The sequence below is a fragment of the Artemia sp. Qi Xiang Cuo genome, chromosome 2, assembly GCF_049724085.1.
Source record: "Artemia sp. Qi Xiang Cuo chromosome 2, ASM4972408v1, whole genome shotgun sequence".
Lineage (NCBI taxonomy): Eukaryota > Metazoa > Arthropoda > Branchiopoda > Anostraca > Artemiidae > Artemia > Artemia sp. Qi Xiang Cuo.
In genome coordinates, this window is record NC_142795.1 from 74,881,483 (window position 1) to 75,025,661 (window position 144,179).

The following is a 144,179-nucleotide window of genomic DNA, read 5'->3' on the forward strand; positions in this document are numbered from 1 at the left end:
ATATCATCTCAAACCCCGTATCAACCTCGGACCGCCCAAGGAAAATCCCCTCTGAACATCGTTGACCAAGGTGGCACCAATGTGGCCACCTGGAACGTCCTGACTCTGAACCAACCTGGTTCGAAGCTTCTTTTAGCGAAGGAACTAAAAAAATATAAAGTCACAATAGCTGGAGTCACCGAAACACACCTCCCTTGACATGGTGAAGAGGACACAGGTGAAGGACGCACATTGCTGTGGTCTGGCGGTAGCCAAAGATGAGGAGGCGTTGGCCTAGTACTGAACAGTGCTGCAAGTAGGGCCCTTCTGTCATTCAAACCAGTATCGCCTAGACTCCTGACCGTAAGCCTGGATGGGAAGCATGGCAAAATAACTGTCATTACGTGCTATGCCCCCACAAACGATACTGATGAAGAAGACAAAGACGATTTCTATAACTTGCTTAGTTCTGAACTATCTTCTGTACCTCCCCATGACTACCTCCTCCTCCTAGGAGACTTGAATGCAAGTATTTCAAACGAATCAGGCCTGTGGGATCTCGCTGTTGGACCTGTTACAGTGGATAGCCTAAACGATAATGGAGAGCGGCTGCTGAATTGTTGTCTGGCCCACAATCTAACGATTGCGAACACATGGTTCCAGAGACCAAATATAGCCAAGTACACCTGGTATAGCAATGATGGATCAACAAAGAAGATGCTTGACTACATCATCGTACGTCGACGATGGCTGTTGTCTGTCCAGAATTGCCGCACCTACCATGGCGCCGAGCTCGGGAACACCGACCACCGGCTGGTTGCAGCCAAAATTAAGCTCCGCCTCAAAGCTATGAAGAACAGCCAGTCTTCTCGGAAAATTGATGCCGGTCGCATCCAACAGGACCCCGCTCTGGCTGAGCGGTACCATGTGGAGATATCCAACGGATTTGAGGTCCTTGGCCAATGCGATGATAGTGAATTTGCATGGAAGTCCTTCAAAGAGAACACTCTTGCGGCAGCAACTGACGTTGTTGGAATGAGGCAACGGAAGAAAAAGAACTGGATCAGTAATCACTCCCTTGCCATCATAGAGCTCAGGCGAGAAGCATGTCTTGGCGGGGACATGGCTACATACAGACTGCTAAACAAAGAGTACCATTCCATGCTGTATAAAGACCGCAAGGCTTTTATTGACAGCAAGGCATCCGAACTGCAAGAGGCCGCCAAGAAAAAGGACAGTGGAGCCACCTACAAGATTCTTCGTGAGCTGCCAGGTCAGCACACTCAAACTACGCCATACCTTCGAAGCGCTAGCGGTGAGAATATCTACGACCAATCACAATGCATCCGCCAGTGGGAGGACCACTTTGAGAAGCTGCTCAACTCAGATCCACCAGACCAGACGGACCGTGAGCTAGCAGCTGCTGCGGCTACTACCATACCTGCTCCTGATGGTCCTGAATTTACAGCGGAGGAGATAAAAGCTGCCACCCGCAAGCTAAAGAATAACAAAGCGCCAGGAATATGTGGCCTAACATCGGAATTCCATAAAAATGGGGGTCCAGCCATGATCCTCTGGCTACAAATGCTGTTTAACCTTGTGTGGCACTCTGAAAAAATCCCCTCAGACTGGAAGAAGGGCCTACTTGTGCCAATCTACAAGAGGAAGGGGAGCAAAGCAGAATGTATCAATTATCGTGGCATAACTTTACTCTCAGTTCCTGGAAAACTCTTCGCTATGCTGCTTCTCAAACGGGCAACAAGATACCTCCATGCCCTGCGTCGCCCCCAGCAAGCTGGCTTCATGCCAGGCAGGTCCACCACCGAGCAAATCCATACGATTAGACAGCTAGTAGAGAAAACTCTTGAATATAAGAGGAAGGCGTACATTGCCTTTGTCGATTTTCGATCTGCCTTCGACACTGTCGATAGGCAGTCACTATGGCTAATGCTCCAGTCTACTGGCGTACCCACGAAAATCGTCCGTCTCCTCAAAAAACTGTATAATAACACTGAAAGTGCGGTGATTGTAAATGGACGGCCGTCTGGATATTTCAAAATTAAAAATGGTGTCGGGTAAGGATGTGCCGCTGCACCTGAGCTCTTCAACTGTGTAGTAGACCACATCCTGAATGAAACACAGAAGGTGCAGCCGTTTGGCATAGGCTTTGCTGGAAGAGTTCTTTCAGACGTTGAGTTTGCCGACGACGTGGCGCTAATATGCGAAATCATTAGTCACCTCAAAACTACACTGGAAGCACTGGCCTCTGCCGCTGAGAAATTCGGTCTGAAAATAAATTGGTCGAAGACCAAGATAACGCCCGATGAGAAAACACCGTCCAACCCCCTGTCATCTCTGGAAATTTGTGGCCAGACTGTAGAAGTAGTCAAGCAGTTTACCTACCTTGGTTCAATTGTCTGCTCAAACGGAAGCCTAGATGCCGAAATATCAGCAAGAGCGGCAAAAGCAAACTCTGTCTTCGGTCGCCTTCTAAAAACAGTCTTCCATAAACCCCAGATCAGCCGCCTCACCAAAGCACGAATATACTCTGCTTCGGTTGCCAGCATTATGCTCTATTCTGCTGAGACTTGGTCGCTGACTCAGACACAGACGCTGAAGGTAGATGCCATCCAGACGAAACACCTCCGAAAAATCGAACGCTCCCGATGGCCCGACAGGGTACGAAATTCGGAAATCCTCAGGTCCTTCAAACTCCCACCCCTGTCCGAGCAGCTTGAGTCTCGCTCGCTGCGTTGGTATGGTCATCTGCTCCGTCTGCCTGCCCAAACACCCGCCCGGCTCATCTTCGATTCCAACCCAGCTGCAAACGGCTAGAGGCGTCCTAGGGGAAGACCACGCACCAGATGGGCGGACGTCATCCATGATCGGCTCGCCTCCAGAAACATCAACCCGGCTGAAGTGACAACCCTCGCCCTGAACCGACCACTCTGGAGAAGACTGACGGTGCTGACGACTGGTTCCCTCTACGCTGGCGACGCTGCCGAGCAAGAGCTTTAAGTCAAAAGTCAAGATCAAACAATTCGTGGTAACGAACTGTAAGTAAGGAGCGACCCGGCTCAATGGTAACCGAAACTCTAAAAAACGGAATTTTGATACCAATAGATACCTCAAAAGAATCAAATTTTAATGCTGACTTCAAATATATAAGTTTCACCGAGTTTAATCTTACCCATCAAAAGTTACGCGCCTGAGAAAATTTGGCTTATTTTCGAAAAAAGGGGAAAAGACCCTCTAAAAGTTATAGAACCTTAATTAAAATCACACCATCATATTCAGAGTATAAGAGAACCATACTGTAGAGGTTTCAAGCACCTATATACAAAAATTTTTAATTTTTCATTTTTTGCCATAAGAAAGATCACGGATGCGTTTTTATTTGTTTTTTTTTTTTTTTTTTATCCCAGGGGTGATCGTATCAACCCAGTGGTCCTAGAATATCGTGGGAGGGCTCATTGGAACGGAAATTAAAAGTTCTAGTGCCCTTTTTAAGTGACAAAAAAAATGGAGGGCAATTAGGCCCCTTCCCACACTCATTTTTTTCCCAAAGTCACCCGATCAACATATTGAGATAGCCATTTTGATCAGCATGGTCGAAAATATGATAACTATGTCTTTTAGGATGACTTAATCCCCCGAAGTCCCCGGGGAGAGGGCTGAAAGTTATGAACTTTACCCAATGTTAACATATAGTATTGGTTATTGGGAAGTATACAGACATTTTCAGGGGGGATTTTTTCTGGTAGGTGGGGAGGGGGTCAAGAGTTCTATGGGAGGATCTTCCCATGAATGAAGTTTTCATGGGGGAAAGGACATTGCTGTGAAGGGGGTTCCGGATTTCCCATCATTATTAAAGAAAAAGATCAGAAATTAAATAAAAAAAAGACAAGTTTTTCAACTGAAAGTAAGGAGCAACATCAAAACTTAGAACGAACAGAAAATATAACGAATATGATTGGGTTGACCCCCTAGTCAATACCTTGCTCGTTAAGCCATAGATTTTTTAGTACTTTCATAAGAGCTACTTATTCTAATTAACGGCCTTTGTGATTAAGGGGTCATTTTTAAAGAATAGGAACAAAATTCGAACTTTAGCTTGAAGAGCAAGGTATTGACTAGGGGACGAACCCCCTAATATACGTATTAAAAATCTATGAATATAGAAGTTCGTTGCGTAAGTTAATTCGTAAGTTACGCATATTTATTACATATTTATTACTAATTCATACTCGATCACGACCTCAGCTGGTTAAGACACGGTGATGTGGTTCCGTGTAAGATAGCCCGTGGCCTTGGGATTTTAAGACGTTTTCAACATTTTTTACCTTCCCATATTTTAGTTCTTTTATACCATTCTTTAATTGCGCCGTATATAAATTATGGATGTATGATTTGGGCTAGTAATTTTACGTGCAATTTTAAACGAGTGCAGATTCAGCAAAATAAAGCAGTGAGATTAATTGGTAAGTATGATACAGGAGTTTTAAGTACAGAGTCGATTTTTAGGAAAAATAGGATTTTGAATGTAGGTCAGATAAGAGATTTTCAGATTGTATTTTTGTATTTTAGAGTTTGAATGGTTTAGCGCCTGATGTTTTTAGTAATTTTTTCGTTTTAACTCATTTTATCATGGATCTGCTACGAGAAATGCTGGAGATCTGGTAAGTGAGCCAAGAAGTACGGTTCGTTCTAGCCATGTGGCAAGGCACTCGGGTCCGTTGGTCTGAAATACTTTTCCAGACTCAATTCGGGAAGAGGAAAGTGTCCCACAATTTAAAACCCGGTTAAAGAAGCATCTCCTTGCGGGTGGTTGGTGAGTGTGGGGCTGGAAGACGAGAGAGGACAAATTAAGTAATTTTGTTTTTTTTTCTGTTATTAATATATTCGTTTTATTATATTATTTTTTTTTGTTAGTTTATTTTTTTTCATAATTTATTATTCGGTAATTATTATTATTATCTCTTTTTTTTATTGTTCTTTATTTGTGTTTATCTCAGTGATGATTTGGTTAGTTTTATAATTTAGTAAATGTGTACTGGTTGCGTTTTTCAAGCACATATGTGCTTTATTTGTAACCGGTTGTCAAGCCGGGATGAACTATTTTTTGTAAAGTTGTTGAATCCTGAAATCCTGAATAAAAACGTTCGTAAATAAAATTAAACAAGTTTCGAGAAAGCCATTTCACCAAATAAAAGTAAAATTAATAAGCAAATTTTGTTTTAATTATTCATGTACGGTGAGCCAAAATCAAAACCTGCATTTATTCTAAAACTTTCAAAAATTAAATAAAAAAACAAATTTTTTTTAACTGAAAGTAAGGAACGACGTTAAAACTTAAAACAAACAGAAATTATTCCGTATATGAAAGGGGCTTTTTAATTTAATGACGAGAAGGAATACGATTTTCGTCAGGAATTATTTCTGGATGCAAATAAAAGATATAGGAGGGCTCCAGGCGTCCCATCTCGTAATAATAAAATGGAAATGGCTAATTTGAGCACCACCTAAATTTGGTTCCCACTGTTGCAATTTTTTTAACGCAAAACGGCTCACAGATAGCGGATATGGGAAAATCTCAAAAATGTTCACATACAAACGGTTCACTACAGCTATTGCAGCGCAAAGATACTATGATATATTTAAAAAAACATGTGCATAGGAATAGGGTAAATCAAATTCTAGAAGCCAAGACAAATATTCAAAGGGCTAACCTCTAATAGCCTAGGCTAACAATGCCTAATGAAAAATATAAATCTAATCTCCTTGGCTCGTTTCCTTGTAACCCCCCCCCCCCAGGACTCGCCTATTAAAATTTTGTATTTAAAGAACAGAATCCTCCTGTTTTTTGTCAAATATTAATGGGAAACGTTTGATAAACATGTTTTGTTTTTCAGTTACTTGCGATTTATGGTTTTACAATGCTTTCAATTTAAAATAACGGATGCGATTTTCAACGGCTCAGTAGAAATATTTCAACGTAGCCGTTGAGCCGTTGTGACGCAGAAATTTGCAGCAAAAAAAGGCAGAAATTTGACGGATCACGCTAAAACGGCCGTTTTTGCGTGTAATTGCATCAGTGGGAACCCAGGGGTTATAGGATGAAATTATTCTCTCATTCTAAGACTTGTTTTAGCTGATAACCGAGCAATTTGACTCTCTCGCCTTATTTCACACTTTAATGGTAAAAAGCCTGATACTAATACTCTACAGTGACCAGCCCAAAGGGCAAGTTGTCCCCATACGAGCAAATATCAGTTTGTTGGAACGGCTTACGAAAAATGGGCCCAGAAAATTAACAAAAACATGCTCCCCTTCGGGTTAAAAAGATGACAAATTTTCGGTTGAAGCCATTTAAAAGCAAAAATAAAGGCTAAATCTATAATATAGAGTTTGTACAAATAACACGAATAGGAAATGAATTCGTTTTAGTGATGAACTTAAGAGATCAGATTCAGGTCTTTTAAAGTGACATTAAACAGACTGTATTAATATAATGTTCATATAGCATTCGGTTATTTGAAAATCGTTTGAAAGACCAAATCGACGTCAAAGTTGTAACTTGTGGGTGGACCCCACTGGATTGAGGTTCAAGCTTCATAAGCCCATTGCCTCTACAGTCCAGGTCACAGAGCATGCAGAGTTACACCATTTACTCCTCCCCACCCCTTCCTCACACTCACCAGATAAGTAATTTAGTCTTCAATTTTAACTTTGATTTTCGCTTGTTTTGAGGTAGTTAAAAGCCATATCAAAAGATCATTTTTATGAAAATTGATTTTTTTCTTTTTTTTGTTAATCATTCAAAAGCTAAAAAAAAGCATTAAAAACAAACACTGAAACAAATCCTTTCAATCGATTATATTGAACAATAATTTTAAGACTGAGTAAAAGTCCTCTCAAGGTAGGAGTGGATCCAGGATTTTTTTTTAGCGTGGGGTGCATAATAAGTTGCTCCGGTAAAGTTGCGAACAAAGAAATACCAGTAATTTAAAGGGAACCTCAACAATTATGCGTCGTAGGAGGGTATTGGAAATACTGCTGCTAACAACTCACCGCAGCACCAAGCCTCCTGGGGCCAACACCGCTACACACTCTCCTCTTCAATCCTAATCTACTCAAAGCCCCCCTCTTTACACCCTTCTAAAAAGTTCCCATTTCCTTTAAATCTTTCTTTGTGACATCCTCCAACTCCAAACGCGGACGACCTGGTTTCTGTTTAGCCCTAGAAGGTCGTCCTAAAAGGACAATCTTCGGCAATCTGTCATCCTTCATCCGCAGAACTTGCCTTAGCCACTCAACCTTTCTCTCAATCTCACCCTTTTCGTACATCCTACTGTTTGAATTATGGTCTATCAGTCGGATACCCAGAACAATCCGTAAACAATTTCTCTGGAAAACATATAGCAAATCTGCATCCACTTTTTGGTAGTTGCAATGGTCTTAAATTTAGTCTAATATCTGGTGAGGGTTAAAGTTCTAATAAATTTCTTAAAATTGAAATGATGTAAAAAAATATTGATACAAAAAATAGTAAGTTATAAAAACCACCCCACCATAAAAAAAGCTGCTCACCCTCTAAACAATAATATGATATTTAATATTTTCTGCATAATGTTTAGTCTTTGCATTTCTGACCACTATAGCGAGTGAGTTAAGCTTTGTATTGTTAAAAAAAGATCCTGAACCGTCTTTTGGAGTCATGCATTCTTTATAACTGTTCGTATAGGTCAAACCAATCAGCATGTTGCTTAACTATATGGCATCGCTTAATAATTATTATGGTAACGAAGAGTAGAAAATGAGGTCTACGATACAACTCGTATTCTTCAATGCAAGTATCTCGTTTAATATTTTCAGCACTAGAGATTCACTGATTTGCCCAAAAAAGATGAAAATTCGCGACGTATTGCCATAGCTCCCATAGCTCCATAACTCCATAGCTCCAAACTCCATGACCTTGACTTCCATAGCTCCCTCTGCACTTTCAAATATAATCTGGAAAACCTCATCTTTCTCCCGCTTTCTATTTAAAAGCTATAGGGTTTTGGATGTTTTTTTGTGCCTGAAAATAAATGTAATGATTCAGTCTGAAGTAATCTGCTTAGTACAAGATTTGTATCAGTTATGTCCCTCAAATAGTAAACATTAATAATAAAGACAAAGTTTAAAATTACGCACGGCAAGCAATTTGCTTTTGCCAATGACTGGCAAACGAACTGTTACGCCATAAAAGCCCAATTCTAAGTGTTTCAACTATTTTAGGCATATAATCTTGTCCATGATTGCCTAAAACATTTTAAAGGACAAAATTTCGTTTTGCTGATGCACTAAAATAACTTGCAACTTCTTTAATACCACCTGCAGCATTCTTGTCATACTGACTTTTATTGCACTTGGAAATCGATAGCTTAAGAGCATGATTTTTATATCCACAGAGGCTGCTTCTTTTAGCAACTTTTTGGATCCCTGATACTGCCAGTCGCATTTCAGAAATATTGATAATGCATCTAGTGCAGCTTATGCCATAACAATTGTCAATTTTGATTATTCAAATGTCTTCAACAAATAGCTTGATGATTAATGCTGGATGATTAATCCAATGTCTTGCATTAGCTTGAGCGAAGACATGCCTAAAATTTCACCTGTAATGTTTGGTCCGCGTTTAGTCATACCTTTATAGTTCGCCTCGGGAAGGTCCATAAATCCAACAAAGTCTTCTAAAATACTGCTGTAATAAACATAGTGCGGAGAAAGACTAAGTTGTGAGTATGTGACAAGCCCGTGGTTTCGTCAAATATAACACTGTAAAATTAAGCTCCGTGGACTCTTGCTTTTATAGTACATAAATTTTCTTCAGCGCAAAATTATATCAAGGCCTTTGCCGTCGTTTTGCTAATATACCCCTTCTCCATCACTCCGTTAGAGCCCCCCCCCCGCCCCTCACCTGGCTCTGCCACTGTCTCATGGTCATTTCAGGGATGAAATGAAGGGTAACTCATGTTATTTAATTTTCATGCAAATTAAGTTACGTAAATGGTACGAACATAGGTAAAACTGAAGCAAAGTCACGTTTTGCCCTTCATTTCAATTTTAAATATCCTAGAAACGCTTTTATGTGACCTTTTGAGGTCATCACTGGAGCAGCCTTGTTTCAATGTTTGTGTCTTTTTCATAAGATTCTTGCGTATAAGATTGGCATAATAAGATGCGCCTTTCATTTTGAACTTTGAACTGAACTTTAAGCAACATTTTCGGAACGACATTATTTTAACGTTCATAATCAATCTCTTTCTTAATCTGAATGTGATCTAGGTTAAACTAGTTTATATCAAAGCTCTATAATACATTTTGCCTTTTATCACAACTTTGAAACAACAGTTCAAGATTGTTGTTCGAACAATCTCGTATAATGTTTGTATTAATACCTGTATTAATGTTCGTGTGCTTTACCGAACATTTGCGTAAAATCTGAATTACAAAATGTGTTCTTTATTTTGACCTTGACACAGTTATGAAGGAATCCAGCGTATTCCCCACAGATAACTCCCACCGCCGTCTGTAAAATTTCCCGTCGGAAAATTCCCACGCGGAAAATTTCCCCGACATATACCCTCTGGAAAATTCTCCTTATTTGTAAAGTTGAATAGCCAAAGGGAAATTAATACAAATAAAAATAATAAAGAAACCAACGGATTCTGAAATGCTCTACCAACATTCAAAAACACATCTAGAATACGCGGTGTACAATCAATATGTCCGTGGTAACGAACTGTAAGCAAAGAGCGATTTAGGCTAACAGTAACCAAATTCTAAAAAAGTAATTTTGATAACAATTAATACATAAAAAAAATAGTTTTTAAGTTCGTTATACAGTTACACATCGAACGCCAGAAGCCTGAGATGAATTTGCCTGATTTACAAAAAAAGAAGGGAGACGCAAAAAATATAATGAAAACCACACCATCAGATTCAGCACTTTAGAGAACCATTTTGTGTGGGTTTCAAGCTCCTAACTGAGAAACTGTGGAATTCTGGATATTTTCCCCCAGAAGAAATATCACGTATAAAGGTTAATTTTTTTGTGAAGTAATTTTAATAGCAGCATCACCAAAATCAGTCGAAAAAAAACGACTAACCAGTCAGTAAAATTCACTGCCCCATCCTCAAATATTTTGGCTAGTGAAGTCTCTGGTCGTTCGATGCCAGGCCAATGCCAAGAGAAGTAACTACACATACTTCGCAGTCCCATCCCTTTATTTCTCTGCACTTCCATCATAAGGCGGTCTTTTACAGTTGCCACTGATTACATATTTTCAAATTATTTTATTAACCTTTATCTGCTATGATAACTTAGCCCCCCAGAAACACAACAAAAGAAATAATTTAAACAGGAATGTAAAAATCAATACTATCGGATATTCTTCATCATATGATCTCCCTATTTTCTGGAGTAAATGTAGAATATTGCAAAATCCCTTCTTTTCTTCATTAATTAAATTTGTCATACTTTTTTTGGCTCCTCTATTTTGCATGTTGGGAAGTTTTCCGCGGGAGGGAATTTTCTATCAGGGATTTTTTCGGGAATATTTTTCTCTGTATGGGGGGGATTTACCTAAGGAATTTTTCAAGGAGATAAATTTTAATGGGGGGGGGAGGGGTGGAATGCACCTAGCATCAATTATGAAGCGACTGAAAGCCGAAATAGGAATTGAAGAAACTTGGAACTGTAGCGATAAAAGGAATTTTGTGGCGATAAAGAAAGGACTGGGCTTAATTGTGGTCATAAATATTGACCGCGTCAAATCTAATATCGTACTTTAAAGCTGCAATCCTACACCTTATAAGTTCTCCGATAGCGCCGCTTATAGCGCTAAAGATTGTGCTATCAAGGCCTGCGCCACCCTCAATTATTGAGAAAATAAAATGTATAGCCATATAAATGTTACCTCTTCTCCTCGAGCTATCTGGAGATCAGATTCCCTGGGAATGTACCTTGGAGATATGCGAACTAATTACCTGTTATTAGACTAGATACAGACATATAAAATGAAATAAACACAGGTAAAAAGCAATAGATTTATTGAGACTTACATATTTAGGTGAACAGCAGTGGGTCACTTCAAATGACAACAACGGTGACTGGGATACAACAATGAAAGAGTTGCAAAGCTTGAACGCCGAAATAATTCTATCGATAATAATAATGAGCGCGAAAAACACTTTTCTTCACTATATAAGTCCTGAACATGTGCCGTGGGAGCTACCCCACGATTGGCCTAAGTCCTGAGGTGGACCAGACTCTCTGCCCAATAATCTGTCTTAATTATTTCTGATGATTCAAACGTTCACACGGCTCTTATAGTTTAAACTTCCTTAGAAATATTGTGCGTAGCATCTTTTTTTATTTCCCACTATCTTAGCGAAATCCAAAGCTTGGATAGCGCCGTTCTTTGTCTGAGGCTGACTGCAATTTTTCTCTTTGCTGATTAAGGACTTTTCTTTCTTTTTGAAACTAGATTTAAACTTAATTAGAGGAAGTCGGAATTATCTTTAGAAGGAAGGAACTTTATTTTTGTATTTTAAATATATTGCATTTTACTCACGGTACATATTACCCGTTCCATTAATTAATGACGTCCCGTCATTAGAATTTGCTTGTCTTTGGGCTTTTGAAATGTTCGCAATTTATTAACTATTTATTCTACATAATTTTGATTGACAATGTATTATTTCATGTTTATATTTTGGCTTACTCAGGAGTGCTAAAACTTTTCTCTATTACTCTTGTTTTTTTTTATTCTACGTCCCTATCTAAAATTCATCTACCGGACTAAGATTATTCATGGTTCTAGGCTAGCTACTATACTAAAGAAATTTTTTTTTCTACATCTAACACTGATTACTTTTACGTTTCCAGCAAGGTTGGGGCTATTCTTCCTTTACATAAGATTTTTTTTTGAATTCACTTTTTACGAAGCTTTTTTTTATTTTGCTGTCTATATGGCACACTACTTTCTATCTACGCTACATTAAATGAATAGCTCGACAACGCTACACATAACTCTATCTGGTCATCTAACACTACATACAAGAACGATTTAAAACACACAATATTGGGTTTACCATGTTCACTAGTGACATTAGAACACTTTCACTGGGGATGTTTGCTGCGCATTATTAATAATGAAATAATGAAATTTTTGACTTCTTGAGATTATTAAGGAGTAAAATATAATACTTCATACGTATATTTTAACCTTTGAGTCTTTAATATATTCAATTCTTCTGTTGCAAATTATGGTTCTTTACTCCTTTTGTTTTGGCAATAATTTTTTAAGTACTTATAACATAGTTTCCTCATGGAACAGTTCTAGCATGATTGTGTTCACACGACGAGCTTTCTCTAATTGTCTACTGGGAAATGACGCTTCGAACAACAGGTTTGGGAATATGCTACCAGAGTTCATTCTCACCTGCTTTTTGACAGTTCATAGGGTGCCTTATCATTAAGGGGTCGAACACTGGGAGTGCGTTTATTTTCTTCTCAGCATATCATTTTTGGAATATTTTGAGGCATATAGAGAAAGTATATAAAATTGTTCATTTGTGTCTATTATAAAATTGTTAGCTCATGGCTTGCGTCTATTAACCTTTGCGGTGATTCCTAGGTTAATCACGGGGGAATTGAAATTTGGTTTTGGGACAGATCGACATCAAACTATAGTGACTCCTTTAACATATTGTCTTTAACTTGTGGGAGGGGTATATTGTCACTGAGGGGTTGGTCACTGGGGTTAATTTTTGTTTCTGCAATTCAATGGTTGGTTTCCAGGTCCATTTTTCAGAAATTATCTCGTAACATTCATAGGATAACAGAGATATGAACTTTCCACACAGAGGGGATAGGATGGGTTCCAAGATCTGGTCGAAAGGGATTCGACGCGTAAGTCTGTGACACATAAATAGTTTTTGGGGTCATCAAATATCATAACTCTACGGTCATATGGCACATGGGCCCGTAGGGTTTATCATGGGCGATATTTCGGTACTTACATCTTGTTCTGTTCAATGGGGTTCTCAGGATTTATACGATTATGTAGTTCGATAAAGGGTTGCATACTGTGATTCAAATATTATGTTATCTAGTACACAATATGGGTCGTGGTCGAGGAAACAACGATCAAAAGGTAACTGTAATTTTCGTAGACGTAGCTGGGATGAAAATTGGCTGGAGACTATGGTGAGTACTCTTCGTTGGTTGAGGTATGATCGAAATAGATGCTACTAGGTTGTATCTGTACTGGACAACTCATTGTAATGATCGATATCCAATACGTCAATCCACTTCCTGTAATAAAAATAACGGGGCAGAATCACACGTTCTTTAAAATCAAGTAGTCTTAATACATAGTAAACAATACGATTGGGTGTGTTTTAGGGTGACGATTATCCCGCAATGTAATATAAAAATGTACTCTTATATTGATAAATAAAGTTGGTTATAATAAAACGACATAATACCGGTTGGTAAATTTAAAACGGAGATTTCTTCAAATTTTGTTTGAGAAAGGAAACAACGATAAAAGGTTTATTTAATCCTTCAATATTTATCAAATAAACATAATTTACTCTACATTATTAAGTTTGAGGTCTAATTTTACAACATATTTCATGCCTGCATTGTTCACGCACGTCCATGCTGTTTAAGAAACGCATGTTGCAGCGTCATAGCAAAGTGGTTTTAAGCAAACAAGCTTACAATGAGGGAACAAGACATAGCAAGGACGAGTGGAGACCTCTATACCCACCCGTTTTCTCATGTCTTCCCTTTTTCTTGGCTTAGAAGTTCTCATGGGGTTCCGGGTTTAACCTCTGCATGTCAGCCGTTTTCCCGTGTTCTTCTCTCGGTTTTCGCCTTCTTAGTCTCAGGATTTTTCCGTAATTACAAGTCAATAGGGTTCTTATGGTCAGGGAAGTCACGAATACGAAACATACGGCCAACAGTATGTTCCACCAGAAATTGGTTGAGAACAATCCGTATCTATTATCCACATACGTTAATCTCTGGTCTTCATTTGTAAATAGTTGAATCTGGGAATCTAATACTTCTCTTATTTTTGTAAGCTTTAATATCCCTTTAATCTTTTTTATTTTGGGCCATATCGAAGTTTTAATTTCCTAATTTTCTATATTGGGAATAGTGTACGATAGGTTAATTGCCTTGAAGTTGGTTATTTTGGGAATTTTTAGCTTTGTTGTCGTGGTAATTAACGGCGTTTGAACAGTTGACTCTTTAGTTACGAGTCGACACCCTTGTTTTATGGTTATCGTACCCACATTTTGTAACAGTAATTCTGTTTTGTAACTTGGGTCTATTCTTTCTCTATTATTATAACAAGACAAAGTTCCAACAGTTTCTCTTGGAACAGAAATCATGATAATGCTCATAAATATGAAAAGGATCCCAGGGAACGGAAATCATGATCCCTATGATCCTGTTCATATCTACGAACATGATCAGCTCATAATTAGACGCTTCTTTACTGGTAGTTTTTTCTGTTTTTGATGACATCAATCTTTGTTAGGACCTGGATCGATTTGGACCGCCGATTGGGATCGCTTTGTTAGGACCTGGGACCGCCAAAACCCAGCAAAATAAAATCTGCATGGGCTTTGAGTTCCTCCCCAGGCTTCCCACAAAATCTGGTCCAATACCACTTGTCGTTCTCAGTCGACCACAAGCTTCCTACTTTGGACCTTTCTCTCTGATCATCAATGTTTTAACATCACTCGTATTAATTTTTTTTTCATTAATATTGACTTGGTTAACTTTACTTGCACACTGTTAAATTTATTATGGTGGATCACAAGTTGATTTTCATAAAGGATTTGAAATTTGTCTTTACATTAATTAGGGATATTTCCATCTGTCAGGATTTTTAACCGTTCTGCCTGACTGTGTCGTTATTTTATCCTCTGTTTCTTCCGGTTTTTTCTTTTTCGGTTCTGCCTGCGAAATAAGATCAAACTTTTTTTATTGCTTTTTCAAAAATTCTTGCCCTTTTAATTTATTTTATTTCGCGTGTGCGGCTGCTGAAGTCGGTTTTAATTTCCCTATATCTTTACCTACTATATGGTCTGATTCGCCGCCAGACTCTTAGGAACTAGTTTCCGATGAATCCTGATTAGAAAATTTAGAGGTGGCACTTTTTGAGGTTTCACCTGCCATTCCTTCGTAAATTTCTACTCCCTTGGAAGTAGAAAGTTTATTCTCTAAGTCCTCGTCTTGAGTTGTCAACTCAGGAGATTTGAAAGATTCTTGAAAGCTTTGGGAGGAATAAATAGTTTTTGTAGGGTTCCTCCACTGTTTGAATGCCATGTTCTCAGGCGGATGGCGCATTTTTTGCACTAGGGTTTCCCTCCATGAAGTACACTGTTTAGGCTTGACCTTGGACACAGTTATATCATGATAGTGGCCTTGTGGGTCATCCTTGGGAGTTTTATTCTCGGGTAATGTTCTTTAACTCGTTTTTACGGGGAAATTTATTAAATCCATAGCCTCTCACAGAGTTGTTTTAGTTGAATCTTTGGGGGGAGTTTTCTTTAGGGCCATACCGGGGGTTTTTACAAATCTTTTCAATTCATCCTGCAAGGACAGGGGCCTATCTATCGGTGTTGCAGGGGAAACTAAATCATCTGGAAATCTTTTGAGGAGACAAGGGGTTGAAATTCTATCGGTGAAAAATTGGTTTTTCGGAGATACTGTATAATCCCATTCTCCCGCACTCTCCGATGATGAACTTTTTTGATCTTTTGGCGTTTTTATTCTTACTGGTATTAGGAATTTTTTCTTTGGAATAACTAGATTTTTCATAGCTAAAAATTCTTCGAAGTTTTCCTCATCGTTCTCATTCTCGAAATAGTCTTGTTTGAAATTAAAGGGTTTTAGCTCCTCCAATCTTGATCTAGGGGGTTCATTTTCTGCATCTGACGAATCAGTAGAAGAGGGATGTGATACCCATATCTCTGGAAATTTGGCTCTTTTTATTCGGCTAACATGCGCCTTGTAAGTTCTTCCACTATCGGGGTTTTCCATTTTAAAAGTATAATCGTTATCGTACTTTTTGACTATTCTCTACGGTCCAGAATATTTCTTGGAAACTTTTTTTCCTTCCATTTTTGATTCGTTCTTTAGGTAGACGCAATTTCATACTTTGAAATCTAAACTCTCCCTAACTTTGGGTTTGTTTCTTAACTCTGGGTTCATTTTACGTTTTATCAACTCTTGCTTAACTGTCTTGTAAGTTGTCCACGTCTTATATATAAATTCTTGTTTGTGGTCTTCCGACTTATTATAAAACTGCTGAGATTCAATAATCTCATTATACGGGATTCTAAGATCACGACCAAAAAGTAGATAAAATGGATTATCTTTAGTTGTTTCTGAATAAGCTGTATTGATTACGTTAGTTAATTAAGGGAAGAATTGATCCCAATCATTCCTATTGTACTTTGTATACATGCTTAATACGTTCGAAAATATTTTATGCCTATTTTCTATTTTACCATTAGCTTGTGGGTAGTACGGAGTTGTCACCATTTTCTCTATATTAAGAAAACTCATTAAGTCTTTTGTTACTTTTGAAACAAAATTGCTTCCATTGTCACTTAAAACTTTATTTGGAACGCCAAATTGTAAAAATAATTTCGCTAACGCCTTACTGGTGGCGTAAGCACCTTAATTTTTAAATGCTTTTGCAAAAGTAAATCCTGAAAAGTGATCTATAACCGAAAGAATACAAGTATGGCCTCTGCTGGAAACAGGCAAGGCTCCGCTGGTTCCGTTTAAGTCAAATGAGATAATATCGAAGGGGTATTTTTCTACCGGGACCCTTCCCTTTGGAGGATTAGGATAAGCATGGGGGATTTTTCTTAAGTTAAACACTTCGCATATATTTACAAATTATTTAAGTTTTGTTATTTCCGACGGCACGTAAAAATATTGTTTTAATTTATAAAAAGTTTTCCTCACTCCTAAGAGTCCACCTATATCTGAATGAAAATATTCAAATGCAGGCACTATTAAGTTTTTGTGGTAATACAGGTATTATTGAGGTTTGGTTTCTATTTGTCTCAGCAGTCACGATTCTACATAGTATTTCTTCATCAAGATCATAGTAAAAATTATCTATCTCTTCTCTAAGAGTTTTGAATTTATCCGGTAACGCAATGTCATTCACAAAATAATTAATAAGCGCTGAACACATTTCGTCCTTTTTTTGCTTCCTTTTTATATTTTCTAATGACAAGAGACAATAGTTAATCTTATTTTCTTTTACCGTGTCCTTGACTTTGTTTTTCTTACGTCCAAGTTTGCTCTTAGCATTGATATTGTTAACTTCATTTTCCTCATCCTCCGAAGGAATATTTGTTCGGTGTCTACTCAAAAAGTCATAAGCTGCATTTCCTTTACCTTTTGAATATTCAAATTCGTAATCTAGGTCTTTGACTTTCATTATTCATCTAGTTAGAATGCCCTTGGGGTTTTTAAATGTAAACATGTACAGCAAGCTTTTATGGTATAATCGTAGTATAAATTTTTCTACCAATTAAATAGTGTCTAAATTTGTCCAAGTGGTGAATTATAGATAATAATTCTAAGTTTGTGGCGGAATAACTACTTTCGCCTTTTGATAAGGTTCTACTCGAATAGCATATAACTTTTTCTATTTTTTTGTTTAGGCGTTCCCTCTAGAGGATTAAGGTTTTCTACTGAGAAAATGGGCAAAATAATAGTCCCAATAATTTTTAAGGTGGCATAGATTGTAGCCTCGGATTGTCCAGGATCGAAATAACGATGTAATGATATTGGTTCTGATATGAGTACTGTGTTTATACAGCCAGGGGCCGGTTGAGATTCCTGAGAACAGTTCACCTTAGGGGCGCTCTCTTTAGTTAATTTCGCGAGGGGTTTCGCAATTTGGGCGTAATTGCGCACGAATTTTCTAAAAAATCCAGTAAGACCTAAAATTCCCCTTAATTCTTTCATAGTTCTGGGGGGTTTGAGATTTTTAACAGATTTTGTTTTATCCGGGTCTAAGGATATTTTTCTGTTCGTTAAATCCACCCCTAAAAATTTAATTCTAGGTTTACATAAATTTATTTTTGGGAGTCTATATTTCAGATTAACCCGTCTTAACTTTACTAATACCTTAGCTAATGTTGCTAAGTGTTGTTCAGTGTTTTCTCCCACGCATATAACATCATCAACAAAATGAATGATATTCTTTAATCCTCTTAACAGGTGTAATAGTAGAAAGGGGGTGCTACTCCCACGATGACCACGTGGTTTATGGTTTTCTCACTGAGAATGAAAAAACAGGAATTTTCTCACTTGAAAAACATGAATTTTCTCACTTTTATGGATGTTTTTTTGGACGGTTATGGGTGTTTGTCTATTTATTTGATGTTTTTCATGGATGTCAACAGTAATTCATGTCTGTTTTATGATTTTTGTCAGTGAGAATGGAAAAACAGGAACTTTCTCACATTTATGGATGTTAACAGCAATTCATGTCTGTTTTATGGTTCGTTGTCAGTGAGAATGGAAAAACATGAATTTTCTCACTTTTATGGATGTTTTTTGGACGGTTATGTGTGTTGGTCAATTTATTTGATGTTTTTCATGGATGTCAACAGCAATTCATGTCTGTTTTATGGTTTTTGTCAGTGAGAATGAAAAAACAGGAACTTTCTCACTTTGATGGATGTTTTATGGTTCATTGTCAGTGAGAATGGAAAAACGGGAAATCTCTCACTTTGATGGATGTTTCATGGTCGATTTATTAGTTGTTGTTTGTGCAGGTGTAATGACATTGGGGTTATTTACATAATTAGTGAGGGAATTATGGGTTCACGAATGGGGAATTAAGAAACGAACATGCCTTCTTTGTTGTTCGGCTAACTTAGCCTGAGAAATTGATTTACATAATCGGAGGGGGAGAATGTAATGATTTACGAAAGGGGAATTAAGAAACAAACATGGCTTCTTTGATCTTTAGGCTAACCTAACCTGAGAAATTGATTTACATAATCGCTAGGGGAATGTATTGATTCACGAAGGGGGAATTAAGAAACATTATGGTTTCTTTAATCTTAGGTCTGAGGGATAAACGTTCTTTAGGTCAGAGAGAAAAATTAATATTCAATTTTTAAATAGGGCTTCATTGATCTTTACTGTCAGGAATTAGAAATGACATCACTTGTTATCTTGGAATTATGCGGGAGTCTAAAGAGATAGAAATTCTATTTTTAAATACGGCTTCACTGAGCTTTAAGTTGGAGAGATAAATTGATATTCTAACGAAACATTAATAGTGTAGCTAGGAACATTTATGAGATGAAGAGATTAACATTGGAAAGGGTTTCCTAGAATTTTAGAAATGTGACAGCGCAGAGATGCCAAAAACAAAAGGAATACGCTGAAGTTACGATTAGGGATTATATGGGCGAAACCGTTTTAGGGAATTATTTCGGCGAAACAGTTAGAGACATTTTAAAAGATGATTTAAAAGATGATTTTAGAAGAGGATTTGAGGGTGAAACTCTGTGGTCGTCATAATACACAAGTTCCATTTGCACAGTGTTGTGAGGTCCCCTACCACAACCCCAAAGAGTCCTCTTACCCCACCCCAACCCCGAAGGGTCCTCATACCCCACCCCAACCCCGAAGGAAGCCCCCGGTCCTCAAAGGTTCACCGGGCTCCCAAAGGGCCACCCGGTCCTCAAGGGTCCCCCAGACCCCCAAAGGACCCCCCAGGCCCCAAAGGCCCCCCTTGGCCCCCAAAGGGCCCCCTCCCTCTCCCTCCCTCCCCTCCCCCTCCTCACCGTTCCCCTCCCCAACCCCTCCTGCTTCTCCCTCTCCTCCCCCTCCCCTCCTCCCCCTCCCCTCCTCCCCTTCCCCTCCCCTTCCCTCCCCCATTGTTTAATATTTTTTGTGCATTGAGACACAGAAGGACCCCCTCCCCCGCCCCCCCCCCTAATGGGCTCCCGGCGCCCCAAAGGCTCCTGAGCCACCATTTTAATACTCTTTTAAGGCTTTATTATATCTTTTCAGAGCAAATTATTATTTTAGGGAATTATTTTGGCGAAACAGTTAGAGACATTTTAAAAGATGATTTTTGAAGAGATTTTAGAGGAGGATTTGAGGGTGAAACTCTGTGGTCGTTATAATACACAAGTTCCATTTGAACAGTGTCGTGAGGTCCTCTATACCCAACCCCCAAGGGTTCCAAACCCCCAACCCCAACCCCGAACGAAGCCCCTGGTCCACAAAGATCCCCCCAAGCTCCCAAAGGACCACCCGGCCCTCAAGGGCCCCCCCAGACCCTCAAAGGCCCTCCCCGGGCCCCGTCTTTCGTTGATGTATGTTGTCTGAAACCGATGATTTGGGGTGTATGGGTTGCTCTTTTTGACTTTTCTTAGTTGGATTTCCTAGTCTTTAATAGGTATGTGTTGTCTGAAACCTATGATTTGGGATGGGTGGTTTGCTATTTTTGACTTTTCTGAGCTGGATTTCTTAGCCTTTAATAGGAGTGTGTTGTCAGAAAATTATGATTTGGGATGTGTAGTTTGCTATTTGGACTTTTCAGAGCTAGGATTCTTAGTCTCTCATAGGTGTTTGTTGTCTGAAACTTCTGGTGTAAGTTTTTGTGTGTGTGTGTGTGTAAGTTTTTGTGTGTGTGTGAGTTTTTTTGTGTGGGCCCATATCAGTTCTATTTTCCTAAAATAATATAAAATTTTCGTGTGTGTGTGTGTGTGTAATAAGTTTTTGTGTGTGTGTAAGTTTTTGTGTCTGTTTTAGTTTTTGTGTGTTTAAGTTTTTGTATGTGTGTATGTTTTTTTTGTTCGTGTTTAAGTTTTTGTGTGTGTGTAAGTTTTTTGTGTGTATTTAAGTTTTTTGTGTGTGTAAGGTTTTTGTGTGTATGTAAGTTTTTGTGTGTATGTAAGTTTTTGTGTGTGTGTAAGTTTTTGTGTGTGTGTGTAAGTTTTTGTGTGTGTGTAAGTTTTTTTTTTGTGTTTGTGCAAGTTTTTGTGTGTGTGCTAGTTTTTTTGTGTGTGTGTAAGTTTGTGTGTGTGTGTCTAAGTTTTTGTGTGTTTAAGTTTTTGTGTGTTTTTTAGCTTTTGTGTGTAAATTTTTGTGTGTGTGTAAGTTTCTATGTGTGTGTAAGTTTTGTGTGTGTGTAAGTGTGTGTGTAATAAGTTTTTGTGTGTGTGTAAGTTTTTGTGTGTGTTTAAGTTTTTGTGTGTGTAAGTTCTTGTGTGTGTGTAAGTTTTTTTGTGCGTGTGTAAGTTTTTGTGTGTGTGTAAGTCTTTGTGTGTATGTAAGTTCTTTGTGTGTGTAAGGTTTTTGTGTGTATGTAAGTCTTTGTGTGTATGTAAGTCTTTGTGTGTGTGTAAGTCTTTGTGTGTGTGTGTAAGTTTTTATGTGTGTGTAAGTTTCTGTGTGTGTTTGTGTAAGTTTTTGTGTGGGTGTAAGTTTCTGTGTGTGTGTGTGTAAGTTTTTGTGTGTGTGTAAGTTTTTATGTTTGTGTAAGTTCTTTGTGTATGCATGTAAGTTTTTTTGTGTGTGTAAGTTTTTGTGTGTGTAAGTTTTTATGTGTGTGTAAGTTTTTGTGTGTGTGTGTAAGCTTTTGTGTGTGTGTGTGTAAGTTTTTGTGTGTGTGTGTAAGTTTTTGTGTGTGTGTGTGTGTAAGTTTTTGTGTGTGTGTAAGTTCATTGTGTGTGTGTAAGTTTTTGTGTGTGTGTAAGTTCTTTGTGTGTGTGTGTAAGTCTTTGTGTGTGTAAGTTCTTGTGTGTGTGTAAGTTTTTGTGTGTGTGTAAGTTTTTGTGTGTGTGTAAGTCTTTGTGTGTGTGTGTAAGTCTTTTGTGTGTGTGTAAGTTCTTTGTGTGTGTAAGTTTTTGTGTGTGTGTAAGTTTTTTGTGTGTGTGTAAGTTTTTGTGTGTGTGTAACTTTTTGTGTGTGTGTAAGTTTTTGTGTGTGTAAGTTTTTGTGTGTGTTTTATTTTATTTGTGTGTGTTAGATTTTGTGTGTTTGTTAGTTTTTGTGCGTGTGCCAGTTTTTTTGTGTGTGTTAGATTTTTTGTGTGTGTTTTTTTTTTTTTTGTGTGTAAGTTTTTGTGTGTGTGTAAGTTTTTGTGTGTGTGTAAGTTTTTGTGTGTGTAAGTTTTTGTTTTTGTGTAAGTTTTTGTGTATGTGTAAGTTTTTTATGTTTGTTTAAGTTTTTTTGTTTGTGTAATTTTTTTTGTGTGTGTAAGTTTTTGTGTGTGTGTAAGTTTGTGTGTGTGTGTGTGTGTAAGTTTTTTTGTGTGTGTGTGTTTTTGTGTGTGTGTAAGTTTTTGTGTGTTTGTAAGTTTTTTTGTGTGTGTAAGTTTTTGTGTGTGTGTGTAAGTTTTTGTGTGTGTGTGAGTTTTTGTGTGTGTACCCATATCAATTCTATTTTCCTAAAATAATATAAAAATTTCCACTTCAATTCAGATTTTTCTCAAACAGATGAAAGAATTTAAATACTGTTCTAAATTTTTCATAGAAGATAGAAAAGTTCAAGTTCTCTTCTGAATTTTACCAAAGAACATAATTCAATTCTAATTTCTCCAGAGAAAAAAAAAGCTTCCACTTCAGTTTTAAGTTCACCAAGACATGAAAAATTTAAAGTTCACTTCTAAATTTTTCCGTAGAAGATAGGAAAAGTTATACTATGATTGTGATTATTTTACATGAAGATAAAAAGTTTCACTTTAATTCTAAATTTTCATAAATTCAGTTCCGACCTTTCTCAAAGAGATGAACAAATTTAAAGTTCTGTTCCAAATATTTTCCCGGAAGAAGAAAAGATCAACTTCGATTCTGAATTTTCTCAATGAAAATGAAATAAGTTATTGATCAATTCTATTTTCCAAAAATAATATAAAAATTTTCCACTTCAGTTCAGATTTTCTCAAAAAGATGAAAAAATTTTAAATGCTGTTAAAAATTTTTCATATAAGATAGAAAATTTATAGTTATCTTATGAATTTTAACAAAGAACACAATTCAATTCTAATTTCTCCAGAGAAAATAAAAAGCTTCCACAGATTATTTTCCATGAAGATAAAAAGTTTCACTTTAATTCTAAATTTTCTTAAATTCAATTCCGACCTTTCTCAAAGAGATGAAAAAATTTAAAAGTTTTGTTCCAAATATTTTCCCGGAAGAAGAAAAGTTCAACGTCGATTCTGAATTTCCTCAATGAAAATGAAATAAGTTATTGATCATTTCTATTTTCCCAAAATAATATAAAATTTTACACTTCAATTCAGATTTTTCTCAAAGAGATGAAAAAATTTAAAATACTGTTCCAGATTTTTCTTACAAGATAGAAAAGTTCAAGTTCTCATCTGAATTTTACCAAAGAACATAATTCAATTCTAATTTCTCCAGAGAAAATAAAAATCTTCCACTTCAGTTTTAAGTTGACCAAGACATAAAAAATTTAAAGTTCTGTTCTAAATTTTTCCGTAGAAGATAGGAAAAGTTATACTCAGATTGTGATTATTTTCCGTGAAGATGAAAAGTTTCACTTTAATTCAAAATTTTCTTAAATTCAGTTCCGACTTTTCACATAGAGATGGAAAAATTTAAAGTTCTGTTCCCAATTTTTCATTGAAAATAGGAAAAGTTATACTTTGATCGTGAATATTAAAGATCTCTTCTGAATTTTACCAAAGAACATAATTCAATTCTAATTTCTCCAGAGAAAATAAAAAGCTTCCACTTCAGTTTTAAGTTCACCAAGACATAAAAATTTAAAGTTCAGTTCTAAATTTTTCCGTAGAAGATATGAAAAGTTATACTATGATTGTGATTATTTTCTATGAAGATAAAAAGTTTCACTTTAATTCTAAATTTTCTCAAATTCAATTCCGACTTTTCTCAATGAGATGAAAAAATTTAAAGTTCTGTTCCAAATATTTTCCCGGAAGAAGAAAAGTTCAATTTCGATTCTGAATTTTCTCAATGAAAATGAAATAAGTTATTAATCAATTCTATTTTCCTAAAATAATATAAAATTTTCCACTTCAATTCAGATTTTTCTCAAAGAGATGAAAAAATTTAAAATATTGTTCCAAATTTTTCATAGAAGATAGGAAAAGTTATACTTTGATTGTGAATATTCTTCATGAAGATATGGAGCTCCACTTTAATTCTGAGTTTTCTCGAAGAAGTGCAAAATGTACAAGTTCTCTTCTGAATTTTCTTAGAGAAGAGAAAAAAAGTTAGCTCAATTCTGAAATTTACCAATGAAAATGAAAAAGCTTCCATTTCAGTTCCTAATTTCTCAACGACATAAGACATTCAAAGTTCAAGTCTAAATTTTTCCATAGAAGATAGAAATCGCTATACTATGATTGTGACTATTTACCATGAAGAGAAAAAGTTTTCACTTTATTTCAAATTTTTCTTAGATTAATTTCATTCATCTAACCACCAAAAACAATAGGTTAGGTTAGGTATAAATAAATATTAATAAATAATTAGAAACATTTCTCTATGTTTAAGTTAGGTTAGGTTAGGTAAACTTATCACGAGCGCTCATGATAAGCTAACCTAACCTAACTTAAACATGGTAAAAAGATTAAATTAGGTTAGGTTAGGCTAGATTAAGTTAGGTTAGGTTAAGTTAGGTTAGGTTAAGTTAGGTTAGGTTAGGTTAGCCTACGTACGCGCGCGTACATAGGCTAACCTAACCTAACTTAACCTAACCTAACTTAATCTAGCCTAACCTAACCTAATTTAATCTTTTGATTGTGAATATTCTTCATGAAGATATGGAGCTCCACTTTAATTCTGAGTTTTCTCAAAGAAGTGCAAAATGTACAAGTTCTCTTCTGAATTTTATTAGAGAAGAGAAAAAAAAGTTAGCTCAATTCTGAAATTTACCATTGAAAATGAAAAAGCTTCCATTTCAGTTCATAATTTCTCAAAGACATAAAAAATTTAAAGTTCAATTCTAAATTTTTCCATAGAAGATAGGAATGGCTATACTATGATTGTGATTATTTACCATGAAGATAAAAAGTTTCACTTTATTTCTAATTTTTCTTAAATTCAGTTCATTCATCTAACCACCAAAAACAATAGGTTAGCTAGGTTAGGTATAAATAAATATTAATAAATAATTAGAAACATTTCTCCATGTTTAAGTTAGGTTAGGTTAGGTAAACTTATCACGAGCGCTCATGATAAGCTAACCTAACCTAACTTAAACATGGTAAAAAGATTAAATTAGGTTAGGTTAGGCTAGATTAAGTTAGGTTAGGTTAAGTTAGGTTAGGTTAGGTTAGCCTACTTACACGCGCGTACGTAGGCTAACCAGACCTAACTTAACCTAACCTAACTTAATCTAGCCTAACCTAACCTAATTTAACCTAACCTAACTTACACACACACAAAAACTTACACACACACAAAAACTTACACAAACACAAAAACTTACACACACACAAGAAATTACACACACACAAAAAATTACACACACAAAATTACACACACACAAAAAACTAACAAGCACACAAAAAATTACACACACACAAAAACTAAAACACTCACACAAAATTTTTACACAAAAACAAACAAAATTACACACACACACACAAAAATAGAGGCACAAACAAACACTTACACACACATAAAAACTTACACACACACGAAAACTTACACACACATAAAAACTTACACACACACAAAAACTAACACACACACAAAAACTTACACACACACACAAAAACTTACACACACACACAAAAACATACACACACACAAACAATAAAACACAAACACAAAAAAAATTACACACACACAAAAACTAAAAAAAAAAAACAAAAAAAAAAAATCAAACAAAAAAAAACATAAACACAAAAACAAACATACACACAAAAACCTTACACACACAAAAAATTACATACACACAAAAAACTTACACACACACAAAAACTTACACACACACAAAAAAAACTTACACACACACAAAAACTTACACACACAAAAACTTAAACACACACACTTACACACACAAAAACTTACACACACACAAAAACTTACACACACACAAAAAAACTTATAAATACAAAATAAATTAAACACACAAAAAAGTTTACACACACAACCAAACTTACACACACACAAAAACTTACACACACACAAACACACACACAAACACAATCAAAAACAAACAAAAAAAAAAAAAACATACACAAAAACAAAAACTTACAAAAAAACAAAAACATACAAACACAAAAAAAAAAACACAAACACAAAAAATTACACACACACAAAAACTTACAAACACACAAAAAAATTACACACACAAAAAAATTACATACACAAAAAAAACTAACACACACACAAAAACTGACACACGCACCAAAAAAAACATACAAACACACAAAAACTTACACACACTAAAAACTTACAAACCCAAAAAAACTTACACACACACAAAAACTTATTACACAAACACACACTCTAAAAATTTATATTATTTTAGGAAAATAGAATTCAGATGGGCACACACAAAAAAACTCACACACACACAAAAACTTAAACACACAAAAAAAAACTTACACCAGATGTTTCAGACAACAAACACCTATGAGAGACTAAGAATCCTAGCTCTGAAAAGTCCAAATAGCAAACTACACATCCCAAATCATAATTTTCTGACAACACACTCCTATGAAAGGCTAAGAAATCCAGCTCAGAAAAAGTCAAAAATAGCAAACCACCCATCCCAAATCATAAAAAAGTATTAAAAAAGTATTGAAATGGTGGCTCAGGAGCCTTTGGGGCAGCGGGGGCCCTTTAGGGGGGGGCGGGGAGGGGGTTTTTCTGTGTCTCAATGCACAAAAAAATAGTAAAAAATGGGGGAGGGAAGGGGAGGGGAGGGGGAGGAGGGGAGGGGGAGGAGGGGAGAAGGAGGAGGGGTGGGGGAGGGGAATGTGAGGAGGAGGAGGAGAGGGAGGGAGGGATGGGGAGGGGGCCCTTTGGGGGACAAGGGGGGCCTTTGGGGCCTGGGGGGTCCTTTGGGGGTCTGGGGGACCCTTGAGGGCCGGCTGGCCCTTTGGGAGCCCGGTGGACCTTTGAGGACCGGGGGCTTCCTTCGGGGTTGGGGTGGGGTATGAGGACCCTTCGGGGTTGGGGTGGGGTATGAGGACTCTGGGGTTGTGGTAGGGGACCTCACAACACTGTGCAAATGGAACTTGTGTATTATGAAGACCATAGAGTTTCACCCTCAAATCCTCTTCTAAAATCCTCTTTTAAATTATCTTTTAAAATGTATCAAACTTTTTCGCCGAAATAATTCCCTAAAACGGTTTCGCCCAAATAATCCCTAATCGTAACTTCAGCGTATTCCTTTTGTTTTTGGCATCTCTGCGCTGTCACATTTCAAATTTCTAGGAAACCCTTTCCTACGTTAATCTTTTCATCTCATAAATGTTCCTAGCTACACTATTAAGGTTTCGTTAGAATATCAATTTATCTCTCCGACTTAAAGATCAGTGAAGCCGTATTTAAAAATAGAATTTCTATCTCTTTAGACTCCCGCATAATTCCAAGATAACAAGTGATGTCATTTCTAATTCCTGACAGTAAAGATCAATGAAGCCCTATTCAAAAATAGAATATTAATTTTTCTCTCTGACCTAAAGAACGTTTATCCCTCAGACCTAAGATTAAAGAAACCATAATATTTCTTAATTCCCCCTTCGTGAATCAATACATTCCCCTAGCGATTATGTAAATCAATTTCTCAGGTTAGGTTAGCCTAAAGATCAAAGAAGCCATGTTTGTTTCTTAATTCCCCTTTCGTAAATCAATACATTCCCCCGACCGATTATGTAAATCAATTTCTCAGGCTAGGTTAGCCGAACAACAATGAAGCCATGTTTGTTTCTTAATTCCCCATTCGTGAACCAATAATTCCCCCACCGATTATGTAAATCACCCCAATGTCATTACACCTGCACAAACAACAGCAAATAAATCGACCTTGAAACATCCATCAAAGTGAGAAAATTCCTGTTTTTCCATTCTCACTGACATAAATTGATGTTGACATCCATCAATGTGAGAAAGTTCCTGTTTTTTCATTCTCACTGACAAAAACCATAAAACAGACATGAATTGCTGTTGACATCCATGAAAAACATCAAATAAATTGACCAACACACATAACCGTCCAAAAAAACATCCATAAAAGTGAGAAAATTCATGTTTTTCCATTCTCACTGACAACGAACCATAAAACAGACATAAATTGCTGTTAACATCCATAAATGTGAGAAAGTTCCTGTTTTTTCATTCTCACTGACAAAAACCATAAAACAGACATGAATTACTGTTGACATCCATGAAAAACATCAAATAAATTGACCAACACCTATAACCATCCAAGAAAACAACCATAAAAGTGAGAAAATTCATGTTTTTTCAAGTACAAAAATTCCTGTTTTTTCATTCTCACTGAGAAAACCATAAACCACGTGGTCATCGTGGGAGTAGCACCCCCCTTTCTACTGGTAATAAGGGTCTATAGAGCACGCGTGAACTTATTTTAAGTCCAAAAAATATTCTTAACTACTCGTATAAACCACATTCGGCTGCTAAAAATGCATTTTTATGGATATCTTTTCTAGCTATTTTAAGTTGGTGGTAGTCTTGGGTGAGGTCCAAAGAAGTAAAAATTTTGTTTTTGCTTGAAATTGAGTCAAGAATTTCATCTATTCTTGGTAGAAGAAATTTATCACTAACTACTTGTTTGTTAAGGGCTCTATAGTCTACTACAAGTCTAAGGTCACCATTGCTTTTTGGTACTAAGATCACTGGTGCACTATACGGACTTATACTTGGGCGTATAATTTCATTTTTTTCTAATTCATGGATTTAATTTTTTAACCATTCTTTGTGCTTTTATGGCAAACGATATGGCTGTTTTGCTACGGGATTACCAGTCGTTAAAATTGAGTGTTCATAAAATGGTATCAGTCCGATGTCATCTTCAGATGCGGAAAATACATCTTTAAAATTCCATAATAATTAGCATAGTTTTTTCTTAAGTTCCAAGTCAGTAATATGATTCATATTAAATTTGTTTAAAAATTGTGATTTAGTTAAAGGTTATTTGTTATTTGAGGTTTTAATGCCGTTAACTAGGTTTCTTTTAGAATTTTCCCATGTATTTAAATCATTCTCTGATAAAACTTGGATTTCAACTAAACACACTCCCTTTTTTATTGTAATTGTATCATTTTCGTGGTTATTAGTTACCCAAATAAATCCTTCTCCTTTGTCATAAGATATAATCTGTTCCTCGCGTAGCAGATTTTTAGGAATTTCATTTGATTAGGTCGCAAACCATATTTCGGATTTGCTAACCACTGGTTCAATCATCTGTGATATTTGAATTTTTTGCATCGTTTTGGGAGGGACTTTTGTTTCCCTTATCGGGAACCCGTAATATGTCTCTTTATTTTCATTATTTATTAGATTCAGATTGGCGCTATGCTGCGCCATTGCGGCATCTTGTGGCGTCACGTTGGGTTTTACGATGTTTTTCCATAATTCTGATATTTTCTTAATTTCGTTTGACCTGTACTGTCGCATATCTCCTATTTTTATTTTCGCAGATTCAATACCCTTATTTTTTAAATTTACTTCATCTCTGCAATGTCTCTCAGAATAATTGAACAAATTTCTAACTATATCATGTCCTTTTTGCGAGGCATGATGTTCAAAATATTGCGACACTGTACCGCCAGAAATTTTGTTTACTGTTACGTTGTCTTCGTAACCTCTGTTGGAATTTCTTAAGGTAGACATTTCTTCCCCTACCTTAGCTGGGTAGACAAGCCTCTCGTTCGCTACGTCTAATAGTACTCTATTAGACCTTAAAAAATTTGCGCCTATAATTGCTTCGTATGGAAAGTTATCGCATATCATAAAATTTGTCGGAAACATTCTATCATCCCTCTTTACGTTTAGGCGAATTGCACCTCTTGTGTCCAATTTTTGTCCTGTCACACTAGTTAAATTTGAAATATTAACATTACTCTGTATCCTAATTTGCAGAGTCAATATATTAAATACGTACGAACTTATGAAATTAACTGTGGCACCATTGTCAACTAAAGCCTTAAAATAAACGTTTGCTACACAAAAATCATTAAATATAGGTAACTTATTAATACTATTTGTTACAAGACGGAACTACTATAAGTTTGGACCTATTAAATATTCTGGGCGCCCTCTGGGTTCAATTTATATTTCTGAGGGGCCTGAAACGTTTCCCTGCGGATTTATTTCATGCGTCGGTGCCTGCAAAGGATATTCAGACATATGAGATTCCGTAGGCATATCTAATTGATTTACATCTGTCTGCCTTCACCATGCATTATTATGGTAACTTGGATGTCTTGCGTCAGTGCCGCTTGTTGGCGCTGGCTGCCGCTGCCGTTAGCTCGCAAAATTTTCTATTCTCATCGGCACGTACTCATGATTTCGGTATACCATTCTTACACTAGATTGGCCTTGGAGATTTGTCTAGTTGTCAAATCGATAACTAATTAGTTTATTGGGGGGAGGGTTATAAAATTTTGGTTGATACGCGCTTCAAAGTACCGAATGGAACAATCTTCCCTGTCTATATCCTAGTGCACAATCGGCGCTAAAATCTTTTCTTCCGAGCAAATGATTGCTATAATTTTGCGTACTACCGACAGCGATTCTTGGTATGCGATTGGGGACATAACGGCACTCCCTCGCGATGTGCCCAGGTCGATTGCAATTATAGCATCTTATTATTGTATGGTTATTTTCATAATTGGATTGTTTGACGGGCTGAAAACGTACTGTTTTCTTCCTAGCGGGTTCTTGCCTTTTATTTATTTGGGGCACTGGGGAGTTATTCCTTGAGAAGAAATTGGGAGATGCTTGATCTCCCTTGAAGATTAGGTTCCCGTTAGAGTCACCTAGGCTACTTATTTTTGATTTACAATCATTTGCGACCATAGTATTAACTTCAATTAGTCGATCTACCTCCTGAACAGCAAGATCCAACGTCTGAATATTTTTGGATATTACCATTCTATATAGTTTTGGGGGTAGCCCTTGCAAAAAGATATTTAGTATGACTTTTGCATACAGTTGTCCTGAACCTCTTCAGTATTTTGCCTCTACTGAAATGCATATATGATCAAGATATTCTCTTATATTTTGTGAGTAGTCAAAGCACACCATTCCGTGTTTTAATTTATTTATTGAACAGGTTTCGATAAATCTATCTTTGAATGCTTTTAACAATTTGTCCACCGTATTTATTGGCAAGTTGGCTTCGTCACCTACAGTATGTTCAATCTGCTTCAGAAAGGTTAAGGCCTGGCCATTTAATCGTAGTAAAAGTATGTCGACTAACGTTTTTAGCTCTGTTTTTGTTAGTTCTACAAACTGTGCCAATTGGATATTAAATCCGTCAATATCTGATTGACCACTGTACTGAGGGATAGACTTTGCTATTTCTATATTTTTCGCTACCATCTTTTGCGCCATTAATTTTTCTTATAAATCTTCAGCCATTTTTTTTTGCGTTGGTATCATCTCAAAGTCATTTTTTTATTTCACTTAACCTGTTTTGGGGGAGGCTACTATCTCCTGAGAGATATTTTAAAGGGTATCCTGTCGTAGCTTAGCGACTATATGCCTAATTCCTTAACTTATATGTCTCTACCTCTCTAATAATTCAATTTAATTGACAAAGTTTTATAGTGTAATTAGTTCGCAAATTTTCCTCTAATTTATGACCGTGCTATTTGTAGCGATAAATGGAATTTGTGGCGATTAGAGAAAGGACTGGGCTTAATTGTGGTCATAAATATTGACCGCGTCAAATCTAATATCGTACTTTAAAGCTGCGATCCTACACCTTATAAGTTCTCATATAGCGCCGCTTATAGCGCTAAAGATTGTGCTATCAAGGCCTGCGCCACCCTCAATTATTGAGAGAAAATTAAATGTATAGCTGTATAAATGTGACCTCTTCTCCTCGAGCTATCTGGAGATCAGATTCCCTGGGAACGTACCTTGGAGATATGCGGACTAATTACCTGTTATCAGACTAGATACAGACATATAAAATGAAATAAACACAGGTAAAAAGCAATAGATTTATTGAGACTTACATATTTAGGTGAACAGCAGTGGGTCACTTCAAATGACAACAACGGTGACTGAGATACAACAATGAAAGAATTGCAAAGCTTGAACGCCGAAATAATTCTATCGATAATAATAATGAGCGCGAAAAAAACTTTTCTTTACTATATATTCTAAGTCCTGAACATGTGCCGTGGGAGCTACCCCACGATTGGCCTAAGTCCTGAGGTGGGCCAAACCCTCCGTCCAATAATCTGTCTTAATTATTTCTGATGATTCAAACGTTCACACGGCTCTTATAGTTTAAACTTCCTTAGAAATATTGTGCGTAGCATCTTTTTTATTACCCACTATCTTAGCGAAATCCGAGGCTTGGATAGCGCAGTTCTTTGTCTGAGGCTAACTGCAATTTTTCTCATTGCTGATTAAGGACTTTTCTTTCTTTTCGACACTAGATTTAAACTTAATTAGAGGAAGTCGGAATTATCTTTAGAAAGAAGGAACTTTATTTTGGTATTTTAAATATATCGCATTTTACTCACGGTACAGAACGAGCATAATAAGCCGATTCTTTTGATATATATATTGGTATCAAAATTTCGTTTTTTAAGAGTTTGGGCTACTTTTTAGCCGCGTAGCTTTTAACTTACAGTTCTTTGCCACGAACTGTTTGATAATATAAAAATAGTACGTATTATTGTTTAGTGTCTTTCTCTTGAAACTTGAAATGACTGAGTATGGAATTTTATATAACCTCAGGAGGACTTCATTTCATGCTTGTATCAATGACAATTTAACTTATTAAAATTGATTTACATGCAATTTTTTGCTAAGATTTGCGATTCGTTTTAACCTTGAAATGACCTTTAAAGGTTAGTATTGAAAGATATCGTTTCAATGTTTTTCTCAATGTTTATGTCACTTGTATAAAACCAATTTGCACAAAAAACCATTTAGTATGTTAATACAAATATTTGTCTCTATATTGTCAATTGAGCAAAACCCTCTCGTTCTTAAATAAAAATCAGCGCAAATAACTTTTGATTTCATTTCAAGCTTGAAGTAAGCCTGGGACGACATTTTAATGTCAGCGTTCGGAGTTGACTGGGAAAAAACATTTGAATCTCTTTTTTGTGAGCTCCAACCAAAAAATTAAATCTACTTCTTAAAATATTATGCCCCCTTGTTAATTTTATTCATGGCTGTATGCTTCAAGTAGTTTTAAAAGAAAATTTTCATAAAGTTCTTGGGCACCATTTTCTGGTGAACCAAAATATTTTTATTTTCTTTGGACATAGTGAGTTCAAAGCGCTAAAAGATACAAGCAATCAAATAAGAAGTATCGGCCTGTCTTGAAGCCCCATCTTATGGAGGGGGGAGTGTATGTTTTTAATATATTCTTTCTGCATTAAATCTCCGTTTTTTCAGGAGCTTATGGGCTTAGGTTTCTAGTCGTATGGAAAATGACTAAAGAGTATGGGAAACTGATATCAGTTTCCCATACAGTTTGGAAAATCATTTTGTGGATGTTACTGGCACAAGAATGCCGAAATTAAAATTCCCAATGTCAATCGCCGGAAATCCAACTGCACATGCTTATTTCTTTGAATTAGCAATTATTTCGAACATTTTAAATGCGGAAACTTTGGATGTTTGTTATTACTTCTCAAGCAAAATATAGGCTATCTGTTGATCAAAATTGAATAAAACAGAATATTCTCTGTTAAAATGGCAGGATGTAATACGATAACCATAAATGCCACAAAAGCAGGAATGGAAGGCATTGACAAAGAAAAAATAAATAAAATTATTGAAGAAGCTTCAAAAGGATCCAAATTCTATCTGCATAAAGAGAAGTCTCAGGAAAGAATTAATAAGAAAATAGCAGAGCTCAATGCAAAAATATCAACAGTGGTCCCTGAAGAACTTGACAGAGCAGAGAAAAGGGTAGGCTATAGACTATTACAGATTTACAATTCTAGCCTTTCTAGTTTCAAAGTTGGATTGAGTTTTGGTGTTAAACGATATGCTTCTCAACATACTCTCCTAGTAATCATTGCTGTGGTGTGTTGCTATCCCTAATAATGCTTTGATTTCTTGTAATAATTAGCTAGGCCTTTAATAACAATGAAAGAGTAGGCTAATAGTCTTTAACCCCATGTTCTTTTCAACTATGGGCTAGGCTAGATACCTGTGCATGTTCTAAGTCATGACTAAGCAGAGTTATCCTGTTTTGAAGGAAAACTTTGACAGTGGTTCCAAAATTGTACTGTTTAATCACCAGTGCCTTTACCCTAAGAACAAGACAATTTTAAAGAATTGCTTTTTATTTTCTATTGTTTGATTTACTTTCCATTGTGTAAAATTTCAAATTGAAATGTAGCTTAAGTTCTATTATCTACCCTACCAATCTAATAAAACATAGTATGATAATTGTGGGACTTTTTGTGGTACTTGTGTATTATCCTGAACACACTCAAGAAGTGAATTTAGGTTAATCATAAAAAAATTTACTAAAAGATAATGGAAATATAGTTACAAAATTCTGAAAACTACAACAGAGGATTATGGAAAGTAGGCCACCCAGAATACATTATATGAAATACCTAACCTTACCACCTCTATATATTAAATATTTAATTAAAATATCCCTTTATTGTAGTTTATTTCACAAAAGAATAAGTTAATTAGGTAAATTTCTACCTAATCATATTATTGAGTTAGGAATAAAGTGAATACACCATTTGATGCCTTTTTTTATGCTGAATATGAATATAATAATCATTTCTATCGGAAATGAATTTCAGCCCCCCCCTATATATGCCAATTCAGGGCAAGGTTAGGTCAGGTTTTAGAAATATATACCTGGGATTGGCATATATAGGGGGGAGGCTGAAATTCATTTCCGATAGAAATGATTATTATATTTGTAATCAGCATAAAAAAAGGCATCGAGTGGTATATTCACTTCATGCATAAGTCAATAATATGATTTGGTAGAACTTTACCATTAATTATAACTGAATGCACAAGAAAAACCAGCTCTGCTCATATCAAACAAAGCAACCTTCTTGAGTGTGTTTAGAATAATACACAAGTACCCCTTTTGCTTCTGGTTTTTATTGGTTTTTGGTATGTTTTTCAAATATACAAGAACTTCAGATTTCATAAGCTGACTACAATTTATGTTGCAGAAATACAACTTTTTCTTAACCAAAAATTTGCAATTAGTACAACAAAATCTTCAAAATATGTCTGTATGTCTATTTTGGTTCTAGGCATCTACCCCCCAGAAAATACCTCTGTGCAGAAAATGCCCTGCCCCAGAAAGTACCAACCAGAAAATCCCCCCCCCCATGGAAAATAAGGCTAAAACTTGTATCTTTGTTACTTGTAAGAACAAACTGGTTTCTTTTTTAGTTTCTTTGTTACTTTTGAAACAAATTTGGGCCATATATGTGCACATGGGGGGGGGAGAGGTAAAGAATAGTGGGTCTGCATGCAAAATGTGTTATGTACAATTATTCTGCACAATTTGAACTAAGAATTGTTTTCTGACTTCAAACTGTCTTTACCCCCCCCCCTGTCAAATACTCTACCCCCCCCCCTTATGTGCAAATATATAGTCAAAAAATATATTTTCAATCTATTCTGTCACTTGTCTTTGTCTTGACTCATGCTAAGCAGAAAGAAACTGGTTCGTTCTCAAGTTTTACACAGCATAAACTTGTGTGAGAGGCATATAATACACAAGTACCAAAATTCTGTCCCCCTACAGAAAAAAAACCTCAATGAAAATTTTCAAATTTGGAAAGCCTTATTTTCCATAGGGGGGGGGGGGGGGTAAACACCAACCACCATCTATTTCTTTGTTTAGAACTTTGCATTGTGAATGTCTTTTTTCTACATCATGAAAACCCAGTACTTCCTTTTCTCTTATTTAAAAATTAAGCAAAGGTCATTTTAAATCAGTGGATTTCTGAAAGACTTAGAGATAACATTGACAGATTGCAAGAAAAAAATTGCAAGATCATATGTAAAATCAGTAAGATAATCAAAACTAGGCTTTACCAAATCCACTTATAAGCTATGCAAAATTCTTTTGCTTAATTGTTTGCATTGTTGATACACTGACTTGTGATTTGAAATGGGAGGCCCAGATTTGCTCTATCGTTAAACAGGCTAGTGCATCTCTGTCTCTCCTTAAGCTATTTGCTCAATTTTCATGCCCAAAAGCACATATCCTCCATCTTTATATATCTTTATCCATCCACAGCTTGAGTATGCTTGCCCGGTTTGGCACACAATATTTTAATGCTGTTCTTTGTTTGTATTAGAAAAACTAGTTATTTTAAAATATTAATATTGTCCAAAGTTTGTCATGTAAGCTATAAGAGCTTGCCCTGTTTTTTTTTTTTTTTTTTTTTTTTATACAGAACAAAAAGGGTGTTAATTTTTCTTGATCCTGTTAATTGAAGTTTACTTGGAATTGGTAATAATTACAATATTAGTATTTATGAATAGATGTGGTTAGGGGATCTGGTTTTGATAGTGTAATTTTCAAAAAAAAAAAAAATGCAAGATCATATGCAAAATCAGTAAGATAATCAAAACCAGGCTTTACCAAATCTACTTATGAGCTATGCAAAATTCTGTTTGCATTGTTGATACACTGACTAGTGATTTGAAATGGGAGGCCCAGATTTGCTCTATTGTTAAACAGGCTAGTGCATCTCTGTCTCTCCTTAAGCTATTTGCTGAATTTTCATGCCCAAAAGCACATATCCTCCATCTTTATATATCTTTTATCCATCCACAGCTTGAGTATGCTTGCCCGGTTTGGCATTTTGGCCTTACAATGGATTAGTCAAATAGGCTAGAAATTACCCAGAAGAGAGCCCTGAGAATTATTTATGGTCAGGGCAAAGTACCTTACATTCTCCTCAAGGAATTCTGCCTCCCTGCCTTTGCAGCCCAACATGTTACTTTTTGTACTAATTTCGGAAATAATCTGCGTTGTACCCCATGCTTTCAATGTATACTCCCAGCCCCTCATTGTCATCCAAAGCCTCGTTTACCCTGATAAAAAAAAATATCCTGGTTCTAAATCTTATTAATGCAAGAACTGAAAGTCATAGAAAGAGTTTTGCCCCGGCTTTCGTTTAAATTATAAATAAATAAATATTGCATTATATCATGTTAATTGGTCATGTGTGTTGTTAATGTCTCAGTTTGTTTGTTTCATTTTTATTTGACAGACCAGTTGGTTTCATCGCTGTATGCTCTTATAATGTACTTATGTTTGTACTTGTGTACTCATTTTTATTCATTTTTCATAAGAAAAATGAATACAAATGAATAAAAGTAAGTAACATAAGTTACTTACTTTTTACTTTTGCTTATGTTACTTACATTTTACTTATGTACTCATTTTTATTCAGTGTACGGTACTCATTTTTATTTGACAGGCCAGTTGGGTTCATTGCTTTATGTTTTTATTTGTACTTATATACTTAGGTTTTTTTTATATGCAATGTAGACTAGCTGACTGAAAGCAACAAGTTTGGCAGGTTTTTTATGTTGTGAGAGTTTGCTTGTTAATAAATTACTGTGCAATTCTATACTTTTATTTCAAAGAAACAAGGATTGCTAATGTTGCAACCCAATTGTGACAAGCTTTGAAACAATTTTTTTTCCTACTCAAATGGAACTGGAGGGTGATGCATGAACCTCCAGCAAAAAACTGGACTAAATCTGACCAAAAATTGCAAAAATCATTGTTTTTCCACAAAAACTGCAGCTGTGTGAACTTAGCAAATGTTTCAGTGCTTTGTTGGATCACATGTGGCATTTGGAATTGCTATTATTTTATAAAAGAAGGCCATTAGATTTTAAAATTGATAGAAATTAATGAACTATGCAAAATTATGTTTGCATTGTTGATACACTCACTTGTGATTTGAAATGGGAGGCCCAGATTTGCTCTATCGTTAAACAGGCTAGTGCATCTCTGTCTTTCCTTAAGCTATTTGCTCAATTTTCATGCCCAAAAGCACACATCCTCCACCTTTATATATCTTTTATCCATCCACAGCTTGAGTATGCTTGCCTGTTTTGGCATTTTGGCCTTAGGGTGGATCAGTCTGATAGGCTAGAAATTATCCAGAAGAGACCCCTGAGAATTATTTATGGTCAGGGCAAAGTACCTTACATTCTCCTCAAGGAATTCCGCCTCCCTGCCTTTGCAGCCCAACGTCTTACTTTTTGTACTTATTTCGTAAATAATCTGCGTTGTATCCCATGCTTTCAATGTATACTCCCAGCCCCTCATTGTCCTCCAAAGCCCCATTTACCCCGATCAAAAGCACAAAAAATCCCGGTTCTAAATCCTATTAATGCAAGAACTGAGCATCACAGAAAGAGCTTTGCGCCAGTACTCGTTGAAATTATAAATAAATGAAAATTGAAATGTATCATGTTAATGTGTCATGTGTGTTGCTAATGTGTTAGTTTATTTGTTTTCATTTTTATTTGACAGGCAGTTGGTTTCATTGCTGTATGTTTTTATCATGTACTTATGTTTGTACTTATGCACTCATTTTTATTCATTTTACTTATGTTACTTACTTTTTACTTTTACTTATGTTACTTAGCCTACATTTTATTTATGTTCTCATTTTTATTCAGTGTACTCATTTTTATTTGACAGGCCAGTTGGGTTCATTGCTGTATGTTTTTATATTGTACTTATATACTTAGGTTTTTTTATATGCAATGTAGACTAGCTGACTGAAAGCAACAAGTTTTGCAGGTTTTTTATGTTGTGAGAGTTTGCTTGTTAATAAATTACTGTTCTATTCTATACTTTTATTTCAAAGTAACAAGGATTGCTAATATTGCAACCCAATTGTGACAAGTATTGAAACAATTTTTTTTTTCTACTCAAATGGAACTGGAGCGTGATGATGCATGAGCTTCCAGCAAAAACTGGACTAAATCCGACCAACAATTGCAAAAATCATTGTTTTTGCACAGAAACTGCAGCTGTGTGAAGTTTGCAAATGTTTCAGTGCTTTGTTGGATCACATGTAGCATTTGGAACTGCTATTATTTTATAAAAGAAGGCCATTAGATTTTGAAATTGATGGAAATTAATGAATGATTTAAACATATGAATTCATTCTAAAAAAAAATCCAAAAAAAATACTTATGCATGTAGAATACCAAAATAAAGTCATATTCAAAGGCTCATATTCTTACTGCCATATCAATTGCATTCGAACAACTGCCTCCCCAATGTTCCCTCCTGTGATGGAACTGCAGCAGGAGTAATCTTATTTCTGTGTAAGATCAAAATATTATCCTATTTAATGTTTCTTTTAACATTCCAAATGCTGACCAACAGTTTCCTCATTGATAGTGGAAACAGAAATCTTGGCTAACAGAGCAGGTTTGCTCAAAGTACTTGGAAATGTATTAGCCAAATCAGAGAGGAAGTTAATAAAGAATTGCAATGTTGGATAAGACAAATTATCAGAGCCTATTAGGCTACCCTATCTTTAGAGATACTTATAGGAAACCAACAAAAGAATTCACTAACTGTTCGAAATATTAGGAATCATAGATTCTTTGTATATATTTATAGCATAGAAATTAATCTTTCTGCCTTCTTATATCATCAGTCTTTTTTAATACTTTGCTTAAATTTTTTAACAATTGATAGTAGCAGAACAAGATATATAGCTTAGAAATTTCATTCTTATCTGAGAAAATTTAGTCAATTGATTGTTTCCATTTTTGCTTTTAGTTGTATTGTATCCCAGCTCTCCCTCACCCAAGTGCCTAGATATAACCCTAGATTATATCCATCCTGCTAGTCTGAATTCTTTCAAATAAACATTTCAGCAAACTTTTGGATATAGCCTAGGATTATATCCAGGCATTAGGACTAAGAGACTAAATCTAAAAATTAGTCGAATAGATTTCATCTGATAAGAATAAAGCCAGAATTCTGGTGTTATTTTGCCTAGTTTAGAAGGGGAATCTGACAGCACTGTTATTCAATATGCAAAAATTTGAAGCACTTGCAATAAAGTTTTTAAGTTTTGTATTTCAGTAGAAATACTGTATTGTAATTGCAAATTTGTACTTTAAGAATGAATTTCAAGCAATTTTGTTGGAACCTTCTGTTTTTACACTGTAATAAAAATATTTTCAATAGCTTCAAATATTTTACATCAACATTTTTTTTTCTGCAAGAAAAATCCTTTAATATCTACATCAAATACTTATTGTTTTGTATTTAAAGTAGGGGTAAATCTGTAAAAAAAATTACTTGTTATTAATTATAGGAATGCAATGGGGTTACAGGGAATATCACATCAATGTTCTTTTGTGCTTAAGCACCTTCTTTTACACCAAAATATTGCTTTATGATATATCCATGAACAGAGCCATATCCAGGATTTTTTGTTTTGGGGGGAGGGGGGAGTTAATCAAGGTTTTTTTTGGGGGGGGGATCTTAAAAACCCTTCAAAAACACATTAAAAATTTGTTTATTTTCATTTTTGTTACATTGTTACGTGTTGGACAAACATTTCAGAGGGGGGGGGGGGTTCAAACCCCCCTTCCCCCTGGATACAGCCTTATCCATGAATGAACTGAAACAGGGCAGTGCCTTTGTATGTATGATGGGTACATATTCCAAAGAGAGCCTGCAGCATAACATGTTGTTTTGACCTTGTATGTGCTTTGAACCCCTGAAAGCCTTTTTTTGGGGGGTGGGGAATAAATGAATAAATGTGATTATTATGGTGTCTTGTGGTATCAATAGAATAGAACATTATTGAAACTATTGTGTTATGATGTAAGGTTTTGTAGTGCTGATTAGGAAGTGTGTTGTGAACTATTTGCTCTTTTTTTGTTTTTCTTTTATTTTATTGTATTTTTCCCACCCCGCTCAGACAAGTTTCTTACTTGTTTTGGTGGCCGTTAAACTGTAGATGTGGTTTGTTTGCTGTAAAAAATTTCTCTCTCTCTCTAAAACAATGGTAAAGCAGGCCCATTTAATAGAAGACTTCTGTATTTCTCATGATAAAATTTATATTGATTTATGTTAACTTATATAGGTTTATATAGACTGTGACGACCTAGATTTGGGCACAATGTACAAATTGCAAACCAAAACTTAGGTTTCAGTGGGCATTTCCAACCTAAATTCACTCAATAATTTTCTTTGCCATATGGAGTCTTTAAGCATTTCTTCTCCGTGTTTTCAAAGTACAATTTATTGCAATCTTTAAACAAAGTTTTTAGCTTCACATTAACACAACTATTCTCTTGACTTTTGCTAAATTTCTTGGCGTAATAAGCTATTTTCTGCCGTTACTATTTTTTTGGGGGCATAAACAGTCATTGAATGGGATTGAAAATCATCAAGGATTGCTCTAGTACTCTGGGTTCTTTGAAGAGATTTTTTCCCCAAACGCAAACCAGGAGTAACAACTGGATTCTTCAACACAACTTGCCAGTTTTTTTTTTTTTGCTATTATTTTCCCTCATATCTTGGCTGCTCTTTGAAACTGTTCACAATTTTTTAAGCTTTGTCCAACTGAATATTTTAGGTAAATATCCTGCATCTGCTAAGAAGTTGTGCACTCCTTTGCTTCACATTCATGTAACCCGTGTCACCTTTTTTGATTTTTTTCATAATTTGCGATAATTTATCCCCTTGCTCATAGTCCATTTTAGTACAGTCAGGTAAACTTAACAACTTTTGGTTTTCAAATGAAACTGAATTTAAAAATACGGCAGGAGGCTTTAAATGTCTTAATTTTAAGTCCCAATTAGTAATGGATATATATTTTGTTTGGAGAAGATTTTTAATGTTTCACAAATTCTGCAATGACCAATTCAATGGATTGGAATAAGCTTGATGAGACAGCTAATTACATCTACTTTAAGACTATTGCTAAATTTTGCAATCTGGTGAAGCTTACCAAACTTCACCAGATTAAAATTACCAGGTATAATACATATACTGACACACAAACATATATATATATATATATATATATATATATATATATATATATATATATATATATATATATATATATAAAATATATATATATATATATATATATATATATATATATATATATATATATCTATATATATATATATCTATATATATATATATATATATATATATATATATATATATATATATATATATATATATATATATATATATATATATATATATATATATATATATATATAACTAATTGTATAGGGGTTTCAAACTTCCAAGTTATGGATTGTGTAAATGAATGTCATATTGTAGGGGTCTATATTCCTAGTTATAATCTTACTGGTCTATAATAAGTACTGGAGAGCTCACACTTTTGAAATACAAAATATGTACTGGTTTTCTGCTTAGAATTTAATTAACAAAATTAACCAAGTTTCAGACATGCAATAAGTATTTCATTCAGTGAATTTTAGTTACATAAAGTAGGTATGTGATATTTTATGAATATATTAAATACATTTAGTCTTTTACTAAATAGAATGTAAATTCATAAGAAGTACTATTAATACATACATATTAATACAAGGCATTATTCACTGAGACTCTCTGTTGACCTTGCATTGCAGTGTGTGTGGCTTAGCACTGCATGCTCTTCGCCCTCTATTTAAAAAGGATTGAGCACATGTAAAAACATTTTGGTCCTACCCTCGATAGCATCACCCTTCCTGGTAGAACCCATTAAATTTATTTTTAGTCATCTGATATTATTTAGATTGTGTAATTGATGGGGGATTTTTTAAAATTAAATTGTTAATTTTTTGGTCTTTTTAGATGGATAAGGTAATATCAACGCTAGAGAGTGTTCGTGACTTGAGTCATACAATCATTCATATCGATATGGACGCGTTTTATGCTGCAGTTGAGATGCGTGACAATCCCAAGCTTAAAATCCACCCAATGGCGGTAGGAGGAGAAGGGATGTTAAGTACTTCCAATTATCATGCTAGACGCTTTGGAGTTCGAGCAGGAATGCCTGGTTTTATTGGAAGAAAATTATGTCCAGGATTGGTCATTGTTCCCTGCAACTTCGATAAGTATACAGCTACGAGCAAAGTTGTTCAAGGTGATTGAGCTATACTATTCTTAGCTAATACATGCTCTTCGTCAGAATTAGCGGCTTTGTTTCCCCATCTATTGACATATGCAGGATGTTTGATGCAGATAGGAGGTAGATGGACCAACATTTTTGGTTTTCTGCCAATCATAGCTCAAAATATATAGTTTTACTTCTTTTATGCGTCTACTATTCCCATTTTCATTTGTATTACTCATCTTTATCAGCCTCTCAATTATAGGTTTACAAGCAAATTTCCCCAAGCTGAAATAGCATGCTACTATTCTATACTTACGTGCTATTTGTTTTAAATGGTTTGAGGCCATCAGTTGTATAAAATAGATTTTAATTGAGTTGGAACGTAATTATTGAAACCACCAAACACAGGGGTGAACCTAGGGGGCTATAATGGGGATACATCCCCCCCCCCCCCCATGAAATTCGCAAATTAGTCCTGAAGGGTCGAAATCCTTATAGATCTAGACTAATACAAAAGGATAATATACACCCTAGATCTTATTGAGACAAGGATAAAAAAGAATGATTTATTTATTTTATAAAATAAAATTTAAAAGAAAACTGTTTTAAAAGCTAACTAAATTCATTATGGGTTTTAATTATGGATGCACAACAAGTAGGTAATGTGTGATGATCTCTATACGAGAATTTTTGTTTTATGAAAATGTAGTTGGGAATAATGCAAGGCTGCCGCCAAGTAAGCCACGTGCTGTTATACTCACGGGCTCCTAATATTGTTAAAATTCATTTAAGTCAGCTTGTGATTTTTCAGCGTTTATATATAAGTCTACTCCCTTGTTTCTTAATTAGTTGTCCATCATTTCAAAACGGAAATCAATAATTATTGACTTTTTCAAAAAGAAACAGTTGGTTGAAAACAGACCTTAGTCGGTTTATACAAATATTAGTTGACATGGGAACCAATTCAAAATACTTAAAGGGGCAAGGTTATGATGAAGCTTCATCTAGGCCTATGAGCGGCCAGTTTCAAGGTTGTTTTACTGTAGTCTATGCATTTTTTCCCCATGCAGTTTATGTTCACTGTGCAAGTCACTCCGTAAACTTCACCCTGTGTCATTTATACAACATACCTGGTATGAGGAATTGTCTAGTAACTTTGAAAGAAGTAATTAATTACTTTAGAATTTCACCTAAAGGCTCTTCAATTTTCAAACAAATTGTTCTAGAAAGTAATCCTATCACAGGGACAAAAATAATAAGATTGAACACGTTTTGCCATTCTAGATGGATGGAGCACTTAAAGCAATCATTTTGTTTGTATACAAACATTAGTTGAAATGGGAAGTAATTTAAAGTACTTAAAGGGGCAAGGTTATGATGTAGCTTCATCTATGAGCGTCCAGTTTCAAGGTTGTGCTGCTATAGTCTATGATTTTTTTCTCCATGCAGTCTATGTTTACTGTGCAAGTCACTCCTTAAACTTCACCCTGTGTCATTTGTACAACATACCTGTTATGAGGAATTCTCTGGGAACTTTGAAAGAAGTAATTGATTTCTTTAGAATTTCACCTAAAGGCTCTGCAATTTTCAAACAAATTGTTCTAGAAAGTAAGCCTATCACAGATACAAAAAGAATAAGATTGAACACATTTTGCAAGACCAGATGGATGGAACACTTAAAAGCAATCATTTCGTTTAAAGAGATGTTCATTCCTATCTGTAACGCTATGAGGGAAAGTCAAGAACATCCTGATTCAGATTCAAAATTTTCAAGCAAAGCTTATTCTTTGCTATCTGTTATTGAGAGATGCAGTTTTGCTGGAGCTATGGTTACTGTCGGTAAAGTTTTATTCTGTCACATAATTTATTGACATCTTTGCAATCGGAGACTATTGATATCGTATACTTTCTCAAACAAGCTGATGATCTTAAGAGCGAAGTTAGTGTCATGAGAGAGAAGAGGGAAGCTATATTTCATCCATTTTTTACGGAAGGTACTGAACTGTGTCAAGATTATGAAATCAGCATTAAAATGCCCAGATGAGCTCCAAAACAAACATATAGGGGTAATTACGCAAAAGCATAAAAGGATCTTGAAACGTATTACCGACTTTCTGTGTTTATCCCATTTGTCAACAACTTTCTGCAGCAGCTGCATCAGTGATTCATTAGTTACAGAAAGGTGCTGGAGTCACTGCAGTACCTACTTCCTCGGCACTGTATTTCAATCGACGAAGAAAAAACAAAGGATATATCAGATACTCTGACTAAGTTTTGGTATCTTAATGCAGACAGTTATAGGGGAAGTTTGCAAGCTGAATTAGCTCTGTGGAAGAGAATGTGAATACAGTCGGGAAAAATGGCACAAAAATATTTCGTAATGTGCTTAAAAGAATGTTATAAGGACATTTTCCCGAATTTACATTGCTTTTTGAAGATAGATGTAATGATTCCCGTCACTATGGCTACGTGTAAGCATTTTTTTCTACTCTGAGAAGAGTAAAATCTTATACCAGGAGTGCCTCAGGTCAGAAACGGCTTAATGGATTGGCCTTATTATCCATACACAGGATGTTTTAGTCAATACAGATGATGTTTTGGATAAACTAGCAAACAAAAAAGGAGGCTTGATTTTATTTTATGATTACATATTTACAGTATTGTCTCAATAAAGAATGTACCTTACATTCTAAATACTTTATGTATCTTTTTTAACCATAACTACCATCCCTCAGTCAATTTATCCACCCCCCTCCGAAATTTATTGCTAGGTTTGCCCCTGACCAAGCGTGACAGTTCCGCCAATGCTGAAAGTTTTAGAATGCTAATTCATATTAAATTGTGGTTAGAGCGGTAGTTGCAACCTAGTAAGAGATTATATAAAGTATCAACTGTTAGCATAACATGCAAAAAATAATCTCACAAAGGAAAGTTTGAAAATCTCTCCACTGGAAATGCATTTCTTATGTGCCTATCCTGATCTTATGTTAACCCCTAGGATCTGAAACTGGTTCCATTACAACTGAGCCCCATGCAACTGAACCCACGTACTACTAAACCACCGTGTAACTAAACTCCCATGTAGCTGAACTCCTGTGCAACTGAACCTCCGTGCAACTGAACCCAGTGAACCCTCGTGCAACTCAACCCCATTTAACTGAACTCCTTCCTTACAGCTGAACCCTTATGTAACCGAATCCTGGGCAGCTGAACCTATTTATTCATTTTTCAATATTTTACAAATGTAGGGCAACATTAGGGGTTGATGTGGTTGATGTGGTTCCGTGAAAAATTTCTGTGTGAGTGTCATCTCTGTGTGTGTGCCGTCTCTGTGAGTTTGTCGTCTCTGTGTGTCGTCTCTGTGAGTTTGTCGTCTCTATGTGTGTGTCGTCTCTGTGCGTCTGTCATCTTAATGCGTGTGTCGTCTTTGTTTGTGCATCTTCATTGTGTTTGTGTCGTCTCTGTATGCGTCTCGTCTATGTGTGTGTGTTGTCTCTGTGTGTGCGTGTCGTCTCTGTGTATCTGTCGTCTCTGTGTTTGTGTCGTCTCTGTGTAAATGTCGTCTATGTGTGTGTGTCATCTCTGTGTGTATGTCGTCTTTGTGCGTTTATCGTCTCTGTGCGTGTGTCGTCTCACACACACAGAGACAGCACACATACACAGAGACGACACAAAAACAGAAACGACACACGCATAGAGACGACACACGCACAGAGATGACACACACACAGAGACGACACAAAGAGACGACACACACACACAGACGACAAACACACAACTTACCCCCTTGCGCATTATTAAAACCTTATTTCTATTAGAACCGTTACCGTGGACAGCCTTGAATTCAAATCCATTATATTTTGAGGATTGTCTCCTTGCCATTACGCTACGATAACTGTTAGTCATTAAGATATTATGAAACACATTATGATTTTACAAAGAAAATGATAGGTGACGTCATAATCAAAGGTTACAACCATCATGGTTGAAGGGACGGCTGCAACCTAATAAAGGACGAACAAAAGCCCTTAGCAACAATAAAAATTGCTAGTTACATTATTTCTGACGAAGATTAACAAGGATGCGACCCCAAATGACATTATTTGATTTATGTCACACTGGTTTCTTACCTTTGAGGTTTTAGCTTTTATTTTTTATTTAAGAAAGTCTCCTGTTGATTGAGCTCAGTACTTTAAATTTTAATATTTAACATTAAAAAGTTAATATGGGTCACTTTCGTGTTGCATTTTGGTGGTTTGATTAAGGCAAGGTACATATAGTTATCAAACAACTTTAGTCCTCAGTTTTATAGATTATGAGCAAGCGTTCGATTCTGTTGAAAGAAGAGCTGTAGCGAAGATCTTGTCCTTCTATGGTATGCCAGACAAATACATGAAAGTGATTAGTGCTATGCACGAGAATAACACCGCTGCGGTTAAGTTAGGAAATGAAGTAAGCAGCTGGTTTCGTATTAAATCAAGAGTTTAGCAGGGTTCTATTCTATCCCACTTTCTATGGATTACGTTGATGGACCTTGTCTTAAGGAGCACAGGAGAGGCAATGGGAGACGACGGAATCAAATGGGGAGAAAAAACTCTCCTGGACTTAGATTATGCTGACGATTTAAACATCCTAGATGAAAGTGCGAGCAAAATGAAGGAACTTTTAGAGGTTTTGCGAGTTGAAGTTGCTAGAAAAGGTTTAAAACTAATGTTAAGAAGACTAGGTCACTAAGACTAAGAATAAGTATTGATAAAAAGGGTGACGCTGGGTAACGAAAAGATTGATATGGTGGACAGCTTTAGTTACCTTGGTAGCATTATTAGTAAAGGCGGTGGGAGCAGTGAAGATGTTAAAAGTAGAATAGCCAAGGATCAGGGTGTTTTTTTCACAGTTGAAAAAAGTTTGGAAGAATAGTAAGATTAGTCTGCAAACCAAGGTTAGAATTTTGGAAGCAACAGTGATGACAGTGGTCAAATATGGCTCTGAAGCATGGGCGCTCCAAAAAGCGGATTGAAGATGTTTTCCAGAGAAATTGCCTACGGATTGGTCTGGTTACCCGGCTGACTGACCGTATTTCAAACAGTTGGCTGTACGAAAAGAGTGGCTCAATCCCGCTTTCCACGGCTATAATGAGAGAAAGGTTGAGATGGCTAGGGCACGTTCTTAGGGTGAAGGATGACAGATTGCCGAAAATTATCCTTTTCGGCTAACCGTCTAGGGCTAAACGGAAAGCAGGTCGTCGTCGTCTGGGGTGGTAGGATGTCATAAAAAAAGATTTAAGGGAAATGTAAACTTCCTGGGAGGGTGTAAAGAGGGAGGCTTGGAATAGATTGGGATGGAGGAGGAGCGTACGTAGCTGTGTTGGCCTCAGGCGGTTTGGTGCTGCGGTGAGTTGTTAGTAGTAGTAGTATTTAAAATTACCCAAATAGTATTTTTCAAAATTTACAAAGGAGTGAAATCTAGGGACAGATATGCCCCCCTGCCCCCATAACTAACGCCACTAGCCAAGACAAGCCTAACCACTAGCATAGCCAAGGTTCAAAAAACCAGTTTTCATTAATTGTAGTTAGTTACTTTTCATTACCTTCATACTAAAATCACTCATAACAGTGAACTCAACCCTCTATATTACCTTAATCAAACAGTTCGTGGTAACGAAATGTAATTACCAAGCGACTCAGCCCGATGGTAACCGAAACTTAAAAAACGGAATATTGATAACAATAGATACATCAAAAGAATTGACTTTTTATGCCGATTTCCAATAAATAAAATTCATTAAGTTTAATCATGTCCATCAGAAGCTATGCGCATGAGAACAGTGGCCTAATTTTTCGCAAGGGTGGGGGGGGGAGGTGAAACAACCCTAAAAAGTCAAGTGATCCTAATGAAAATAACATGATGGAATTCAGCATATCAGAGAACCCTGCTGCAAAGGTTTCAAGCTCCTGTCAACGAAAATATGGAATTCTGTATTTTTTGCCGGAAGAAAGATCACGGATGCACGTTTTTTTTTTTTTTTTTTTTTTTTTTTTTTTTTTTTTTTTTAGTCCATCGAAAACGGTCTATAAGTTCCGCAACTTGCCCATTGTTCACACATAGCATTTATTATAGCGTGGTAAATTTTCATTTTTTTTGGGGGGGGGGGAGGGGGGATTTTCTACGGGAGTGGGGGAAATTTTTCACGGAGATAATTTTCTGCGCTTTTAGAAGGTGAAGGAGTGAAAGTTTTTTCAGCTGAAAGTGAGGAGCAAATTTAAAACTTAAAACAAAAAAAAATTCTAGGGGTCAAGCCAGGTTTTTGCCAGTTACAGTAAAGAATGAACTCTAGGCCATAGTAATTGAAATATTTAGACACTTCATCAGATGCATAATGACGCAATACGTTTATCTTTTAACAAGATAATATAGCTCATGCATCTTTTTACAAGTCACTTCTCTGGGATATTGTGACATATTTGACTGACTTCACAGTATGATTCCCTGTGGTTACTCTTACTATTCCTACTGAAAAAAAAACACAGGGTTTTTCCTTTGTGGAATTTCGGAAAAATTTGTCTCATTGTGGTTGAAGCGGTAACTGCAATCTAGTTAAAGACGAAAATGTCCCATAGTAATGTTATTAGTAAAGACGATGGTTGCCGTGAAGATGTTGAAAGTACAATAGCCAAGGCTCTATCCGGATTGCAGCGGTAGCTAGCAATCAGGATTGTAGTGGTCGCTAGTAACCTAGTAAGAGACGATCACGGGCAATACCAAGAAATATAATAGCCCATAAATAAAAAAAAAGTCAGATCAAAGCACAAACTATACTATTAGACTCGTCTTGTCTGAAACCCTTATGTAGGAAACTTACAGCGCTTTTTGCTTGAATCACGAGGAAAATCAACTGGCTTGAAAAACAGGAAAATTTTCTTGAAGTACAATATTCTGCATCAAAGTTATCTTTTTTTCGTTCTTCCTCCTCAGCTATTAGGACACTGGAACATCTTAGAGAGCTGTTTAATGGCTCTTTTGAAAGGAAATTGCCATATCTAGTTCCTTTTGTAATAATAAATATATTTACATAAACTTAATTGACAAACAAAAAAGAAATTCTTGAAGTACAATATTCTGCATCAAAGTTATCTTTTTTCCCGTTCTTCCTCCTCAGCTATTAGGGCACTGGAACATCATAGAGAGCTGTTTAATGGCTTATTTGAAAAGCAACCGCCACATCTAGTGCCTTTTGTAATAAAAAAATATTTAAAATAAAATTTTTCCACATTAAACTACATTTTCATGTAAAAGCTTGATGAATGACACCATAATCGCATGTTGTAACCATATATGACGTAATAAGTGAATGCAACATTTCTGCTCGCTTATTTTTCGTAATTCTAAATCATGATGGCTACATCCGGTGCCTTTGTTACATCTAGTGCCTTTTAAAAAAAACTAAGAGAATCAATTTTTTTTACGAAAAACTTCATTTTTCTATTTTTCTTCATTTTCTTATGTAATAATCCGGGTTGCAGTGGTAGTGGTAGCTAGTGGTAGATATAAATCTGGCTTTGATAGTCTGTGACATCCGATTTTCTCTTTATTTGTGACAACAATACAGAGCTCTTTTTTATGAATGATCATGACAGGCATTATATTAGGACTTTAAAAAATTGACAATTCCAACAATGTTAGTAGTAAGCTATCTAGTACTTTCACCAGTGATTGCGTAATATGCCTTACCACGGGTCATTTGCCTATTACAATGAACTCTACATGGGTTGGCAGACGGGTTTTCTATTATGACATTCATTTTTTGGAGGTCAAACTCATGGATACATGTTTTTTTTTTGGTTTTTTTTAACTGGTTTTTTTTCAATGAACCCCAAAACAAATTGCAGAAACCCGTTAAATTATGACTGAAAGTCCGTTCGTAGTATATCTGAATACAATTACTAATCAAGTTAGTGTGACCGCCATTTTTTGATCTGGTTAAGTGGGTATAATCTGGTTTTGGTTCGTTATTGTGAGAGGATTACTCAATTTACATCTTAGTGTCAACTGGGCGATCTAATTGCGTAGTTACTAAAGGAACATTTGAAGGTGGAGAAAAAAAGGGGTAATTAGTGATTGGATAATTTTAACAAGAAATGACCGAAAAGTGTTTTGGAGGAGATGGAATGAATGTGTACTGTATAATACACAAGTGATGATTTGCACAGTGTTGTCAATTTTAAATAGTTTAGAAATAAAAAAAATTAACATGAAATGGCTGAAAAGTGTTTTGAGGGAGTTGAGTTGCACGAGGGTTGACTTGCACGAGGGTTCAGTTACATGATGATTCAGTTACACGGGGATTAGTTAAATGGGGGCGAGTAGCACGGAGGTTCAGTTGTAAGGGGTTTCGGTTATACAGGGGTTCAGTTGCACGGGGGGTATCTGCTATAAAAAACACTTCATTCTAAACAAATACGAACATTTTGAAAAGCAGACAAAATATTGGACACTATAATCAGAATTATTTGATTAACATTTAAAAAGGGGTAATGAGATATGTGATCTGTATAATACACTAGTGATGTTTGATAAGTATTGTCAATTTAAAATAGGATCTAACCTTCCCTTCGTTCCCCCATTTCTGAGGGCAGGGAGGGGTCAATTTTGGAAGGAAAACATCTGCATCAAGGGGAAGGCTCAGAAACCCTTCGTTCCCACATTTCCGAGGGCAGTGGAGGGGGAGAAAGTGATAGTATTCCAATACAATAATTCAAGCATAATAGAATTTATGCTCCTAGTGGAAGCTCGTAAAGCCCTTCCCCCTCCCCGCGCTAGGATTATTGCCTGACTGTAGCTCTAAATACTGAGAATTAAGCTGATAGTATTCCGATACAATAAGTCAAGTATAATAGAATTGATGCTCCTAGTGGAACCTCGTAAAACCCTTCCCCCTCTCCCGCGCTAGGATTATTGCCTGGCTGTGTCAATGGATATTACCTCTAAATACAGAGAATTAAGGTGATAGTATTCCGATACGATAAGTCAAGTATACTAGAATTTATGCTCCTAGTGGAAGCTCGTAAAACCCTTCCCCCTCCCCGCACTAGGATTATTGCCTAGCTATGACAATGGATATTACCTCTACATACAGAGAATTAAGGTGATAGTATTCCGATACAATAAGTCAACTATAATAGAATTTATGCTCCTAGTGGAAGCTTGTAAAGCCCGTCCCCCGCCCCATGAGAGGATTATTGCCTGGCTTTGTAAATGAAGATTACCTCAAAATACGTAGAATTAAGGTGATAGTATTCAGTTACGATAAGTCAAGTATAATAGAATTGATGCTCCTACTGTTTGGTCTGTGTGTGTCTCTGTTGGCTTTTTGTGTCGTTTTGGGCTTTGTGTGTCTCTGTTGGATGTGTGCGTCTCTTTGGGCCGTGTGCATCTCCTTGAGCAGTATGTGTCTCTTGGGCTGTTTGAGTCATTTTGGTCTGTGTGTGTTTCTTTTGGCTGTTTGTGTCTCTTTGGGCAATGTGTGTCTCTTTGGGGATGTGTGCATCTTTTTGGTATGTATGTGTCTGTATGGGCGTTTTTTGTCTCTTTGGGCAGTGTGGTGTCTCTTTGGGCTTTGTGTGTCTCTTCGGACTGTGTGTATGCCTCCTTAGCCTGTGTGTGTCTCTTTGGACTGTGTGTGTCTCTTTAGGCTGTGTGTCTCTTTGGGCAGTTTGAATCTTTATAGTCTGTGTGTGTCTCTTTTAACTGTTTGTGTCGTTTTGGCTTTGTGTCTCTCTGTTGGATGCGTGCATCTCTTTAGGCCGTGTACGTCTCTTTGAGCTGTATGTGTCTCTTTGGGCTGTGGGTGTCTCTTTGTGATGTGTGTCTCTTTAGGCTGTGTGTGTCTCGTTGGACTGTGTGTCCTTTTTTTGGGACGTCTTAGTCTGTGGGGTCGTTATGTATCTTTGGGGGCTCTGTAAGCACTTGATGTTGTGGTGGGCCCCAGGTTTTGTTTGGTTTCTTTGGGCTATCTGGGTTTCTTTGTGGGTTGTTTGTCTATAGATGCGGTTTCTCCGCCTTTAGGCTGCGTGTATAAGTGTATGTTGCGTGTCTGCTTGGTCTGTTTTTTGTGTCTCTTTGAGATGTTTGAGTTTGTTTGATCTGTGTTCGTCTCTTTGGGCCGTTTGTGTCTCGTTGGGATGTGTGTGTGTCTTTTGGCTAAGTGTGTCTATTTTTGCTTTGTGTCTATTTGGACTGTTTGAGTATTTTTTATCTGTGTGTGTATCTTTGGGCTGTATGAGTCTTTTTGGGATGTGTTTCTGTCTCTTTGGGCTGTTTGTGTCTCTTTGGACTGTTTTGTGTTTCTTTTGGGCTATGTGTGTCTCTTTGAGCTGTTTGACTCATTTTGGTCTGTGTGTCTTTCTTTTGGCTGTCTGTGTCTCTTAGGGGTCGTGTGTGTCTCTTCGGGCTGTGTGTGTCTCTTTAGCCTGTGTGTGTGTCTCTTTGGGCTGTGTGTGTCTCTTTAGGCTGAGTGTCTCTTTGGGCAGTTTGAATCTTTTTGGTCTATGTGTGTCTCTTTTGGCTTTTTTGTTTTGGTTTTAGCTGTATATCTCTCTTCTGGAAGTGTGCGTTTCTTTTGGGCGTGTTCTCATCTTTTAGCTTTATGGTTCTATTGTAATGTTTGAGTCATTTTGTTATTTGTGTGTTTCTTGTTGCCGTTTTTTTTACTTAAGAGGCCATGTGGGTCTCTTTGGGCAATGTCTGTCTCTTTGGGGATGTTTTTGAATCTTTTTGGTATGTATGTGTCTGTATGGGTGTTTTTTGTCTCTTTGGGCTGTATGTGTTTTTCTTTGGGCTTTGTGTGTCTCTTCGGACTGTGTGTAAGTCTCTTTAGCCTGTGTGTGTCTCTTTGGTCTGCGTGTGTCTCTTTAGGCTGTGTGTCTCTTTGGGCAGTTTGAATCTTTATGGTCTGTGTGTGTGTCTCTTTTGGCTGTTTGTGTCGTTTTGGGCTTTGTGTCTCTCTGTAGGATGTGTGCGTCTCTTTGGGCCGTGTACGTCTCTTTGAGCTGTATGTGTCTCTTTTGATTTGTGGGTGTCTCTTTGTGATGTGTGTCTCTTTAGGCTGTGTGTGTCTCGTTGGACTGTGTGTCTTTTTGGGGTGTCTGAGTCTTTTTGGTCTGTATGTGTCTCTTTGGGCTGTTTGAGTCTTTTAGGTCTGTTTTTTGTCTCCTTGGGTTGTGTTTCTCTTTGGGCTGTCTGTTTCTCTTTGAGCTGTTTGTGTCTCTTGAGGCTGTGTGTGTCTCTTTGGGCTGTGTGTCTCTTTGGGCTGTTTGAGTCTTTTTAGTATGTTTGTGTGTCTGTTTGGGCTGTTTGAGTCTTTTTGGTCTGTGTGTGTCTCTTTGGGGTGTTTGTGTCTCTTTGGGCTGTGTGTGTGTCTTTGGGCTGTGTGCGTCTCTTTGGGCTGTGTGTCTCGTTGGACTGTTTGAGTCTTTTTGATCTGTTTGTGTCTCCTTGGGCTGTTTGAGTCTTTTTGGGCTGTGTTTGTCTCTTTGGGCTGTTTGTGTCTCTTTGGGCTGTTTGTGTTTCTTTGGGCTATGTGTGTGTCTCTTTGGGCTGTTTGAGTCATTTAGGTCTGTGTGTGTTTCTTTTGACTGTTTGTGTCTCTTAGGAGTCATGTGTGTCTTTGTGGTGTGTTTGAATTTTTTTGGTCTGTCTGTGTCCCTTTGGGCTGTGTCTGTCTCTTCGGGCTGTCTGTGTCTCTTTTTGTTTGTTTCTTCGGGCTGTGTGTGTCTCTTTAGCCCGTGTGTGTATCTGTGGGGTGTGTGCTTCTCTTTAGGCTGTGTGTCTCTTTGGCCAGTTTGAGTCTTTTTGATATGTGTGTGTCTCTTTGGGCTGTTTGTGTTTCTTTGGGCTATGTGTGTCTCTTTGGACTGTTTGAGTGATTTTGCTCTTTGTGTGTTTCTTTCGGCTGTTTGGGTCTCTTTGAGCGTAGTGTGTCTCTTTGTGGGTTTGAGTCTTTTTGGCCTGTATGTGTCTGTATGAGCGTTTTTTTTCTCTTTTGGGCTGTGTGTGTGTCTCTTTGGGCTTTGTGTGTCTCCTCGGGCTGTGTGTGTCTCTTTAGCCTGTGTGTGTGTCTCCTTGGGCTGTGTGTCTCTTTGGTCAGTTTGAATCTTTTTGGTCTGTGTGTGTCTCTTTTGACTGTTTTTGTGTCGTTTTGGGCTTTGTGTGTCTTTGTTGGATGTGTGCATCTCTTTGGGCCATGTGCGTCTCTTTGAGTTGTATGTGTCTCTTTTGGCTGTGTGTTTCTCTTTCTGATGTGTGTCTCTTTAGGTCGTGTGTGTCTCGTTAAACTGTGTTTATTTCTGGTTTGTTTGAGTCTGTTTGGTCTGTGTGTGTCTCTTTGGGCTACGTGTGTCTCTTTGGGCTGTTTTGAGTCTTTTTGGAATGTGTATGTCTCTTTCGGCTGTTTGTGTTTCTTTGGACTGTGGGTGTCTCTTTTGGCTGCGGGTTGATTGGCAGAAGTATGTATTAACGAAGTTATAGTGGAGGGCGAGATGCTAGAGAAAAATCTAAGTTAACAAGGGTTTGTGACCGTAAAATTTTGTAAGAAAATTATGGAAAATACAATTCGTCGGTTCATAGGTCAAACTTAAGTCCAGGTATGGATTGAAAAATAAACTATTTCTGTAGAATCTGAGCTAATAAGGGTTTTTGATCATAAACTCCAGTTTTCTATAATCAAATTATAGAAAATATAGTTATATATCTCAAATGTGTAACTTAGGTCCATTCTCTGATTCAATTGTAGAAAAACACATGTGAGTTAGTTGAAATAAAAAAATTCTAACAATAAATGACTGAAAAATGTGTTGGGGGAGATGGTTTGATTCGCAGAAGGATTTATTAGCGAAGTTATAGTGGAGGGCGACAAAGTCTTCAAAGTCAAGGCTATAAGAAAAAAAAAGTTCTGGATATTTTTGTAAGTTTGTAGTTTACGCACTAATATCATATCATTAGCGATTCTATTTGAACTTTCTCCAAGTTGATCAATCAAATATGAAACTTAGGTCCATTCTCTGGTTCAAATGTAGAAAATCCCGTGTGGGTGAGTTGAAAAGAAATTTGTTATAACAAAAAATGACTGAAAAGTGTTTTGAAGGAGATGGCTTGATTGACAGAAGGATGTATTAGTAAAGTTATAGTGGAGAGCGACAATGTCTTCAAAGTAAAGGCTATAAGAAAAAAAAAAGTTCCGAAAATTTTTGTCGGTTTGTAGTTTTACGCACTAATATCGATATCAGTAATGATTCTATTTGAACTTTCTTCAAGTTGATCAAATTGGTCTCTAATCGGTTAATGATAAAAAAATAGTTTGGGACAAGAAAAAAAAACTAAAATAATGTCGTGAAATCATTTTCAACAATCAGAGAAGTTTTTTTTGTGTGTAAGTTTGTGTGTGTTTGTGTTAGTTGTTTGTGGGTGTGTGTAAGTTTTTTTTTGTGTGTGTAAGTTTTTTTTTGTTGGTGTAAATTTTTTTTTTGCGTGTTTCTGAGTTTTTATGTGTGTGTAAGTTTTTTTTTGTTTGTGTGTAAGTTTTTTTTTTTGTTTTAGTTTTTTTGTTTTTGTAATTTTTTGTTTTTATGTAAATTTTTGTGTTTGTGTAAATTTTGTGTGTGTGTGTAAGTTTTTGTGGGTGTGTAAGTTTTTGTGTTTGTGTAAGTTTTTTTGTGTGTGTGTGTAAGTTTTGTGTGTGTGTGTGTGTGTGTGTGTAAGTTTTTATGTGTGTGTGTGTAAGTTTCTGTGTGTGTGTGTGTAAGTTCTTGCGTGTGTGTGTAAGTTTTTGTGTGTGTGTAAGATTTTGCTAGTGTGAAAAAACTAAAATAATGTTTTGATTGCCTTTCCTTGGCACCTTTCCAAACGAGCGGGGATTCCCCACTGGTTCCTACACATTGCAAAAAAGTGAGCAGTACGAAAACTCCACGTTTTCAAGCAGACTGGTTTTTTAGACAACACCCATTTTTAGGGACCAATCAGAGACAGCGGCACCCACAGATATGACACACACAGAGACGAGACACGCACAGACACGACACACAAACAGAGTCATAGTGAGAGAGATATCCAAAAAGTTGGGTTGATCTAGGTTCACTTAAAGTGGGGCGCCACTCTAAGTGAACCTAGATCAACCCTTTTTGGATATCTCTCTCACTATGACTCTGTTTGTGTGTCGTGTCTGTGCGTGTCTCCGGATCCGGAACTTTTTTTTTCTTATAGCCTTGACTTTGAAGACATTGTCGCCCTCCACTATAACTTCGCTAATACATCCTTCTGTCAATCAAGCCATCTCCCCCAAAACACTTTTAAGTCAGATCTTGTTATATAAATTTTTATTTCAACTCTCCCACTCGGGATTTTCTACATTTGAACCAGAGAATTGACCTAAGTTTAACATTTGATTGATTAACTTGGAGAAAGTTCAAATAGAATCGTTACTGATATGATATTAGTGCGTAAACTACAAACTTACAAAAATATCCAGAACTTTTTTTCTTATAGCCTTGACTTTGAAGACTGTCGCCCTCCACTATAACTTCGCTAATACATCCTTCTGCCAATCAAGCCATCTCCCCCAAAACACTTTTCAGTCATTTCTTGTTAAAAATTTTTTATTTCAACTCACCCACACGGGTTTCTCTACATTTGAACCAAAGAATGGAACTAAGTTTCACATTTGAACGATAGAATTGTATTTTCCATAATTTTCTTATAGGAAACTAGAGTTTATGATCAAAAACCCTTATTAGCTCAGATTCTACAGAAATAGTTTATTTTTCGATCCATACCTGGACTCAAGTTTCACCTATGAACCTACGAATTGTATTTTCCATAATTTTCTTACAAAAGTTTACGATCAAAAACCCTTATTAACTTAGATTTTCCTCTAGCAACTCGCCCTCCACTATAACTTCGCTAATACATACTTCTGCCAATCAACCCGCAGCCCAAAGAGACACCCACAGTCCAAAGAAACACAAACAGCCGAAAGAGACATACACAGTCCAAAAAGACTCAAAACAGCCCAAAGAGACACACATATCCCAAAGAGACACATACAGACCAAAAAGACTCAAACACCCCAAAAAGAAACACAGTCCAACGAGACACACACAGCCTAAAGAGACACACATCACAAAGAGACACCCACAGCCCAAAAAGACACATACATCTCAAAGAGACGCATATGGCCCAAATAGAAGCAAACATCCAACAAAGACACACACAGCCCAAAACGACACAGAAACAGTCAAAAGAGACACACACAGACCAAAAAAATTCAAACTGACCAAAGAGACACACAGCCCAAGGAGACACACACACAGGCTAAAGAGACACACACAGCCCGAAGAGACACACAAAGCCCAAAGAGACACACACAGCCCAAAAGAGACGAAAAAAAAACGCTCATACAGACACATACAGGCCAAAAAGACTCAAACTCCCCAAAGAGACACACATATACCAAAGAGACCCACACAGCCTAAATACACCCACAAAGAGCATAATGACTCAAACAGACCATAGAGACTAACATAGCCCACAGACACACACACTGCCCCCAGAGACACACACAGAGCAAAAAGATTCAAACTGCCCACAGAGACACACAGACTAAAGAGACACACACAGCCCAAAGATACACCACCGTGCTAAAGAGCCACACACAGCACGAATTGACAAAAACACATAGACACACACAGAACGAAGAGACAGACACAGCCCAAAGAGACACAGACAGACCACAAAAATTCAAACATCCCAAAAAGACACACATAGACCACAGAGACAAACAAGACACCTAAGAGACACAAACAGTCAAAAGAAACAAACACAGACCAAAATGACTCAAACAGCCCACAGAGACACACACATAGCCCAAAGACACACACACAGCCCAAAGAGACCCACACAGCCCAAAGAGACAAACACAGCCCAAAAAGACTCAAACAGCCCAAGGAGACACAAACAGAACAAAAAGACTCAAACATTACAACGAGACACACACCCCAAAGAAACGCACAAAGCCCAAAGAAACACACACAGCCCAAAGAGACACAAACACCCCAAAGAGACAAACACAGACCAAAAAGACACAAACAGCACAAACAGACACACAAACAGACCAAAAAGACTCAAACAGCAAAAAGAGACACACAACCCAAAGAGACACAAACAGCCTCAAGAGACACAAACAGCTCAAAGAGACACAGACAGCCCAAAGAGAAACACAACCCAAGGAGACAAAAAACAGACCTAAAAGACTCAAACAGCCCAAAGAGACACATACAGATCAAAAAGACTCAGACACCCCAAACAGACACACAGACCAACGAGACACACACAGCATAAGGAGAAACACATCACAAAGAGACACCCACAGCTCAAAAGAGACACATACAGCTCAAAGAGACGTACACGGCCCAAAGAGACGCACACATCCTACAGAGAGACACAAAGCCTAAAACGACACAAACAGCCAAAAGACACACACACACAGACCATAAAGATTCAAACTGCCCAAAGAGACACACAACCTAAAGAGACACACACAGCCCAAAGAGACACGCACAGGCTAAAGAGACATACAAACAGTCCGAAGAGACACACAAAACCCAAAGAGACACACATACACAGCCAAAAGAGACAAAAAACGCCCATACAGACACATACATACCAAAAAGATTCAAACACCCCAAAGAGACACACATTGCCCAAAGAGACACACATGGCCTCTAAGAGACACAAACAGCCAAAAGAAACACACACAGACCAAAATGACTCAAACAGCCTAAGAGACACAGACAGCTCAAAGAGATGCACACGACCCAAAGAGACGCACACATTCAACAGAGACAGACAAAGCCCAAAGCGACACAAAAAGCCAAAGGAGACACACATAGACCAAAAAGATTCAAACTGCCCAAAGAGCCACTCGGCCTAAAGAGACACACACAGCCCAAAGAGACACACACACAGGCTAAAGAGACACACACAGCCCGAAGAGACACACAAAGCCTAAAGAGACACACAGCCCAAAGAGACAAAAAACGCCCATACAGACACATACAGACCAACAGATTCAAACATCCCAAAAAGACACACACACATTGCCAAAAGAGACACAAACGGCCTCTAAGAGACAAAAACCGAACAAAGAAATACACAAAGACCAAAATGATTCAAACAGGCAAAAGAGACACACAAAGCCCAAAAGAAATACAAAACAGCCCAAAGAGACACAAACAGCCCAAAGAGACAAAAACACAGCCCAAAAAGACTCAAACAGCCCAAAGAGACACAAACAGATCAAAAAGACTCAAACAGTCCAACGAGACACACAGCCCAAAGAGACTCACAAAGCCCAAAGAAACACACACAGCCCAAAGAGACGCACAAAGCCCAAAGCGACAAACACAGACCAAAAAGACTCAAACAGCCCAAAGAGACACACAAACAGACCAAAAAGACTCAAACAGCCCAAAGAGATACACAGCCCAAAGTGACACACACAGCCTCAAGAGACACAAACAGCTCAAAGAGACACAGACAGCCCAAATAGAAACACAACCCAAAGAGACAAACACCGACCTAAAAGACACAAACAGCCCAAAGAGACACTTACAGACCAAAAAGACTCAGACACCCCAAAAAAAGAAACACAATCCAACGAGACACACACAGCCTAAAGAGACAAACATCACAAAGAGACACCCACAACCCAAAGAGACACATACAGCTCAAAGAGACGTACACGGCCCAAAGAGATGCACACATCCAACAGAGAGACACAAAGCCCAAAACGACACAAACAGTCAACAGAGACACACACAGACCATAAAGATTCAAACTGCCCAAAGAGACACACAGCCTAAAGAGACACACACAGCCCAAAGAGACACACACAGGCTAAAGAGACATACACACAGTCCGAAGAGACACACAAAGCCCAAAGAGACACCACACTGCCAAAATAGAAAAAAAACGCCCATACAGACACATTCATACCAAAAAGATGCAAACATCCCCAAAGAGACACACATTGCCCAAAGAGACACAAACAGCCAAAAGAAACACACACAGACCAAAATGACTCAAACAGCCCAAGAGACACATACAGCTCAAGGAGATGCACACGGCCCAAAGAGACGCACACATCCAACAGAGACACACAAAGCCCAACACGACACAAAAAGCCAAAAGAGACACACACAGACCAAACAGTAGGAGCATCAATTCTAGTATACTTGACTTATTGTATCGGAATACTGTCACCTTAATTCTCTGTATTTAGAGGTAATATCCATTGACACAGCAAGGCAATAATCCTCGCACGGGGAGGGGGAAGGGTTTTACGAGTTTCCACTAGGAGCATAAATTCTATTATACTTGACTTATTGTATCGGAATACTATCACCTTAATTCTCTGTATTTAGAGGTAATATCCATTGTCATAGCTAGGCAATAATCCTAGCGCGGGGAGGGGGAAGGGTTTTAAGAGATTCCACTAGGAGTATCAATTCTAGTATACTTGACTTATTGTATCGGAATACTATCATCCTAATTCTCTGTATTTAGAGGTAATATCCATTGTCACAGCTAGGCAATAATCCTAGTGCGGGAGAGGGGGAAGGGTTTTACGAATTTCCACTAGGAGCATAAATTCTATTATACTTGACTTATTGTATCGGAATAATATCACCTTAATTCTCTGTATTTAGAGGTACAGCCAGGCAATAATCCTAGCGCGGGGAGGGGGAAGGGCTTTACGAGCTTCCACTAGGAGCATAAATTCTATTATGCTTGAATTATTGTATTGGAATACTATCACCTTCTCCCCCCTGCCCTCGGAAATGTGGGAACGAAGGGTCTCTGAGCCTTCCCCTTGATGCAGATGTTTTCCCTCCAAAATTGACCCCTCCCTGCCCTCAGAAATTGGGGAACGAAGGGAACGTTAGATCCTATTTTAAATTGACAATACTTATCAAACATCACTAGTGTATTATACAGATCACATATCTCATTACCCCTTTTTAAATGTTAATCAAATAATTCTGATTATAATGTCCAATTTTTTGTCTGCTTTTCAAAATGTTCGTATTTGTTTAGAATGAAGTGTTTTTTATAGCAGATACCCCCCGTGCAACTGAACCCCCCATGTAACTGAACCCCTGTATAATTGAAACCCCGTACAACTGAATCTCCGTGCTACTCGACCCCATTTAACTAATCCCCGTGTAACTGAATCCGTATGTACCTGAACCCTCGTGCAAGTCAACCCTCGTGCAACTCAACTCCCTCAAAACACTTTTCGGCCATTTCATGTTATTTTTTTTTATTTCTAAACTCTTTAAAATTGATAACACTGTGCAAATCATCACCTGTGTATTATACAGTACACATTCATTCCATCTCCTCCAAAACCCTTTTTGATCATTTCTTGTTAAAATTATCCAATCACTAATTACCCCTTTTTTTCTCCACCTTCAAATGTTCCTTTAGTACCTACGCAATTAGATCCCCCAGTTAGCACTAAGATGTAAATTGAGTAATCCTCTCACAATAACGAACCGAAACCAGATTATACCCACTTAACCAGATCAAAAAATGGCGGTCACACTAACTTGATTAGTAATTGGATTCAGATATACTATGAATGGACTTTCAGTCCTACATTCACGGGTTTCTGCAAAGTGTTATGGGCTTCATTGAAAAAATACCAGTTTAAAAAAAATAATAATAAATAAACATGTATCCATGAGTTTGACCTCCAAAAAATGAATGTCATAATAGAAAACCCGTCTGCCAACCCATGTAGAGTTCATTGTAATAGGCAAATGACCCGTGGTAAGGCATATTACGCAATCACTGGTGAAAGTACTAGATAGCTTACTACTAATGTTGAACAAAAAGATTCTAACTTGTGGTTTTACCCCATGATATTGCCTCATATTTGTAGAATATTGAAAAACTGAGTGGCCTACGGGAGTTCAGTTGCACGAGGGTTCAGTTACACGAGGGTTCAATTACATGGGGGTTTAGTTGCACAAGGGGTCAGTTGCAATGGGGTTCAGTTGTACAAGTGTTCCGTTGCACGCACACCGTTGCGCTTGAATATAATTGTTTTTTTTTTTTTACAATTTATTACTATTGACGAAGCCATCTCTTTAATCACCTTTTGTTCCTGCTTATGAGGAGCGTTCTTTAATTGCCATTGTCGGTTTTTACTTACCTTTTTTTACTATTGGCAAGGATCGCTGTTTTCTTGCCATTTATTACTCTCGACAGAGATCGCTCTTTACTTACCATTCTTTACTCTCAATGAAGATTTCTTTAATTCTACCACTGAAAAATAGCATTAACATAGAAATCAGCGACATATTCAATAGAAAATAAAAACACTATGACATATATGATGTAGGAGGAACCACTAGGATCTTAGGATCATCCACACGGCCTGACCTTTGCCAAAGATCCACGACATCAACAAGGGACTTAGAAACCAACGGTTTGATTGTACGACTCACTATAAGCCCTTTTTTGTTTTCTGAAACAATAAACTTGGTATGTAATTTCAGCTGTCTAGCAACTAAATAAATAACTGTTATTTCTTGATAAGAAAACCCAGACAAAAATCTCATACTTTTAGTTGAACCAGAAGCAATATAATAATAAAAATATTTGTGAACGTCTTTTTTGAATTTTTGTCGTACTTCCCAGGAAAGTTCTGGAGAAACATTGAAGCCCAGACCACGCCAAACGGGATTAGGCAAAACTTCAACTGGGGCTTTATTACCTTTCCCATTCTTACCAAGGCCACCACCTTGCCATCCAAGTTTGCATAGAAGCTCTTCTCCTTTTTTAGTTCCCGTCCTTTTTCTTGAGTGTTCATTTTCCGTTGCATTCCTTCCCTTCCCTCCTTTATACTTTTGTACTCTAGTTAGATCCTGTTTTGAAACTATATCACAATTATTCACATCAGAAATGTCATGTACGGTGAAGTGATGTTTCTTTAAGTACTTGTAAGCATAAGTGTAAGTTCTAGCCTGAACTTCAGTTGCTTTAAAAGTAAATTTAGCTGAGAGTACTTGATATTCATCAATAAAAATATCGCATATCTGCCCATCATCAACGTCTCTTCTAGTAGAAAAAAATTTGTATTTCCCAGCTCTAGCTGATGCGTAAAGTATTTGCTTTTCTGAACATAATCCATCTACATTTGTTTGTTCAAAAATGATGAAATCTTTCAAATAAGGAAAATCAGTGGGGAAATAGTCAATGCTAATCAAAGTATTTTCTCTTGAGGCAATTTCAGACGGAATTTCTGGGGAAATGTCATGGTTTCCCAAATCTTTGTAAACAGAGAATTTCTTAAATCTTGCTCTATAATCGTTTTTGATAAGTGCTTTTACATCATTAGTTTTTGTCCTAAAGTCAGGTTTGGATCTTGCTGCTTCAGTGACATTTTCAGGTATGTTTACTAGAAAACCATCATAATTTATCAAATCTTTGTGCCGTGAAATTTTTTTTGTATTGCTATAATTTGTCCTATAATTGGACATGATTCTTGTAACATGAGCTTCAGCAGTATTTCCAACTGATGCAGAAACTTGACCTGTGTTTCCATGAGGTTTTGTTCTAAATTCGGCCGGTATTTCACTTCCCATTTCATTTAAAATTTTCATGAAATCATCAGGATAGGTACATCCAAAAAAATGAACATTCACGAATGCCCGAGATAGACATAATAGTCGATCGTATGGAAACGTATCCCAGTGTAATGTCAAAAACCGTTCCCGTAGGCTCCATTGTTTATCCGTCTCAAAATTATTACGTAATCTACTTATTTTGTCCATGATCTAATCTAAAAATAAAAGAAGTAAATAGGTACATAATACTTCAAAATTTAAAGAAGTTGTCATCTAGGACACACGAAAACAATTTGCTCTGAAAAATCAAATTGCCTTGTAATCTCTTAAGAAAAAGTAATCCCGTTAGAAACTAAAATGAAATATTTTTCCAATTTCACGTTTTTAAATCCACAATGTGTGAACAAAATTATTAAAGCGCCAGAATTTTCCATTTTAGCGGTTTTAGTAGAAATTCAATACATGAATATTACGATTTAGTCTATTTGAATAAATTTTGATGAAGCAAAGCAAACTTCTTAATATTAATTTGTTTTATATTATCATAGACAGCGCACTAGCGCTGCCTAAGTAAAGAGCAATATGGGCAGAATGTATCTTTTTTTGTTTTTTTCTGACCAAGGCACTTCGTATAGAAGGAGTTGTACAATTTTCGAGAGGGGCTCGTTCGATTAGAAATTGAAAGTTCAAGTGCTTTTTTTAAGAGTCACAAGTGATTGGAGGACAACCTGCCTCCCCTGATCCCTTTATTTCTCCAAACACATCCAATAAAAACTTTGAGATAGCTTTTTTGTTCAGCATAGTTGAAAGGTCTAGTAGCATGTCTTTGGGGATCCCCCGAGCCCTCAGGACAAGGGCTATAAGTTTTACTAGTTGCCAATTATTAACATATAAGGTTCTTATGCAAGGGGTCGTATAAACTCCGGAGGGGGGCTTATTCGATTGGAAATCAGCAGTTTTAGTGCCCTTTTTAAGAGTCAAAAGTGATCGAAGGCAACTAACCCCATCCCACATCCTTTTTTTCCCCAAACGTATCCGATAGAAGTTCTATTCAAAATAGTCCAAAGATCATATAACAAGACCTTCGGGGTTGAATCAACTCCCCAGAGGCTTGGGCCAAGGGTTGTAAGTTATTCCCCTTGGACATATGAGATTTTTATGGAAGGAGTGGTTGTATAAACTTTAGAGGAGGCTCATTTGATTGGAAATTCTAAGTTCTAGTTGCCTATTAAGAGTCAAAAGTGATGGAGGACAACTAGCCCCCTTACTGGTGCCGTCTTTTCCCCAAACATATCAGATCGAAATTGAGAGATAGCCATGTTGTTCAAAATAGAGGGGTGACACAACCCCTCAGAGCCCAGGGACAAAGGTTGTAAGTTATACCATAGGGCATATAAGGTTTTAATGGAATGGGCGGCCGTATAAACTTCGGGTGTTGCTCTTTTGAATGAAAATTGGAAGCTCTAGTGCCCTTTTTATTTGTCAAAAGTGATAGGAGGTAAGCCACCCCCTCCCCTCCCACGCCCATCATTTCCCAAATACATACAATCAAAAGTTTTAGACAGCTATTTTGTTCAGCATTGTTGAAAAGTCAAGTCATTATGCCTTTTGGGATGTCAACCCCCCACAGCTCTCAGGGAAAGGCCTATAAGTTAGCCAATGTGTTCATTGTTTACATATAGTATATGCTATTGAGAAAGGTGGGGACCTTTACTTTCGAAAAAGCCGAAGGGCATTCAGGGGAGCCTTTTAGAGAATATTGAGGGGAGTGTAGAACTAAACCAAAACACTGTATGTGCATACGGGTTGTTAAAAGGGTGTAACTCGGGAATGACTGAGTATGTTAATTTGGGACTTTCAGGAAATGATAAGGGAGATGAACAATCGACCAAAAAGGCAATATTTGCCCGCTACTGCTACTACTACTGCTGCTCCCACTACTACTACCATTACTACCACTAAAACTACTGCTGCGAATACTACCAAGGCTGAGGATATTGAAATGGCCATTTGCGGAAACGTTGAGGGGAAATTTGAACTAAATCAAAACATACTATTTGCATACAGATTGCTAATACAGGCGTATCAGCAATATTTTCAGAATGGCTTACCGTATTAAGATGAAATTTCTAGGGCATCATGAGTGGGATGTTCATCTGACCAAAAGGCAGCTTGCACCCGCTATTCCTGCTACTACTACAGCTGCTACTAAAGCTAAGGGCATTAAGGCGACAAATTCGGGGAATATTGAAACTGTATTGAACAAAGATACACACTATGCCCACATAGTTGATGTTATTAAGTTGAAACTTTCAGCATGTTTGGAAGGGAATGTTGAAGAAAACCAAAGGTGCTATGCGAACACTGCTACTACTACTGCTACCACAACTTATGCTACTATGCAAGCTAAGGGTATCAATCAATCAATCATTTTATTAATACTAAACTCTAATACAAACGTAAAGAAAAATTTTTTGGCCCAAGAAGCTTGGCTTGTTGTGGGCCTTGGCTATTAAGGTGAAGTTTTCAAGGAATATTTAAGCGGATGTTGAACTAAATCAAAACAAACTATGAGCATGTAGATTGTCAAAAGGATGACAAAGCATTATCTCAAGAATGGCTTACATTATTAAGTTAGACCTTTCAGGTTAAATTGTGGTGGATTTTGAACTAACCAGAAGGTACAATGTGCACGTTATTAATATCACCGTTACAGTTACTGTAAATAATGATGCTAAGAGTATTAAGGTGAAACTTTTACTAAACGTTTAGGGGGAGTTTCAATTGAACGAAAAAATTGTATTCATGCAGGTTTTCAAAAGGACGTATAAGCAATATCATTGGCAGCACCGCTCTATCATAACTAGCAATATCATTGATACTTTTAAAGGATGTAATTTGATTGGAAATTAAAAGTTCTAGTTCCCCTTTTGGGAGTCAAAAGTGATTGGAGGGCGAGTAGCCCTCATCCCATTAATTTTCCAAACAGGACGGATCAAAATTGACAGTAATTTTGTTCAGCATAGTTGAACGGTCCAGTAACTTTGTCCCTAGGGAAATTTAGTATGTCCAACCCCCACAGTTATGCGATTTGCCCATTATGCCTTAAAACTAAATGTTGCTTTTAGGCACTGTGTGTATGCTGTTCGCCAATAACAGATCTCAGCAAAATCCCAAGAACGACTGAGAGTATTAATTTGAAACTTTCAAGGATGCTACTATTACTACTTCTGCTTTTACAATTTAACTAAATCAAAAGAGTTTAAGTGTATCCACGTTGTCAAAGAGCATAGATAGAATTTTTTGGAATTGTATTAATTTTTATTTTATATATATATATATATATATATATATATATATATATATATATATATATATATATATATATATATATATATATATATATATATATATATATATATATATATATATATATATATATATATATATATATATATATATATATATATATATATATATATATATATATATATATATATATATATATATATATATATATATATATATATATATATAGAGGTATAAAACTAAATTAAACAATACTATTTGTATCAAGATTTTCAAAATGGTGCATGTTGTTAAAAATTGTTGAAAAAGTTTCCCAAACATGTAAATAGCAAGCCAAACTATTCATTCTTATAGAAAAATGGAAAAGAAATAACATATAATTTTCGTTGAAAACAAAATACATTTTAAATATTTTCACATTTTTAACTTTAATAAATGAAAAAAATATTAAGGCTTTGAGGAATACATATCAGTATGTGAATATCAAACTGATAATCCGCGTTCATTTGTTGTTTTTTTTTTGTTATTTTTTCAGTAAAATGCAATTATGTTCTGGTCTTGAGAAAGCATGGGTGTTGTCAGCCCTACTCAGGTTAATTTCTGCTCGTTTTGAATTTGACTCGCTTATTTATTGTAATTTTTGTTCGTTTACGTTTTCGTTTATTCATTAATGGTGATTTGTGATGGTTTTACGCTTGGAAGATTATTTGAGTTTATTTCTGCTCATTTTGGTATAATGGAGCTGTTTCCTTTTCTTTGAAAAACTTATTTTGTGGAAGAAATTTCTAAATAAATCTTGTCGAAAGACAAGTGTGTTGCATCATCCTGCATATGAGGATTTATTTTAGAGTGTCAGTTACTATGGGCTAAAGTGCGTTTTTGCTATAACTCTTATAGTAAAGATTGGGCGATAGGGTGCTTACGCCTGTCTTTAAGCCCAAGATATAAACTAAAAATATGCGTGCATGAATATTTGAAACCAATAAATTGCCAATGTACCAATTTTGGTTACTTTTCATATTGCAGCATCAAGCGTTTTGAGAAGGACTTTTTGAAATTGCTATTTAGAATTGCTTTGGGGTGGAATTGGTTCTTTACTATAAAATTACCATGGCTGAAAAACCCCATGCATAAGATTTGCAGTCCCCTGCCTTCCCCTGATAACAAGGAAAATCTTTGTTTATTTGTAGTATTGATGTGCCCTCTATTCCTCCTTTTTTTTCCTCCGCTGCTAGCGGGGCCAACTGGAACATCATAGAGAGCTGTTTAAGAGATTATTTCAAAGAACTTTGCTATATCTGCGTAATTTTGTAATTAACAAAGCATGATATTTATCAGTTATTGACAAAAAACTATATCTTCATATACAATATGTTGAATAACGTCTTAATTGTTGGTAACAACCATAAATGACGTCGTAGTAAAACTCTACGGTGACGTCAGTTGCAGTACCAATATAAAACGCTAAATAGAAAAGGTCAACTTAGTAGTTTAAGTTGGTAAGTCGTGAAAACGTAATGTGTCAAGTAAGCTATTTAAGAATGAACTTAGTAATGATGTGTGTCTCGATGATCTTGAGATCAATCTTGGTGAATGGCTATGTAGAAAAGTATCGTTGATAAAGTTTAATGGTATAAAAGTAGTCGTCGAAACTCTCCGGCCAACTCAAATGGGAAACAGCAAAAGAGATAGTTTAGAAATGGTCAAGCATAGAGCTTCTATTATGGAGGAATTCTTGAGACTACACTTAACCATATACCATTAATTGCATTCATATAATACTTTCTGCTCTCGTAGGTAATTTGCTATACTTTCTTCGGCTACATTTCCTTGTTAGAGAACATTTATTGTCAACATTTCAACAGTGACAGTTTTCAGGATATTTACCGCATACATTCAATTTTATTAACCCATTTTTTAGGTTACATTATATGGTTTGAGAATAAACACAGTAACATTTTTTAGCATATCAGAGATATAATACATCAATAAAAGGAAAAAAATACGATAACAATAATTATACGGGTTTCCTTAGTTAAACTGATTACTTTTCTCAATGACAACTTCTACTACTTCTGTATATAACACAGTCATCAGCAAAAACAAACGAAAATCATTTAATTTAACAGCGACCATTGAAGATGCATATAAAGCAAATGAATGAATATCGCAACATCTCAAACGTGAGTAACACTGTCGAATGAAATAATAGCACAATTTATTATCAACTTTTAAAACGTTTCGAATGAAGATATTTTGATATTTGGAATGGAAATGTATCAGCTTTGGTTTAAATCGCCCTAATAACCAACCAATCCCCCACCACACCCATCATTTTCCCGAATATATCCAATCAAAATTTTAAGCTCCTACTACTGCTGCTAAAGATAAGGCTATTACGATTAATTTTACTCCTACTACTATTGCTAATACTACTATTACTGCCGGTGCTACTACTACTACTGCGACTATAGCTAAGGGTATTAAGGCGAAAATATTGGGTAGTATTGAAACTGTATTGAACTAAATCGAAATAAGCTATGTCCACAAAGGCTGTCAAGAGGAAGTATCAACAAGGCTTCAAGAACGGTTGATGGTATTAAGTCGAAACTTTCATCATGCTTTGAAGGGAATGTTGAAGAAAACCAAAGGTGCTATGTCCATACTGATACTAATGCTACCACTGCTACTACAACTATTGCTACTACACAAGGTTAAGGGTTAGGCGGAGGTTGAACTGAATCAAAACGAACTATGATCATGTATATTGTCAAAAGGGTGATCAAGCAATATCTCAAGAACGGCTTAATTTATCAAATTAGACATTCAGGGTAAGTTGCGGCGGATTTTAGCCAGAAGACACTATATATATATATATATATATATATATATATATATATATATATATATATATATATATATATATATATATATATATATATATATATATATATATATATATATATATATATATATATATATATATATATATATATATATATATATATATATAATACGTTTAACACTACTTCTATGGCTACTGTAACTAATGACACTAAGGGCATTAAGGTGAAACTTTTAGGGAACGTTTAGGGAGAGTTTCAATTGAACGAAAAGAATACATGCATGAAGGTTTTCAAAAAGGCATTTAAGCAAAATCATAGGCAGCACTGCTCTATCATAGCTAATAATTATCATTGAAACTTTCAAATTCGCTAATTCTATTAGAAATTAAAAGTTCTAGTGCCTTTTTAAGAATCAAAAGTGATTTCAGGGCAAGCAGCCCTCCTCTTTAGCCCATCATTTTCCAAACTTTCAATCAAAATTTCGATTACTATTACTACTTGTGCTCCTAAAATTTAACTAAATAAAAAGAGTGTAAGTGTATCCATGTTGTCAAAGAGCATAGATAGAATTTTTTGGGAATGGTATTAAGTTTTATTTTTCAGATCAACTAGAGGAGGTATAAAACTAAATTAAAAAGTAGCCTGCTATTTGTGTCAAGATTTACCAATGTGTGTATTTTGTTATAAATTGTTGAAAACGTTTCTTCAATATACAAATAGCAAGCTAACCTATGGATTCTTACAGAAAAAATACGATAAAATATATAACATTATTTTCTTTTTCCATGAAAAAGACTATTTAAAAAAAACGAACAGAAATTAATTTAAAAAAAACTTAGTCTGTAAATTAAGTTTTTCAAAGAAAAATAAAGAACTCTATTTAACCAAAAATGAGCAGATATAAAATCAAATACTCTACCAAGCGTAGAACTACCAGACATCACCATCAATAAACAAATGAAAACCAAAACGAACAGAAATTACAATAAATAACCAAGTCAAAACATGCAGAAATTAACAAGAGTAGGGCTGACAACCCCCCATGCCTTCTAAGACCAGAACTTAATTTGCACTTTACTGGAAAAAAAATGAATGTGCATTGTCAATTTAATATACATATGCTGATATTTATCTTTTAAAGTGCTAATAAGTTTGATTTATTAAAGTTAAGAAAAGTGTAAACATTTAACATGTATTTTTTCCAGGAAAGTGCAAATCATGTTTTGGCCCTGAGAAGGCATGGGGGCCGTTATTGTAGTTGTAATTAATTAAAAAAAACTTTTTTCCACAAAAAAAGTTTTTCAAAGAAAAGTAAAGAACTCCATTAAACCAAAAATGAGCAAAAATAAGCAAAATGAAACCCAAAACGAACAGAAATTACAATAAATAACCTAGTCAAACTCAAAACGAGCAGAAATTAACATGAGCTGGGCTCAAAACCCCCATGCCTTCCCAAGGTTAGAACATAACTTGCACTTTACTGAAAAAAATATAAATGTTTTTACTTTTATAACTTTAATAAATCAAATAATATTAACATTTTGATTGCTAAATATCAGTATATTTGTATTAAACTGACAATGCTTATTCATTGTGCATTGTCATGTAATTTTTACCCCCAGGGCATAAATTATAACCTTTACCCTAAGGGCTATGAGGGGGGTTGTCATCCTCAAAGACCAAATTTTCAGAACTTTCAACTACATTGAACAAAAGGGCTAACTAACAATTTTCATTGGATTTGTTTGGGGATATGGTGGGCGTGAGAGGGGCGTTAGTTGCTCTCCAATCACTTTCAACTATTAAAAAAGGCTATAGCCCTTTCAATTTCCAGTCAAATGAGCCCTTTTGAAGTTTCTACGAAAACGCTTTCAATAAAAAACCTTATATGCCCCCAGGACATAACTTACAACTCGTGCCCTGAGGGCTGGGGGGGGGTGTCATCCTCAAAGACCTGATTTCCAGAACTTTTTGTGAAAAAGGGCACTAGCCCTTTTTTAAGTTTCTACAACATCGCTTTCTACAAAACCTATGTATGGCCCCAGAGCATACCTTACATCCCTGGCCCTGTGGGCTGTAGGGGGGAGGGGTTGTCATCCTAAAAGACCTAATTTCCAAAACTTTCAACTACATTGAATAAAATGGCTATCTCAAAACTTTCATTGGATGTGTTTGGGGATATAGTGGGCGTGAGAGGGGCGTTAGTTGCTCTGCAATCACTTTCAACTATTAAAAAAGGCTATAGCCCTTTCAATTTCAAGTCAAATGAGCCCTTTTGAAGTTTCTACGAAAACGCTTTCAATAAAAAACCTTATATGCCCCCAGGGCATAACTTACAACCCTGAGGGCTGGGGGGGGGGGGGGTTGTCATCGTCAAATACCTGATTTCCAGAACTTTCTACTGCGTTGAAAAAAATGTTCAATTTCCAATCAAATGAGCCCTTTTTGAAATTTCTACTACAACTTTCTAAATAAACCTTATATGTCCCCAGGGCATAACTTAAACCCCTTGCACTGAGGGGGCTGTCATCCTCAACTACTTATTTCCTAAAATGTTAGTATAAGTTTAACAATATGGATATCTTACAATGTCTACTAGTCAGGTTTTGAGAAAAGGTGGGCGTGAGAGGGGGTTACTTGCCCTCCAATCACTTTTGACTATTGCAAGGGGCACTAGCCCTTTTTGAAGTTTCTACAACATCGCTTTCTACAAATCCTTATATGGCCCCAGGGCATACCTTACATCCCTGGCCCTGCGGGCTGTAGGGGGGAGGGGTTGTCATCCTAAAAGACCTAATTTCCAAAACTTTCAACTACATTGAATAAAATGGCTATCTAAAAAAATTTTATTGGATGTGTTTGGGGAAAAGGTGGGCGTGAGAGGGGGGTTAGTTGCCCTCAAATCACTTTCGACTATTAAAAAGGGCACTAGCTCTTTGAATGTCCAATCGAATGAACCCTTTTTCAAGTTTCTATGACAGACATTTCAATAAAAACCTTATATGCACCCACGGCATAATTTATAACCCTTGCCCTGAACACTGTGAGGGAGTGTCCTGCTCAAAGGTATAATTTCCAGAACTTTCAACTGCGTGGAACAAAATAGCTATCTCAAAATGTTGATTGGATGTGTTTGGGGAAAGGGTGGGCGAGTTGCCTTCCAATCACTTTTGGCTATTAAAAAGGGCACTAGCCATTTCAATTTTCAATCGAATGAGCCCTTTTGGAAGTTTCTGCGACAACGCTTTCTATAAAAACCTTATACGCACCCAGGGCATAACTTACAACCCTTGCCCTGAGGTCTGTGGGGGAGGGTTATATCCTCAAAGACCGAATTTCCAGAACTTTGTTCAACTACGTTGAACAAAATGGTTATCTCAAAACTTTGATCGAATGTGTTTTGGGAAAAGGTGGGCGTGAGAGGGGGGTTAGTTGTCCTCCAATGACTTTCGACTATTCCAATCACTTTCGACTATTAAAAAGGTCACTAGCCCTTTTAATTTCCAATCGAATGGGCCTTTTTTGAAGTTTCTACGACAACTCATTCTATAAAAACCTTACATGCCCCTAGGGCATAACTTACAACCCTTGCCCTGAGGGCTGTGGGGGAGTGTCCTCCTCAAAAACATGATTTCTATCTGGAAATCAACTACGCTGAACAAAATGCCTATCTCGAAATTTAGATTGGATGTGTTTCGGGAAATGGTGGGCGTGGAAGGGGTGTTAGTTGCGTTCGAATTACTTTCAACTATTAAAAAGGGCACAAGCCACTCCAATTTCCGATTGAATGTGCCCTTTTCGAAGTTCCTATCACAACTTCTTCGATACGAAGTGCCTTGGTCTAAAGGAAAAAATTAATAAATAATACATTGTGCCAACATCGTTCTTATATGCCCCCAGGGCATAACTTTAAACCCTTGCCCTGAGGGCTATGGGGGAGTGTCCTCCTCAAAAACGTAATTGCTATCTGGAAATCAACTACGCTGAACAAAATGCATATCTCAAAATTTTGATTGGATGTGTCAGGGAGATAGGTCGGAGTGAGAAGTGGTCCAAGTTGCCGACCACTTACTTTAGACAATAAAAAAGGGCACTAGCCACTCAAATATCCAGTTTAATAAACCATTTTCGTAGTTTTTATGATAAGTCTTTCGATACGAAGTGCCCTGGTATGGAAGAAAACAAAAAATAAATAATACATTGTGCCAACATCGTTCTTTACTTTGGCAGCGCTATTACGCTGCCGATGATTACAATAACAAATTCGGTTGGCTATTGTAATTATTGTTCGTTTTGGATTTCATTTATTTGTTGATGGTGATTTGCGGTAGTTTTACGCTTGGTAGCTCATTTGATTTTTTTTTATTTTTTTTGTTCATTTTGGTTTAATGGAGTTCTTTAGTTTTCTGTGAGAAACTTATTTTGTGGAAAAAGTTTTTTTTTAGTTAATATAGTAAATATTTAGTTTATTTTCGTTAATTTTTTCCTGTCAACTTGATTATTATAGTTTTTATTTTGTATTTATATTTTGGAAACTTAAAGTAGGCTACACTGTATATTTTACATGTTATTATTTATTAACATGAATTAGCTGCTCGGATTGTTTTTTTTTACAGTTGATGGTCAAGGGTGTTCATTTTCAGCCATTTTGATTTTAAGTTTTTGTATGTTAAAATTTGTGTTTGCACTTTGGATTCTACTGTGAAGTTTTGCCAGAGTTTTTAGCCATATTTTTAACAGTATCAGCTCATGCAAACGCAGATTTCATCTGTAATTTTGAATATTTTGTGTTATCCCTGTAATACATTCGTAAAATATTTCTCAATATATCAAGATCAGCTTGCATTTTTGCATTCTTTTTTAACTTTTGGATATACTTTTTAACTTTATCACTATGGGTGATACAGCCTCGCAAATGTCTTATAGCTTTCATAATCTTGTTTTTTTTTTATAGATTTCATTACTCCAGTACCTATTTATTATTCTGCTAGCGACTTTTTTCCTATATTTGTTTCGGTAACCATCATCATTATGATAAGTCTCCTTAATATTTTTTTTGGCTCTCTCAATGTTTGCTTCACTATACCCCTGGTATCTTGAATACCTTTGTTTTTCTCTGTCAGGTTTCATTTTCTCAAATTCTGGATCACTAGTATTTATGCGTTCTTGAGCCCTCTTCCTTTCTTTCTAACTCAAATACAATTCTTTTATGTTTTAGGATGCTATCTCTATTTTTGGTGTAATGCTGTTTTCTGGAAGTTGATATTTAGTCGGTCGACTCTACTACTTTTCTCGGGTTTTCTGCCGTTTGGTTCTTCAGTTGTCGCCATAACGCTACTTGATTAATGCTCATATGTTCCTCTCTTTCACATATGTCTCTCTTTCACATTCATCTCTGTTTTTTTTTTTTTCAGTAAAATGCAAATTATGTCCTGGTCTTGAGAAGGTGTAGGGGCGGTCAGCCCTACTCCTGTTAATTTCTGCTCTGCTTTTTAGTTTCTAATTTCTGCTTGTTCTACTTGTCATGTTAATTCTTAACTACCCAAAAAAAAAAACAGCGAAAAAAACAGCGTAGTACATAGAACAGAACTGTATCAGAGGCAACGCTTAACATATATATATTTTTTTTTTCAAGAAAAGAAGGCACTTTGATCCTGGACGTCCAAAAAAGTTTGGAATTTTAAGGTCAAACTTTAAAAAATGTCGAGAAGAACGCCAAACACAATCAAACGCCAAACAGCTTTTCCTTTATTGGTTGTGAAAAGGAAATACCAGCAATATCTAAAGGACGGATGATGGTATCAGCTGTCATATCTTTTGGGAAGGGTTTAGGGACATCTTCAACTAAATCAAAAGATACTACGTGTACCACTTTTAAATGAAGAGGTATCTGCAGTATGTCGAGACCAGCTGAGGGTATTAAGTTTGAACTTCCAGGGCATACTGAGGGGGATGTTGAAAAAAGGTGCGAGTGCAACTAGTCCTCCTCCCTTGCCTGTTTTAGCTGGAATCTCCCCAAAGACATCTGATCAAAATTCGTTATCTAAATTTTCAAAGTTAAATGATTTTAAATACAGATGTTTATTACTCAACGTTCAAGAAAGGTCTCCTTCATCTGAAATAAATTAAAAGAAACAAGTTTTTCCAACTGTAAGTAAGGAGCACCATTAAAACTTAAAACGAACAAATATAATTCCTTATATGAGGGGGTTGCCTCCTCCCCAATACTCCTCTTTTCACGCTAAAGTTTTAAAGCACTTTTAAAAAGGTCATATTCTCTAATTATACGATCCTAGTTTTTCAGAAGACGTTCCTTAAGAATTCAGACAAAAGTCTAACTTTAGCGTAAAGAGTGTGTATTGAGGAGGAGGCAGTCCCCTCATATACGGAGTAACTTTGGTCGTTTCAAGTTTTAATGCTGCGCCTTACTTTCAGTTGAAAAACTTATTTTTCAATTTAATTTCTGGTCCCCTTTTAAATAATGCCTGGAAACCCGCTTTCCCCTCCTTGGAAATTCCCCCCCCCCCCAAAAAAAAGATAATCCATTGAAAGTTCTCCCTCGTAAAATGTTCCCCAGGGTTATTATTCCCGTATAATTTCATCCTCGCTGTAAATTCCCCCTGGAAGATTCCTGCTCACGATTCCACCTGAAAAATTTTCCTTAGCAAACTTTCATTCGAAAAAGCACTTTATTTAATTTAATTTTTGATCGTTTTTCAATTCATACCGGAAATCACCCTTATGTGAAATTTTTTACCAGCCCCCCCCCCTCCAATGGAAAGTTTCTCCTTTGGAAAATTTCCCCACGGAGAATAATTACTGGAGATAATTCCCCATGGAGAATTTCTCCCGCAGAAAATGAGTAGGTTTCGTATATGAATTCTGGCAAATTCCCTCCCGTGTAAAATTCTCTCTGGAACAGGGGTGGATCCAGTATCTTTTTTAGGGGGGAAATAGGTTGATCCGATAAACTTGCGTTAGGAACAAGTTTAATTAACGCAATCTTGCGTTTATTAAGTAAATTATGCTACTTTAGACTACGTTAGGGGGGCATGCGCCCCCTTCGACCCCCCTGGATCTGCCACTGCTCTGGAAAGCTCATCACCGGAAACTTTACTCCATAAGGAAAATTCTCCCCGTAGAAAATACTCCTCTCCCTCAGAAAATCCCCCTTCGAAAAATGTATGTATACTTCCCAATAACCAATGCTATATGTAAACATTGGGCAAAGCTCATAGTATGCAGCCATTACCCCCGGGGTTGTGGATGGTCAAATCATCCTGAAAGACAGTTATTGGATCTTTCGACTATGCTGAACAAAATGGGTATCCCAAAATTTTGGTCGGACGACTTTTAGGGAAAAAGGAGCGTGGGAGGGAGGCTAACTGCCCTCCGATGTTTTTTACTTAAAAAGAGGACTCGAGCTTTTGATTTCCGATAAAATGAGCCCTCTCTCGATCTTCTAGGATCACTGGTTCGATACGATCACCCTTGGGAGAAACAAATAAAAAAACGCACATCCGTGATCTTTTTTTCTGGCAAAAAATGCATAAATCCACATTTTTGCACATAGGAACTTGAAACCTCTGCAGCAAAGTTTTGTGATATACTTAAAATGGTGTGATTTTCATTAAGATCACTCGATGTTCCGTATCCATTATTTATGTGTTATATCGATGTATCCAAGACAAATTTAAGCTATTTTGATCTTTTTTTCCTCTCACATTTGAAAATAAAATAAAGAAAACAAAAAAAAATAGAAATTTCTTTGTGTATGATTAATCTAATCAAAAAAAAAAAAAAATTATGGTCCCCTGTTCGTACATAATAAAGTCATGAACAAGTATAGATGTTTTATTTTTCCTAAATCTGTCTACCCTCTGTCATATATTCCTGTCAAACAAAGCTGAAAAGATTGGGACAGAATTCCAGAGTTGCTCAATTTTTCTTGTATTTTGGGATGGAGGAGGAGCTTGCGTTGCTGTGCAAGGCTAAGGTCAATTTTTCATTTTACGTCTGACCTAATAAGCTTTTTTTTATAAACATGGTTTGAAGAAAACTTGAATATCACATTTCCAGGTATATTTTCATTTCCAGGTATATTTTCTCAGTATGACGAGAGCTATTGTATGATGTCCTTAGATGAAGGTTATTTGGACCTGACAAACTATCTTGATAATTTGGAAGAAGCTAACGGTGAAAAGCCAGACGTGGAAGAGGTTGTAAATGAACTAAGAAAGAAAGTTTTTGAGGCAACTGAACTTACTTGTAGTGCTGGTAAGATGGCATTATTTAAAAGGGTGGTATATTGGTATTTGTGGATGGCATAGCTCAAGTGGTGGATAGTAGAGATAATCTTCAGAAGCTATTAGAGGTAATAAAAGATTATGTAGAAAATAAGTATTTAATGTTAAATGCTAATAAGTCAGTAGTATTTGTATTTAAGAGCAAAGGAGAGGTTGATTCTGAGGTTGAGTTTAATATTGGAGGAACAGTATTAGAGGTTAAAGAAGAATTTGTTTATTTGAGTGTTAAGTTTAGTGCACTAAAGGGCATGTCTAGGCATGTAGAAGATTGTAATTTAAGGGGTAATAGATTAATAAATATGCTATCGAGAAGTAATTTAATTATCTAGCCGATATGAGGATTCAGAAAAGTGTGTTCGAGACAAAGGTAGCTTCTAGTCTACATTATGGGTCTGAGTTTTAGGGTTTTGCTAAAGCAGCTAAGTTAGAAGTAGTTGAGCTAAGATATTTTAAGAGAATTTTAGGCTTGAAGGATTCATTTAGTTTCTGTGGTACTGAAAGGAAATTTAGGGCTTTTCACTTTAAGGAGCGTTAGATTGGTGAAATTTTGGGAGAAAATAATTAGGCTACCTAGAGTTCGGCTTCTTAAATCAGCTTATTTGGAAAGTTTGAAGGACGGTAGATTTGATTCGTGGCAAAATCAGGTCAAGAAAATGCTGGACCTTTGTGGCCTGTCAGAGATGAGCCACACCAAGAAACCCAAAAGTGCCATGCCCAATAGGACCAATCTATGTCTTTGAGGTTTTACTCCCGATATAAAGAGCATTGGGGGAGGGGGGGGGGGGTTATTTCAAATTTGGGCTGAATAGAGAGGACTTGAAGAATTTGCTGTTGGTATGGGGGGATGGTGTGGATTTAAGTGAGAGAAGAAAATTCTTGGGAAATTTTTGGTTGGTGGCCAGCCCCTACTTTTGCCCTATATATGGATGTGTGAATGAGAATCTCTCATTTTCTATCTGAGTGTGGAGAGCTGTCTGAACTGGGGAATGAATGTTCTGGATTAGGGGTTGGAAGAGAATGTTGGTTAATTGACTAAATTTCTGAGAGGAATGCGTGTGCTATTAAACAGTTGTGTAAGTTTCTTCGTTTAGGGATTAAAGACAGAGAATTATGTTTGAGGGGATAGTTTGTTAAAGTTTTTAGGAGATTTATTTTATTATGGTTGTTGTTTGTCGGTTAATACGTTGACACTGTTGAGTTTTTTTTTTTAGCTTTGTCTGTAGGCAGTATTTTGTGCTACTATGGCCCGCAGGCTTTTTTGTAATAAATCGTATCTTATCTATAAGAACGGATTAATAGAACTAAGAAATCGAGAGCAACTAATCGAAACTGCATTTGTATTTGTGACGAATGCCGGGCTTATTAGTTTTTATATTAACCTATTAATGTTTATATACATGGTTTACAATGTAAAGTGTGACAAGTCGATATTTTGACTGTGAAATAGGCTAAATAAACCCTCTTTTTATTCTTAAATGGTCTAAAGAAAAATGTAAACTTGACTTGTTGGGCGTACACTTTCAATTTCAAATAGAAATTCATGAATATTTACAAATTTAGATGGATTAGCATAGAACCTAAACCGAAGGAAGATTTACCTGGAAAACTGTTTTTTTAAATAAAATAAGTTTAAATAACTATTATAAAAGTTTATTATTAATAAATATAAGTTTAAAAACTGTTTGAATAAAATAGGCTTAACTATTTTTAAATAAAAAAAACCCTCACGAAGTTTTAAGTGATCAAGGTGTCTAGCAGTCAGGAAACACACATTTTACTCTCTTGGTGGATGTTGGGGGATGTGGGTAGATTAAAAATTTCAAATGTTACCCCTATGAAATTTTATATTGTTTGAATCGTGGTGAAAAAAAAACTAGGGTTGTCTGTTTTTTTTTGTCAGAAGAGATTTCTTTATTAGGATACTAGAACTGTCGTTCAGGAAACAAAGTCAACAACAGATTTTTAGGAATTTGCAATTGGGACAAGCTCAATAACAGTTATATCATGATGGTTCCTTTTCTCCTTTCCCGTAAAGATCAAGTTCTTGAGGCCTGCACTCTCCATAGAAAGTAGCCGTTTTAACATATAGGCTATGCAGTTTCATCATGTTAAACGTTAGTGTTTTATAAATTCACTGACACAGGGCCAGAGTTATAAATTTTTGAAGGACTGACAAGCAAACGATTTGGTTAATTTCCTCCTGGAAATTCTTCCACGGACAATTAACCCCCCCCCCCCCCATCCCGGGGACAATTCACCCCTGGAAATTTTTCTTCGGTGGACAATTACACCCGGATAATTCCCCCCCAGAGTTCCAGAATAAAAATTTTGCAGCAAAAGGGAAAGTCTTATAAACAAAATGAATAAAGAAAAGAGGGAATTTTTGAATGTTCTACCTTAACACTGTTAGTTTTTTAACACTGTTAGTTCAGTTAATCGATGGTTTGTATCTAATTATTTAGTACCGAATTTTAAGAAGACTGAATTTATGGTTTTTGGTCATTCAAAACGTGCTACTAAAAAAATTTCATGTCAGGAGCTTCAAGTTGGTGAGCATAAAATACGTAGAGTTCAATCGTATCGTTATTTAGGGGTTTTTATTGATCCCCTTTTGTCATTTCAAACTCATATTGATCATTTAAGGGTGAAACTTTTGCAAAATATTGGGTCTATGTATCGTTTGCAACATGTTTTTCCATTTTCAATTTTAAAAATAATTTATCATTCTTTGATTGCTCCTTATTTAAATTATTGCACAATTATTTATTTAAATACTTTTTGGACGCATATAAAACCCCTACAGATCCTTCAAAATAAAGCAGTGAGAATACTTGGAAATTTTTTACATCGTCCATCAAAACTTAGAGATGCATCGGAAACTGAAACATTATTTCTTTTCTTGAATTTATTAGATCTGAAACATATAAGAGAACTTAATATATCAATATGGCATTTTAAAATACAAGATCCTAGTAGTTATTTTTATGAAAAATCTCTGTTGATTCTGCCCCTCCTTCGGCTCTTAGGTGTTCTGGAACATATCGAATTCCCTTTGTTAATTGTGAAAGATCTAGATTTTCAATTAGATACCAAATACCATTTATTTCAAATAAATATAGGCTGAAAGATAGAATTCAAATTGAGTCATTTCGGCAAATATCAGTTCTAAGGAAGAAAATATTAAAATTATGTATTGACCTGTGATGGTGGAATAGAAATTTTTTTTATTATTATTATTATTTTTTTTTGTTTTTGTTTATATTTGTTACCCATGTTGGGATAGCCTTCCATGCCCCACTTGTCCAGCGTTTGTTTTCTTTATGTTTGTTATGTTTTTTGTTTTTTTCTTTAACCAGGTTTTTTTTCTTTCTCTCTTTTGTTATGATGAGGAAATGTTTTTTTGTTTATTTTTTTTTTTTTTTTTTTTTTTTTTTTTTTATTATTAATACCCAATTTTACGAGCTTTGCTCTCTGTTGGGGGTATATGTTTTTTTGTTATGTTGATTTATTCAAATAAAAAGACGCCTACCTATTTTTCAGAGAATAGGCAAAATATATGGTGTAATTTGCTTACTTGTTTGAAATAAAGAATTGAGTGCATTTCAAATTTGCTTAGTTCTGACCTGGGGTTCGACTCTATACTATTTAAATTAAATTATAAAAAGCCCCTTAAAGGTACTTTAGAAAGGAAAATCTTCTTATGTAAGTATAGTCCTTCTATTGAATTCTGGGACTTTATGTTCCTTCCGGTTTTTCTGGTAGGTAAACAGGGCATTACACCCTTTCAAAGAGATTTACGCAATTTCTAGTTCAATGTCTTTTTTTAGTGATAAATCAAAACCGATACGCAATTTCAAAGTTCAGTGTCTTTTTTTAGTGGTAAACCAAAACCGATGTCTCTTTTTAGTTGCCAATTATTTTTTGTATATATTCAGGTTTCATATTAGATTCTCCATCAGTTTTGAATAGTTTTATTCGAGATAGCACTACAAGTATTTTTTGTAAAAAACATTTTTTGCCAAGAGATTAAACCAGTATTGTCTATAACTTAATTTACGTTGGTTAAACTTCCGATGGTTAAGAAAGCGTAACAGGTAATTAAAGTATGAGAAATGGGATGCTATAATTAGAATGATTTTAAGTTGAAACATTGTGACGTAAAAATAACTCAGTTATTTGCTTGCGTGTATAGGACTTCCCGGGTTATTTGCTTGCTTGTATTTTGTGTTAAAATATGTAGTTTTTATATCTTTTAAAAGAGCTTTAAGGGGTTTGAGAGACTCAGTTGCCTAATTCCGTGTTATTTTTCTTTACTTGATTTTCATTAAATACGTTATTTTTTTTTTTAATAAGTAGTTTTTATATCTTTTAAAAGAGCTTTAAGAGGTTTGAGAGACTCAGTTGTCTAATTCCGTGTGATTTTCGTTTACTTGATGGTAATTAAAAAGGAAATTTTTGTGTTAAATAATTAGGTTTTGTTTCTTTTAAAAGAGATTTAAATGGTTTGAGAGATCCCATGTTATTTGTTTGCGTGTATAGGAATTCCCATGTTATTTGCTTGCATGTATAGGCATTGCCACGTTATTTTTCTTGCGTGTATAGGAATTCCCATGTTATTTGCTTGCGTGTATAGGAATTCCCATGTTATTTGCTTGCTTGTATAGGAATTCCCATGTTATTTGCTTGCATGTATAGGAATTCCCATGTTATTTGCTTGCTTGTATATGAATTCACATGTTATTTGCTTGCTTGTTTTGGAATTCCAATGTTATTTGCTTGCTTTTATAGGAATTCCCTTGTTATTTGCTTGCATGTATAGGAATCCCCTTGTTATTTGCTTGCATGTATAGGAATTCCCATGTTATTTGCTTGCATGTATAGGAATTCCTATGTTATTTGCTTGCGTGTCCCAAGTTATTTGCTTGCGTGTATAGGAATTCCCATGTTTTTTGCTTGCTTGTATAGGAATTCACATGTTTTTTGCTTGCGTTTTTAGGTATTCCCATGTTATTTGCTTGCATGTATAGGAATTCCCATGTTATTTGCTTGCGTGTATAGGAATTCCCATGTTATTTGCTTGCATGTATAGGAACTCCCATGTTATTTGCTTGCATGTATAGGTATTCCCAAGTTATTTTGCTTGCGTGTATAGGAATTCCCTTGTTATTTGCTTTCGTGCATAGGAATTCCCATGTTATTTTCTTGCATGTATAGGAAATCCCATGTTATTTGCTGGCATGTATAGGAAATCCCAGGTTATTTGCTTGCATGTATAGGAATTCCCACGTTATTTTGCTTGTGTGTATAGGAATTCCCATGTTATTTACTTGCGTGTATCGGAATTCCCGTTTTATTTGCTTGAATGTATAGGAATTCCCATGTTTTTTGCTTGCGTTTATAGGAATTCCCATGGTATTTTAAGGGCTTATGTCCCCCCCCATGCTATTATAAGAGTTTATGTCCCCTTCCTATGCTATTCCAGGATCTTATGTTCCTTCCTATGCTATCATAACGGCTTTTCCGTGTGGTTTTTCTTTACTTGGTACCCATTAAAAAAAACATTTGTTTGTTAAATAAGTAGTTCTTACATCTTTTAAAAGAGCTTTACGGGGTTTGAGACACTCTTTTGCTTGATTCCGTTTGATTTTTCTTTACGTAGTGCTCATTAAAAACTAAATTTTTGTGTTAAATAAGTAGTTCTTGTATCTTTTAAAAGAGATTTAAGGGGTTTGAGAGACTCAGTTGTCTAATTCCGTGTGATTGTTCTTTACTTGGTGCCCATTAAAAAAGTTGCTAGCGAAAACCCCGTGTGGATGAGTTGAAATAAAAAATTTTAACGAGAAATGGCTTAAAAGTGTTTTGGGGGAGATGGGTTGATTGGCAGAAGGATGTATTAGTGAATTTAAAGTGGAGGGCGAGTTGCTAGCGAAAAAAATCTAAGCTAATAGGGGTTTTTGACCGTAAACTCTAGTTTTTTGTAAGAAAATTATGGAAAATACAATTCGTTGGTTCATTGGTGAAACTTTGCTTGCGTGTATAGGAATTCCCGTGCTATTTGCTTGCTTGTATTTTGTGTTAAAATAAGTAGTTTTTATATCTTTTAAAAGAGCTTTAAGGGGTTTGAGAGAATCAGTTGCCTAATTCCGTGTGATTTTTCTTTACTTGATGGTCATTAAAAACGAAATTTTTGTGTTATATAAGTAGTTTTTATATTTTTTAATATAGCTTTACTTGGATTGAGAGACTCAGTTGCCTAATTCCGTGTGATTTTTCTTTACTTGATGTTCATTAAAAACGAAATTTTTGTGTTAAATAAGTAGTTTTGTATCTTTTAAAAGAGCTTTAAGGGGTTTGAGAGATCCCATGTTATTTGTTTGCGTGTATAGGAATTCCCATGTTATTTTCGTGCATGTATAGGAAATCCCATGTTATTTTCGTGAATTTATATGCATTTCCAATGTTATTTGATTGCTTGTATAGGAATTCCCATGTTATTTGCTTGCATGTATAGGAATTCCCTTGTTATTTGCTTGCATGTATAGGAATTCCCTTGTTATTTGCTTGCGTGTATAGGAATTCCCATGTTATTTGCTTGCTTGTATAGGAATTCCCATGTTATTTGCTTGCTTGTATAGGAATTCCCATGTTATTTGCTTGCGTGTATAGGAATTCCCATGTTATTTGCTTGCATGTATATGAATTCCCTTGTTATTTGCTTGCATGTATAGGAATTCCCATATTATTTGCTTGCATGTATAGGAATTCCTATGTTATTTGCTTGCGTGTCCCATGTTATTTGCTCGCGTGTATAGGAATTCCCTTGTTATTTGCTTGCTTGTATAGGAATTCCCATGTTATTTGCTTGCGTGTATAGGAATTCCCATGTTATTTGCTTGCATGTATAGGAATTCACATGTTATTTGCTTGCGTGTATAGGAATTCCCATGTTATTTGCTTGCATGTATATGAAATCCAATTTTATTTGCTTGCATGTATATGAATTTCCAATTTTTTTTGCTTGCTTGTATAGGAATTCCCATGTTATTTGCTTTCGTGCATAGGAATTCCCATGTTATTTTCTTGCTTGTATAGGAATTCCCCTGTTATTTGCTTGAATGTATAGGAAATCCCAGGTTATTTGCTTGCACGTATAGGAAATCCCACGTTATTTTTCTTGCGTGTATAGGAATTCCCATGTTATTTGCTTGCGTGTATAGGAATTCCCATGTTATTTGCTTGCATGTATAGGAATTGCCATGTTATTTGCTTGCGTGTATAGGAATTCCCATGCTATTTTAAGGGCTTATGTCCCCCCCCCATGCTATTATAAGAGTTTATGTCCCCTTCCTATGCTATTCCAGGAGCTTATGTTCCTTCCTATGCTATTATAAGGGCTTTTCCGTTTGGTTTTTTTTTACTTGGTACCCATTAAAAACAAAATTTTTGTGTTAAATAAGTAGTTCTTATATCTTTTAAAAGAGCTTTACGGAGTTTGAGACACTCTTTTCCCTGATTCCGTTTGATTTTTCTTTACTTAGTGTTCATTAAAAACGAAATTTTTGTGTTAAATAAGTAGTTCTTGTATCTTTTAAAAGAGCTTTACGAGGTTTGAAAGACTCGGTTGTCTAATTCCGTGTGATTTTTCTTTACTTGGTGCCCATTAAAAAAGTTGCTAGCGAAAACCCCGTGTGGATGAGTTGAAATAAACAATTTTAACGAGAAATGGCTTAAAAGTGTTTTGGGGGAGATGGGTTGATTGGCAGAAGGATGTATTAGTGAATTTAAAGTGGAGGGGGAGTTGCTAGCGAAAAAAATCTAAGCTAATAGGGGTTTTTGACCGTAAACTCTAGTTTCTCGTAAGAAAATTATGGAAAATACAATTTGTTGGTTCATAGGTGAAACTTAAGTCCAGGTATGGATCCAAATATAAACTATTTTCTGTAGAATCTGAGCTAACAAGGGTTTTTGACCATAAACTCTAGTTTCCTGTAAGAAAATTATGCAAAATACAATTCTCTCGTTCAAATGTGAAACTTAGGTCCATTCTCTGGTTCAAATGTGAAACTTAAGTCCAGTTTCGGATACGCATAATAATGAGGACTGATGGTTCTAATTCAATATTTTTTTTTCATAAAAACAAACTATTTTTTTAAACTTCGAAATTATTCAACTTTTTTTTTTTTGTACTTATCTTAAAATTACAAAATATGATTACGGCTCTAACAATTGTACTCTGTGATTGGTCAGAGACACAATGTGGCTTTCCCACTGGCATTCTATGTCCGGATATCGACACTACCTAATCTATTGCATGTATTAAATCAGTATTTTTTCCGCAGTAGTACGATAAACACATAAGTCATATCTTTTAAAAAAGTGAAGATGGAGCATTTTAATAAAGTTTGTTCACATGTCAATGTTATTGTAGCATTGAATGCTGACATGGAGAAGTATTTAAACTATGAAACAAGTAAGAATGGTAGCACTATTGGAAATGTATGTGTGCATTGTCACGACAGTAAGGAATTTAATTTCTTTGGAGTATCAAAAAAAATCAACTCTTTTTATGGTGGATATGCAAGAGTGAGATATCCAGAGATGATAGCACTCAAAGAAAATGCCAAAATAAAAATAATAGTTGATGAAGAGGGACATCTTCCTGCCAGTGCTTGTTGTAACATGCTACCTATTGTTACACCCCATCGTCAACTTTCGGGTATTAGCATTCAACGGAAGATCAAAAGAAGACATGCATACTCTTCTACTAATATCATAAACCATATCTTGTTGACGTGCCGAAACTGTTACCTTTGTAAAAATAATGTTGTAATAGACAGTGAAATTGCCGTAAAAATAAAAAGGTCATTGGCAGAAAATATCATTAAAGAATATAAATATGAATCGATGAAAAATAAAGTGCCAGCAAACTTCACTACCGTTCATCAAACAATTAATGAACCAAATAATAGCAAAGATAAAGTGTATATTCAACATGTGGATGACCCCCTATTAGAAATGTGTTCACATGCTAGTGTTATTGTAGCATTGAATGCTGACAAGGAGAAGTATTTGAACTATGAAACAAGTACAAGTGGTAGCACTATCGGAAACGTATGCGTGCGTTGTCATGACACTTTGGAATTAAATTTCTTTGGAATACCAAAATAATTCAATTATAAAAATGGTGGATATGGGAAAGTATCATTTCCAGAGATGTTAGTACTCAAAGAGAATGCCAACATAAAAATAATAGTTGATGAAGAGGGGTATCTTCATGCTAGTGCTATAGGTAACATGCTACCTATTGATAGAACCTTTCATCGGCTTTTAGGTATTAGCATTCAAATGAAAGCAAAGAGGAAAAAAAAGGCCTACTCTGCTACTAATATCATAAACTATATCTTGTCTAAGTGCCTAAACTGTTACCTGTGTAAAAATAATGTGATAATAGACAGTGAAATTGCCTGAAAAAGAAAAAGGGTATTGTCAGAAAATATCACTATGGAATATGAAGATGAAACGATGAAAAAAAAAGCACTAGCAAACGTTACTGTCTTTGATCAAACAGTCAATGAATCAAATTATACCAAAGACGATAAGCATATTGAGCCTGTTCATGAGACACCAGTAAAAATTGTGTATGATTCAAAATTGAATAATGATTATTCTACTGATTACGAACTAAGAGAAGACAATAACTACAATATCAAGAGAGAACATGGTGAACCATTTTATTGGAACAAATTCAAAATGTCCAAAGTTAATCATTGATATTAATAATGTATCATAATATATTTTTTTATTAATATTCTACATAACACTATTTCATTAAAAACATTACATTGTTATGTGTTAATTATTTCTTAGAGTAAGCTAGCAAATCAAGCGTTTAGAATGTATATTAAAACATCGACGATGTAAGAAAAGGAATTTGCATACATCTATTGTCAAACACATGGGATAACATTGTCAAAATCTAGGTATCAGAATGAAAAATTGTAGGTAAGTAAGTAAGCCAGTAAGGAAGTAAGTAAGTAAGTAAGTAAGTAAGTAAGTAACAAACTCTTTCTTGAATTCACCTCATGGATACACAATGCAGAAATTTCATTTAGGAAATTATGAAAAAATTGTAAGCAAGTAACAAAAATTGTAAGCAAGTAACAAATCCTTTTCTGAAGTTACCTCTATGATACAAAATACAGAAACTTCATTTAAGAAAATATCAAAAAATTATAAGTAATTAGCAAATTCTTTCTTGAAGTTAACTCTATGATAAACAAACAAAACACATATCATTCAAGGAATTAAAAAAAAATTCTAAGTAAGTAACAAATCACTTCTTGAAGTTAAGTCATGGATACACAACGCAGAAATTTCATTTAAGAAATTATCGGAAATTGTAAGTAAGTAGCAAATTCTTTCTTGAATTCACCTCCTGGATAAATAAAAAAGACATTTCATTCAAGAAATTATGACAAAATTCGAAGTAAGTAACAAACTGTTTCTTGAATCCTCCTCCAGAATGCACAATACAGATATTTCATTTAAGAAATTACGAAAAAATTGTAAGCAAGTAACAAACTCATTCTTGAATACACCTCGTGGATACACAATGCAGAAATTTCATTTAAGAAATTATCAAAAATTGTAAGTAAGTAGCAATCCTTCTGAATTCATCTGAATATCACCTCAGCTGTGATGAAATTCAAGTAAAAAAAGACATTTCAGTTCAAGAAATTATGACAAAATTCTAAGTAAGTAACAAACTCATTATTGTTTCACGACTTAGATACACGATGTAGAAATTTAATTCAAGAAATTATGAAAAATTCTCAGTAAGTAACAATTTCTTCTTAAAGTCAACTTTGGACACACAATACGGAAATTTCATTTAAGAAATTATGAAAAAAGTGTAAGCAAGTAACAAACTCTGTCCGAAACTACATGTTATTTGCTTGCCTTTCCTTGGCACCTTTCCAAACGAGTGGGGATCCCCCACTGGTTCCTATAGATTTCAAAAAAGTGACGTCTCTGTGTCGTCTCTGTGATGGCAAACACATAAAGACGAGACACGCACATAAACGATACACAAACCGAGTCATAGTGAGAGATAGCCGAAAAGTTGGGTTGAACTAGGTTCACTTAGAGTGGCGCGCCACTCTAAGTGAACCTAAATCAACCCAACTTTTTGGATATCTCTCTCACTATGAATCTCTTTGTGTGTCATGTCTGTGCGTGTCTCGTCTCTATGTGTGTGTCATCACAGAGACGACACAGAGACGTCACTTTTTTGCAATGTGTAGGAACCAGTGGGGGATCCCCGCTCGTTTGGAAAGGTGCCAAGGAATGGCAAGCAAATAACTTGTAGTTTCGGAAAGAGTTTGTTACTTGCTTACACTTTTTTCATAATTTATTGAATGAAATTTCCGTATTGTGTATCCAAGAGTTGACTTTAAAAAAGAAATTGTTAGTTACTGATAATTTTTTCATAATTTATTGAATTAAATTTCTACATCGTGTATCTAAGTCGTGAAAACAATAATGAGTTTGTTACTTACTTGGAATTTTGTCATAATTTCTTGAACGAAATGTCTTTTTTGTTTATCCAGCAGGTGAATTCAAGAAAGAATTTGCTACTTACTTACAATTTTTTCATAATTTCCTTAATGAAATTTCTGCATTGTGTATCCACGAGGTGACTTCAGGAAAGAGTTTGTTACTTGCTTACAATTTTTTCATAATTTCTTAAATGAAATTTCAGCATTATGTATACATGAGATAGATTCAAGAAAGAGTTTTTTACTTACTTAGAATTTTGTCATAATTTCTTGAATGAAATGTCTTTTTTATTTATCCAGGAGGTGAATTCGATAAATAATTTGCTACTTACTTACAATTTTTGATAATTTCTTAAATGAAATTTCTGCATTGTGTATCCACGAGGTGTATTCAAGAAAGAGTTTGTTACTTGCTTACAATTTTTTCGTAATTTCTTAAATGAAATATCTGTATTGTGCATTCAGGAGGAGGATTCAAGAAACAGTTTGTTACTTACTTAGAATTTTGTCATAATTTCTTGAATGAAATGTCTTTTTTATTTATTCAGGAGGTGAATTCAAGAAAGAATTTGCTACTTACTTACAATTTTTGATAATTTCTTAAATGAAATTTCTGCGTTGTGTATCCATGAGGTAATTTCAAGAAAGGATTTGTTACTTATTTAGAATTTTTTCATAATTTCTTGAATGAAATTACTTTTTTTTTGTTTATCCAAGAGGCGAATTCAAGAAAGAATTTGCTACTTACTTACAATTTTTTTTGATAATTTCTTAAATGAAGTTTCTGCATTGTGTATCCAAGAGGTGACTTCAGGAAAGGGTTTGTTACTTGCCTACAATTTTTGTTACTTGCTTACAATTTTTTTCATAATTTCTTAAATGAAATTTCTGCATTGTGTATCCATGAGGTGAATTCAAGAAAGAGTTTGTTACTTACTTACTTACTTACTTCCTTACTTACTTACTTACTTACTTGCTTACTTACTTACCTACAATTTTTCATTCTGATACCTAGATTTTGACAATGTTATCCCATGTGTTTGACAATAGATGTATTCAAATTCCTTTTCTTACATCGTCGATGTTTTAATATACATTCTAAGCGCTTGATTTGCTAGCTTACTCTAAAAAATAATGAACATATAACAATGTAATGTTTTTAATGAAATAGTGTTATGTAGAATATTAATACAAAAATATAGTATGATACCTTATTAATATCAATGATTAACTTTGGACATTTTGAATTTGTTCCAATAAAATGTTTCACCATGTTTTCTCTTAATATTGTAGTTATTGTCTTCTCTTAGTTCGTAATCAGTAGAATAATCATTATTCCATTTTGAATCATACAAAATTTTTACTGGTGTCTCATGAACAGGCTCAATATGCTTTTCGTCTTTGGTATTATTTGATTCATTGACTGTTTGATCAATGCCAGTAACGTTTGCTAGTGCTTTGTTTTTCATCGTTTCATCTTGATATTCCATAGTGATATTTTCTGACAATACCCTTTTTATTTTTCTGGCAATTTCACTGTCTATTATCACATTATTTTTACACAGGTAACAGTTTAGGCACGTAGACAAGATATGGTTTATGATATTAGTAGCAGAGTAGGCCTTTCTTTTCCTGTTTGCTTTCATTTGAATGCTAATACCTAAAAGCCGACGAAAGGTTCTATCAATAGGTAGCATGTTACCTATAGCACTAGCATGAAGATACCCCTCTTCATCAGCTATTATTTTTATGTTGGCATTCTCTTTGAGTACTAACATCTCTGGAAATGATACTTTCCCATATCCACCATTTGTATAATTGAATTTTTTGGTACTCCAAAGAAATTTAATTCCATAGTGTCATGACAACGCACGCATACGTTTCCGATAGTGCTACCACTTTTACTTGTTTCATAGTTCAAATACTTCTGCTTGTCAGCATTCAATGCTACAATAACACTACCATGTGAACACATTTCTAATGGGGGGTCATCCACATTTTCAATATGCACTTTATCTTTGCTATTATTTGGTTCATTAATTGTAACGGTAGTGAAGTTTGCTGGCACTTTATTTTTCATCGATTCATATTTATATTCCTTAGTGATATTTTCTGCCAATGCCCTTTTTATTTTTCCGGCAATTTCACTGTCTATTACAACATTATTTTTACAAAGGTAACAGTTTCGGTACGTCGACAAGATATGGTTTATGATATTAGTAGAAGAGTATGCATGTCTTCTTTTGATCTTACGTTGAATGCTAATACCCTAAAGTTGACGATGGGGTGTAACAATAGGTAGCATGTTACCACAAGCACTGGCAAGAAGATGTCCCTCTTCATCAACTATTATTTTTATGTTGGCATTTTCTTTGAGTGCTATCATCTCTGGATATCTCACTCTTGCATATCCACCATAAAAAGAATTGAATTTTTTTGGTACTCCAAAGAAATTAAATTCCTTACTGTCGTGACAATGCACACATACATTTCCAATAGTGCTACCATTCTTACTTGTTTCATAGTTTAAATACTTCTCCTTGTCAGCATTCAATGCTACAATAACATTGACATGTGAACACACTTTATTAAAATGCTCCATCTTCACTTTTTTTAAAGATACGACTTATGTGTTTATCGTACTACTGCGTAAAAGATACTGATTTAATACATGCAATAGACTAGGTAGTGTCGATATCCGGACATAGAATGCCGGTGGGAAAGCCACATTATGTCTCTGACCAATCGCAGATTACAATTGTTAGATCCTTAAGCATATTTTGTAATCTTAATATACGCAAAAAAAAAAAGTTTAATAATTTCGAAGTTTAAAAAAAATAGTTTTTTTTTATTAAACAAAAATTATTTAATTATATCCATAAGTCTTTATTATTACGAGCATACGAAACTGGACTTAAGTTTCACATTTGAACCAGAGAATTGACCTAAGTTTCACATTTGAACGAGAGAATTGTATTTTGCATAATTTTCTTACAGGAAACTAGAGTTTATGGTCAAAAACCCTTATTAGCTCAGATTCTACAGAAATAGCTTATATTTCGATCCATACCTGGACTTAAGTTTCACCTATGATCCAACAAATTGTATTTTCCATAATTTTCTTACAAAAAACTAGAGTTTACGGCCAAAAACCCCTATTAGCTTAGATTTTTTTCGCTAGGAACTCGCCCTCCACTTTAAATTCGCTAATACATCCTTCTATCAATCAACTCATCTCCCCCAAAACACTTTTAAGCCATTTCTCGTTAAATTTTTTTATTTCAAATCATCCACACGGGGTTTTCGCTAGCAACTTTTTTAATGGGCACAAAGTAAAGAAAAATCACACGGAATTAGACAACCGATTTTCTCAAACCCCTTAAAGCTATTTTAAAATATACAAGAACTACTTATTTAACACAAAAATTTCGTTTTTAATGAGCACTAAGTAAAGAAAAATCAAACGGAATCAGGCAAAAGAGTGTCTCAAACCCCGTAAAGCTCTTTTAAAAGATATAAGAACTACTTATTTAACACAAAATTTTTGTTTTTAATGGGTACCAAGTAAAGAAAAACCACACGGAAAAGCCCTTATAATAGCATAGGAAGGAATATAAGGTCCTGGAATAGCATAGGAAGGGGACATAAACTCTTATAATAGCTTGGGGGGGACATAAGCCCTTAAAATAGCATGGGAATTCCTATACACGCAAGCAAAATAACATGGGAATTCCTATACATGCAAGCAAATAACATGGGAGTTCCTATACACGCAAGCAAATAAAATGGGAATTCCTATACACGCAAGCAAAATAACGTGGGAATTCCTATACGTGCAAGCAAATAACCTGGGGTTTCCTATACATGCAAGCAAATAACATGGGAATTTCTATACCAGCAAGAAAATAACATGGGAATTCCTATGCAAAAAAGCAAATAACATGGGAATTCCTATACAAGCAAGCAAAATAAAGTGGAAATTCATATACATGAACGCAAATAACATGGGATTTCCTATACATGCAAGCAAATAACATGTGAATTCCTATACACGCAAGCAAATAACATGGGAATTCCTATACAAGCAAGCAAATAACATGGGAATTCCTATACACGCAAGCAAATAACATGGGAATTCCTATACAAGCAAGCAAATAACAAGGGAATTCCTATACACGCAAGCAAATAACTTGGGACACGCAAGCAAATAACATAGGAATTCCTATACATGCTAGCAAATAAAATGGGAATTCATATACACGCAAGCAAATAACATGGGAGTTCCTATACATGCAAGCAAATAATTTAGGAATTCCTATACATGAAAGCAAAGAACAGGGTAAGTCCAATACCAGCAAGACAAAACACAGTGCAAAAAAATCAATTATCGCACAACAAATGGTAATTACAATACATGAAAACAAATAACATGAGAATTCCTATACATGCAAGCAAATAACTAGGGAATTCCTATACACGCAAGCAAATAACATTGGAATTCCTATACAAGCAAGAAAATAACCGTGGCAATACCTATACAGGCAAGAAAATAACATGGGAGTTCCTATACATGCAAGCAAATAACATGGGAATTCCTATACACGCAAACAAATAACATGGGATCTCTCAAACCCCTTAAAGCTCTTTTAAAAGATACAAAAACTACTTATTTAACACAAAAATTTCGTTTTTAATGACCATCAAGTAAAAAAAAATCACACGGAATTAGGCAACTGAGTCTCTCAAACCTCTTAAAGCTCTTTTAAAAGATAAAAAAACTACTTATTTAACACAAAAATTTCGTTTTTAATGAACATCAAGTAAAGTAAAAAACACGGAATTAGGCAACTGAGTCTCTCAAACCCCTTAAATCTCTTTTAAAAGATATAAAAACTACTTATTTTAACACAAAATACAAGCAAGCAAATAACACGGGAATTCCTATACACGCAAGCACATAACTGAGTTATTTTTACGTCACAATGTTTCAACTTAAAATCATTCTAATTATAGCATCCCATTTCTCATACTTTAATTACCTGTTACGCTTTCTTAACCATCGGAAGTTTAACCAACGTAAATTAAGTTATAGACAATACTGGTTTAATCTCTTGGCAAAAAATGTTTTTTACAAAAAATACTTGTAGTGCTATCTCGAATAAAACTATTCAAAACTGATGGAGAATCTAATATGAAACCTGAATATATACAAAAAATAATTGGCAACTAAAAAGAGACATCGGTTTTGGTTTACCACTAAAAAAAGACACTGAACTTTGAAATTGCGTATCGGTTTTGATTTATCACTAAAAAAAGACATTGAACTTTGAAATTGCGTAAATCTCTTTGAAAGGGTGTAATGCCCTGCTTACCTACCAGAAAAACCGGAGGGAATATAAAGTCCCAGAATTCATTAGAAGGACTATACTTATGTATGCCTAGCGGACTTGCTATCGATCGCAAGGGGCGAACTGGTATCATGTACTTTAGATGTTGGTACCTGATCAAGTTCACGAAAAGTAATTACTCGTACTTCTTAATCCAGCTGTGCACTTCCATCATAGGGCAACCCCTCAACAGTTGCCACTAATTTCATATTTCAAAATTACTTTCTTTAACCTTAATCTTACCATACTATGATAACCCAACCCCCAAAAACTTTAAAAAATAATTTAAAAGAAATGTAAAAAATAAATATTACAGGATATCCTGTACACTCTGCCTACATTTTTGAAGTAGGTAAAATGTTCCCGCATCCCTTCTTTTCTTCAGTCTTTTTATTTGTCTTACTTCACCTTTGGCTGTTCAGTTTTATATATAGGGGATTTTTTTGGGGGGGGGGGGGTGGGGGGATTAGCCTAAAATCGATTTAACAGAGGGTTTAAATAAACATAAATACACGTTGAGTTAATAATGTGCTTATATGCATGAAACTACATTTAAAGTACCAATGGCATCAAAATAGAAAGCTTTTTTGCCCCTTGGACCCACCTAAAGTCTGTTCATGCTTGAAAACCTCAATTCTCTAAGATTTTTCTTTTGATTGTTTCAAAGCTATGAATTTTTAGGGCAGTATCACATTTTCGTCAGTATTGCCATCCTGAACCGCAAAAATGATAAAGCAAAAATAATTGGCTGAATTTGTCAGTGCCTTCGTCTGAAAAAAAAACTCAAATATTAACAGTCTGTTAACTCCCATAGAGAACTTTAACTTCAAAGGAAGCTGCATCTTCTTAAGCTGTTTGGTTACGAATGTTTTTAGCTTACTTTTTGCAGGTTTTTCATCAATATTATTTTTTTTTGCGTCAACTACTACCAAAAACTGCTTAACTGCATATGGAGGGTTTTTTTTCATTAAAAAGTGAATTATCAGTGAACTTTTTAAAGATGTATATAATTGTGCAAGTTTTCACTTAACCAATATGAACAGTTAGAGCTCATTTGTCCTTGGTGCTTGGGTAATAAAAGTCAATTTATCCGTTTTCTTTTTTTAATGTCGTATTCGAATGAAAGTCTATGTAATATCATGTCAGGGTGAAAGGGAAGTTCTTCATCTTCACCAAAGTTCTTCGAAGGGAAATTCATCTACATAAAATTATTGCTTACTGTCGGGAGTCTTAGGAATAAAAAGATATTCAGTTAATTGAATTGAGCAATCTTTGAACATGTATGAACGGAATGGCCAATGAAGTATTTTTCTTAGTACTGCCTGCAATTATCCTCAATATTTGTTGGAATACTATGATTTGCTTTTCGTTGAAGCTGAATTACTCTAGGGCTTACCAGCTATTCGTAGAGTTTAGGCCCATTGTTTCTCCAAAGTATAGGGAGGTACAAAAAAAATTTATGTAATGACCAAAATATTTCCGTTTTTTCTGCTGTTGTTTTTTTTCCATTTTAGGACTTTTTTCAAAAGTTAGAGCCTAAATCCAAAGAACCCATTTTTCAGTACCCACTGTTGTGGGTACTGGGAATTTAGGGATAAAATTTAAAATATATTCTCATGCTATGATTTGAGCCTTGTATCCATTCCCAAAAGTTCCATCAAATGTAACACAATAAATGTGTTTAAAAAAAAAGAGTTGCTTATTATACGCTTTAGAGATTTTACATCTTTGCTGTAGGCTATTTACATATTAATGGATTTTCTATAAATAAGTTTTCTCTAGAGTTTACCAACAAAGACAGTTCTTATCTAGGATTATTTTTATTGGAGAGGATTCAAATATTCTTAAAGATAGTTGATTGTTTCAAAGATAAAATTCTTTTTATCAAAATATGGTTACTGTCAGAACCACCATGAAAACAATATTGGGTAGTTAACGCTGAAGAACTAATCCAACAATCCAAACGATTTTGTCGCTTTCTTTGGGAGAGTTCAGTTTTAAAATATAACTGGAAAACGGGCTAGCTCTTCCTCTGTTGTAGTTGTGAGACACAAAAAGAAAGATACACGTCCTTGTTACAAAATATTAATTAAACAATTACCTTTAATTAGGGGTGCCAATTCCCGAAAATGTAGAGGAGGGGTAAGGATTTTTTTTACTTTTTGAAAAAGAAAACACCAAAAAGGTATTTTTCAAAATCTGGGGGGGTATTTTTTTCTAAATCTTAGATGGGGGAGGGTATTTTTCTATTTGTCAGGGGGGGGTAATGGCCCTCCAGTCAATTGGTGCCCCTGACTTGATTTACTTTGTCATCGTGTGACAAAGAGAACTTGTAGTTTCATTATGCAATTCATCATGCAATTTTTTTTAGGAATTGGCTGCAATACCAGACTTGCCAAAATTGGTTCAGACCAAAACAAACCAAATGGGCAGTTTGTCATACCAGCAGACAAAGAAGAAATACTGAAATTTATTCATGATTTGCCCATTCGAAAAATTTCAGGAATCGGTAATGTAACCGAACAGCTCTTGAATTCTGTAGGAGTGGTCACATGTAGTGATTTATTTGAAAAGCGTGGCATGTTATCTCTTCTTTTCTCTGAAATCAGCTGTCACCAGTTTATGGAAATAGCTCTTGGAATTGGATGCACAGATCTTAGTGAATATAACGCATCTGAAAGGAAATCGATTTCAACTGAAACTACGTTTAAAGCTACATCGAATCAAGAAGAGATTCATAAAATTTTAGAAGAATTATGTGAAGAACTGAGCGAAGATATGAAAAATAAATGTTTATTCGGCAAGCAGTTTACCTTGAAGTGCAAGTTGGATACATTTGACACATTGACAAGACAAACAAATCTTGCTTTTTGTACTAATGATAGCTCTATAATGTTAAAAACCGCTAAGATTCTTCTCGAAAAAGAAATAAGTAAACTTACTAGTTTTTGCGTCAGACTTTTGGGTGTCAGAATGTCTGAATTATTGAGTGACCAAGAAACTAAAAAACAAGTAACAATTGACCATTTTTTAACTGCCAAAAAAGATAATTCAGATGTATGTCCTGTATGTCTGAAAGAAATTGCTTACGGGACTGTTAGTGAGTTCGCACATCACGTTAATAAATGCATTGCCACTGAAAATGGTGAAACATCAAGTGAAAACAAAGTCAATAGTGGTAGAAAAATAAGTAAAGAAAATATATTAAAAGAAAGTGAACCTTTAAATAGCAGGCACGATAGAGATGAAATTTGTACGAGTAAGAAAAGAAAGTTAACAACTATACCAGAAATGTTTAAAAAGAAGAAGGTTGAAAAAATTGTAACATGTCCAGTTTGTAATGTTTGGACAGTTGATGAATCCAAAAGATATGAACTCAACCAACATATAGACAGTTGCTTAACATAAGAAATCGGTGCCCTCTCGCTTCAAGAATTATTTCCTTTCATTGTTATTGTCAAAAATAAAAAGACATATTACTTGCATAAACAAAAGGATGGGATATAAGGCTATATCGTTTTATGAGACGATTGATTTAAAAAAAAAATCAACACACAATATTGCTGTATCTGCAACTAAAATCAGATTCATTATTTCCAGGCGTGATTTTTTAAGACGAGTTTTTTTTTAACCAGCTGTAAGACCTGGGTATCCTTGGGTGCAGGGAGGGCAGGTAGGGCTGTAAGACCTGCTGTATCCCCTCCCCCCAAGGTTGGTAAGTTTATAAAACAGTGCAATACAAAAGACGTTGCATGAAGAAGGGTAACAAAGGAGATTTTATACCGTCCCCCTTCTACTCTTAAAATTCTTAAATCCACCCCCCCCCCAAGAACAACTGCAGTGACATATATGTCTAAAGCTAGTTTAAAATGAGATATAGTATGTCTTTCGAGTGAAAGCTCAACACAGATATCCAAAACAAAGCCATGTGGAGTTGGTTCAAAGTTACTATGATAGAAAATCCGGTTTTTGAAGAGAAATTAATGACCAATGCTCATTATGGAATCTGCATCCTGAATGCAATCAAAAATGTTGAGTTGCAGTTATGTTTTGGAATCGGTCAGAAATGTAAAAAATTATTTATAGGGTCATCGTTTCCACTGTATTCAAGGTGAGCTCTTCTAACAAGTATTTTTATATAGTGACATCTTGCATGGACGCTATCACGCGATTCAAGGGATCGATCCCCCGGGGCAATAGGAAGACGTTAGAAATTGTATATGATTGGGAAAAGGCAATTATTCTCATTTCAGTTTTAATAAAAAAAAACTGCTAGTAGCATGCCCCCCCCCTTTCTGGAAAATTGACTTTGGTGCTTAAGTTCTCTCACTTCCTAGTTCCAGCTGTTTTGAGGAATCGATACTTTAAAACATCAAAACGGATCTGATTCACTTTAAGAACAAAATCCCGATTTGTGAACGATCCTCTGAAGCCTCTAACATGGAATCAAGCTTGACTGCGATACCTGTATATTTCCTAAAACCTGACATTCGAGTGATACATTCTTAGACTCAAAGCATTCTATTAACTTGTTTAACCTGTCTTAGTGTACCTTATTTAGCTCAAAATTTCATTTTTTTCAAATATATGTATATTCCGTTTCCTCGGTCTTAGAAATATTTAAAAACGGAGCTTTTAATATAAAATTCTTTTGGTTGTATCTTCGATTTTTAAAAAAACTCGGTGTAAAAACAACTACAGAATTCAGATTTTAACAGTTACTAATGCAAAACGATAGAAAAATGTCACATTAGTAAAGCTTGGAATTTAAAATGATGAATTGTAAATGGAACCTAACTGCACTATTTAGCGTACTGGAACCAATCAAATACCTCAGATGGGAAATCTTTTTTTTTGTAGCTTTTGTTCTGAGTTTGTCGGATTTCCCACTTTTTGATCTCTTGAAAATTCCTGTTTTGTCCTTCAAAACAAAACGTATTCAAATAGGAATTTTTAAAAATAAGTTGAATCTAACTGAACTATTTAATCTACTAGGATCGATAAAAAAACTCAAATGGTAAATCGTTGTTCCTGTTCTGTGTTACTCGTATTTTTCTGTTGCTGATCTCACGAAGATTTCTGCTCTTCAAGTTACTGGAATCAAACTTCCAGACCCGATCTGAAACAATACAAAAAGAGCTTTTCGAAAAATGTTGATAAGTTGAAAATGTAATCTAACTGTACTATTTCATTTGCATGGATTTATCAAATAACTCAAATGGTTAGTCACAATTAATATCCCATGTTCTGATTTTTTTTGCTTTTTTTTCTGTTTCTGATCTCTTGAAGATTCCTGCTTTTTAAAATTTCCAGATTGCCAGAAATCAGATGTTTTTTGCCAGGTTTTACAAACTTAACAATGATATGTATTCTTTATCTCTGTATAGTGTATGATCGAAAACCATCAACCAAGAATTTACCATTTCTTCTCTTGAAATACACGCTTCGTATTTGCGACAAATCAAATTCTTCAATAGTGTTACAATGTTTTGAAATTAAAACAATCTTGAATTTAAGTAATTCAATTGTATTTTCTTAGCAAAGATTATATTAAGTGGGAAAACGTGCAGTATTTACTGCCTTCCAATATGAACAAGAATAGATACACATAAAGATAGCCTTATTAAAAAAAGGAATCGACTCCATCAATATATATCTTATGTGTTCTTCGTGTTTTATACTATCTTCTCTTGTTATTTACAATCTTTGTCCTGAATAAACTGATTCATTTGGTCTCAATCTCCATTTAAGCTAATTTGGATGAGACATTGCCTTAGTACCTCTTGTGCCTTCAGAGGCACTCAGGGCATCCACTAAAAGTCTCTAGTCATCACGGAGGTGTGCTGCAGCTAGTACGTCTTCCCATTCTGGCTGTAGGGACACATATATATTTGACAAGTCTCTTCTGTATGAACGTCTTTGAGTGTTTCTAGGACGGCCTCGTCTTCTTAATCCTTCTGGTTGCGATAAGAGGATGGAGTTTAGCATGTGATTACTGCCCATCCTGAGATGCCCAAGATAACGCCACCTACGTTGACGGATAACGTCTTTTATTAAAGGTAGCTGGACCTGTTGCCTGATGATGCCATTTCTTATCCTATGCGTTCAGTTTATATTTAGAATTTTTCTGAGGCAAGTGTTTTCGAATGACTGTAATTTTTTTCTCTTGTTGCTGATTGAGGTGCCAGGTCTCAGATCCATAAAGCAGTACTGACAGAACATTGCTTTGGAACAGTCGTAGCTTTAGCCTCAAAGAGTATTTTCGAGATTTCCAAACTCGTCTGCCCAGGTATCTGAACTCAACCACCTGCTCTATTCTGTCATCTCCACACCTAATATCTAGAGGAGACCCACTGGTAGTCATGCTTTTTGTTTTTATTTGTGTGGATTTTTAGTCCAAATTGTTCTGCTGCATCTTTAACCCTATTTATAAAGGTCTGCAGTCTCAGTTTGCAAGTTTCAAGAAGGCTTATGTCTTCAGCAAAATCGAGATCTCTAAGTCTGGCCGGCTCACCAATATCAATCCCATATCCGTCATATTTACTTAATATTTAGTCAACAACAAGGATGAACAGTAGGGGGGAGAGGACACATCCCTGCTTTACTCCTGTAATTATTTTAAGATATTTGGCATTCCCTTGTCCAGTTTGTTACATAGCATTCTGTGTCTTTGTAGAAAGCGATGATAAGTTTTATGATTTTTCCGGTATGCCGTAACGTGAGAGTATTTTTCAGAGTGTTGCTCTATCTACTGAGTCAAAAGCTTTCTCAAAATCAATGAAGACAAGATGCAATTTCCTTCTCTCCTCATTGGTTTCATCCAGCAGCATTTTGAAGACAAAAATGAGGTCAGTACGGGGGTGGTTTGGACGGCAGCCGTATTGCTGCTCGTGTAGGTGTCTGTCAAGATGTGGTTTTATTCTGTTGAGGATCATGTTAGGCACTTTTTCCGACTCCCACATTGTCTTGAAGAATTTGATCCACAAGGTCATGCAAGGATTTACAGTCTTCTTCAGCATTTCTGCTGTGACTCTGGCTTCGACTGAGGATCGTCCATTTTTCAATTGTTTTGCCGCCATACAAATCTCTGTGGTATCCGGAGGGTCTATGTTGATTGGAAGGTTTAGTAGCGGTATATCATTGATTGTTGGTGGCTCTAGAGGAGGAGGACGGTTTAGAAGTGTCTGAAAATGGTCTGTCTAGACTTTGCTCACATCTTCTGGATCTGTTGCAAGACCTCCATTCGGGTCTCGTACAGGACCTTCCATACTCTGACGTTTCCCAACGATTTCGTTGATTAAACGGTACACAGTCTTCGAGTCCCCTCTTCTTGCAGCTTCTTCTGCTAGTTCTGCTTTCTTCTCAAGGTGGTTACGTTTGTCCTTCCCATCACTCTTTTTCACTATCTTGTCTTGATATTGGTATGTCAGGTTGTTGAACACGCGATTTTCAGCACTGCAGTTAGGAAGGAGAAGACGTTTCGCCTGCTTGCATTTTTTAATATAGTCCCACGTTTCATCCGACAGCCATTGGTCTTTTGGTCTTTTCTTGAAACCAAGGACTAGTTTAGCAGCTTCATTATAATTTTCCTCGATTTTTCCCATATACAGTCTTCATCTATTTCTCCAAGGGATTGTAGGACCACAAATCTGTTAGGCAGCTCTGTGTTGAATTTTTTTTATGTCCTTATCTGACAGTTTGTCCGAGTCAAATTGTGGTTTTGGCGCAGGCATCTTCTTTTTCGGGACTTTCAACTTGATTTTGATCGTTGCTATTATAAGTGAATGATCAGAGCTGATATCTGCCCCTATGAATGAGCGGACATCTTGGAGACTCCTTCGCAATTTTCTACTTAGTATATGGTAAATCTGGTTTTTGTCACTCTGTCTGGGGACGTCCATGTATATTTGTGAGTGTCTTTATGCTTGAAAAATGTGCAGCCGATGATAAAGGTCATTTGATAGTGCACAGTCTATCAGGCGGTCTTCATTTTCAGTTCTAGTGCCAAGACCTTCACTTCCCATGACTTCAGGGCAATGAATTCGGTCGTTTCCAACCTTGGCATTTAAAATCACCTGCCAAACATATGATGTCATGCAATGGTGCTTCCTTGATTGTGTCATTTAAGTCATTGTAGAATTCTTCCTTTATTTCATCTCCTGCATCATTCGTGGGTCACATCATTATCATATCATTTGTGATAAGTTTATCTAGAAGATTGGGAGTTTGAGTCAGATTCAGGAATGTATTACCGAAGGAAAGATCCGGTTTAGCACTTTTGCGATGGTCTCAGGTGACCTTCTGTTTCGGAGAGGATAGTAGTAGATAGGAAGTTGAAGAAACAGTATTTTGCTAGAAAAGCTTTATTTTCTTTAGGAAATTAGCACATTTAAATTTAGATTGTCTCAACTTTTTAAATATTGAGGAACGTGGCCACATATAGCTTAGTACTTCAACCAATCAGATTTCTGAATGGCTAGAAGGTCATCTGCGCTCTACTGAAAACAATATATATTTTTCAAACACTTCTCCTTTTTTTTAATACGACATTCTTTTTTCTTCTTGTCACATGAAATTGCTTTCAAGCTAGTTACTAAGACCTTAAAATCGTGCTACTGGTGGTAAAAAAACAACATAACCTTAGCCATTTGTTACTTTTCATTTTCTTCCTCTTTTTCTCATTATAGTGCCTTTTTCCCGATTTTCTTTGTTTTCAAACAATACGTGGCAACGAAGCGTAAGCAAGGAGCGAATCGGGCTAATAGTAACCCAGACTCTAAAAATAGGTATTTCATAACAATTAATACATCAAAAGAATTGACTTTTTATGCTGATTCCAAGTATGTACTGATTCCAAAAATTCATTGAGTTTAGTGTTCCCGGTCACCTACGAGCACAGTATATAAATAATAAACAGTATGATCGTTCCCTATCTCACCCATTATAAAAACCGGGACCGAGGTGCGAGTGCTCCGTAGAACGTAGAAATATAAGTGACATTAGGATCTTTTCACGGGTAGACAAGTCAGATTTCTCTTGAACGCGAAACTTGGCCTCAACGTTGTAGCACTAAATTTCAAGGAATCTAATTTTAAATTAATTTATTCCAATATATATGTGAAAATTGGTAATTAGAAGTGCAATGTTATTAAAAGATAAATGAGCAATCTGGAGCAAACTATTTATCGTTTTACTAGCTACTGAAAACTGTTGTTATCAACCCTTAGCTTCATCAACTCGGAAGATAATAAGGCTAGATCCCTCGTTGCAGCGCGCTAAATCTGGCACGATACCTAAAAAACTAATCCAGCTCGTGTTCCTTATCAAAGAATACAGTTGACAAGACTTCTTTTGAAGATGATCTAGTTTTTGAATTTTGTTGAGAACATGAAAATACTTAATTTTTTTATTGATCAATGTTACCAGTTAGCAAAAGCTACCAATTGGGAGTATGTTGCACTCTGTTAACTTTATCAATAAAGTGTTAAAAACTATTTGAGCGTTGGGAGTGGGTAGGGGAACAATACCTGCTTTCTTGTTTTGGGTAGCTTTTGATCATTTAATGTTGTAGTATCCCTGTTTACTGGTATTTGAAAGTAAGTATTTATTTTCTTTTCCTTTTTTCATGGAAATAAGGTTTTGATTTTCTCATAGAAAAGAAAGAGGCTATTCTAACTAGCGAAGACCAACTGTTTATTTTCAATGTCAAATTTTTCTTTGTGTGTATTATCTCTAGTCTTATCAAACAGTTATTTTTCTATTTTGTGTTTTAATGTTGGTACATGTTACGCAGTGAAATATATATCAAAGGAATTTTCTATGATGTGCTAGCCTGATGCTAGTCATCTAGTTTTTTGAATTCTGTAGACACTATAAGAGCAAGCTTAAGACTGTGAAGTTCAAAGAAAATGAAACAGTAAGAAAAACATGGAGAAATAGCCTAGTGTTAAATTTAAGCCGCTAAATCGAAGAATTGTTAGGCCATTGGGCATAGTGGCTTACATGTATTTGTCAGCCAATATTTATTTCTTTTTTGTACATTTGCGTCTCCTTGGTCCAAGGAGTTTCAAATATAAATTTCAAAGCAATCAAAACATAAAATTGTTATCCTTTTTTGGGGACACGTGCCCCCAATGTATTTTTATGCGTTAGGTGCTCCTTCGCTCTGGAGCCCACTGATGTAAGTTTCAAGCCCCAAACTATTTTGTACTTGTTTTTACAAATTTTTTCATGCATTAGAGAATCCTTAAAAAAATTCAGAAATAAGTTTCAAGCCTATTTAAAAAGAGTTTTTTTTTTAATATTTCTGGGCCCCATTGTGGGTGGGTATTTTGTCCCAAATCTAATTTGGCTTAATATTAGGGACGATCGACCCAGGTACTTATGATTGCGATAAGACTTTTATATTTTTACATTAGGTTCCACTTGGCCCAGGGACATACGGCTGCAAGCTCCAAATTGATTAGAGAAAAGGTATTTTTTCACCCCGTTTCAAGTCCTATTGTGTCCCTGTCTCAGATCTAATCTTAGTATTAGGGGCCTATCGGTCCAGGAACTTACGAATGACTCGAGCTATTCATTAGAAAAGTTTTTAGCCCTTTTGGGGGGGGGCGATTTTTTTCTCGTTCATTGGTGTCCCCTTGGCCCAAATGCTCAAGGATATAAATTTAAAGCCGATGGAACATTTTTTACGGTAGGTTCTCCTTGGCTGAGGGACATACGGCTACAACTTTCAAATTCATCAAAGAAATACGTTTTTCGGTCTATTTTCGAGCCCTGGAACATCCTCCCGTCCCAAAAAAAACATATGCGGTTGCCATTGCCCTGGAAGTGATACCTGTAAAGTTCAAGACAATCGGACAAGTTCAAACATAGCCGTTTTTTTTTTTTTTTCACTATAAAACCCATCTCTAAAAAAAGGGCAATTACCTAATATAGGACCTTTGTGATTGCGACTGCGTGGGCCATGCCACTCCTGTTGGTACATTTATAAGACATTTCGACTATTCTGAGAAAAATGACAGTCTCAAAAGTTTGATCTGATGACATGAAGAGTTACAAGGGCACCCAGAGGCAAAAACGGCACGGGGGATGTTGCTCTCTAATCACTTACTAACTACAAAAAGGACGCTAAGGCTTTCAATTTCCATCGAATAAGCCCCTGTCCAATTTTCCACGACCGTAGTGGCGTCAATTCATGAACGCTCAGAAGCGAGGGGGAGGTAAAATGTATTTTCAAATTTAGGGGGGGGGCAAACTTGTCATTTTTTCAGTTTTTTGTATGAAAATACATAAAAGCTACGTTTTTCAATGGTAATATCCCAATAAAGGTATTTTCAAAATCTAGTGAGGGTAATAAAATCTAAAGAAGCCAATGACCCCTCCGCCAATTGATGCCACTGTACGGTGACTCTCCAGCATTTTAATTTGGGGGGGGGGCAAGAGGGGTCCATATCCGGATAGTCAAGGGGCATGGGTTATATACTAATTTTTGTCTACACATTATTGGCGCATGTTGGCGCAACGACACCCCTGTTTCTATACGAAATGGCCGAGAAAAAAGAAAAATAACACATTGGATGTTTTTCATCTTTAATAATTCAGCGCTCGTGTATTGACTCTGATTAACTAAGAGGACACAAAATACCTTAATAAAGGGGATTTCCTTTGTAGTGTGTGCATTTATTATGAGTACCATCACCCTAAAACATATTTTTCTATTTTTGTAGATTAATTATGGCCTGTAATTTCTGATGCTTTTACGATGTTTTAGCTCTAATTTTAAGTGTCTAACCTTCAATTATTGCCATTTTAAATATTATTACCATGAAGTCTGGCTTACAAGGCCGCATCCAGGGCAGGGCTCCGGGTTTACCCCCCCCCCAAAAGTTGTCTCCGACTCTTAAAAACGTAACAATAATATATATATAAACAAATTTTTTTGCGTCTTTTAATTTTTTTTTTTTTTTGTAACCTTTCTCCCTTGTCAAAAAAATTTAACCTCACTCCGAAAAAAAAATTCTGGATACGTCCTTGCTGGCCTATAACTTTTTGATCGCCAGTTTAAAAAATAAACATCAGTCAATAGGTAATCAGTTCAAACTAAGTTAAGAATGTCAAACCCTTTTCAAACTCACCAACTACACCCTTGACGCTCATTAAAGTCTTCTATTACTGCGCTCTTATACTTGTCAGCGGCTTGTACGCTGACCTTATTAACGCGTTGGATCAAGTAAAGGTTTCTATACCAAGTTCCAATAGCTTCATGGGACCCCCAGTATATAACTAGGCTGCTTAAATTTTATCCAGCGCCCACCTGATGAGGTATCTAATAACGAGACAGACGGATTGACGTTGATTTTTGACAACTTTATGAAGGTTTTAATCAGGCTTGAACTGAGTTGATACTTCCGTATTGTTTACGCGTGGGAAGACTGGAACTTGCTACTTCTTTGCAGGAATGAAGCTGGTTTTGAGCTTATCCTTACCAATCATTCAGTCAAATTTCGAGACTAAATCAGATGAAAAGTGCTAATCGAAAACTTTGCTAGCCTGCAAATTAACCTTAAGATTCAAAGGCTTTCATAGTTCTTAACCTTTATTTATTAGAAGTAAAGTACGATAATATAAAGATGATATCAAGAAGAATGTGATAAAGAAAATACAAGGATATTTTCTTTATAATGAATAAAATTTACCTATGCAGAAAGTTTTTTTTGGGGTCAAATGTCCGAAAGGAGGGGCCCTCTTTCCAAAACAAAGGGTGACAAATGCATTATACCAAAATTATAGAAAGAATAGGGAGATTTTTTTTTTAAATATCCCTAGTTTTTAATATCAATTTAGCTGGAAAAAACTCCTTTTATGGTATTCAATCTATTCAAAGCTTTATACTTAATTCCCTCCCATGAAGGTCCATTTTCCTTTAATTCACTTCTTATGAAGTGTTCCCACCTCATTTGAAGACATCGAGTTTTTCGTTCGAATCCAAAGGGATGGTTAATAGGGACAACTTTTAACAATCATTCATCTTGCTTCCCCCCTTCCGTAGAACGTGATGGAACCCTTTTAACTTTGTTCTCATTATAGCCCTGGACAGTGAGATTAAACCAAGTTTTTCACTAAGCTTATTGTTCCATTTACGACCAGTCAAATGAGTGCTTAAAGCTATCCTTGGACAATCCCTCCAAAAACTTATTTAGAATATCTTGTCCAAAATTTGAAAGCACCAATGGTTTCTGAGCTGAGAGCCGGTGTTTACCCCGCTAAAATACCCCACCCCCCTGAAAATACCTTCACAAAAAATACCCCCCCCCTGGTTGGTCTCTAATCACTTTCGACTTATAAAAAGGGGACTAACTCTCAATTTCTGACGTACTGAGCACCCTCCGAAGTTTTGCGACCATTAGGTGGAGACGGGGATGACGAAGGGGCAATTATCCTCCTATGCGGAGTAAATTCTTCTCATTTTGGGGTTTAATGCTGCTCTTTATTTTCTTAATAATAGTGTATACCTGAAATACTCCCAGAAATCAAAAGGGATTAAATATCAATTTCGTATTTTTGATGTGTCCTAAAGTTTTATATGCCCCCTTCCCCTTCAAAGAAAAATCCTGGATACCGCTTTGGGGATTATATATCAAACAAAACTATAAAATAATCAGATAACCCCATTGTAGAGGTTTAAAACCCAAATATGCAAATGTTTGGAATTGTAGAACAACAGGGAATTTACCTAAAACAGTAAAATTTGTTAATGCCTTATAAATATTTCGGCAAGTTATGGAGGGAGGAAGATACCCAAGAGTGCATTTTAATGCCAAAACATCCCAACTCTCATGGAGCCTTCACATAAATACAAAACTAGCTCTAACAGAGAGACGAGGGGACGGTAGAGATAGAAATTGATGCAGAGGCTACTCCCCAGGGCCATATCTGAGACTTTTGCTTGGGGGTTATTTTTTTGGGCGGGAGGGGGGAGGACGGTAAAAAAAAACCTTAAAAAACGTGTCAAAAAAGTGACATTGACATTTAATCCCTCTTGATTCCCAGGAATATTTCTGGTCTACGCTGTTATTATGAAAGCAAACAGTACCATCTAACCCAAAATGAGCAGAATTTATTCCGTATAGTAGTGGGAACTGTCTCATCCCCAACTCCGGCTCATGGCCGTACGAACTTCGAAGGATGCTCATTGGAATAGAAATTAAGAGTTCCGGTCCTTTTTTATAAGTCGAAAGTGATTGGAGACCAACCAGCCACGGGGGAGGGGGGTATTTTCCGGTGGTGTATTTTCCTTGGGGGTATTTCCAGGGGATCGTTCTCCAGGAATTATGTTTCGCGGAGGGGTGTGTTTTTTTCTTTTTTTGTGGGGGGGGTGGGTAAACACCAAGCCCCTTCTGAGCCATGCTTGATATCTGTCATTGCTTTAGCTTCATATACCCGAGTTTAGATCAAAGTTGTTTCTTCCTACTCGTTCAAATTCTGCGTAAAAACACTCTGTGCCTTGGTTAATCTAATTTTTGAATTGACACTGCATTCACTGCATTTACTAATAACGAAACCCAGGGCAGTGAAGCTTTCAACCTGATCGATTTTCTAATTATATAAAATCGTCTCTTCCTCGTCAGTTATTCTTAGTTCACTGATTTCTAATTAACATAGGTTTTCGCACCCTGAACATCCAAAGCCTCCATATATTCGTTCATTTCGCTATCATTTATATCTAAAAATCTCAAATTGTCCACATAAGCTAGGAATAGAAGTGTTTTATCTTTCTATTTGAAACCATATTCTCTCACAGCTTTTGTTGATTTTCTTGGGACAAAGTCCATCAAAACAATCTCTATAACTTGGGCAAGATGCAACCCTGCTTGGCTTGTTCCACGCTTAATCAATCAACTGATCTCCCAGCAATATAATCCCAGTAATATTGTACTCGTAAATAGCCCTAATCACTATAATGTTCCAATTTGATGTAAAATATACAGCTAGGGCCTTCACTAAAGCTTTTCTATCACCAGGGTCATATTCCTGATCATAAGATTTTGTTCCCTAGATACCCCTCCCCCACCCCTCCTAGATTTCAAAAAAATACTTTGTTGTATATTTTCATTGAGAAAAACTGCTTTTGAAAAAAATCGGAAAAAATTGCCATTCCTTTAGCAAAAATCGGAAACATCTTCCTTTAGCAGGTAGATCCTTTTCAGAAAGTTCCATCTACCTAGAACATAACTTTTTATATTTAATAAGCTTCGTCGTCATGGATAAAAAGAGGTGAACGTTAATGCTTTAAAAAAAAAAAAACTTCTCAGGCTCTAATTTAAACTGGCCGATTCCTAATGCTTTGTTTTTCCTAGCACAACAAACTTTCAAACTTGGTAAAAAAAAAGAAAAAGATTAACTGGGCAAATGCTCGGTTTTCATCTGCAGCTTTGAGCAAGTTAAGACTACTATTGTTAAAAATATACTTTTTTCGGGAACAATTTTAATTATGGACGGCGTACACGAGTACATCTACTAAAAAAAGAGAAAATGTTGATAAGGCTGGCTATGTGTTTGATTTAAACATTTAGTGCTTGCCAAAGGGTACGTACAAGCAACACCAGCCAAATTGAAGAGAAATAGTTTGATCTTATGGCTCAAAACAGGGTTCCTCAAGGATTTAAGGTAGCTCTTTGAAAACTAGCGAATATGCTCTTTTTCAGGAATAACCGATTGGGGGTATAGTTTCACTAAGAGGGAGTAAGGGAAGAATTCACTTCCCTAAAATAATCTAAATTATGGAAATTTTTGGCCTAAAATTGTACTTTTTGGCACTTTGAACTATCCTGCCAAAATAAGTATTATATATCCTGCTAAAATTTCTAAGTATCAATAAACTATTGCCTAAAATGCACGTCTTGGCATTTTGGGTCATTTGACCCGCATGTTTATTTACCCTTTTTGTTGAGTTGTCGTCCCTAATGACAAGACAACCCTAGTTATAGCCCAGGTTGTAAAATGTATCGCATTTTTTCTTCTTGAAATTTTCTAATCTTAACGCTTTGTTCCCATTCTTCTCGAGACTTAAGTATCAGGTAAGCATCCAGCATATATAGGTTATTAAATCTCATGCCGAAAAGGTAGCAAAGCTCTCCTGTGATATACCTGCGATACTGATGATTATGCTGAAAAAGCTTAGCTTCTGAATAAAAACTACTCGAAATGTCCACCTTTGTCGGTTTTCTTGTCTGTCTCTTTGAGTGGTATTTATATATAATCACATAATTACCTTTTCGGTAGTACAAAAGACGCCGGTAGCAGTACTAATAGCAAATTTGAAAAGGAGAATTTAATTCAATGCCAGTTTTACTTCTTGTTATTTTAATCCTCTTCAGTGTTAGAAAATCTTGGGAATTTAATTCCCACTTTTTTGCCAATTTTTTCTTTTGGTTTCAAACCTTTGTATTTAAGAAACACCAAAAAGGCTTTTAAGAAAAACCAAAAAACCAGCTTAAGAAGAGACAAAATTAAGTTTGTTGAGGTAGTCTTATGAACCAACTTTTGATGAGAAATAAGTACGAAAAAGAGTACAAGCTTGCAAAATCAGGAAACTTTGTGTTTGGCCTCGTGCCGTATCAAGGCATTGCGTGAATAAGGGGATAGGATTAAATCAAACTGCAATAACCTCTGGAAAATTCATTAAATAAGAATCTTAGATGTCAAGATGTCAGAACTTTACTATTATAATGTTTAATTCAGGTGTAACTTGTACAAAAGTACAAAGTACATAAATCTGTAAAAAAGGGACATAAAATAGTACAGAAAAGTTCAAAACCGCTCAGTGTAGTACAAAAAAAACGTACCTGATTTCTTTTTATGAAATTATCCATTATATGAGAATACACATTTTCATTGCTTTTTAGAATTATGCAAAAAGTTGCATCAACTGAGAGGGCAAAACGGTCTCTCGCCACACCACCCCCAATTTTTGCTCCTCCCTTAGATTATGAAAATCACCTTTTCTGGAGTGTTTTCGTTGAAAAATGCATTTTTTGGTATTTTCATTGAAAAAATCGACAAAAAATACAAATCACCCCCCCCCCCCAAATATGGAAAACCTAATTCAACCCTTCCTCCCCCCCCCCCAATTTTTGTGAAGTGAACCCACTGTATGCAAAACATCGTACTTTTGCTTAGTTAAAATACATATAGCATGTCGCAGAAATGTGAACATTCATTTCCATTCAGCAGAGAAAAAAAGTTATCGGATTCCTTTTGATTGCTAGTAAGTATTCAACCGTTGAAGCTTATTTCTACTTCATTAATTTGGGGGATTTACATGTGCCGAGGTTTGATTGGGGTTTTGAAATAATCCCAGATTTTGATATCTTTGGTTTATACAAGATTTGAATTATGATACAAAAAGTAAGTTAAATGAAAAATAACTTGAGCTGTAGATTCGTATGTACTTCCGCAAAAAGGCTAATATCATTCTGTTATTAAATAAAAAAAAACAAGTTTTTTTTAACTCAAAGTAAGGAACGACGTTAAAACTTAAAATGAACAGAAATTACTCCGTATATGGAAGGGGCTGCCCCCTCCTCAACGCCTTGTTCTTTATGCTAAAGTCTGACTTTCTCACAACTCTATTCTTTTTTAAACAATAAAAAACTTTAGCATAAAGAGCGAGGCGTTGAGGAGAGGACAGCCCCTTTCATATACGGAATAAGTTCTGTTCGTTTTAAGTTTTAACGTCGTTCCTTACTTTCAGTTAAAAAAAAACTTCTTTTTTTGAACGTTTTTGAATTAATGCAGGTTTTGATTTTGGCTCATCGTACATGAATAATTAAAACAAAATTTGCATATTAATTTTACTTTTATTTGGTTAAATGGCTGTCTCGAAACTTGTTTAATTTACGAACGTTTTTATTAGTAATAAATATACGTAACTTACGAATTAAGTTACGTAACGAACTTCTATATTCATATATTTTTAATACATATATTAGGGGGTTTGCCCCCTAGTCAATACCTTGATTTTTAAGCTAAAGTTCGAATTTTGTTCCAATTCTTTAAAAATGACCCCTTAATCACAAAGGCTGTTAATTAGAATAAATAGCTCTTATGAAAGTACTAACAAATCTTTGGCTTAAAGAGCGAAGTATTGACTAGGGGGTGAAACCAATCATATACGTAATGTTTTCTGTTCGTTTTAAGTTTTGATGCTGCTCCTCACTTTCAGTTGAAAACTTGTTTTTCTATTTAATTTCTGATCTTTTTTTTTAAATAATGCTGGGAAATCCGGCGTCCCCTTCATAGCAATGTCCCTTCCCCCATAAAAACTTCTTCCATGGAAAAATCATCCCACATAACCCCCGACCCACCCCACCCCCCACTACCAGAAAAAAATCCTCCTGAAAACGTCTGTATACTTCTCAGTAACAAATACTATATGTTAACATTGGGTAAAGTTCATAACTTTCAGCCCTCCCCCGGGGGACTTCGAGAGATTAAGTCATCCTAAAAGACATAGTTATAATATTTTCGACCATGCTGAACAAAATGACTATCTCAAAATTTTGATCAGGTGACTTTGGGAAAAAAATAAGCGTGGGAGGGGGCCTAGTTACCCTCCATTTTTTTGGTCATTTAAAAAGGGCACTAGAACTTTTAATTTTCGTCCGAATGAGCCCTCTTACGATGTTCTAGGACCACTGGGTCGATACGATCACCCCTGGGGAAAAAAAAACAAATAAACACGCATCCGTGATCTTTCTTCTGGCAAAAAATGCAAAATTCCACATTTTCGTAGATAGGAGGTTGAAACCTCTACAGTAGGGTCCTCTGATACGCTGAATATGATGGTGTGATTTTCATTTAGGCTCTTTAACCCTTAGGGGGTCTTTCCCCCTTTTTTCAAAAATTAGCCAAATTTTCTCAGGCGCGTAACTTTTGATGGGTAGGACTAAACTTGATGAAGCTTATATATTTGAAATCAGCACTAAAATATGATTCTTTTGATGTATCTATTGGTATCAAAATTTCGTTTTTTTTAGAGTTTCAGTTACTATTGAGCTGGGTCGCTCCTTACTTACAGTTCGTTACCACGAACTGTTTAATGCAGTGTGGGATCAAGAAGGAAATTTGGATTTATTTAGAGGCTACAGAAATCAGGAGGATAATGAAACTTCGGAACAACCCTACCACCTAAAAAAACACAGTTTCTTATGAATTTTAAATGATGTTACATTTTTTTTTGTATAATTCGGATATGTCTGGTATTTTTTCAAGGTTTGGTTTCCCCAGATCCCCATCGAACGAAAATAATCCGTACTTCGTTTATCGTTTCCCTTATCAAGAGCACAGCTTTGAGAAAACCGAAAAAGAAAACGCTTTTGGATTTGACAAAGAAATGGACCAATTTCAAAAATCTAAGATCAAGAAGCTCAAATTGGGAATTTGGATGACTCGATACTCGACCTAAACTAAAAAGGTAGCTACTCTTTTGTGCCTGTACCTCAAATGTATATTTAGTTTATTTAGCTTATGCTTTTTACGACATTTAAAGACAAACAAGATACGTGTATATTCAAAAATGCATAAGAACGGAAGTCTGTACGACTCAGCGAGCAAAAATTATACTGACAGATAAACAAAATATATTTTAAACAAAACGAGTCCTAGCTGATCGGAAAAATAGGTGTTTTTGCATTTTCGAAATCTTTTTTTTTTCACGATTCTATGAGGCTCTTCAAATAAGATGTTTAAAATTTAGGAGGTTTTAGGGTAGTGTTGAATTTTTGTCGGTGTTGCCAAGCTGAAACATGGAAATAAATCTGATTCATCAGCAAAACTGATTAATTAAATTTGACATCGCTTTCGGTTCCTCTTGACCCACAAGCTTACAGATCTTCAGGTTTGAAGATCTATTTTGATAGCGTAGTTGGATAATATACCATTTTTCGATTTATTTCACCATGAACAAATTTGAAGTTCCACTGAGTTTGAGAGTGCCAAATCTCTTAGGCAGATCGTAGATACCTAATTATTTGGCTCCCTGATCTCCTCTCTCTAAGAAAAAGATTGGAAGTCCCATTGCCTCCTTTACTTCAGCATTCTCAAAACTTCAGCTAAAGCCCCACAAAAGCGCTCCGGAGATGTTGAAGATATAGCATTTTGATAAACTGGATAGGCTACATGATTTTTTTAAGTTAACCTTTGTCCCTCTCTTCCCAAATTAAGATCTAAAGGACACTTGACTCCCCAGAAATCCCTGAAATTTTAATTTTATTCCCCAAACCGTTCCTGAGACAATTCAGGTTTTCTATTTTGACAATCCGGAGGAAAATAGTTTCCTTTGGGCTAAATCGCTGCGTCAGAAGGAGTAGCTTCTAGTCCCACGGGGACTTTTAGCGCCATAAACTGTGAATGAATGTATTGGTCCCCTAGGGGCTTGAACTTCAAGAACGTCAAGGACGATTGGAGAAAAAAAAATTCTACCTCCCTTCTCTGATCCCTCCCCTAAGTCAAAATTGAGATCCAGTTAGACCTTTCAACACTCTCCAAAGGTTGTCCCAACTAGATACCCCAAGTAATTTCGGAGATATTTATGGTATGCAATTTTGGTGACTTGGCAATACATAACATTTCTTCTACAATATGAAATTTGAAGTCCTCTTGCTCTTCCTTTCTCTCTAGCACTAGGTGAAAGTTTTAGCTCCATTGTTGGACCTGTCCGAGCCGTTGCGGTTATGCTAGTCTAATAAGCTGGATACACGTAGTGTATTTTGATTTGGCTCTCCCCTTTCTCCTTAGCATGGCTCAAGATCCACTTACCCTCTTCCCTCATCAATGCTCACAAAAATTTTAAACTTGATCCTCCAAGCCATTTCCCAGATGTTCCAGATATGCTATTTTGGCAACATGGCAGCGCTAAGTGTCTTTTGATTTACCTTGCTACATAACCATGCATGGATCATAACAACCTTAGGAGCTTACATTGTAAAAATATTTAGGTGGATGGCAGACAAAATATTTTTAGACTGTCCTCCGAACATACTCGTACAATTTGAAGTTCGTTTGCCACATCCCTTCCCCTCCCTTCCCCAAAAAGTAACTGCAAGTTTCAACTCCATACCCCATGCTGTCCCCAAGATATTGTCGATATAGTATTTTGGTGATTCAATACACATAGTGCCTTATATTTGCCCTTTCCCCTCCCCTTAGTCAAAATTAGATGTTTACTTTCTCCGCTTCAACAACCCGTAAACCTTTCAACTTGATCCCCCAAACCCCATCCCAAGATAGTGCAGATATAGTATTTTGGTGATTCGATACAGATAGTGCCTTATATTTGCCTTTCTCCCTCCCCTTAGTCAAAATTAGATGTTTACTTTCTCCGCTTCAACAACCCATAAACCTTTCAACTCGATCCTCCAAACCGCTCCCAAGATATTGCATATATAGTATTTTGGTGATTCGATACACATTGTGCCTTATATTTGCCCTTTTCCCTCCCCTTAGTCAAAATTAGATGTTTACTTTCTCCGCTTCAAAAACCCATAAACGTTTCAACTCGATCCCCTAAACCCCATCCCAAGATAGTGCAGATATAGTATTTTGGAGATTCGATACAGATAGCGCCTTATATTTGCCTTTTTCCCTCCCCTTAGTCAAAATTAGATGTTTACTTTCTCCGCTTCAACAACCCATCTCAACTCGATCCCCCAAACCGCTCCCAAGATGTTGCAGATATAGTATTTTGGTGATTCGATACAGATTGTGTCTTATATTTGCCCTTTTCCCTCCCCTTAGTCAAAATTAGATGTTTACTTTCTCCGCTTCAAAAACCCATAAACGTTTCAACTCGATCCCCGAAACCCCATCCCAAGATAGTGCAGATATAGTATTTTGGAGATTCGATACAGATAGCGCCTTATATTTGCCTTTTTCCCTCCCCTTAGTCAAAATTAGATGTTTACTTTCTCCGCTTCAACAACCCATAAACCTTTCAACTCGATCCCCGAAACCGCTCCCAAGATGTTGCAGATATAGTATTTTGGTGATTCGATACACATTGTGTCTTATATTTGCCCTTTTCCCTCCCCTTAGTCAAAATTAGATGTTTACTTTCTCCGCTTCAACAACCCATAAACGTTTCAACTCGATCCCCGAAACCCCATCCCAAGATAGTGCAGATATAGTATTTTGGTGATTCGATACAGATAGTGCCTTGTATTTGCCTTTTTCCCTCCCCTTAGTCAAAATTAGATGTTTACTTTCTCTGCTTCAACAACCCATAAACCTTTCAACTCGATCCCCGAAACCGCTCCCAAGATGTTGCAGATATAGTATTTTGGTGATTCGATACACATTGTGTCTTATATTTGCCCTTTTCCCTCCCCTTAGTCAAAATTAGATGTTTACTTTCTCCGCTTCAACAACCCATAAACGTTTCAACTCGATCCCCCAAACCCCATCCCAAGATAGTGCAGATATAGTATTTTGGTGATTCGATACAGATAGTGCCTTATATTTGCCTTTTTCCCTCCCCTTAGTCAAAATTAGATGATTACTTTCTCCGCTTCAAAAACCCATAAACCTTTCAACTCGATCCCCCAAACCGCTCCCAAGATATTGCAGATATAGTATTTTTGGTGATTCAATACACATTGTGTCTTATATTTGCCCTTTTCTCTCCCCTTAGTCAAAATTAGAAGTTTACTTTCTCCGCTTCAACAACCCATAAACCTTTCAACTCGATCCCCCAAACCGCTCCCAAGATATTGCAGATATAGTATTTTGGTGATTCGATACACATTGTGTCTTATATTTGCCCTCCCCCCCCCCTTTAGTCAAAATTAGATGTTTACTTTCTCCGCTTCAACAACCCATGAACGTTTCAACTCGATCCCCCAAACCCCATCCCAAGATAGTGCAGATATAGTATTTTGGTGATTCAATACAGATAGTGCCTTATATTTGCCTTTTTCCCTCCCCTTAGTCAAAATTAGAAGTTTACTTTCTCCGCTTCAACAACCCATAAACCTTTCAACTCGATCCCCCAAACCGCTCCCAAGATATTGCAGATATAGTATTTTGGTGATTCGATACACATTGTGGCTTATATTTGCCCTTCCCCCCCCCCCTTAGTCAAAATTAGATGTTTACTTTCTCCGCTTCAACAACCCATTAACGTTTCAACTCGATCCCCCAAACCCCATCCCAAGATAGTGCAGATATAGTATTTTGGTGATTCGATACAGATAGTGCCTTATATTTGCCTTTTTCCCTCCCCTTACTCAAAATTAGATGCTTACTTTCTCCGCTTCAACAACCCATGAACGTTTCAACTCTATCCCCAAAACCGCTCCCAAGATAGTGCAGATATAGCATTTTGGTGATTCGATACACATAGTGTCTTATATTTGCCTTTTTCCCTCCCCTTAGTCAAAATTAGATGTTTACTGTCTCCGCTTCAACAACCCATAAACCTTTCAACTCGATCCCCCAAACCACTCCCAAGATATTGCAGATATAGTATTTTGGTGATTTGATACACATTGTGTCTTATATTTGCCCTGCCCCCCCCTTTAGTCAAAATTAGATGTTTACTTTCTCCGCTTCAACAACCCATGAACGTTTCAACTCGATCCCCCAAACCCCATCCCAAGATAGTGCAGATATAGTATTTTGGTGATTCGATACAGATAGTGCCTTATATTTCCCTTTTTCCCTCCCCTTACTGAAAATTAGATGCTTACTTTCTCCGCTTCAACAACCCATGAACGTTTCAACTCGATCCCCAAAACCGCTCCCAAGATAGTGCAGATATAGCATTTTGGTGATTCGATACACATAGTGTCTTATATTTGCCCTTTTCCCTCCCCTTAGTCAAAATTAGATGTTTACTTTCTCCGCTTCAACAACCCATAAACCTTTCAACTCGATCCCCAAAACCGCTCCCAAGATATTGCAGATTTAGTATTTTGGTGATTCGATGCACATGGTGTCTTATATTTGCCTTTTCCCCTCCCCTTAGTCAAAATTAGATATTTACTTTCTCCGCCTCAACAATCCATAAACCTTTCCACTCGATCCCCAAAACCGCTCCCAAGATATTGCAGAAATAGTATTTTGGTGATTCGATACAAATTGTGTCTTATATTTGCCTTTTTCCCTCCCCTTAGTCAAAATTAGATGTTTACTGTCTCCGCTTCAACAACCCATAAACCTTTCAACTCGATCCCCAAAACCGCACCCAAGATATTGCAGATAAAGCATTTTTAATACTTGGGCACACATAGCGTCTTTGGATTTACTTAGCTGTGTTTGTTGTATCCAAGTTTACCTTGGGAAACTTCGAGAATCTTTGCCTAGCGAACGATTGCCTAGCTAAGAGTCCCTAGCTGATGAACCAAGACCAAACATAGCCCCCATTTCTTTTAAAACTCATCCGTGAACAATAAAAAATTTATATAATTTAGGGTCATTGCCCCTTCTTGGATATTTCGACCTAGCAGGACTCTCATTAGAGCTTTCAAAGACTCTGAACTAATGGCTATCTCGAAATTTTTAGCTAATACAAAGGGAGGGAAGACTGAGTAGGCCAGATAACATGAATGGGCATAGGAGGTGGATGCTTGCCCTCCAATTACTTTTGACCCTTAAAAAAGGCAAAAAAAAATTCAATATTCAATGGAGTGAGCCCCATCTAAGTTTTACAACCACTCCTGCCAAATGAAATGACCTAAAAAAATAACGCCTTAAATGCGCATGGCTCTTTTCTATAGGCAACGCTACGGAACAAATACTGCTACTACTAACAACTCACCGCAGCACCAAGCCGCCTGAGGCCAACACAGCTGCGTACGCTCCTCCTCCACCCCAATCTATTCAAAGCCTCCTTTTTTACACCGGCCCACAAAGTTCCCATTTCCTTTAGATCTTTCTTTATGACATCCTTCCAACCCAGACGAGGACGACCTGCTTTCCGTTTAGCCCTAGACGGTTGGCCAAAGAAAACAATCTTCGGCAATCTGTCATCATTCATCCGCACAACGTGCCCTAGCCACCTCAACCTTTCTTTCATTATAGCCCCAGAGAGCGGTATTGGACCACACTTTTCGTACAGCCAAGTGTTCGAAATCCGGTCAGTCTGCCGGGTACCAAGAACAATCTGTAGGCAATTTCTCTGGAAAACATCTAGCACATCTTCATCCACTTTTCGGAGCGTCCATGCTTCAGAGGCATATTTGACCACTGCCATCACTGTAGCTTCCAATGTTACAATCTTGATTCGTAGACTTATCTTCCTCTTCTTCCAAACTTTATTCAACCGTTAAAAAACACCCTTCGGGTCTTGGCTGATCTAAGTTCAACATCTTCCCAGCAAACGCAATCTTTACTAATAATACTACCAAGGTAAGTGAAGTAAGTGAACCTGATCAATCTTTTCATTACTCAACGTCACCGTTTCATCTTCACTTATTCCTAGCCTTAGTGACTTAGTCTTCTTAACATTAATTTTCAAACCTATTCTAGCGTCCTGAGCTCGCAAAACCTCTAAAACTTCATTCATTTTGCTCACACTTTCCACTAGGATGCTTAAATCATCAGCATAATCTAAGTCGAGGATAATTTTTCTTCTCCATTTGATTCTGTGGTCTCCTATTGCCTTTCCTGTGCTCCTTAAGACAAAGTCCATCAAAATGATCCATATAAAGGGGGATAGGACACAACCCTGCTTAACTCCTGATTTAATGCTAAACCAGCTGCTAGTCTCATTTCCTACCTTAACCAAAGCAGTGTTATTTTTGTACATAGCACTAATCACTTTAAAGTATTTGTCTGATATACCATACAAGGATAAAATCTTTATCAAAGCTCTTCTGTCAACAGAATCGAACGCTTGCTCATAATCTATAAAACTGAGGACCAAAGGTGTTTGAAAACTCAGGCACTTCTCAATTATTAGCCTAAGAGTGAAAATTTGGTTGACACAACCTCTACCTTTTCTAAAACCGCACTGTTCTTCTCTTAAAACTTTGTCTACGGCATCTCTCAGTCTAAAAAGTATCATATTACTGAATGATTTACTACCTACAGAGACCAAACTAATGCCTCGATAATTACCACACTCACTTTTATCACCTTTCTTATAAAGTGGCTTAACTAAGGTTTTCCTAAAATCGTTAAGTACTTCCCCTTTTTCAGAAATCATATTCATAATATTCAGTAACTTATTTCTAATCTCAGAGCTACTATTTTTAAGATAACCATTAACCACGCTATCTGCACCTGGAATCTTATTCTTCTTCACTCCTCTTAGTAATGCCACTAATTCCTCCCCACAAAATAAATCTTTCTTCACACCAACGGTATCGCAAACTTTCTACTCTTTCTCCGCAGCTTTTCATGCAACTCTTTTTCGGCTTAGGAAATCCTAAAATGTTCGGCCCATCTCTCTTTAGATTTTTCCTTATTGCTAATTGCGGCCCCATTCCTATCTTTAACTGGCCCAAGTCTGGATTAACTACTCCCTCTTAATTTATTAACATGCCAGAACAATATTTTATTATTATACTGTCTAGCTGCATCTTCTAGATCCTTGGCAATTTTATCTATGGCCTCCTTTTCACACCTCCTTAGCTCATATTTTAATGCTTTCTCCACTTTCTTTACATTCATTTTGTTTCCATATGACCCAGCACTCAGATAATTCTTGTACAAGTCCTTTCTCCTTTCTGTTAAAGATAAAGCTTTTTCACTAATATTTTTAGCTGCAGTTCTAGCTTTCTTCCCTAAGACTTCAGCAACTTCACAAATTATTTTTCTAGAATTATTCCAACCATCTTCCACATTATCAAATTTTAAACTCTGAAGTTTAGTATTCAACTGTTCCTGGACAATTTCTCGCAAATTCTCATCCTGGACTCTACCAACATCATAACTTCCCGGGGGGTATTACCCTTCCGAGATTTTAGCTTTAAATTAACGCTTGACACTACTAGATGGTGATCCTTACTTTTAACATCAATAACGGCACTCCTATATCCCCTAGTATCTTGTATTGATCCTGCCAGTCTTCGGTTTACTATAACATAATCAATAAGGTTTGCTGTTTTACCATCACGTGAATACCATGTTAACTTATGAGCCATTTTATGACAAAACACCGTATTGGTTATAACAAGGCCATATCCAGGGGGGGGGGTTACCCGGTTTGAACCCCCCCCCCCCGAAATTTTTGATCGAGTCGAAAATAAGTCGAAAATTAGTAAAACCTAGGTAAAAATCAGTAAAATTAGTCGAAAACTGAGTCAAAAATTAGTAACCCCCCCCCGAAAAAAATCCTGGATCCGCCCTTGGGTTATAACTAGATTGTTATACCTCCAAATTTGCAACAGTCTGTAGCCATCGCTGTTTTCTTTTCCTATACCAAATTTTTCTAGGCTAGGATATCATCTATCCCTATTTCTACCGACCTGGGCATTAAAATCTCCCAGTAATAACATCATATTTCAATCTGGGACCCTGTCTATTTGCTCCTGTAACTGAAAGTGAAATTCATCTGAGTCACTAGTATCTCCGTCAGTCGGTACTAAAGGGCTGTATACTACTATAACTGATACCCTGCACTTTTTAGTTATAAAATGAGCAATTAGCATATTCTATTATTATAAGCCTTAACAAAAGTTAGCAGCTTCCTTATTTATCACGAGCCCTGCCTTGTCTGTGTATCATATCCTTCCTGCCCGAGTAAGCAAATTCTACATCACATAATTTCATGCTTCTTACCCTTGGGATATGAGTTTCTAAAGCTCCTAATAAATCCAGTTCGAATCTTCTGAATTCGTCAGTCAAAATGCCGATACGATAGTCATTTTCTAACGTCGTAACACTCCAAGTTCCAATTTTCATGTTCTTTAAATCATTGAAATTATTTTCGCCTCAGGAAAAGCAATGAACCCGGATACCAGTGCAGGACGAGGATCACATATCTTCTCAAGTCTACACCGAAGTGCTTAAGCCGGCTTAGAACCGGACAGCAAGAAGTCCCTGGGACCCTGGAACTTACTTTCACTTGAAAAAACTGGTTTTTTTTATTTAGTTTCTGATCGTTCTTTAAATAATGCCAAGAAATCTGGCTCCACCTCAACGGGAAAATACCCTTTCCCCATGGAAATATCTTCTAGACAATTCAATCCCGGTGAAAATTTACCCCGGACAATTATCATTAAGATTTCCACCGGTAAAATTGAATCGGCATAGAGAAAGAAAGACATATAAAAATTATTTCGTATAGGAATCCTGGCAAGTTCTCCCAGTGTAAAACTCTTCATGCGAAATGGAAACTCCCTGGAGTTTCCCTCCCCATGTAAAATCCCCCCAGAGAAAATTCGCCCCCCCCCCAACTAAAAGATGCATGAATACTTCCGAATAACAAATACTACGCATAAACAGTGGGTAAATTTTATAACTAAAGACCTTTCCCCAGGGGTTATGGGGGCCGTGCTATCTCCAAAGGTATAGTTATTTGGTCTTTTAACTATGCTGACTAAAATGGCTATCCCATATTTTGATCGGACGACTTTGGCTAAAAAAGAAGTGTGGGATGGGCCTAGCTGCCCTCCAATGTCTTTGGTCACTTAAAAAGGGCACTAGCACTTTTAAATTACGTTTGAATTAGCCCTTTGCGGATATTCTAGAACCACTGGATCGATACAATCGCCCCAGGAAAAAAAAACAAATAAACACGCATCCGTGTTCTTCTATCTGGCAAAAAACACAAAATTCCACATTTTTTGCAGAGAGGAACTTTAAACTGCTTTTTTATCGTTTTAAAAATAGTTTTTTAAAAGTTTTTTATCGTTTTAAAAATAAAGTTGTGAGACAGAGTCAAACTTTAGCGTAAAGAGCGAGGCTTTGAGGAGGGGACAGCCCCTTTCATATCCGGAATGATTTCTGTTCGTTTTAAGTTGTAATGTTGCTCCTTACTTTCAGTTTAAAAAAAAAAAAATTCTTTAATTTCTGAACTTTTTTGAATTAATGCAGCTTTGATTTTGGCTCACCGTACATGAATAATTAAAACGAAATTTCATGTTAATTTTATTTTTTTTGGCTAAATGGCTTTCTCGAAATTTTGTTCTGACGTGACTTGCGAATTAACTTACGTAACGAACTTCTATATTCGTATATTTTTATTATGTATATTACAGGGTTCGCCCCCTAGTCAGTACATCGTTTTTTACGCTAAAGTTCGAATTTTGTTTAAATTCTTTAAGAATGACCCCTTAATCGCAAAGGCCATAAATTAGAATAAATAGGTCTGGCAAAAGTACAAAAAAAAAACTTTAGCGTAAAGAGCGAGGTAATGACTAGGGGGAAAGCCGAACGTAAACGTAATAGTATATGTTCTTTTTAAGTTTTGATTTTGCTCCTTACTTTTAGTTGAAAAAATAGGTTTTTGTATTATTTAGTTTCTGATCGTTTTTTTTTTTAAATAATGCTTGGAAACTTACGAATTAACTTACGTAACGAACTTCCATATTCGTATATTTTTATTACGTATATTAGGGGGTTCGCCCCCTAGTCAATACGCCGCTCTTTATTATAAAGTTTAAATTTTGTTCCAATTCTTAAAGAATGACCTCTTAATCACAAAGGCCGTTAATTAGAATAAATAGCTCTGATGAAAGTACAAAAAAGACTTTAGCGTAAAGAGTGAGGTAATGACTAGGGGCGAACCCAATCATATACGCAATAATTTCTGTTCATTTTAAATGTTGATGTTGCTCCTTACTTTCAGTTGAAAAAATTGATGTTTTTTTATTATTTAATTTCTGATCGTTTTTTTTAAATAATGCTGGGAAATCCGGTGCCCCCTTCATAGCAACGTCCCTTCCCCAATGAAGACCTCCTCCATGGAAAGATCCTCCCACGTAACCCCTGACCCACTTCCCTCCCCCCCAACTATCAAACAAAATCCCCCCTGAAACATTCTGTATATTTCCCAATAACCAATCCTATATGTAAACATTGGGCAAAGTTCATAACTTGCAGCCCTTCCCCCGGGGACTGTGGGGGATTAAGTCATCCTCAAAGATATAGCTTTTGTATTTTTCGACCATGCTGAATAAAATGGCTATCTCAAAATTTTGATCGGGCGTCAATACGATCACCCCTGGAAAAAAAAAAAAATAAACACGTACCCGTGATCTTTCTTCTGGCAAAAAAAATACTAAGTTCCCCATTTTTACAGATATGAGCTTGAAACTTCTATAGTAGGGTTTTCTGATACGCTGAATCTGATGGTGCGATTTTCATTAGAGTTCTATGACTTTTAGGGGTGTTTCTCCTTTTTTAGAAAATAAGGCAAATTTTTTCTGGCTCGTAACTTTTGATTGGTGGTAAGACTAAACTTGATCAAAGGTATATATTTAAAATCAGCATAAAAATATGATTCTCTTGAGGTATCTATTGGTATCAAAACTCTGTTTTTTAGAGTTTCGGTTACTATTGAGCCGGGTCGCTCCTTACTTACAGTTCGTTACCACGAACTGTTTGACTAAAATGAATTATGAGAAGTTAAGAATATCAATGATTTTATATTTTGACTTTGTCCCATATTTCTTTATTATTTTTTTTTATTGTAATAGCTTTGTTGAATTCACGCAGGTTTTACTCCTACTTGCATGAGCGATATATTCTCTGTTGAAAGGATTTATTATTTGAAGGACAAGGGTTATTTATTAGTAGATTTATTCATCCATCTAAATTTTTTCATTCATTATCCATTCATAAATAATTATGAGAGGATCCAAATCATTGGATCCTCTTGGATCCCCACTATAGGAATGGAGAAATCATTGGATCCCCATTCATAGGAATAGGGACCAACAAGGGGAAAGCAACCCTCAATCAGTGATTTTTCGATAAGCAAAACTATTTACATTGGGTCACATTACAATCACATTATATTACATACCTAAATACATTTCCAGATGGTGAAAGAGTCTTAACCACCCCTTCCTTTATCCGAACCATTGAAAATTTAGTTCGGATAGCCAGTTCTACTTAAATTAAATAAAAAAAACAAGTTTTTTTTAACTAAAACTAAGGAACGACATTAAAACCTAAAACGAAAAGAAAGTAGTCCGTATATTATAGGGACTGTCCCCTACTCAACGCCTCACTCGTTACCCTAAAGTTTTTTATTGTTTAAAAAAAATATATCTGTGTGTAATTCAAAATTTAGCGTAAAGAGCGAGGCGTTGAGGAGGGGACAGCCCCTTTCATATACGGAATAATTTCTGTTCGTTTTAAGTTTTAATGTCGCTCCTTACTTTCAGTTAAAAAAAGCTTGTTTTTTTATTTAATTTTTGAACGTTTTTGAGTAAATGCAGATTTTGATCTTGGCTCACAGTACATGAATAATTAAAACAAAATTTTCATATTAATTTACTTTTATTTGGTTAAATGGCTTTCTCTAAACTTGTTTCATTTTATTTACGAACGTTTTTATTAGTAATAAATATACGTAACTTACGAATTAACTTACGTAACGAACTTCTATATTCATATATTTTTAATACATACATTAGGGGGTTCACCCCCTAGTCAATACCTTGCTTTTTAAGCGAAAGTTCAAATTTTGTTCCAATTCTTTAAAAATGACCGCTTAATCACAAAGGCCGTTAATTAGAATATATAGCTCTTATGAAAGTACTAAAAAATCTCTGGCTTAAAGAGTGAGGTATTGACTAGGGGGTGAACCCAATCTATATGTAATATTTTCTGTTCGTTTAAAGTTTTGATGTTGCTGCTGTTGCAGTTGAAAAACTTGTTTTTTATATTTAATTTCTGATCTTTTTTTAAATAATGCTGGGAAGTCCGGCTTCCCTTTCATAGCAATTTCCCTTCCCCCATGAAAACTTCCTTCATGGAAAGATCCTCCTACATAGCCCCCGACCCCAGGCACGTACGCAGGAATTTGTTTCGGGGGGCAATTTGTTTCGAGGGGGGGCCAAATCCTTCAAACCCATTATTCTGTGAGAAAAATCAGAAAATTATGGGAAAATGAAAAAAATCGTGAGATTTCGGGGGGGGGGCCAGAGGCCCCCCCTGCGTACGTCTCTGCCTGACCACCACCACCCCCACTACCAGGAAAAAACTCCCCTGAAAACGTCTGTACTGTATACTTCCCAATAACCAATACTATCTGTTAACATTGGGTAAATTTCATAACTTTCAGCCCTCCTCCCGGGACCTTCGGGGGATTAAGTCATCCTAAAACAAATGCTTATAATATTTTCGAACATGTTGAATAAAATGGCTATCTCAAAATGTTGATCAGGTGACTTTGGGAAAACAATGAGCGTGGGAGGGGGCCTAGTTGCCCTCCATTTTTTTTGGTCACTTAAAAAGGGCACTAGAAATTTCAATTTCCATACCAATGAGCCCTCCCACGATATTCTAGGACCACTGGGTCGATACACCCTGGGGAAAAAAATAATAAATAAACACGCACCCCTGATCTTTCTTCTGGCAAAAAATTCAAAATTCCACATTTTTTTAGATAAGAGCTTGAAACCTCTACAGCAGGGTTCTCTGATACGCTGAATATGGTGGTGTGATTTTCATTCAGGTTCTATAACTTTTAGGGGGTCTTTCATCCTTTTTTCGAAAATCAGCCAAATTTTCTCAGGCGCGTAATTTTTGATGGGTAGGATTAAACTTGATGAAACTTATATATTTGAAATCAGAAATAAAATTTTATTCTTTTGATGCATCTATTTGTATCAAAATACCGTTTTCTAGAGTTTCGGTTACCATTGAGCTGGGTCCCAATAACCAATACTATATGTTAACATTGGGTAAAGTTCATAACTTTTGATGAGTAGGATTAAACTAAATGAAACTTATATATTTGAAATCAGCATTAAAATCCGATTCTTTTGATGTATCTATTTGTATCAAATTACCGTTTTTTAGAGTTTCGGTTACCATTGAGCTGGGTCCCAATAACCAATACTATATGTTAACATTGGGTAAAGTTCATAACTTTCAGCCCTCCTCCTGGGGGCTTCGAGGGATTAAGTCATCCTAAAAGACATATTTATAATATTTTCGACCATGTTGAACAAAATGACTATCTCAAAATTTTGATCAGATGACTTTGGGAAAAAAATGAGCGTGGGAGGGGGCCTAGTTGCCTTCATTTTTTTCTGTCACTTAAAAAGGGCACTAGAACTTTTAATTTCCGTTCCAATGAGCCCTCCCACGATATTCTAGGACCACTGGGTTGATACAATCACCCCTGTGGAAAAAAAAAAAAAAACAAATAAACACGCATCCGTGATCTTTCTTGTGGCAAAATATGCAAAATTCCACATTTTTGTAAAAAAACCACAAACTGTTTGATTATACGGCCCTTGTGTTTCAGTAGCCGTTCTTAAAAAATGGAACAAACAGTAGAAATATAACATAAACAGCAAGGTATTGAAGAGGAGGCAACCCTTCATATACGCAATAATTTTTGTTCGGTTGGATGTACGCATATAAGGCGGTTCACCCTCTTGTCTCTTTACGCTAAAACCACAAAGGCTGTTTAATTAGTATAAATAGCTCTCTTTATAGTACTAAGAAAACTTTAGCCTAAAGATCGAGGTACTGACGACAGGGCGAACTACCTAATATATGTAATAATTTCTGTTAGTAAAGCTTTTCATGTTCTTCCTTACTTTCAGTTCAAGAAACATTTTTTTTTTAATTTAATTTCTGATAATTTTTTAAATAATGCTGGTAAATCTGGCACCCCTTTCATGAAAAATTCCCTTCCCCATGAAAAATTCCTCACTAGAAAGATCCTACCACTTAAAACAACTCCCCCCGCCCCCCCCCCTACCAGAAAAAATCCCCCCGGAAAATATCTGTATACTTCGAAATAACCTATACTATATGTAAACAATGGGCAAAGCTCGAAACATGCAGCCCTTCCACTTGGGACTGTGGGGGGTTAAGTCATCCTTAGAGACATAGTTGTTACATTTTTCGAGTAGGCTGAACCAAATGGCTATCTCAAAATTTCAATCAAGTGACTTTGGTAAAAAAAAAAAATGAGCGTGGGAAGGGGTCTAGCTGCCCTCCAGTTTTTTGGTCACTTAAAAAGGGCACTAGAACTTTTAATTTCCGTTTGGATGAGCCCTCTCACAATATTCTATGACCACTGGGTCGAAACGATCACTCCTGAAAAAAAAACGCGCATCGTGATCTTTCTTCCAGCAAAAAATGCAAATTTCCACCTTTTTGCAGATAGGAGCGTGAAACTTTATTGATAGGGTTCACTGATAAGCTGAATGTGATGGTGGTATTTGTGTTAAAGTTAATCAAAAATGCAAAACCTTACATTATTGCTGATAGGAGTTTGAAGCTTCTTTAATAATATTCGTTGATAAGCTGAATCTGATGGTGTGAATTTCGTTAAAGTTAATTTAAAAAATTTGCAATTAAAAAAAAATTTTATTGTTAAAAAAAAATTGAGTTGTGAGAAAGTCAAACGTTTAGCGTAAAGAGCGAGGCGTTGGAGAGGGGACTGCCCCTTTCATATACCGAATAATTTCTGTTCGTTTTAAGTTTTAACTTCGTTCCTTACTTTCAGTTAAAAAAAACTTGTTTTTTTTTTATTTCATTTGTGAATGTTTTTTTAATTAATGCAGGTTTTGATTTTGGCTCACCGTGCATGAATAATTACGAAATTTGCATATTAATTTTACTTTTATTTGGTTAAGTGGCTTTCTCGAAACTTGTTGAATTTTATTTACAAACGTTTTTATTAGTAATAAATATACATAACTTATGAATTGACTTACGTAACGAACTTCTATATTCATATATTTTTATACATATATTAGAAGGTATGACCCCTAGTCAATGCCTCGCTCTTTAAGTGAAAATTCTAGTTGTGTTCCAATTCTATAAAAATGACCCCTTAATCCCAAAGGCCGATAATTAGAATAAATAGGTCCTATGAAAGTACAAAAAAATCTTTGGCTTAAAGAGTGAGGCATTGACTAGAAGGTGAACCCAATCAGATAGCTAATATTTTTTTTTGTTTTAAGTTTTGATGTTGCTCCTTACTTTCAGTTGAAAAACTAGTTTTTTTATATTTAATTTCTGATTTTGTTTTTAAAATAATAATGGGAAATCCGGCGCCGCCTTCATAGCAATGTCCCTTCCCCCATGAACACTTCCTTCCTGAAAAGATCCTCCCATATAACCTCCGACCCACCCCCCCCCCCCACTACCAGAAAAAATTCCCCCTGAAAACGTCTGTATACTTCCCAATAACCAATACTATATGTTAACATTGGGTAAACTTCATAACTTTCAGCCCTCCCCCCGGGGACTTCGGGGAATTAAGTCATCCTAAAAGGCATATTTATTATATTTTCGACCATGCTGAACAAAATGGCTATCTCACAATTTTGATCGGGTGACTTTGGGAAAAAAGTGAGCGTGGGAGGGGGCCTAGTTGCCCTCCATTTTTTTGGTCACTTTAAAAGGGCACTAGAACTTTTAATTTCCGTTCCAATGAGCCCTCCCATGATATTCTAGGACCACTGGGTCGATACGATCACCCCTGGGAAAAAGAAAAAACAAAAAAACAAATTAACACGCATCCGTGATCTTTCTTCTGGCAAAAAAAGGAAAATTCCACATTTTTGTAGATAGGAGCTTGAAACCTCTAGAGTAGGGTTTTCTGATACGCTGAATATGATGGTGTGATTTTCATTAAGGTTCTATAACTTTTAGGGGGTCTTTCCCCCTTTTTCGAAAATCAGCCAAATTTTCTCAGACGCGTAACTTTTGATGGATAAAAGTAATCTTGATGAAAATTATATATTTGAACTCAAAATTAAAATCTAATTCTTTTGATGCGTGTATTGATATCGAAATTCGGTTTTTTAAAGTACCGATTACTATTGAGACGGGTCGCTGCTTACTTACAGTTCGTTACCACGAACTGTTTGATGATGTCTCCTCCAGTTTGAATGAGGAGCCTATTGAGGAGATGGATTAGAAATATATATCAGCCAGCCTCACTTTTGCTAATAAGCCTTTATTTCCCGACCCTACTGCCAGCTGTTTCACTGTATTATTTCAAGAGTCTACAAGCGAGGGAATACATTAGCTCATAGAGTTATGTATCTTGTCCAATTCAAAAGCCCTGAATTCCCTTTATGAAGGAAGACACTCTTATACATTCAGCGAGTTTAGTCTCAATACCACTATTTACAACGGTTCGTTTTCACCTTTGAAAGCTGGCCGGGGCTTAGTTCTGTGGTATTCAGCCTTGTTATGTCCTAGCTATAACCAGCTGAGCTAATTTTATGCTTCGATGATTGACTGAAGACGTTTCTGCGAGGGGTTGTTAATCTATTCAACTATTTCGGTATCATCATTTGACGTTCAGCATGCAAGGTGGAAATTGAAATGAGACCATTAGAATGGTGATTAAATTAGAATGGGGGGGGGGTGCTTAGTACGAGAGACCGTAATTTAGGGCTAAAGTCTGTGTAAAGGGTGTGTTGGACATGAGGGTTTTCCCACGTTATGAATAAAACGCAATTTGAACTTATATATTTTGTTTCATAGCTAATCTAGGTTTGTAGATACTTCAAATTTCTAAATAAAGTACCTGCATGTGTACAGCCTGGAGCTTATATCAGAAGGGTTCCGGCTCATTTTAAATGGGGGGGGGAGGTAGGAGGCTCAGTTTAAGACAATTTATTTTGTTCCCTTATCACAATAGGCGAAAAAGCAATATTAAAAAATATAACTTATACATCTTGAGGGTGTGGCTGCGGGCGAGAATCATGGTTGTAGCATTAGCAACAACCTAGTAAAAGCCTTTTGATGGTTTTGAACCGATTAGCTGTCCTAAAAATTCTAATAGATAGTATTTTAGCACGAAATCTTGGTTTTATGCCAAAATATGAATTTTACTGTGGCGTAATTTTTTTTGCAAAAAAGGCCGTGGAGTCTTAAAGTTTCGTCTGCTTGAACCTTCGTCCGACATTCTACCACTATGGTCGGTTACAATCACCCAAGTTATAAAAAAAGAAGCTGATAATCGCGCGTCTACAGATTTCTTTCTCAGCAAAAAAATAAATAATAATTGTATTTTTCACAGATAGGCCTAAAGAGCTTTTACCAATACTCTGAGATTCCCAGATTTATTGAATTTGACGTTCTTCCTTCTTTTTTATTTAAACTGCATCCCGATTTTTGCGTTCTTTTCTCTCCCTTTTTCTGAATTTCTGGGATGGTAACTTTTAAATTTTTTCTAAATAACTATATATCTATATATATATATATATATATATATATATATATATATATATATATATATATATATATATATATATATATATATATATATATATATATATACGTGTGCGTGTGTGTGTATTTTTTATACTGTGTTCCTTCAAAAGTTACTAGGGACAATGACTGCTCTTTACTCCTGGGCTAGCTGCTACTTTCATATTATTGTTTTGTTATTGTATCTTTGCCGTCGCGTTTATCTTTGTATTGTAGTGTAATTTGTTATTATATCTTTGTCTACGCCTAGTTTTTCGAGCTTGTCTCCCCATGGGCCTATGTCAATTATATACATGTATATATTAATAATAAAATGATTGAACTTGAACTACTCTCTAACAATATGTTAAATATTTCCTAAACAATTCTTAGTTTCCATTAACCTTATTGCCTAGAGCATCATCTAATGATTGTATTTACCTAACCACTGTTAATACTGATTGACATCCAACTAAAGCATATGATTTTAGTCTTTTGGATATGTTCCTTGTATATTTTCTTTATCTTTTGTTTCGGTTCATATTAGAGTCGGTAACGTGAAAGACTGATGCTATTCGCTTCATGCCCCCTTAGTCAATTTCTTTACGCTCACACTGGCACAAGAGTGCGCCAGGTCCCACAGAGATTTGAAAGACAGAATCCTCTTTTAGGAAATTGTACTATCTCATTAGTTAAGTGAATACTTGAACCAAATATCCGGTGATGTTTGATGAAATGTAATTCCTCACGAACTTCCTCATTTCCTTCTCGAAATTTAGACATTTGACTGTTTCAAGGTTGTTTTTCTCAATGTATTAGAAATGAGGATTTGTTTACAGTGATTATTTAAAGTAAGAAGTACAGTGAACATGAAATATTATTGATTGTATTAGTTAAATGGAAACTCATACAACCATATTTATCTCAATCAATTAAGAAATATCGGAAAATCAATTTTCAATGAAAAATACCGCCGTATGCAGCCACTCAGCTTCTGGTAACAAAGGTTGCCAAATAATTAAAAAAGAAATATGGGTGAAAATCAGCAAAAAATGAGCTAAAAATACGTGGCGTCAAGTTAAAGATGTTAATAACTCATTTGAAGACTGAGAAATTGAGGTGTTGCGTGAAATATGACACCTGAACCAGCCTGAAGGTGCCACTCGTCTAGCTTGTTCAAAAAAGATGTCAAAATTATTTGGCTTCTTAGAAGTTATTTCTTTTTTATCTTTTCTCTTTTTTCATTAGAGATTCACGAACTTATTAGAAGATTCATTAGATTAGAAGACTCAAAATTCACTAGAGTCTATTTAATCTATTTTATCTATTGAGAAATGGAGGAAATGGGTAGATTGTTATTATTTGTTTTTTTTACGAATGAAAGCGTTCTAAAATTTAACTAAATTTTGTTTCTTCTTTTTTTCCACGGTTTAACACTCACAATGGTGTAACCCCCCCCCTAAAAATCTTATTACTGAAACAACCACTAGAAAATTGATGATGGTTTCGTGGGATGGAAAACTATTTAATTTTGATGGCTTTGGCACTTTAAGACGATTTTTTTCGTATAATTTGTTACCGATAACTCTGGGTACCAAGTTTTGTTATTATTACATGGAAATACAAAAATATTAACTAACAAAATTGACTGGTCAAGGTTGGCAATGAATTTTGGTTGCGTGAAGTTTAGAAGTTTAATTTTAAAATGAAAATAAAATTTATAAACAGCAAAGACCCATATAGGACTACTGAAAAAAATGGCTAGGACAAGAAACCGCAAGATCCAGGCAAGCTAACGGGGACTTTGGGAAATCGTGGGAAAAATCATAAAGATCTTGAGTCATTTCGGAGTGGGTTACTATTGGAGCAGTAGGAAGCCCCCTCCTTGCCTGCATGCCTGAAACACAAGCCTCAAACATATGCGGATTTTAAAAAACGTAAAGCACAAAATTAGCATACAATAATTTTTCAAATAGTGGCTCTACAAGCATCATGCGCCTGATTTTTTTAAATATTTCGCTCAAACAGGTCTACCATTACCGTTTCTTTTATTTCGGGACAACAATTGTTAAAAAAAAAGTTTTCCAATGATTCTTGGTAATTCGTGTGCTAGTAAAAATTCATAGCTACGGTCTTTTATTACCGTGTGAAAACACGACTTAAATTAAGCGAAAAATGATACAAATCTGTACCTTAAATTTTTGAGTCCTTTTGTTTTTGCATTGCGCTATGCTTTGGAACCTATTTCTCAATTCCATTGCATTCTTGCTCGCTGTTTCCATGTCATAATCATCTGTTGGTGGTAATTTTAGGGGGTAAAGTCGAAAACATGGAAAATTGCTTATATTGAGCAGAAAGACATATAAGTTGTTCGGCAAATTGGGTTTAAAAATTGGGTTTCGGCCATATTCCGTTAAAGGAGTCTACCAGGACTTATTTCATCAGTAACATAAACAACAGGGACCATATTGCGGTTTAAGATTATGTGAGATAGAAATAAGGACAGAGAAAACAGGGAATTAATCCGTATCAAACAAAAATTTTTACAAGTTTTCACCAGTTTTCTTAAAGAAGAATATTCAGGATAAGAAGTTTCGAATAACAGAAATGAGATATTATCTGTTTTTTAACAATCTAATGAAGAATGGGGCTACGGGTCTTAGCGAATTATTTTCGGAGAATATTCCAAAGCTGAAAAATATTGTTTTGTATATATCTGTATATATCTTTGACGCAGCTATATCTGTTGAAGCGAGGGATTCATGTACATACATTGAAAATTTGATTATAAATGTTGCTTCAGTTAATCGATGATTTGTTTCCAATAATTTAGTACCAAATTTTAGAAAAAATGAATTTATGGTTTTTGGTCGTCCAAACGTGCTGCTCAAGAAATTTCCTGTCAAGAGTTCAAGGTTGGTGAGCATAATATCCATAAGGTCCAACCATTTCGGGTTTTCATTAGGGGTTTTTCTTGGTCCTTTTATTTCATTTCAAAATCATATTGATAATTTAGGGGTAAAACCTTCTCAATATATCGGGTCGGTGTATTGTTTGAAAAATGTTTTTCCATTTAAAAAAAAAACTTATCACTCTTTAATTGCTTCTTATTTAAATTACTGCTCAATTGCTTATTTTAATACCTGTTGGACGCATTTAAAACTATAATATGTACTTCAAAAGAGGGCAATGAGAATATTTAAAAGTTTTTTACATAGACCATCAAAACTTGAAAATCCATCAGAAACACAAAACGACCTCTTTTTTCTTAAATTTATTAGATTTAAAACTAATACGAGAAGTTAATATTTCCACGTGGCATTTTGAAGTGCAAAATTCTAATAGTTATTTCTACGAAAAATTTCTGTTGATTTCCCCTCCTCATTCGACTCGTTGGCGTTCTGAAACATATCGAATTCCTTCTGTAAGTTCTGAAAGGTCAAGGTTTTCAGTTAGATACCAAATACCATTAATTTTAAACAGATATTAACTGAATGACAAAATTGATTCATTGATGATGGAATCGAATATCAAAATATAATTAATTTTTCTGTGTGTCCGTGTTTATTTTTGTGTCCCCATGTTGGGATGACCACCCACACCCCTCCTGACCAGTATTTCTTTATTTCTTTGTTTTTTATGTTTTATTGTTGTTTTTTGGTTAACCAAGTTGATTTTCGCTATTATTATTATGAAGAGATGTATTTTTTTTATGTTTTATTGTTGTTTTTTGGTTAACCAAGTTGATTTTCGCTATTATTATTATGAAGAGATGTTTTTTTTTATGTCTGTCCTACTATTCATATTTCCAGCTTTACGAGCTCTGTTTTCCGTTGGGGTTTAATGTTGTTTTTATTCAGTAAATAAACCAGTAAAATAATAAAACTGTAAACAGAAAGACCATTTATGAAGCAACACCATTAATTGGGTAGCCTAAATCATAAACGCTATGTCTAATGTGGATAGCATAATAGGTTGTGTTATAATAAATAATACGTGATTATCAATATTCCTATTCGCACAATAGGATATGACATCTATTTTCTATCTAAAAGCTTGGTAGAGTCGATCAAGATAGATAAATTCTAGTTTAGAAGGAATTCGAGTTTTAATTTAGCTACACCATTAATATAGTAAATCATTTACGTCATATCCTATGCGTAGTGTATGGGATATGATTATTTTATGTCAATGCCAATAAACATTTGATTTTCTTTTATGATGAATGCTTGATTAGTATAAGTTTGAAAGTCCCGTATACTAGCCATATTATAAACATAAATTCGTCAATTGGCGTGCGTTCAATATAACAGTTCCATTATTATTACCGATCCCCGATGAAATACTGCAGGTAATAGGGCGGGGGAGGGGGTTAACATTACTAATAAAATATTCTGAACATATTTCCCCTTGTAGGATTAATAAAACTATCGAAACCATCATTGTATTCATTTTGTTAATTTTTTCCATTCACTGTCTCGAAATCGCTGTAAATCGAATAAATCGACGTAGGCTACGAGCAACTTATTCTGACATGATAACTCAACTTTTTTGGCTGCATAATTAACTTATTTCAATATGTCAGTCTCAAAATTAGATTTTTTGGCTGGTCACTTGTCTATATACATTTGAACAAAACAACGCATTTTCTGTCTCGCCTGTGTCCAACTACCAAATCCCTAACCTATCATTATAGCTTAGCAAGATCTAAGCCTTAATCCCAATATGGTGTAGATAGATAAGAAGGTGAACAAAGGTTTACAAGTCTCATCTTGATACAAGGATTACCCCCCACATAGCTATTACAGTATAGGCCTCATGTAGAGAAAAATTACGGCTTAGTTGGTAGTCAAAGTATTAGTGTCGCCTCCAAAATTGCTACTCTGACATACTTCTTCTCCTCAAATTACTATTTGAAATTTAAGGGAAACCTCAATATATTAGTGTGTGCAACTTAATATATATGAATATAAGCCTCAAATAAACAAAAGTAGAAATGAGTACTTATTCTTTACTATCCAATCTTTAGATGAGAATATCCAGGAAAAAGTTTTTTTCTGTCTGTATGCATTTTTATTCTATTCTGCGTTTGCGGCATATGGATCACGAATGTATTTAATTTCCTTTTTTATTAAAACACTGAAAAACACGAAAAAGGGAAAATTACGCGGTAACTATAAGACATTGCAGAAATCATAGAAATCTCAATAGATTCTGGTGAGATTGTATAATAGGCGAAAAGAACCCCCTTGTGTGCCTCCTGTGTGTGTGCCCGATTCTAGCATAACATCAAGAAATTAGTGGCTTCTAAAATCCTGATGTAAATGCCAGTAAGTACAAAGAAAGACCGAAGCTGTTATAAATGTATGTGCTCATGAAATTTTTCGGGGTGTGGGGGGGGGGGGTGAATAATAATAAAAACTTATGTTTAAAAAATAGTAATAAAAAGGCCCAGATATATGACCTTTGGGGGAGACTCAGCCCCCAGACCATCCTCCTGCGTACGTCCGTCAAAATCTCATATTGAAACCCAGATGTGTCGCTTCTTCTTTTTTCTTTTTTTTTATTCGCCGCTGTGGCATTGGAACTTCACAGAGAGCTGTTTAAGGGCTCATTTGAAAGCTAGTTTTATAGCTATGTACTTTTTTTTATAAGCTTGTCTTGATGGCATCATCATAAAATGCAATATGGCACCAAAAATTATATCATTTGGTACTAATTTTGGAGTAGAAAGGCTGGGAGGTATTAAAAAAAGCGTGACTTGTCCTGAATTGCCATGGTCAAAAGTAAAAAAATGAGGCTTACAGTTCGCTCCCGTCCCCGCTTGCATATTCGCCCTTCTGACTCTGTACGTTTTATCAATCGTTTGTTGACTAGTAAAACTATCTGGCTATTTTAACATAATTGAGAGATGTTTAGTGACTCATTTCAAAGTTCTTGATCATATTTCAAATTCATCTTAATTTAATTTATTTTATTTTAAATTCATCTTAATAAAGCCACCTTAAAGTGTCTTGTGACACCTAAAGTGGCACTCTTTGGGGTCATCTCTGGAGTTAAAAGGCTGTAAAAAATATAAAGGGTAATATTAAAACCTCCATGGTCGGAAACCCTCAACTTGTGGTTTTTAGCTCTGCATTTTTAAAACGAGCGGGCGTGAAATGGGACTTTTTCCGTCGCATACTATTAAAATCTTAATGGCCATACATCATTAACCGCATAATTAAAATCCTCCTCTTAAAACCCCCTCCCATTCCCTTATTAAGCGAAATACTCCCTCTCAAACCCCAAAAAAATGTATCTTCTCAGATCCAAAACGACATTCAAAGATAATGATAAATAATATTTAAGTTTATCCGGTACTGTGCTAAAATCCAGGACGCATGCGAGAAGTGATAATGCTAACATCAGATAAAAACCTGTTAGTCTGCAATGATAAGTCATTGAATGAACATGGATGCTAAAATTACAATTTGGGATTTGTCAAGGACAGAAAAAGAGGCAGTTAATTTTTTCCAGGATAAGGGGTTGTTGTCCAAAACGAAAGAGTGCGAAAAAACACACCATGACTTTATACTTCATTAGAAACTTTACTTCTCGCGTTAGTCAGTGTGTTCCGTTTTTAATATATGTTATGCTTTACCCCCACCCCCTAATGAGCCAATATATAGCCCAAATTTGTTCAAAAACTATTATATTTTCATCCTATTTTATTTTATTTCATTAGCATTAACCAAACTTCACTTCTCGCATTTGTCCTGTATTTTAGAACAGTACCGTTTATCCTAACGGTAAAGGTAATGTGCTAAAACACACCCCGACCCCGGTGACTAAAACCGACCCCGGCGTGCCTCTTTTTCTCCAGCGCCAGTTGGGTGCAAAAACATAGTAGGAGGTTTGAAATGTGCAACCAAGTGGTGCTTTTGTAATTCCCCACTCCGTCAAGATGTGCATGAATTGGTCAATGGATTTCACGTTAACACAGGCCTGTCATTTAGGTAAAGGGAAAAAAGTATTTTTCACCCCGAGTCCAGAGAATATTCTTATTTTAACCTTGTATTTTTCATAATAATATGATTTTGATGATCGAAACTCCTAGAATTCTAAAGTTCAGGAAACAATCTAACGACAAGATGCTTTCTTATGAAAAGTTCACAATTCTTTTGTAGAGCTCTGACAGAAATATTAAAACAATAATAAATAGGCTTGCCATTTCACCAAAACTTAGAGGAGGGGGAAAGTAATTTTAAACTCCAATAACACGAATTATTGTAAGTTATATTCACTGTGCTCCTACATCTAAAAAATTTCATGTTCTTCACTTTTCTAAGATCCGTATATATTTCATTTAGAACAACCTTTCATTGATATTTTTTTTTTTTTTTTTTTTTTTTTTTTTTTTTTTTTATTCATCTGTAACTTCTCAAAGTTACCAAAGATAAAAAATACCCCTTAAACATTTAGGTAATAAAATCGTAGATTTCTTAGGGAAAGTTTGTCAAGTTAAACCCATACTTATTCCCCTATTTTAGCAGAATTTTATGTTGGATTCTTTAGTTTTATCACCTATTTAGACAAAGATATTTTTTAAGTTTTATCGCGAAAATTTTAAAACCTAAGAATGTTATAAAATCATTTTTTTAAGCAAAGCTTTTTCTGATGGAAGTAAAGAGCGATGTTCGTGATATTTTCCTACAAGTCTTTTTGTAAAATTCTGAAAAAACTAGCCCTTTAAAGAAAAACTGAGCTCGCTGGTTTTTTTCTAGAGAATTGAAATTTTATGGTAAAATTCATCGATTTCACATCCGGTGAAAGATTAATGCGAACCATATTTTAATTTCTGCAGGCTACATAAGTACTTTTCTGTCCTAATCCTGTTTTTGTGTCGTCTTTTTACCCCTACCCCCCTCAGATTTTGAAAGATATTTTCTTGTAATTTCATTTTAAAAATCGAAAAAATAATACCCACCCCTAGATTTCGAAAAATAGCTCTTTTTGTATGTTCATTCAAAAAATCATAAAAATCCTTGCCCCCTCTCCACATTTTCGTGAACTATCGTCAATCTGATATGCTTAAACTTTATTCTTAAAGATTTAATTTCTAGAATAAAATCAAAAAAATAAGGTCAAATATTAAATAGAAAGTGAAACTCAAAATGAAACTATATCCCATTTTCTCTTTCCAAACAATACTTTTGCAAAAACGATCTTTTTCGTTTCTTTATCTTGTCTAAATACCTTCAGTTTATAAGAAGGGTTTACTGCCAACCTACTGTCCTTAAGAAAATATACGACTTTTTTCAGAGAAAAATCATCTCCGAAATTGTTTTTCTTCATCTAAACGCTCTTTATTACGTTCCATATTTTGGAAACTGTCATCAAATCCCCTTTCCCTATTTCTTAGAAGATTCTTCTGTTTTTATCGGTTGACTTCCCCACTTTAAAAGAAATCTCACAATATTTTCCAACAGAAGAAATCCCTATTTCAGAAAATTCCTTAAGAAATGGCTTTGATTTCTATTGGTTATAAAAATGAGCCAATCAAATGACAAGAAAGCATCTTTTTGGATTATGCGTTGTGTTTGTATGCTCCCGTGTGCATTAGGCGTAACATTACTGTTTCTGATGCCTGAAGATGCGGATGAAGCTACAGACGAGTTGGAGAAGATAAATTCAGTGTTTAGGACAAAAGACTGTCCAAAACTTTAACATACTAGATGAGTTTTAAGTAATTCCGTTAAAGGCAGTATGTAATATGGAAATGTATATCAAAATAATATTGAGTTGGAATGAAGAAAAACAAGAAATGCAAATAAACCCCGTCAGGGACTTAGTGGTGTCAGTTCACAATAATATAGGGGGGGGGGCTATTTTTAAACCCAGGGGCCAATTTGTTTCAATAGAAACACCAAAAATAACATTTTTTAATGCAAATATTGAAATAAACCTATTTTTCAAGATCTAGGGGTAAAAGCCCTTCCCCCTAATTGACATCCCAACTGGCACATGACCTACTGTATGACTGATACTGAGGCACAGAGTGTTTTGCTGGCAAGGTTAGGCAAGTTAAAATAACGTAAGAAAATTTGGCAAATTGTACAAACAGTAAAGCCGTAGCCAGGGGGGGTACCGGGTTCAAACGTCCCCCCTTAAATTTTTTTCCAACTCGTAAAAAAATACATAATGTCAATAAGCTTTTGATGCCTTTTTTTAAAACAATTGTTACCCCCCACCCCTCCAAAAAATACCCCCCCCCCCACCCGAAAAAAATCCTGAATGCGCCCTTAACGAACGGCATATTACACAGCAAATTGTTCTGGGGAGAGGACAATCAGACAAAAAAAGTTATTGGAGTGTTTCAAAAAGAAGTTCCGAGAAATTCAAGACAATATAAGATTTCAGGGAGGGAGTGGTCCTTGAGGTCCCACCACCTATACCCCTGAGTTGATCCACTTGAATAGGTGTTTTTTTGTCACCGTTAATAATTAGCGTAAAATAAAAAATTCAGACATTCTTTATTTCAGAAATGTCGCCAGTTTGTTTTTCTCATGGAATACTTGTTCGACAAGAATTTTATGTCAGAAATATTCTAGTAGGGGTTGCCAATTGGGAAGAGCGGGGGCAATTACCTCTAGATTTTTTACGCCCTCTCCAGTAGGTTTTGAAAAATACCTTTTTCGTTTTTTTCCCATTGAATACTTCGTTTTTTGGGTTCCTGTATTGAAAAATCTCCCCCTCTTAAATTTTGAGAAATACATTTTGCCCCCTTAATTTTTTGTGAGTTCGTGCTTCTGGGTCCAATTTATTTTCGAAGGTGACATCTTTATAGAATAAGTTGTATTATAGCAATTTTATCATCAACTGCATGCCTTCTATGTAGTTTGTCAAATTGTGTTGCTAAACCCCCCCTCCTGAATTAAGCCCCCTTTTAAATCCACTAAACCCTTTTTAAAGTTAATGAGTTAATCAGCCATTTCAAAATTCTGTAAAATATGAAAAAGTGATAAAATATGCTTGATAAGAAAGTCATAAAAGATCCTAGAAAAATCCCAAAAATTTAATAATTTGCTTTGACTATCTTATCCAAGGTATTTGTGCAATTAATTGAAATTAGTTTGGAATATACTTTACTTAAAAATTGAAGGGGTTTCAATATCAGCCAAAATATTGATGGTAAAGATATTTTTGCTCCACTTATCAAGCAATAAGTTCCTGTCACAACCATTCACCTAGTCAACGTTCATTCTTAAAGTGTCAAACTCAGCGTTAAACGGTTATCGATTTCTTTATAAATTAATTTAGTTTCGATACCAAAATCATCGAATTTTGTGGTTCGGCGCATTTCACTTCCAGCGTTTCACCCACTCACA

At 35.8% G+C, this 144,179-nt stretch overlaps 4 protein-coding genes across 4 annotated transcripts in view; 2 read left to right on the forward strand and 2 right to left on the reverse strand.

Moving 5' to 3' along the window:
- The first annotated feature begins 33,884 nt into the window (after positions 1-33,884).
- Positions 33,885-102,092, forward strand: LOC148955616 (DNA polymerase kappa-like). Its single transcript, XM_089108273.1, has 4 exons — positions 33,885-34,188; positions 43,109-43,400; positions 79,306-79,485; positions 98,831-102,092. The coding sequence occupies exons 1-4, from the start codon at positions 33,970-33,972 to the stop codon at positions 99,865-99,867; spliced, it is 1,728 nt and encodes a 575-aa protein (XP_088964399.1). The 5' UTR covers positions 33,885-33,969; the 3' UTR covers positions 99,868-102,092.
- Positions 63,806-65,260, reverse strand: LOC148955617 (uncharacterized). Its single transcript, XM_089105038.1, has one exon. The coding sequence runs from the start codon at positions 65,258-65,260 to the stop codon at positions 63,806-63,808; it is 1,455 nt and encodes a 484-aa protein (XP_088961164.1).
- Positions 102,093-103,190: 1,098 nt separating the features above from the next.
- LOC148955618 (uncharacterized) lies at positions 103,191-103,538 on the reverse strand. The gene has a single exon (XM_089107812.1). It carries the CDS (start codon positions 103,536-103,538, stop codon positions 103,191-103,193), a length of 348 nt encoding a protein of 115 aa, XP_088963938.1.
- A 37,170-nt stretch (positions 103,539-140,708) lies between these two features.
- Positions 140,709-144,179, forward strand: part of toy (paired box 6 protein twin of eyeless) — a 55,831-nt gene continuing 52,360 nt past the window's right edge. Inside the window, exon 1 of the mRNA XM_089108275.1 lies at positions 140,709-140,807. The gene's annotated coding sequence lies outside the window, so the exon portion shown is untranslated. The remainder of the gene's footprint in view (positions 140,808-144,179) is intronic.

Bases quoted from the DNA above. Each gene is read 5' to 3' on its own strand.
- LOC148955618 (XM_089107812.1), bottom strand. From the start codon at position 103,538: ATGGCGGCAAAACAATTGAAAAATGGACGATCCTCAGTCGAAGCCAGA.
- LOC148955617 (XM_089105038.1), bottom strand. From the start codon at position 65,260: ATGGACAAAATAAGTAGATTACGTAATAATTTTGAGACGGATAAACAA.
- LOC148955616 (XM_089108273.1), top strand. From the start codon at position 33,970: ATGGCAGGATGTAATACGATAACCATAAATGCCACAAAAGCAGGAATG. The intron at 43,401-79,305 runs GTGATTGAGCTA...TTTCATTTCCAG, and splicing joins TACGAGCAAAGTTGTTCAAG to GTATATTTTCTCAGTATGAC. The intron at 79,486-98,830 runs GTAAGATGGCAT...AATTTTTTTTAG, and splicing joins TGAACTTACTTGTAGTGCTG to GAATTGGCTGCAATACCAGA.